The sequence below is a fragment of the Cynocephalus volans genome, chromosome 9 (genome assembly GCF_027409185.1).
Source record: "Cynocephalus volans isolate mCynVol1 chromosome 9, mCynVol1.pri, whole genome shotgun sequence".
Lineage (NCBI taxonomy): Eukaryota > Metazoa > Chordata > Mammalia > Dermoptera > Cynocephalidae > Cynocephalus > Cynocephalus volans.
In genome coordinates, this window is record NC_084468.1 from 444,892 (window position 1) to 584,362 (window position 139,471).

At 53.1% G+C, this 139,471-nt stretch overlaps 2 protein-coding genes across 3 annotated transcripts; one reads left to right on the forward strand and one right to left on the reverse strand.

Moving 5' to 3' along the window:
- The first annotated feature begins 15,951 nt into the window (after positions 1-15,951).
- Positions 15,952-61,511, forward strand: PCGF3 (polycomb group ring finger 3). Its single transcript, XM_063108341.1, has 11 exons — positions 15,952-16,138; positions 31,196-31,352; positions 31,595-31,735; positions 34,158-34,275; positions 35,289-35,385; positions 37,821-37,876; positions 44,788-44,898; positions 45,830-45,918; positions 55,881-56,018; positions 60,241-60,321; positions 61,081-61,511. Exons 4-11 carry the CDS (start codon positions 34,167-34,169, stop codon positions 61,126-61,128), a joined length of 729 nt encoding a protein of 242 aa, XP_062964411.1. The 5' UTR covers positions 15,952-16,138; positions 31,196-31,352; positions 31,595-31,735; positions 34,158-34,166; the 3' UTR covers positions 61,129-61,511.
- A 20,799-nt stretch (positions 61,512-82,310) lies between these two features.
- On the reverse strand, positions 82,311-117,024 carry CPLX1 (complexin 1). Of its 2 annotated transcripts, none has more exons than XM_063108533.1 (4): positions 116,975-117,024; positions 115,042-115,147; positions 88,228-88,379; positions 82,311-83,456 (listed from the first exon to the last, which is right to left on the reverse strand). In XM_063108533.1, exons 2-4 carry the CDS (start codon positions 115,070-115,072, stop codon positions 83,259-83,261), a joined length of 381 nt encoding a protein of 126 aa, XP_062964603.1. In that variant the 5' UTR covers positions 115,073-115,147; positions 116,975-117,024; the 3' UTR covers positions 82,311-83,258. The 2 variants fall into 2 exon arrangements, with proteins under 2 accessions (XP_062964603.1, XP_062964602.1); XM_063108532.1 differs by having other exon boundaries at positions 88,204-88,379.
- Between the last annotated feature and the right edge of the window lie 22,447 nt (positions 117,025-139,471).

The following is a 139,471-nucleotide window of genomic DNA, read 5'->3' on the forward strand; positions in this document are numbered from 1 at the left end:
AACATGTCTTCCTTATACAGGATCTTCTGCCAGGACTGGAGCTGCCTTTTCTGAGGATAGTGTCAGGGAAGAGATCTCATCCCCTGGACCAGCCATCAGGGTGCGTCCTGTCTGCTTATTTACTTGGTTTCCATCTGCTCCTCCCAGAGAATGTCAGCAATGTGAGGGCCAGGCCACCTGTCCGTGCCCACCCTGGAAGTCCTGGGTAAAAACAGAAACTGGTGGGCGAATGGCCTTCCTGCCTTGGGGTTCTGCGTGCCCCAGGCCTGCCGGGCAGGTCCCACCATGGGTGGCCCCCTTCCGCCCATGCACACCTTGTGCAGAGCCTCCTGGACCAGCTGATTACAGAAGCACATCTCCTGCCTACATCCCTGCAATGACTCACACCTGTCCCCAGCTGGGCCCCAGGGGAGCAACGGAGCCAGCATGTCAGGCCCCCGACTCTCTGACCCTTCATAAAGGACCATGTGACTTCATCCCTATGGATGTGGGGGGGTCCCTAGAGGGTCTGTCAAGTGGAACAGTTTACAGATCTGCACTGGAACGTGAGCCTGTTTACTGACTCAGCAAAGGCAAGCTCTGGCCACAGCTGCCCATGCCCCACCAGAGACAGCCTTCGGTGTTGGCCTTGCCCCTCTCCCGGTCCAGCTCGATCACTCACAGGAGCCCCAAAGTTGTGGCGGCAGTGTCTGGAGCCCTTCACCACAGTCCCACCTGTCCCTGCTCCTCGAGCCTATTCAGTCTGTTAGAATGGCCAAAGGAGCTGGTTTTCTCATTTGTGTGTGTGTGTGTATAGTGTGAGAAGGCATCGTGTGTGTGTGTGTGTGTGTGTGTGTGTGTGTGTGTGTGTGTGTGTGATGACTATCTGTTTTATTCTATCCATATGGTAGAAGATGCACACGTAAATACTTGTGTGCTTGTGTGTGTGTTGTAAAGATTCTCTAATTTTTTGTGTAGGTTTTAAATATTTCTTTAATATTTTGTACGTTGTGTGGTTAGGTATCTACTTTCATGGACACATGCTGTGAAATGGGTATTTCTCTGTGCGTGTGCTGGGTACCTAATATTTTTGTGTACGGTCTGATGTTTATCTATGTGATCAGGATCTAGTGTGTTTATGTTGTGTTATGTAAAGCTACATACTTTTTGGTGTGTGTGGTGTGAGATGGATATTTAATCTTTTTGTATTTATGGTCTCAGATGGATTTGTTTTTTACGTACATGAGAGGTCTTCAAAAAGTTCATGGAAAGATTTGTATTATCTTTTAATTCTATTTTTCCACAAACTTTTTGAAGTACCTTCATTTGAATGCAGGAAACATGAGAGCCCTGGGTCAGAGACAAAGGGCATTTACTACTCGTGGTGAAAGCAGCAGCCGGTCTTGTACCAATCACTCAGCCCCAGTTCCACAGACAAGAGCCCCAAACTGGGAAACTCTAATCTTATCTGGGACTGCAGGCGACCTCCCATCCTCCCTTCCAGAGAGAAAACCCTGATCTCTACTCTGGAATGTCAGTGAACCTTCTCCGGGGAGGGGAAGGACAGGTCTTCTTCCTTTCTACCCTGGAAAGTCTCCAGGAAGGCCACGTTTCAAGCCCCACTGTCCTAGAGTGTCTCCTGCACAAACATTCTTAGCTTGGCTGCAGGTGACCTGCTGGGAGGACCTGGACGTGCAGACACGTAAGATACCCATGGAGAACGGCCTCCCGAGGGCTTCCCTTCTTCTAGTACTTTGAGGTGGGTATATAATTTTGTACGTATGGGTGTGGTGTGTCTTTTAGCAGGATATTCTGAGGTAGAATGTAAGTATTTTGTGTGTGTGTGTTGTGCATGTAAGACAGGTGTCTAATTTCTCTGTGTTGTGTATTGTGTGGCATAACTATTTTGTGTACGTGTGCTATGAATTAGTTACCAAATTTTTCTGGTATGTATTAGAAATGGGTATCCCTTTGTGTGTGTGTGCTGTATGTTGGATATGTAATATTTTATATGTGGTATAAAGTGTATTTGTCATTTTTTTGGTGTGTAGGTGGGGAGAGGGTATTTAATGTTTCATGTATGTGTTGTCTGAGATTGGTATCTGTTTTTGTGTATGGTGCAAGATGTTTATTTATTTTCTGTGTATCCGTGTGTGTGGTGGTGTGAGTGCTACCTAATTTTATATTTTTCCCATGGGGATAAACATGTAGCACTTTCATTTTTTACCAGTTCTAAATATGTGGTAGTTTCTTTGGTAATTTTTTTTTTTTTTGTCCTTTTTTTTTTGTGACCGCGCTCAGCCAGTGAGCGCACCGGCCATCCCTATATAGGATCCGAACCCGGGTCGGGAGCGCCACTGCGCTCCCAGCGCCGCACTCTCCCGAGTGAGCCACGGGGTCGGCCCTCTTTGGTAATTTTTTTAAATAACAGATTTATTGAGATATAACTCACATGCCGTACACGTCACCCATTTAAAGTGTACAGTTGAATAGATTTTAGTGCAGTATATTCACAACTGCAGCCATCACTATGATCAATTTTAGAACATTTCATCACCCCAGAAATAAACCCCATGCTCATTACATCCCTCCCTGTGTCCCCCGGCCTCCAGCCCCGGCAACTGCTAATCTGCTTTCTGTCTCTCCAGATTTGCCTATTCTAAACATTTCACATAAACAGAATCACAGTCTGTCTACTCTTTCGTGACTGGCTTCTTCCACTTAGCATAATCTCCAAGGTTCATCCACGTTATACAAAGTGTCTTTGAAAAGTTCGTGGAAAGATCTGTATTATCTTTTAGTTCTATTTCTCCACAAACTTTCTGAAGTGCTGCGGTATTTAGCATGTATTAGAACTTCCCTCTTTTTTGCCCCATAGTCTTTCATCTTATGGATGCGCCCTCCGCTCGCCCATCCAGCGCTGACTGGCATTGGCAAGTGTCACTTCGGGGCTATCCTGAACACTGCTGCTGTGAGCACGTGTGCACCAGTTTTTGTGTGCACATCTGTTTTCGTTTCTCCTGGAGTGAAATTGGACCTAGGAGTGAAATTGCTGGGTCACATGCTAGCTTCGTGTTTAAGCTTTGGAGGAACTGCCAGACTGTTTCCAGAGCAGCCGCCCACTCTGCACTCCCAGCAGCAGCCCGTAGGGCCCTACTGCTCCAAGTCCTGGCCAGCACTTGCTTCTGCTGCTCTTTTTAGCTACTGCCACCCTGGTGGGTGTGAAGTGGTGTCTCAGCGTGGTTTTGATTTGTATTTCACTGATGGCTAATGACATTGAACATCTTTTCATGTGCCTGTTGGCCATTTGTATATCATTTTTTGACAAATATCTATTCGGATTGTTCATTTTTAAATTAGGTGTTTGTCATTTTATTGTTGAGTTGTAAGAGTTTATATATTCTTTATATTCTTGTATATTCTTTGCATATTCTAGGTACAAATCCTTTATCGGATATGTGATTTGCAAAAATTTCCTCCTGTTCTGTGGGTTGTCTTTTCACTTTCCTGATGATATTCTTTAAAACACAAGTTTTTAATTTTGATGATATCCAATTTATTTTTTCTTTTGTTTCTTATGCCTTTGTTGTTATGTTTAAGAAACTGTTGCCTATTCCAAGTCAGGAAGATCTATGCCTACGTTTTCTTCTAAGAGTTTAATAGTTTTACCTCTTGTATTCAGGTCTTTGATCTGTTTGAGTCAATTTTTGTATGTGGTTATGGTAGGGTCCACAGTCTTTCTTTTGCATGTTGATATTCAGTTTTCCCAGCACCATTCGTTGAAAAAAATATTTTTTTCTTTATTGAATTGTCTTGGTACCTTTCTTGAAAAACACATGAGGGTTAATTTCCAGGTTCCCACCTGTATTCTATTGATCCATATGTCTCTTTATGCCAGTGCCACATTGTCCTAATTACCGCAGCTCTGCAGTAAATTTTGAAACTGAGAGATGGGGGCCTACAATTCTTTTCTTGCTTTTAGGACTGTTTTGGCTATTCTGGGTCTCTTCAACTTCCATATGAATTTTAGGGTCAGCTTGTCAATTTCTGCAAAAGGCCAGCTAGGACTTTGATATGGATTGTACTGAATAGTCAAGATGGAGAGCACTGACATCTCACTAATATTGTCTTCCCATCCTTGAACGTGGCATGTCTTTTCATTTATTTTGATCTTCTTCAATTTTTTAAAATAATGTTTTGCAGTTTTCAGAAATTAATTTTGCGTGCTTTTGTTATATTTATTGGTAATTTGCTTTTTAAAATTAATAGCCTATATATTTTAGAGCAATTTTAGGTTTAGGAGAAATTGATCGGAAAGCACAGAGTCCCACATACCCCTCTCCCCATGTGCCCACTACTTCCCTGATTACTTACATTTTTATCAGTTTGGTACAATTGTTATAATTGATGAACCAATACGGATACATTTGTTATTAATTAAAGTCTATAGTTTATACTAGGGTTGATCTTTGTGTTATACGTTTTATGTTTTGACAAATGTATGATGACACGTGTCTACTATTACCGAATTACACAGGATCAGTTCACTGCCCTAAGAGTCCAGTTCTCCTCCTGTTCATCCCTCCCTCCTGCCAACCCCTCACAACCACCGATCCTTTCACCATCTCCACAGTTTTTGCCTTCTCCAGAACGCCATCTAGCGGGAGCCATGCAGCGTGCAGCCTCTTCCGATGGGCTTCTTTCACTCAGTGACGTCTTTTCATGGCCTGAGAGCTCCTTTCTTTTCAGTGTTGCATCATGTTCCATTGTCTGGGTGCACCACAGCTTATCACTTGCCTGCTGAAGGGCATCTCAGTTGCTTCCATGTTTTGGCGATTATGCATAAAGCTGCTGTTAACAACTGTGTGCAGGTGTTTGTGTGGACGTAAGTTTCCACGCTTTTGAACTTGATATTTGGGTAAATTCCAAGGAGCACGACTGCTGGATCACGTGGAAAGCCTTCCAAAGTGGCCTTGGCGTCCCGCCTCCCCGCAGCGGGTAAGGGCTCCTGCAGCTCCATGTCCTCGCCAGCACTGGGCACTGCCGGTGCTTTAAATTTTAGACATTCTAATAGGTGCGTGGTTGTATCTCATTTTTGTTTTAATTTGCAATTCCCTAATGACTTATGATGTTGAACATCTTTTTACATGCTCATTAGCCATCTGTATGTCTTTGGTGAAGTATCTGCTCAGTTCTTTTACCCATTGTTTAATTCCATTGTTTGTTTTCTTATTATTGAGTTTCTATAATTCTTTGTATATTTTGGATACCAGTCCTTTAACAGACATGTGATTTACAAATATTTTCTCCCATTCTGTGGATTGTCCTTTCATTCTCTTAACAGTGTCTTTTCTAGAGCAGAAGTATTCAATTTTAATAAAGTCCAGCTCATTAATTATTTCTTTCATGGATTGTGCTTTTGATGTTGTATCTAAGAAGTCACTGCCAAACTCAAGGCCATGTGGATTTTCTCCTGTTATCTTTTAATAATTTTATGACTTTCTGTTTTACATTTAGGTCTGTAAGTTAATTTTTGTGAAAGTTGTAGGTCTGTATCTAGGTTCTTTTTTTTTTTTTTTTTTTTTAATGTGGGTGTTCAGTTGCTCCACATTAAAAAGTTTTGTTGAAAAGACTCCTTTCTCCACTGAGTTGCATCTGTCCCTCTGTCAAAGATCAGCTGACCAAACCTGTGTGAGTCTCCATGTGGGCTCTCTCTTCTGTCTGCTGACCTTTTTGTCTGTTCTTCACTAACTTTGCAGTAGGTCTTGAAGTGGAGGGTCGCCCTCCAAGTTCGTTCTTTCTCTTCAGTCTTGTGTTGGCTGTTTTGGGTCTTTTTCCTCCCTATATAAACTTTCAAGTCAGTTTGTCAATATCCACAAAATATCTTGCTGGAATTGTGATTGGAAATGTACTGAATTTGTAGATCAAGTTGAAAAGAACTGACATCTTGACAATATTGAGTCTTCATTACCTGTGATCATGAGGTATCTCTGCATTTATTTAGATCTTATTTGATTCATCAGTTCTGTAGTTTTCTACATACAGATTCTCACATAATTCACAAGTTATTTTTTAAATGTATTTCTAATTTTACGAACATGACTTTGGAAAAACTATCTTATTGCGCTGGCCTGTTAGCTCAGTTGGTTAGAGCATGGGGCTGATAACACTAAGGTCCAGGGTCTGATCTCTGTATCTGCCAGCCACCCCCTCAAAATAAGTAGTGAAATAAATATTATTTTTTTAAAAAACTATCTTATTGTTTAATTCTAATTTAATTGCAGAGAAGTCAGAAAACATTTGTATGAAATAACCTCTTCCAATTGGCTGAGACTTTCTTTGTGATTAAATACTTGTACATATTCCCTATATACTTAAAAACATATATGCATTAAAAATATATATATTATATATTCATTTATATATATGCTCTCTGTTTCATGCAGGATTCTATATAATCTATTAGATAAAACTTTTTTTTTGCTCAAATATTCAATATATGTAACTAATATTTTTGCCTGCTGTAGTCTGATTCTGATAAACATGAGTTAAAATCGCCCATATTTTTTCTTTTTCATTTCTTTTATAATCTAGGTAATCCAGCTTTCCTGATGGACTGTTGTTTTATTATTTGTCATGCTGTAACTCCTTTATTCCTATTAATACATCCTCACTTGCACTTTATCGTGTCTATACGCACACAGAACAGCATTCCTTTGAAAGTGTTTTCCTAGTGTCTTTTTCTACACCTTTATTGCAGGCTTTTCAGCTTCTTTTGTTTCACATGTGACTCTTGTCAGGCGCACTACTCAGATTTAGTTTTCTGACCCGCCTGATGATCTCTCTTTCAGCAGGTGACTCTCTCTTTTGACTCCTAAAGCTGACAGATGTGATCAGACCTATTTCTTCCCCCTTCTGGGGTTAGCTCTCCGTCTCCTTCCATGCCTGTCGCACTGGTACCACTTGTTACCTGCCTTCTCTCTGCTGGATTAGATGCCATTGATTTTCTCTATCCTTTTAGCATTTGCCACCACAATTCTAACACATACAATTAACTGTACATTTTTCCAACAAAGTCTAAAGTTACATGGTATCTTTAGGCTCTTCCTGAATAGGTCAGATTCAGGGGGTTTAGAACGTGTTACCTGTTCATTGGACACAGTTTTCTGTGGTTACCTCTGAGATTTAGTTTTGTATTAAAAACACACAAATTAGCAATTAGTATTGTTTCATAGTCGACGGTCACATTATTAGACCTCCAGTTCTGCCAACCTGCTGTGTGCTGAGGGCCTGTCACTCTTTTATGTGTGTCCTGCCTTCTCCGTCTGGCATCAAGGGATGACTGCAGACGTCCCATCTTCCTGCGGCCACCAGGCTTCGGAGCACTCAGCATCGTGCCTCAGTCTGTGGAGTAGGTTAGTCTTCGAGTCTGAGACGTCTCATCTGTGCTGTCACCAGCTCTTGCCTCCTGTCCTCCCGCTGTCCTTGAGTCTGCCCCTCCTGGCCTTTGCTGTCCTGCTGTTTGCCTGCTCCCCTGTCCTGCAGCCTTGACATGAGCCTCAGCATGTCACTCCCAGCACAAGCTCCTCAGCTGCTCTGTGACTTTATCCCACCTACGGCTTTTTGTGTGTGTCAATGACTGTAAATTTTGCTTCCAAAGCTTCCACCTGGTTGGTTGAAGCCCTCGTCCACTGGTGGGTTCACTCCGACATTCCTCGAGCACTCTCGGTCCAGGCAGGAGCACAGGCACTGACAAGGGACACTGGCCTTCCCGTGGAGCCTGATTGCCGGAAGGATAAATGGACGACGAAGGGTCAGAGGTGAAATGCGCCGAGTCCACACTCTGCAGATGGTGGTAAACACTACGGACCGAGACTCAGGAGGGGGCGGCAGCAAGTGCAGGCTTTAAATTTTTTAAAGTTTTATGACGGAAAATGTCAAAGACAAAGGGAGAGATCATCATATAATAAATGCCCACGAGTCCATCACGCAGCTGCCGTCATGGTTAATTTGCGGCCAGTTGTGCTTTGCCTTCATTCCTTGCGACCTCGGCACCTCCAAATTATTCAGAGAGAATCTCAGACACCATATTACTTCATCCATGAATATTTCAGTGTCTGTCTCTAAAAGATAACTCTTTTTAAAAGCCTGCCATTCCACCGTTGCACCTGGAAAGTTGACGCTAACCTTTAACATCATGGTACATGCAGCCAGCGTCTGGCCTCGCTGACTGCCACGCGGTGCGCTTTGCCTTGTGTACGGTGTGCTGGACTCAGGACCCACAGAAAACCCCTGGTCTGTCTGCACTGTTTCCTTTTCGGTCTACGGTTTCCCTCGCTAGCTCTTCTTTAGTCCCCTGCAAGTCGTGTGTGGGGGAAACAGAGTCACCCGTCCTGACAGTTTCTGCATGCACCTCCTATAAATCGGTGTCAGAGCCAGACACCTGGTCAGTGTCTTTGTTCAGCCCCTAAGAAGCAGAGCCTGAGGAAGGGACCTGGTCAGGAGCTTTACTTGGGAGATGACCCAGGGAGTGAGAGACGGAAGGAAGGACGCGCCGAACCAGAGGGCTCCTCCCGAGGTGCAGGCTTGATGTCCTGGGGAGCATCACGCCCGTGCACTATGCACCACAGGGGCCTCTCCCCCTTGTCAGAGGCCCCCGTCAGAGCGGGGCGAGCTGGCATCTGCTGCACTTGGATCAGGCTGGATTTTCGGCAAGGCCTGGTCCCAGGGCTGTCTGCTTCCATCAGAAGGAACTGACTCTCTCGGTGAGGGTCATTACCCATATCCATTATTTCACTGGGGCTGTGAAATGGAGATACTTTGATTCTATAATTTCTTCTTCATTTATTAGCTGGAATGTCCATAAGGAGACACTATCACTCATCAACTCTTCGGTTACCCTGAGGTGCCCGAAGACTAGGGAAGATAAATGATTGGTTGTCTCCCGCTACTTACCAGTTTTCAAAAGAACAAGCTGGTTCTGCAGAGCCCTACAACACCATCGTATTGTCTCTTTTTTAAAGCTGCAATGCACATTCGCGGCTCAAAGGCATCTGATGTATTTTAGTCTATTGCTGCCATGATCCCTTTTGGCGATCCACGGCTCTGGTCCCGGCAGGCGGGAGCCTCCGCGGGCTGGCCCCAGGTCCTTGGTCTTCGCGGCGCCTTCGCTTTCTCATGCAGCTCCCGACGCTCTCAGGCGTGGTCAGCTTCCCTTCCTTCCAGCCCCTGGAGCACCTGAGAGCTGCCACAGCCGCCTGGTGCCCTGGCACTCGTTCTGCATTGTTTCTAGGTCTGACCCGAGTGTTTGGAGGTTTCCCTCACTATGGACACGTTTTCCCCTTGGTGTGTCTGGTAATTTTTGACTGGATGCTGACATCGTGCACCCCCACTGGGCACTGAGTACGTTTGCATTCCCACAACTATTGCTGCACTCTGTCTGGGACAAAGCTGCGTTACCTAAGCTTTATTCACCTGGGCCAGAGCAGCCCTTGAGCTTAACGTCCCACTGCTGCTTATCCTGCCTGATGCCCTTGGACCACAAGGGCTTCTAGGGCTGGCCCCTATCCCTGTGTGCACCCCCAGAACTGTCCCCTGAGTCCTTTAGGGGGTCTTTCCCAGCTGCAGGCAGTTTCCTCCACGCATGCCCCTCAGTGCTCACCTGAGGACTCGGGACCCTCTGCAGGTATGCAGAGGTCTCACTCTAGGCAGCCCCCTCCTCTCTGGTCCCCCAACCTGTGGACTGCAGCACCTGGGCCACCTGACTCCCTGCCATCTCCTCCACCAGGCTTCCTCTTGGGATGCAGCCAGAAGGATTCCCTTAGGGCCCATCCCACTTTGTTCATCTCTCTCAGGGACCACAACCCTTGCTGCCTGACATCCAAGTTCTGACAACCATTATTTGATATATTCCGTCCAGTGTTTTAGTCGCTTTGGGTGAGTGGTACACTCGGGTCATTGCACACACGTGCTGACATCGCACAGAGAGAGGCTCCACTTGCTTGTGAAAACATGTCCTCACCTGGCCTTGCAGGCCAGGTTGCCCCCCAGGTTTTTGTTTTGCTGTTTTGCAGCTCTGTGTTTTCTGAGGGGTTCAGGGAGACACAGAATTCTTGCTACTGCCATTGTCTTCCCAGAATCACAATGGTTTTTAACACAAACACACAGAAAATTCAATAGTGCCCCTCTCTGGATGAATGGTGGCAAGTGCACACTTTCTTCTCCATCTTGCGTAGCTGAGCAACGTATCATGGACACTGTTACTGGGGGTCGCTCCTTAACAGCATGTAGCAGTAGCTGTCTCTCCTTTTTACAGCTGTAATTATCCAAGGTGTGGAGGTTCAATAGTTTATCCAATTAATCACATGTGGATGGTCATGTGGACAGTTTCCAGTTACTTCTGGAAATTATGCTGCAATTAATAGCCTTATTCATGCACCTTTCTGCATGTTGCCAGTGTGTCTTTGGATAAATTCCTACTTGGGACTGCTGCACTAGAGGATAAATGCCTCTAGAACTCTGCTGGGTATTGTCAAAGTACAGTTGGCCAACAAGGGAATTTGTCAGGTGCCGGGGTTTGTCAGCAGATGGGTCAGGAGAGGACTTCGTGGTGAGGGGATATCTGCGCACACACCTGAGGGAAGGGAGGTGCTATGTGGGCATTGGGGTCAAGAAATCTGGGCTTGGAAGCTGCTCGCCAAGACCCTGAGGTGTGGGTGCCCGGCACACCAGGTAGCATCAAGGAGAGCCACAGCTCAAAGGAGTGAGCTATGCGGAGACCAGCCTGGGTTAGCCAGAGGTGGGGGCAGAGGTTGGCCACAAGGCACGTTTCTGTTGCTTATAACAAGACACTTGGAATTGGGTGATTTATTAAGAAAACAAAATTCATTGCTTACATTTTCAGAGGCTGGAAGTCCAAAGTCCAGGGAACACATCTGGTGAAGGCTTTTTTTGGTGGTGACTTCATTGCTGGCAGGTCTCACACTGCAAAATGGTGGAGCAGAGAGAGCAAGAGAGACTAACCTCATTAACTCTCCTTTCAAAGCCCTCAGAACCACGCCCATGACCACCATTATTAATCCATTCACTACCTCACAGTCCTACACTCCAGTCACCTCCTCAAGGCGCCACCTTTCAATAACATCAACAGTTACAGTAGGAATTAGGCATCTAATATATGGACTTCAGGGCACAATTCAATCAACCCATAGTTTTCCATCCCTGGCCCCCAAAGTTCACGTCCTTCTCACAGGTAAGTACATTCAGTTCATCCCCAAACTCTTAACTTGTTTCAACTCAAAAGTCCAAAGTCTCAAAGTCTCACCTGTGAAGTCAAAACAAGTTACCTACCTCTAAGACACAATGGTAGACAAGCACAGGGTACATATTCCTGTTCAAAAAGGGAAAAATAGGCCAAAAGAAAGGGGTAACAGGTCCTAAACAAGTCCGAAAACCAGCAGGGCAGGCATTAAATCTCAAAGCTGGTGACTCATGTACCTTGACCTGTTCAATGTCCACTGCATGCTGGTGTGGAGGTTGGACCCCCAAGTCCTCTGGTAGCTCCACTCCTATGGCTTTCCTGGTCTCAGGCCACACTTCAGCTCTCCCAGGCTGGGGTTCCACTCTGGCAGCTCCACAAGTCTGGGGTCTACATGGCAGCCCTGCTTTCATAGCTCCACTCGGCATGGCCTTGGTGGGGTTTCTCTGCTGCAACTCCAACCCCACGTTTCCACTCGGTATTGCTCTAGTAAAGGTTGTCTGTAGACTCTGCCCCTGTGACAGATTTTTTCCTGGGCCCACAGACTTTTCCATACATCCTTTGAAATCAGGGTGGAGGCTCCCAAGCTTTCATAGCTCTGGCATTCTGCGAGCCTGCAGAACTAACACCACATGGACACAGCCAAGGCTTCTGGCTTGTTCCTTTCAAAGCTGAGGGTCCAGCCATGCCTGGGGCTGATTTAGCCATGGCTGGAGCAGCCCAAACAGCTGGGGTGCTGGTGCTGGAAGCAGCTTCCTGAGGTAGCAGTGAGCATGTAAAGGGTGCCTCAGGCCTGTTCTCTAAGACCATTCTGTCTCCCTGGGCCTTTGAGCCTGTAATGGAAGGGCTGGCCCCAGAGGCTTCTGCAGTGCCTTCAGAGCCCTTTCCCCTTCTCTTTATAATCTCGTTCGTTTGTGCTAATCTTCTTAGCACCATTGCATTTTTCTTCTGAAGATGCTCTCTGCTTCTCTACCACATGGCCAGTCTGCAAATTTTCCAAATCTTTACGCTCTGCTTCCCTTTTAAATTCTGGCTTTATGTCATGCCTTTGCTGCCATAACTCAGCACAGGCTGTTACAAGTAGCCATGCGGCTTCCTTAATGCTTTGCTGCTTAGAGATTTCTTCCTCCAAATACTCTGGTTCACAACTCCTAAGTTGCAACTTCCATAAAGTCCTAGGGCATGGACACAACACAGGCAAGTCCCTTTCCAGTTCACAGCAAGGGTGATCTTTGCCCAGTTTCCAATAAGTCCCTTCTGATTTCTATCTGAGACCTCCTTAGAATGGTCTTTACAGTCCATATGTCTATCAGCACTCTGCTCACCACCACGTAACCAGTCTCCAAGACGTTCCAAACTTTCTCTGGTTTTCTTGTCTTCTAACTTCTTCATCAGCAGCTAGGCTTTCTCTTTTTCCTCCAAATTCCTCCAGCCTCTCCTCAATGCCCAGTTCCAAAGCCGCTTCTCCATTTTCAAGTATTTGTTATAAGCAAGACTCCACTTCTCTGGTACCAATTTCCTGTATTAGTCCGTTTCTATTGCTTATAACAAAATACTTGGAATTGAGTGATTTATTAAGAAAACAAAATTTATTGCTTACATTTTCAGAAGCTGGAAGTCCAAAGTCCAGGGAACATGTCTGGTGAAGGCTTTCTTTGGTGGTGACTTCCTTGCTGACAGGTATCACGCTGCAAAATGGTGGAGCAGAGAGAGCAAGAGAGACTAACCTCATTAACTCTCCTTTCAAAGCCCTCAGAACCACGCCCATGACCACCATTATTAATCCATTCACTACTTCACAGTCCTGCAATCTAATCATCTCTCCAAGGCCCCATCTTTCAATTACCTCAACAGTTACAGTGGGAATTAAGCTTCTGATATATCTTTGGGAGACACAATTCGATCAACCCACAGCAGCAGGGCCTCAAGACTTTGTCTTCCCTGCACAAGTTGGGAGGCACTGGGTGCTTAAGCAGACGCCCGGCACCTTCTGGTCTAGGTGTTCAGGGATCAGCTCACTGGCTTCTCTGTGCAGCATAGACTAGGGGGGAAAGGGGGTTAGAGGAGAGGGAATCTGGGCCCCAGACAGGACAGGACAGGCTTGGCCAGAGCGGCAGCAGCGGAGCTGAGAGCTATGGCTGGATTAGGGCCTGTTTTGAAGAATTGGAAATGGGAAAATAGAAATAAAGAGGAACCAGGAATAAGTTCAAACGTTTGTGCCCCAGTAGCAGACAGCATGGTGCTGCCTTTGGCTGCTACGGGGGAGAGTTCTGTCCTGGACTCAGTGGGAGTGATGTGCCTGCCATTCACCTGAGGAGGGACCTGTGCACAAGCCCTGGAGGGGATGACGGAGAGGAGAGGACAGCCAGGAAGGTGCCAGTCAGAGGGCAGAAAGTTGGGAGGGCAGGGCCGCAGGGTCTTTCCTGGAGGTGAATGTGGCACTGCCAGATGCTGCAGTTGAGTGGCCATGGAGTTAGCTCCCCGAGGTCCTGGCCTAGACCAGAGCATTCTGTTGGGGCAGACAGAAGCCTGATGGGTCTGAGAGAACCCACGGCAGGAGCTGGAGCCACTCTTCTGAGGAGCAGAGCTGAAAGCATGGCAGGGAACTCATCCATTCTGCTCTGCTGTGAAGGTGCACGGCCTCTCTGTGCATTTGTGAGTGACCCGCCAGAGAGGGCCCTCGATGGTCCACAGGAGGCAATGACCGGGCGGGTGGGGAAGATGGGCCGGTGCCCCGGGGATGGTGGGGCCACGCCCCGGGGAGGGGAGGGTCTTCCCTCTACAGCAGTCCGCTTGAGCCATGATTTCTGGTTCCTGTTTCTTTACAGCACTACTAAGGTATAATTGCATGTTTAAAGTGTGCACTTGATGAGTCTGGACACGTGTACACAGTGAGCTTACCCCCAAGAAAACACGAATTCCCATCGTCCAGGCTGGGAACCCCCAGCCTCGGGCTTCTGCTCTGAGTGAAGTCCCCGGAGGGTTTAAGCAGAGGAGAAACGTGCCCTGACTGACATGTTAGGAGAGTTGCTATTTGTGTCGAAAATAGATCTGGGGCCCACAGAAAGGGTGGGAGGCCGGTTTGGAGGCTCCTCCCTAATCCAGGGAGACTCCACAGCTTGGGCCAGGGTTGAGGTGGGGAGATGAGCCCTATTCTGACAGGTCACTGATGGCTGCTGTGGGCAGGACCCTTGTGAATGGGGAACCCAGGGTCTTGGCCTCAGCGGCTGCAGATGGACAGGCTGGGTTGGGCAGCAGACTTCAGGAAAAATCAGGAGTTGTCATTCTGTCACGGAGAGTTTGAGCTCCCTAAAGTTATCCCCGCAGAAATGCAGCCGAGCACAGGGGCCCGGGGTTCAGGTTCAGGGTCTTGGTCTGGGGCGTTGCTGGTGTTCCGAGGCCACTGGGAGAGTGGGGCGCACAGATGTGGGGTCTACACCTCCATGTGGAGGGGTCTGGGCCTGGGATGCATTCTGCACACGGCCTCACCTGCAGCGAGGCCGTTGGCTCCTCACCCTGCAGCCCACAAAGCCTACTGGCAGACAGGAGGCTGTAGCGCCAGACTGTGGTCAGATGACTTCCTGGGGTCACTCTGCCCTCCGCCCAGGGATGCTCCCGACCTGCTCATCCGCACGTCCCTGCTGTCCCTGACTCCAGCACCTCCACCTCCACCCCTCCCCACCCTGCATCAGGCATCAGGGAGGGGCCTGCCTCCCCAGCCTGCAGCCCCACCCGGACCTGGGTCCCACGTGCCCGGCAGCACCGCGGAGGCCGCCAGAGCTCCCGCTCGGAACACAGCCCTCCCTTGCCCGCGCCTCCTTGCAGCTGGAGCCCCATTTGCTGCTTCCCTTTGCAGCAAAGAGCCTTGAAATGCTGTGTGTCCCCAGCCCTCCTCCCCTGAACCCCCACGACCCGTGTTCCCCCGGCAACGCGCCCACACTGTGCCCTCGGCCCCGGAGCCCCACCGCCCCGACCCGAGCCCGGCGGCTGGCCGTCGCCGCTCCGCCGGTGTCTTTCCCGCTGGCGCTGGCCGTGTGGTCACTCCCGTGACCGCCCGTTTCCAGACGTTCCAAGCTAACGACTCCAAAACCCACCTTCTGCTCCCGCATCCACAGCCTCGCAGCGGCCCCGCTCGGCGGCTGGGGACAGCCCCAGCCCCACCCCTAACCCCAGCCCGGCACGGCACTGCGGGCCCCTCCCCGGGACCTCCGGGTTCGGCACCGTCAGCCCCGCCCGGCACCGCCTCTCGCTCCCGACCCCGACAGCCACGTGGCGGCGGAGCCCCTGCTGAGCTCGGCTCGCCCCCGCGATGTCCACTGCCCGTTCCTGTCGCTGAGGTGTGGTCCCCGGAGGCAGGAGGCAGGGCCCCCGTCTGTCCGCGGCGTCGCGCACCCCTGCCTGGTGCACGGAGGGCGCCCGGGAGTGCAAAAGCCACACGGCCTCCGCCGGAGGAAGCCCTGGCCGGGGCCGCGTCCCGGATCCCCGCCTGCACCGCCGCGCCCTCTGGCCCCGCCCCGGCCCCGCCCCCCAGCCCGGCGCCCTCCGGCACGCCCCGCCCCCCAGCCCGGCGCCTCGCGTCACCGCGTCTCTAGGCCAGGCCGCGCGAACGCGCCTGCGCCCTCTGGCCACGCCCCTGCCCGCCTCCCGGCCCCGCCCCCTGGTGGCCCCGCCCCGGCCCCGACCGCGGGGTGGGAGCCGAGCCGCACACCGCGCATGCTCCGAGCGCGGCGCCCCCGACTCGGCGCTCGGCTCGGCTCGGGCATTTCCGCCTCTTTGTTTTAAACTCCGGACGGGCTTTTTTCTCCTCCTCTTGAGGGGGACCCAGAGGGAGCGGCGCCCCCTCCCCCTCCCGGCACGGACCCGCGTGCGCCCCGCTCGCCCGCAGCCCTGAGCCCGCAGTCGGTGAGTCCGCCCCGCCCGGCCTGGGCCGCGGCCTCGGCCCGCGTCCTCCGGAAGGCTGCGAACCCCGGGCCCGCGCAGGCCGGAGGGCCGGCCCCCGGGGAAGGCCGCCCGGGGACCCGCAGGACCCGCGGATGCCGGGACCCCGGACCGGTCACCCGGGAGCGACCAGTACGGGACCCCCAGACCGCGCAGGACCAGGGAGGGCCAGACCCTGGGAAGAGTCACTGAGAGGACAGGACCCCTGGACCTGGCAGGGCCCAGAGAATGCCCAGACCCCAGGGCAGGTCACAAAGGGCCAAGATCCCGGGACCACCACCAGGATGGCTGAACCCCAGGGCGGGCCTATGGGAAGGTCAGGACTCTGGACAAACACACTGGGCAGGACCAGGACGCTGGAACAGTCCTGTGAGCACTTTTGGGACGCTGAGACCCTGAGACTGCCCCGTGAGGAGGGCTCATGACATGGACGGGCTCTGGGATGATCAGGACCCCAGATAGGCCAGGATGCTAGGACTGGACTGTGAAGAAGGCCAGGTTCTCAAGGAGAACCCTGCTAGAGTTGGAACTTGGACAGGTCCCCAGAGAGGGGTGGGATCCAGAGGTGCCCTGAATCTGCCCAGCCCACTCAACTGGACCCACCTGCTGTGAAGGCTCAGGCATCTGGGATCCTGGTAACTTGAGTGCCCCAGGTTCAAAACCCCCTCTTTCTGACATCATGAGCCCCTGGGATGGCCCCACAGACCTTCCGACTTTCAGGAAGTGCTATCTCGGTTGGGACGTTGGGGCTCATCCTTCTGAGCCCAGGGACTCTAGGGTTTCTGGGAGGCTCCCAGTCTGCACTGGCACTGTGCCCACTCCTCAGACCAAGAAAGCTGCCTCCTGCCTCCTCTTTCTGCCTCTCCCAGGGGGCTGCTGTCCTCTCCTAGCCTTGGCTCTGTGGCCAGCGCCTGGCACTTTCAACCCCTCCTGCCCCTCCTATCCCCTCTCTCAAGGTCACATGGGTGCACCCTCCATCCTCAGTCTAGAGGTGTTTAGGTGTCCAGGAGATTCCAAGAGCAGGCAGGACGGATGGGGTCCAAGCTGGGAGTGTGGGCCCCTGAAAGTGTCTTGGGGGCAGTGGGCCCAGGGCAGGAGTGGACACAGTTGCCTGGGTGGGTGAGCCAGGCACCTTCTGCATTCCCTGTCCGCTCTGGGAAGGGAAGGTATTGAAGGGTCTTGGGGGGATGGAGGGGTGGGTCTTTGTTTCTCTGAAAGCTTTGAATCAGCCTTTCATCTAGAACTTGTCAGTGTCTTTCTTTAATTTGGAAGTGGTTATGAGAAAGTAGGGTGCAGTTTTTATGCTACGTGAGGTATTAACAAGCCAGTGGTATATGCTGTTCTTTGACTAGCAAAGTGCTCCGTGTGTCCAGGATGTGTCAGGAGAACATGAAACCCGGGGGCCTTACCTGGCTTACCTGGCACGGAGTCAGCGGGCAGTGCGTATCTGTTGAAAGAATGAAAGAATGCACGAGCGAGTGCGTGAAAGGTAGGGGGTACCTTCAGAAAGACCACCTTGGGTTCGTGTGCATGCGTCTCCAGAAGCTGGGCAGCAGGATAATGTAAAAATCTAAACTCTGGGCTCTGTGGCGCCTCCCGAGAGAGACAGGTGAATTGGTTGGTTCAGTATTTCATTTCGTGCACACCTTCACTTCTTGGTTACTTAGGAGAAACCACTTTAGATTTGCATGTTAACATTTCATAGTACTGAAAGTCAACCAAATTGTGGCCCTGAATGGTCCAGCTTAGAAACTTTTATTTGCCAAATGTAACCAAACTTGGGACCTTTTTACTGAACACTTCTGGTTTGTTTTTTGACATACCCTTTACTGGTTACTTAATTTGCTTTGTGGAATTTTGGAAAAGACTTGCAAAACTGAGTATTGAGGTTGGTTAGGGTTTTTATTCTTCTATTTTGGATTTTTAAAACTGTGACAGTGCTGAGTGGTTGTATTACATATATATTGCTGTGTACCATTTACCCCAAAATTTAGTGCTTTAAGCCAACATTCGGTTATTACAGTTTCTATGTGTAGGAATCCAAGCAGGGCTTGGCTGGGTTCTCTGGCTCCGAGTATCACAGGGCTGCAGTCGGGTGCTGGCAGGGCACTCTCATCTGAAGGCTTGATGGAGGAGGGTACGCATCCACGTGGGCCTCTCCTCAGGGCAGTTCGGAGAAAGCCAGCCACAAAACAGGCATGACAGGAAGTCATCGTCTCCATAACCTAATCTTGGAAGTGACATTCCATCACTTTTGTTGGTGAGAAGTGAGTCACTAGGCCCATGCACACTTGAGGGGATGGGGTCCCCAGGGCGAGCATATGGGGTTGAGTGGAGACGCAAGACCATCCAAAGGCTGCCATGCACAGTGGTATGGCAAGCCTGGCACTTAGAGCTTAGTAATGTAGGACACGTACACAAGAAACATCCTGCAAGTAAGTTAACAGTTGAATGTTAGAGCAGCATGTCAACTGAGAGTTACGGCAATTTGGCTATCTCTTTAGTAGATGTAGTTTCCTCTGATGTCACTATAGTGACTCAAATCATCGTGATACGTGGACCTTACATTCGAGGGAAGATGAATTACAACTGGAAAAGGTTCTTAGAGATTAACTTATAACTTAGCATATCTGTAGCAAACCGTAGCCCCTGCAAGTCAGATTGTGGGTGTGTCAGTGATATGGAATGCTTTGATGGCTTCACATGTGGGGACTTCACTGCTTCCCGGAGCCTTGTGGTCTTATTCCTCCTGGTGATTTTGCTCCAGAAATTACAAACTGGCCTTTGTAAGAAGTTTTCCTCAACCACTTTAAATACACTGGGAAGGTATTTCTACCTGATACTTTGGACCTTGTGTGCTTGGGCACTTGTATCCTCTTCACAGTGGTGTGTAAAATGCAAGGTCCTGAAACATTTTCCAGGACATTATGCTCCAGAGGGAGCCTTGGCCCCAACGCCACCCACACTCTGCCTCCAGCTGGGGTGGTGGCCCAGGGCCATGAAGGACACCCCACCTGCGCCCACACAGAGGCCCCCTTGGATGCTGGGGACCTCAGCCCCTTCTTTCCCCAACTTTGCCCTGTCTCGCTCTTCAAAGGTGCCACCTCAGGGTCACAGGGTTGCTGGTGTGAGCCAGGGGCTTTTTGCCCTTGACTGGAAGTGTTTATTGGGGTTGCTGGGTTTGGGTTATAAAGCAAGGTTTGTTGGAGTCTGTACTGTTACTCTTTAATTTATTAAATGATGGGATTTCTTTCTTTTTTTTTTTTTTGTGACCGGTAAGGGGATCACAACCCTTGGCTTGGTGTCGCCCGCACTGCGCTCAGCCAGTGAGCGCACCGGCCATCCCTATACAGGATCCGAACCCGTGGCGGGAGCACCACTGCGCTCCCAGTGCCGCACTCTCCTGAGTGAGCCATGGGGTTGGCCCGATGGGATTTATTTCATTTGCAGCCTTATTTGGTTAATGGTTAGAATTGAATTTAAAGTTGAGAATGTAATTTTTCTTTTACTGTTGAAATATGTTGAGGTTTAGGGACAACTTCCTACTGTTTGTCTATTTTTTATTGCGCTTGTGATATTTGCTGTTAATATGTCAAAAGTGCTGCACAATTCACTGTGCTTCAGAAATTGGAACTGTTATTCTCTAATTCTACAAGTTGATGGTTTATCATTAAATTCAAAAAAGTGAGGCCTTTAAAAATAATAACAAAACTGTCTGTTCTGATCTGCCACATTTCACCCTGCAGAACTGAATTATGCAGAAGCCAAAATGACAAAGAACACTGATGAACATTGCCCAGCTGCGCTCTGTGGAACTGTCCACTGAATTAAGTGAAACTCCCACTGATAGAAAGTCATACTCACTAGAAAATATAGTCCTTAGCAACCTGTCGTTAGGTTGATTAGATTTTCTAAAGAGAAGCTATTTAGGTGGATTTAGAGAGCAGAGGTTAATTGGATTTTTTTGCAAATTCATTAATATTTGCTGGACTCTGCTACATTGATAGCAAATTCCAGATGTTTCATAAGAAATATGCAAACGGTAGAAAGCTGTCTGCAGACCTCATCAGAGACCCCTGCCGTCTGCTGGGTCCTGTGCGGATCTCTTGGATTCTGTGGGACTTGTGGGGTCCTGTGGGTCCTGTGTGAGGCTCGTTAGCTGCTACGTCTCCTGGTTCTTGAGCAGGGCCTGGCCCATGTTAGGTGTCAACAAGCAATAACTAGAAGCTTAGCAGCTGGTCTCTGCTGATGTCTTAATGGCCCTATTCTCAGGGTGTTGTGCATATTCACTTGCTTGACTCTTAAGGGCCCCCCAGGGTTGTCCTCTGAGCACTCCCACGTGCCTGGTGAGGAAATGGAGGCACAGGGCACAGTCGTGCTGGGAGGTGAGGAGCAGAGAAGGTTCGCCTTTCTTTTTTACTTATTTCAAGTGACTTTACTTTTTTACCCAAATTTTACGAAGAAAAAAAATCACAGTGGAGAAAAACTGAAAAACTTACACAGTGAGCATCCGCTGTGGCCTGAATGTTTGCCCCAAGATGGGGACAAGTGTGAGGAGGTTTGGGGCTCCAGGAGGCTCTGCCCTCAAGAGTGGGTCAGTGCCCTTGTAAAGGTGGCTGCCAGGGCTCTCCGCCCTTCTGCCGTGTGGGACACAACTTGCTCTCGGACTCTCCAGCCTCCAGAACCAGGAAGCAAACCTCTTGTTTGCCAGCCTTCCAGCGCGAGGTGCTTTGTGGCAGCAGCCCTGACAGACTGAACAGCTCCTCGGGCCCTCTTCCTGGTGCACAGTGCCTTGTTTTATCCCATTTGCATCATCTCTTTCCCTAAATAATATCCGGTGTTGCTGAGTCACCTGTGAGTACTGTAGACAGCATGACACCTTTCTGAGGGAGTTTAGAGCGCGCACGAAGAAGAAGGACAAGGGTGGTCTCCCACACAGCTGCAGCCTGTCGTGACAGCTAACAGAGCGGGCACTCCCTTCACAGCATTAGCTAACTTCCAGGCACTTGATTTCCCCCCTGTTGTCTTGAGTCATCTTGAGAATGTGTTCCATGGCGCTACAGGTCATGTCCCTCCTGATGCCCTCAGTGAGGTCCCAGGGTTGTGCTGGTGTCTTGTCTCCTTCGTGTCTTTAGACCAGGCCTGGGTCCTCCCCACCATGGTTGATTTTTCCAGGCAATGGTCACATCCAGGGCTTACCTGATTGTTTCCTTATAGTGTCATTTAACCTTTTTTACCCTGGAGTGTTTTGTAAACATAGAGGAAAGGTGGCGTGGGACTTGGGGTGGCAAGAGCTCTTGGTAGTGGCGGCCAAAGGTGATGTCTTTCTCTCTGGGGGCCTGACGTTGCTGGTCACACCTCCGGTCTCTTCCCCTAGGGTCCCTGGGCGTGCAGCTCTCAGGCGGGTCCTCTGCTCAGGGCTGCTCCATGGAGAGTCTCACTCTCACTGGGAGGTGGACTCACCGGACCCCCTTCTCCACATCTGAGACAGAAGTGTGTTTCTGTCTTCTCCCACGGGTGCACAGGGGTGAGCCAGAGGTGCTTTAGCAGACTTGTAAAAGGTTTAAAATTGTTAGTAGAAAATAAGACTTGCTGTCAGATGCTGTGTCTTTCTGTAAGTAACTGCTCTTTCTACCTGGAGGTTCTAGAATGGGTGGAGGTAGGCCATTTCCCCTGGCCTCTCAGATGGGCCTCCCCGCAAGGAAGACAGACGTGTCTGAAGAGGGGTGAAACTGAAGAGGGGTGTCCTCGTGTGCTTGGCTGCCAAAGCAAAGTACCACAGATAGGTGCTCAAACAGCAGAGTCTATTTCTCATGCTCTGGAGGCTGGAAGCCCAAGATCAAGGTGCCGGCAGGTTTGGTTCCTGGGAAGGGCCTCTTCCTGGTTCGTAGGTGGCTGTTTCCTCACAGGGCAGAGAGAGGGCTCTCTCTCTCTGTCTTCCTCTTATAAGGACCCTGATCCTATCCCGACGCGTGCAGGGACAGGCACCACCACAGTCACAGAAACCTTTACAGACTTCTTCTAACCCTAATGACCTTCCAAAGGCCGCCCCCTCCATATACCATCACATTGGGGGTTAGGGCTTCACCATATGGATTTGGGGGTGACACAGTTCAGTCCATAGCAAGAGGTTCTAGACCAGCCTCTGCCACTTGCTTATTAACCAGTTTCTTCTCTCTAAAACTGGGAGGATAGTTGTCTTGTATTTCTAAGGTTTTTGGCCACTCCGAATTTTACATGTTTGGAAAACTGGCCTTTTCTTTCTAGTTACTTCTGTTTCCCTAAATACTTGGTGTTAGTTTTTGGTTGCTGCAGTAGCAAATGCCACAGTTGTCATGGCTTCAAAGGACACTCACTCATCAGCTCTCAGTTTCACGGGTCGGAAACCTGGGCACGGTATGGCTGCTCCCTCGGCACAGGAGTCCCAGGCTGGCAGGGAGGCGTCTGCTGAGCCGCAGGTCTCAGGGTGGTGTAGGGTCCGTTTACTGTGGTGGTTGGACTGAGGTCCCGCTCTTCTGCCCTCTATCGCTGGGGCTGCTGCAGCTCCCTCCCCTGTGATGAAAGGCAGCTCACACAGGTACCAGCTTTCTGCCAGCCAGCTGGAGTGCCAGGACTCGTGATCGGGGCGGGCACACCCGGACACTCTCCCTATTTTAAGTTAGCTTATTGGGACCTTAATTATATCCTTAAAAATGCCTTTACAGCATTTCCTAGGTCAGTGTTTGAGTAGTGGGAGGAGGTATGTGTGCATCAGGGGCCCAGAATCTTGGGGCCACCTCAGATTTCTGCCTACCACAGTCTACCCTCTGCCCCCCAGATTTATATCCCCCCCCCCCAGTGCAAAATGCACCCACCCTGCTTCCAACATTCCCCAGCATCTTATCCCATATGGCATCAGCTCCAAGTCCAGAGCTTCAGTCCCTGGGTCATCTGTTCAGAGTAGACGAGGCTCCAGGCAGCTCCTGGGCAGCAGGGAACCTGAAGAGCCAAGTCGTCTTCCCCTGGTGCGTGCAGGGACAGGCAGTACCACAGTCACAGAAACCCAGTGGGGCACACCCCAGCTGGCTCCCCGGTTGGGTTCTGGGCTCTGGGGGCCTCGCCGGCTCTGGCTCCTCGCTGGCTCTGGCCTAGCCTTGGAGCCGAGCTTCCTTGTTCAGGGAGGTGGGCATTTTCTTTAGCTGCTTCCTGCCCCTGCCATCCTGGGTCCCACAGCCTCTAGGCTGTTGTGAGTTGCTTCTCTGGAGCTCGAGTTTGAGAGCTGAGATCAGCGTTATGCTCGTGTGAGTGTTGTTGACTGTGCTGCTGAGTTCTCAGCTGCCCTTTCCTTCCCTCACATTGCCTGACTCCGCTGGCTCCCTTGCCCACCTGGGCCCCCTGTGCCTGTCCCCCATCTGGACTCCTCCTTGTCTGGGCTGGCAGGAGAAGGTATGGGGTGTGGTGCTGGCGTTCTTGAAGGTACAGCCTACTTGACTGCAGAGGGCTGGCAGGGAGGAGAGCAGAGGGGACACTGAGGCCTTCAGCATTCTGTCCTCTGAGGGAGGAAGGTAGTCAGGGGGCAGGTTTCAGTGGGAAATCCAAACAGAAGTGCCATCCAACTGACACGCAGGGAGTTAGGTGTCTCGATCTGGAGGGCAAGGGATGGTTGAGCTGGAGGTAGGTGCGGGAAAACAAGGAGATGGGAGGCCGGACATAACGGCCCAGGGCTGACCTGCACTTGGGACACAGCTGCTGGAGAGCCCACCACAGCGGGTCGGGTGTCGCTGGACTCCTGGAAGTGTGCTGGGTCTGGTTGTGGAGGGCGTCGCTGATGGACGTGCTCTGAGGCTGGTTGTGACACTTACTCGGGGCCCCATGTTTCTGACTACATCTCACGTCTGAGTTATGCCCCAATACTTGTAAACAACCACTTTAAGTGGTGGAAGCAGGCGTAATGTTCCAGTGGAGCGTGTCCCCTCAGTGTGCGCCTGGTCGGTTGGTGGCTGCCTGTCTCTCCTTCCCTGGAGTCTGTCCGCTTCTGCTGGGTGTGGCCCCTGCTGCTTCTCCATCATCCGGGGGCGGACAGGGGGCACCTTTGAAGGAGGGCCTGCTGGACGCTGGGCCTTGGCAGCTCTGGGTCAGGACCAGGGGCTCGGGGTCGCAGGGCGGCTGTGGTAGGTCTCCTGTGGCCTTGCTTGAGCTTTGCGTCTGCCCCTCACTGCCACGTGTGGGGCCCATGGCACATTTATGCCATCAGCAAGGTGGGAAGTGATGTGGTTGTCTGCTGTGGCCAGGGGCCCCGCCGAATGCCCCTCTGTGCGCTGCTCTCGGTCATGGCAGTGAACACACGAGCAAGGAATTTATGCCATGCAGGGACGGAGGTGCCTTGGTGCTCGTGAGAGTCACCGCGTGCTCAGTGCTGAGGCGGTGCCACAAGGGGTTCCAGGAGGAGAGTTGCAGGGTCAAGGCCGCAGGTGAGGCTTAGAGAGTGGGGTCCACGTGCTGAAGAGTGCCCTGACACGGAAGGACCCTAGCAAGTTCCTCCTAGGGGTGGGGCAGGGGTGAGGCCATGTGGGGGGACGATCAGAGCTTGGGTGCTGTCCAGGACCGTAGCGGAGGTCCAGCCACCTACGTCTATGAAATGGGTGTGGGACGCATGAGGCCAATTTCAGCAGTTTCTCAATTTTTGTGTCAATAAATCAGAAGAGGTTTTCCGGAGTCCTTGAATGAAGGTGGAAATACGTCTGGCTCACGGACTGGATGCTGTTGGCTCCTCAGCAGTGGCTGTGGACATGGTGTCCAGGTGAGGATGCAGACTGGGCCTGCTGCCAGTGCAAGCAGTGCTGTGAGGGAGACACATGCTGGACACATGCACCTGTCACTGAAGGTGGTGACCGTGCAGGAGGACATGGTGCTGCAAGGGAGGACATGGACTGGCAGTGGTTCCAGATCCAGGAGTTGTGGGGCCTGTCCAAGGAGGTTATGGGGTCTTGCATCTGATGGCTGGACAGGAGCCAGCTCAGCGCCCCAAGAAGGGAGGGCGTCCACCAGGGAGCCGCCGTGGGGCTGACGGATGGGACCCTCTGTGGACATAGTCCTGACATGGACAGGGCCAGCACAGACAGTCGGGGGGAGTCTTCCCCTCAGGAGGAACCTGTTGGGAGGGAGTGGGAGGGGAGAGGATGACCCCGTGGGCAGTGGGGCCTGAACATACTGGGTGTGAAATGGCACAGCCGTGTGGGAAGTGGGTTGGTGGTCTTAGAAAGTTGTGGCACGACCCCTGTGTGACCCAAGCTCATGGGCATCTGTCCACACACAGACGCTATGAGTGTTCATAGCAGCCTTTTCATAGCCCCAAAGTGGAAACTGTGCAGGTGTCCGACCAAGGGCAAGTGTGTCTGTGCAGTAGCGTGGCTGGCCACAGAAGTGGGAGAGCCAGCCCGTAGGACCGCATCAGAACGTAGGCCGTGCTTGGCATGGGTGGGGGGACCACAACAGCCCGGGGACACGGGGGTGGGGCATTACCTCGATGGTGAGGACGATTTCACGGTGTCCATCAAAACTGACTGTATTGTATTGAATGTTAAGGGACACCCCAACCCCTACTGACCTTAACAGTATCTTTAAAGTATGTGCAGGTTAAACTTTGTCAGATATTCCTTATCACAGCTATTCAGTAAAGGTTACAGGAATATTATGAACAATTCTGTGCCAATAAATTTGATGAACTGTTTTCTGGAAAAATATAACTCAGCGAGACTAACTCACAAGTAGGTAGAAGACTTTAAGATCTTCATGAGGTGCGGGTGAGGAGGCGGGTGCGGGTTCCTCCTCCCAGTGCATCCCCGGGAGGAAGGCCATGGAGCTTCTGGGCTGTTAATGAGGGGATGGGATGGCCCCATGTGCTGGCGTGACAGAAGCCCGTGGTTACAAAAGTCGTGTTGTGTTGCACTGTGTATAGCATGGGGTAGCATTTTAATGAAAATGAAATTCTTTATGTACATATTAAAAATATTTAAGGACACACCCACAGATGCAAAAATACATCATCGAACTCAGAACAGAAGCTACATTTGGGTGATCAGGGTGAGGGGTTTTTTCCCCTTAATGTCGTTCTTTACTTTCCAAATCATGTCGCGTAAACATGCATATTACTTTTACTGCAAAACAAAACAAACGAGATCAGCATCTGTTGGCTGGTGGACAGCACTGTGTGATGCTTGTGCAATTCGGGGGTGAGGGGTCAGGAAATTGTCCACTGAACATGAATGACAGGGATCAAGGCTGTCCCAGACAGCAAGTGGCCAGTGTGGAGGCCGATTCAGGGGTATCCGAGGTGAGGGAGAGGAAGGTGGGCTTTTCGTGTGGGTGCAGATGCCACACCAAGGGGTCTGGGATGTGCCCAAAAGGTGTGGTGAGAGTGATGTGTCCTTGCACCTGCGAAGGCTCCTGGGCCATGCAGAGCGTCGGGTGTCATGGGGATGAGGGGGTCAGGAAAGTGTCTGCACTGCTGTGGGCAGAAGGGAAGGTCTGTGTCTGGGAGGTTGAGAAGTGAGACCTGGAGAAGGTCCAGCCATGGGGCGGTGGACAAAGTAGCCTCGGCTGTGGGTGATGCTGGGAGTGTGGTCGTGTCGTGGAGAAGGAAGAAAGGGTCATTGTCCAGTGAGCAGGTGCCAGCCTCAGGAGGCTTCCCAACACAATGAAGGCTTGGCCCCTCAGCCATGCTGGCTGCCATGACGGACTGCACAGGTGGGGCAGGTTTCCATCGCTGTAGACTGTTGCACTGGACAGTGCCAGTGTGGGCAGGTCATGGGGGCCCAAGAGAGGAGCCCCGCTCGCCCCTTGGACTCGGGGAGGGGGACGGCAACTGCCAAACCAGTTCCAAGTCTGTTGTTGGTTTTTTACTTTGTAAAATGTTTCAGTTTTTATGTTTTTACATTTTTTATTAGAAATTATTCTTTTAGTGTTGATGAAATGAAAGTTTGTATTTCTGCATCTAGGTAGTTATATGTCGTGAGGAAATTGCTCTGGGCTTGGAACCAGTGTGCACCTGGTCTGTGCAGTTGAACCTCTGGGTCAGCTTTGAAGTTTGACCGATGACACTGGAGACACAGACCCAGATCTGATGGGCAGTCGTGTTCTCCAGTACCTCAGGGTACATGAGGGTGTGCTTGCACAGTTTGCTTTAATAAGGGCAGCATGTTGTCAATTTCAGTGTCACGTTTTCTCTCAGCCTCTGAGTACAGCTCAGTCAGGTCTTCATTGTCAGCAGTACATGAGTGGAACCACGGTTACTGAAGGTCTGATTTTCTAGTTTTAATGTTGTCATTTATATTTCTGCACATTATGGTGAGTTAAGACTCAATGAAGAGGCCGGCCCGTGGCTTACTTGGGAGAGTGCGGTGCTGATAACACCAAGGCCACGGGTTCGGATCCTGTATAGGGATGGCCGGTTTGCTCACTGGCTGAGCGTGGTGCTGACAACACCAAGTCAAGGGTTGAGATCCCCTTACCGGTCATCTTTAAAAAAAAAAAAGAAAAAAGACTCAATGAGGAGGTGTTGACTAGACTTGGGGTGTGTGAGCCTCAGCTCAGGAGGGGTGCCAGGAGGAGGGGCTTCAGGGCTGCCTCTGCAGTGATCACCGGGGGGGTCTGGGCAGTCAGGAGCCCTGCCTTCGTTTACCTACGAGACACAAGAGGTCCCTTTTCCTCCATCCATCCATTCACAGCACAAACATACACACCAGGGTGCATGGGCATCCCCGGGGACATACGTCCTCGAGCACAGGCCATGTGGCCCTGGCCCTGCTTGAGTGAGGATGGGTGATCACTGGCCACCTGCGCCAAGTGGTCCCGCCTTCAGAATCCTGCCAGCCTCTCCTGGAGCTCCACTATGCCAGGGTCAGATAAACACCTAGGCCAAACGAGCCCACCCCAACCCACCCCTCCCCGGCCTCCCTGTCTCAGGAGCTCATAGCGGTCCTCCACCATTTTCTCCGTGGCTTAAACCTCCAAGCTGTCTCTTCCTTGTCCAGGCCGTCGGCCATGTCCCTCATCCATCCTCAGGACCAGGGACAGGACAGAAGAGCACAGAGCTGTCAGCAGGCAGAGCAAGCAGGGGGTGTGGCCACCCTTCCCGCAGACGCTGCACTGACTTCTGCCTAGGCTGTGCCACGGCCTCACCGCCATCTGACACCCTAGGCTTGGTCTGCCGGTGCGGGCATCAGGAACTGCATCTCCCCGGGCTTTTGATTTGCATTCCCAGTTATTGACGAAGTGAAGCGCTTGAAATGTGCTCATTTGAAATTTCTCCTTGGTGGAGCTCTTTTTGTTGTCCAGAGCAGGAGGTGGCAAAGTGTCGGTGAAAGAGCAGGTGCAGACCGAAGCTCGTATGGGTGACTGCGGTGAGCAGCCAGCAGGGCCACGGGCTCAGTTCCACGTCAGGCGTGCCGCAGCCATCTCCTCCAGTGCAGGGCTTTCTCCCTGGCTGGGGTCTTCAGGGAACCAGTGTCCCTGTTTCTAATGAAGGTGCCATTCGTCCTTTCCTTCATGGTTCGTGCTGGCCCTTCCCTGTTTCGTGGGTGCTTTCCTCGCCCAACACCGTGAAGACACTCTCTGTGGAGTCTTCTAGAGGTTTGAGAGTTTGCCCTCGCATGCAGCCCTCATCCACCTGGACCGGCTCTTTGGGGCATAGGGGCAGGAGGTGCCTGCTACGAGGAGGAGTTTGGTTTTATCTTTTTCCCGTTTCACCAGTAAGAATGATGCTTGTTGTCTTTTTTTAACTGTAAAATACGCTTTTTATTGAGGTATGGTTTACACACACCAAAGTTCACTGGCGCTGTTGTGCACTTCAGTGACTTTTGACCACCTCCCTGGTCTCGTGTCCATGCGGGGCTCCCTCCTGCCCCTCGGTGGCCCGTCCCTGCCTGGCCTCTCATGGGCACCCAGCCTGCTTCCTTGTACCAGTTCTGCCTTTTCCAGAATTCTGCGTCCCGTGGGAATGTGCACCATGTGATCTGCCGTGTCTGGCTGTGTGCACGTCCTTCCAAGCTCATTTTAAGTGCCGGGAGCACTTGCTGCGGGATGGGCCACGTTCTTATCCACTCATTGTGGGTGGCATCATGGTGAGCCTTCACGTGCAGGTCTTTGGGTGGGTGTGTGTGAGTGAGTGCTTTTCTAAATAGAGAGCTTCTGTTTGGTTAAATTTCCTTTTGTTCTTAGATTGATGAGTATTTTTTTTTAATTATGAATGTATAATGACTTTTATGCATCTGTTGGAAGAGCATGTGGTTTTTCTCCTTTTACCTTTTGTCATAAATTACATTTTTTTCCTTGTATGAAGCCCACCTTGTATTCTGGGGATAAACTAATTTGGTCATGAATGATTACCCTTTTCACGCATTGCTGGATAAGGGGCTAACATTTTGCATGGGGTTTCACATTTGTGCTCTCCAGGGAGGCTGGCCTGGGACTCTGCTCCTGGTCCTGGCCTTTCGGGGTCTGCACAGGGGGTGGTTTTGTGGAAGGTTGGGAGGCTTCTGTTCTGTCCGCTGAGAGGACTGGTGTGGAGCTCACAGAGGAGCCTCCCTTGGAACTCGTCTAGGCCTGGAGTCTCCTTTGAAGCGGGTGTGGAGAATCTTTGCTCAGCTTCCCTAATCGTTGTAGAACTATTTGGGTTTCCTCAACTTGCCTCCATTCTGTTAGGTGCTTTTACAGGAATTTATCAGTTTCATGCAAACTTCCAATTTTGCTGGCCACCATCGCTCACTCGTTCCGTTTTGCTCTGTGCTGCCTTCTCAGTTCCCAGCCCCACCCCCTCACGTGGCCATGGGTTTGTCCTCCGCAGCGTTTGTCGCTGGTGTCCGCGTGCACCCTTGCTCGCCATTGTCTGTTGTGGTTGTTGGTCTCAGAATGCAGGCCCAAGAACTCATGGCAAGAGGCCCTAGCTGTGCCATCCAGTACCGGGACCACTGGCCACACCTAGTAAAAGTTAAGTCCAGTTAAAAGCTCGGTGCCTCAGTCACATGAGCACACGTCAAGTGCCCAGCAGCCCCATGGGCCACGGGCCGCGGGAGGCCCCGGACGGCCCTGCCCCGTCCTCCTCGTCCACGAGCTGCTCTCCTCCCCAACGCCACTGGAGGGTGCTTTCCTCCCAGCCTCCCATCTCTGCTGTAGACGTTACCTCCGCTGCAAAGACAGTTAATAAGTCAGTCATGGAAAAGCCCGAAGAGTAAAAATGACTTAGAATGGGTGTAAGATGAGCCTTGTTACGTGCAATCGTTTCCAGGTTGCATTTATCCTCGTCGTCAAACCGCCATCTGCAGCCCCCACGCTTGCCCAAGCTTGGCTCTGGTGGCTTTTCCAGGCCCTTCTCCAGCCACTCGTGTTCCCACCTCAGCACAGGAGAGGACAGTGAGGCTCCCCTGGCCCCTGACAAGAATACTGTGCTCACCACAGGCCTCTGTCCTTGTCCCAACAGCCCCAGCTCTGGCGCGGGTCCCTCGGTGCACGTTCACTGTGTGAGGGGCACGCCATGACTGGGTGGGCGTGAGGACGCAGGTGCCCGCCACGGAGCTGACCCACGGCTGTGCTACTCGCCGCCCTACCCCTGAGGCCCCGCCCCCACAGGTCACCCTGCTGGGCTTCTGCGGCCCCTCCTCCTGCCTTCTTGGGCACCAAAGCAGCGTGACAGAGCCCCCCCACTCCTCACGCCCTGGAGCTGCATCTCCGCCCTGTCCTTTCCAATGCCCTGGGCTGGGCCTGGGCCTCAGGGACAACAGATGGCCTGCAAGACCTGCCTGGTGTCTGCGGAGAGCCTGGTCCTCCAATATTAATAATTCCTATTTTTCTCACAACAATTTCTGGAACTTAAGACGAGTGAACAGATACGATGTTCATGGTGGGGAGAAGGGAAAGGGAGGTGGGAAAGGAGGACTTGGTAAAGGGACATGAAAGTCAACTACGCTGTATATGGATAAAGTTTAAAAATGGAAATTTAAAAAAGTGGGAAAACAAAATAATTCCTGCTTTTCTTTTGTTGTTTAGAGCGAGTAAATGAACGGACCTGTTTAACCGAGCACGGCTCCGAGCTGCAGCGGGTCTGGGAGCCGGCGCAGTCCATCCCGTCCCTGGCGCGTGACACCTGCCTTCGCTTCTCCGCAGGCTTCACGATGTAGCGGGGACTCCAGGCCACCACTCACAGGTACATGCAGTTAAGCTGATTTTTCTTCTCTTTCACTGTCTGTGGGTTGGTGCACTTGACCTTGAGTTTTGCCTTGTGAGTATATTGTAGCCGCAGAAGAAGCCAGTGGTCTCTGGCGTCACTGGTGTGTCCTCACATTTTTCCCCTGGCTGGTGTGTCTGATTGGCTCTGCCACTGTGTGACTGTGTGCAATCCCACGTCCACAACACGGTGTGAGGTAACAGGTGCCGTTTCTGTGCCAGAAAATGGAAAGAGAGCAGGGGCCAGCAGGAAGGTGCAGGAGCCAGCCAGAGTGCAGAGAGAGGAGGGGGTGTCGCGTCCGAGTGGTGGCCTGAAGCCCACATGCCCCGACTGGAGGAGAGACTCGCAGCCGCCTAGAGGAGGTGAGTGAGGCCAGGCACTGTCAGGTGGGAGGACGGGCGAGGATTCCTGTCTCACTGCTCACACCCCTGGCTGTCGAGGCTCACTGGCTGCCATGGTCTGCAGGCCTGAAGCCGCACGTCTCTGCTCTCTGGTTTGTTGGGCGCTGCACGTGGGTGGCCTGCTCCATGGGCCTTCCTTGTCTCGTGACGGGGACAGTGTTGAGGATCTGCCGTCCCACCTGTGGGTTCAGCTGGGTGTCTCCTGGTGGCGCCCTCAGCAGGAAGTTCCCGGGGCTGTCCCACGGAGGTGTCCCTCGGAGGCACAGCTGATTCCTTGACTGTGGCCGCTGGGTTACGGGGAGGTCCAGAAGGTCTCCTCAGCCTGCAGTCAGCTTTTCCCTTTGTGGTGAGGAGGGTTTGGTGGGAAATGTGCTGAGACTTCATGAACAGTCTCTTCCTCCAGGGTCTCACCCTGTTCAGTGTCCACTGACAGCTCCTGAATGAATCACTGGGAGGTGTAGTAAACTGGTGACTTTCTAATCCGTCGTTTCTTTCACCTTCTTGTGCAAGAAGGAGGGTTCCCTTGCTCATCGACCTCATGTGGACGCCCGGGCTCCTGTAATGTTCAGTTGATTATAATCTGTGCTTCTCTTGATGCCTGGTTGTCCCAGATGTGACCACTAGAGCCCTTTACACTGTCCCCATGTCCTGACATCCCCGCCCAATTTCTGAGCTTCACCCTGAGTGCTCCCTGCCCAGACACAGCTCCAAGGACCCTGTTCCTCTTTGCAGACAGCAGTGTGGAGAGACCAGGACCTGGGATAGTGTGTATGGTGCTGCCGAGGAATGGTCACGTCCAGGCCTGCACCAACAGAGCCAGCAGGGGCGCATGAAGCCTGCACATGCCACCTGCCAGGCACAGCTGTGGCAGCAGCTCCAGCTCTGCTCCAGCACTTCAGGGCGTGTCCTCACCACTCCCCTTCCCTGTGTCTGGAACTCCCCCATCCTGGGTAAACGCCACAGCTCAGCCCCAGGGGAGGAGGACGGCAGCTCTGGCTTCTCGAGGTCTTTCTGTGACACAGGGAGGCAGAGTGGTGCAGCAGTGTGAAGGTGATGGCCTGGCTGTTTCGCTGCAGGGGGAGGCCATGTCACAGCTGAGTGGCAGCTGGTGTGTCTGGAGCCCAACAGAGAGCTCTGCGCTGGACACACTTCTGGCGGTGGCAGTTGTGCGGCGGAGGTGGCATGGTGGACACAGGAGCTTAGGGCCCCTGACCTTCTGGGCCCATGAGTAAAAAGTCTGCACCTGCTGCCCCTTCTACCAAAGACGTGGGGCATGAAGGCGTAGCACGTGAGCAGTGAGGTGGCTGTTGCCGCCTGGGTCTCAGCTACAGCTCCACCTACAAATGGCAGGATCCAGTTCAAACGGGTCTAAGCACCAAAGGGACTAGACCCGGCTCTCCTGCTCGGGTGTCGCAGTGACATCAGCAGTCCGGCCTCCTGCCATGGCTCTTGTTTCGTCTCAACGCCTGGCAGCCCCGTGGACAAGGGGAGCGGCCTGCAGCAGTTCCTTGCATCAGGAGCTTGTCCTCTGCCAGTGCCACAGCCTGGTGGGCCACCTTCCTGTGGGCAGGGCCAGGCCTCATGCCCACCCTGCCAGGCTGGGGTAGTAGTCCCTGCATCTGCACCCACAACCAGAGTGGGGAGAAGCTCCAGGAAGACACACAGCAGAGGGATGGGGTCAGGGGCACCCAAACGGGCCATGGACCCAACCCACCTAGCATTTTGTGAGGCTCAGGAGAGACACCAGTAAAGCCATGACGGTCCCAGAGTGGACAAAGTGAAAGGGCCGCCAGCCTTGGTGCACACACATTTGCCTCTGAATCGGGTCTACAGCATCTCTGGCACCAGGAGAGACAGCAAGGCCTCATGCCCATGGCCCAACATCCTTGCTCCTGCCCTGGGCAGCTCTGCTTGCTCCTGCTGCCCCTGTGCTCTCACAGAGGACGGCTGCCCTCAGCAGCACCTTGGGTCAGGTCATCCGTCCTGGGCCCAGCCACCTGCACCCACCTGTGCCCACCTCCCAGGCCTGCCTCTCCCTAGCATCGTGACCCTACCTCGCCCGCAGCCCCCACCTCTCCAGCCCTCACAGCAGAGAGAAGCCAGCACCCCAAGGGGGTGGGTGGACAGTGGTCCTCATTGGGTGCCAGACTCTCCATGGGGCCTTTGGTGGGGTCACCCCATCTATCAGGAGACTTGATGGTTCACCACGTCCTACAGATGGGGAAGTAGGACTCAGCCCGAGTGGCTTGTCCTTGGCCACCAGGATGTTGGGTGCTCTTGCCACACTGTGCTGTCCCTTGGGGGTGTCATTGGGACTGAGCCTCGGGTGAGCCACATCAGGGTTCTTCAGACACTGATTAATTAACACGTTTTTCTCTTGTAGAAGCCAAAGATGTTGACCAGGAAGATCAAGCTGTGGGACATCAATGCCCACATCACCTGCCGCCTGTGCAGCGGGTACCTCATCGACGCCACCACAGTGACTGAGTGTCTGCACACCTGTACGTGCCGCCAGGATGCCACAGCACGTCACAGCCTGCTGTGTGCTCCTCTGTTACTGAAAGCTTTTAACTCAAGCCCAGGGGACAGCTGTACCCAGGACCAGGAATAGAGAAGCTCCCAAGAATAAGTCGGGAAAGATAGTTCAAATTAAAGATACTGTGGGTAACGTCAATGGAGGTGAGGTGTCGCCTAGGGAAGCTAAATACAGGGAAGTCACATTATTTCTGTATAACAGCAGGTTAGGAACTGCGGTATAAAAGAATGTTCATTTCCAACAGGGAGAGATGCTTATTTTGTAAACTTCCAAATGAATTCCTTGAATTGTTCACACAGAGGCATCTGCGGGTTCACCCCTCGCGCCTGACGAGTCCTGTCCTTTCTTAAGCTCCACCTCAGTTCAGGGCAGGGCTACTGGTCGGAAGTGCCAGGAGGAGTGTGTCTGTCCATCTCAAGGAGCCTGCCGTGTCTAAGCAGGATCTTTGAAATAAAGCAAACACTTGCAATATAAATGACTTTTGATGGCGTATTTTTCACTTTAGAAAATAAGATACTTGTCAAATTTTGATAGAATTTTTACTTGAAAATTAATTGTATTTTTAGATATTGGTGGGCATAATCTCAGATTACTTTCGTTGAATTTTATCTAGTTGTACAGAGAAAATAATGTGATCTTTCAGGCCAACTTGTAAAAGTTTTAGATATTAACCCATATCCTGATGATCTCACAGCTCTTTAGCCTTTGGTATTCATCTCCTCACATTACATTTTTCTCCCTGCTTAATTCCTAATCCCTAAGTCTATTGAGTAAGGCAGTTGATTGGCAGTTAAAACATTTCCATTGTTTAGGAAGGCCTGAAACGCAAGGTGTATTCTTCCAGAAGCCTGCAACTGTGAGGGGGGTGCTAAAGTATCCACGTGAAAGCCAGCTTAGCACGGGCCCAGCCTAGTACAGGGTGTGAGCTGCCGTCCTGCCCTGGGCCCTCACTTTCTGCGTGAATGTCTCCTGCCCCAGTCTGCAGGAGCTGCCTGGTGAAGTACCTGGAGGAAAACAACACGTGCCCCACATGCAGGATTGTCATTCACCAGAGCCACCCACTGCAGTACATCGGGTGAGTGCATCCGGGAGAGTGCGGGGCATTCAGAGCCGCAGCTGGTCAGCAGTCTCTCCTGGCTCCAGGTGCCCTGGTGACTGCACATGGTGGCACCTGTGTCTGCTGTGCTCACCAGCCCAGGAGTCAGACCAAGGACTCCTGGGGCTGTTCCTGTAAAATTCCAGCTATACCTATTCATGGCAAGTCATTTGAGAAAACTTGAGACCAAGTTGGCTGCAGTTAAATATGACATGGAAGGCTGCCCTCGGGCCCACCTTTCTGCCATGGAACAGGTGGTCCCCAGAGGCCTCTGTTGCCCCTGCCACCCCACCTGCGGCTGGTAGCTCTTCTGCCCTGGGCCGCCTGCCTGGCCCCAGGGGGACGGGACCCACCCCTGAGCCAGCCGCCGTTTCTGAGGGAGGCCTGGGGAATGACTTGACCCTAACGCCAGCCAGGGAGGGTGAGAGGCCGCCCTGGTGGAGCTTGTGATTCCCACATGGAGCTTGAAATGACTTTAAGATTTGAGGAGTCACACCCAAGGAAATAAGTGCTTCCCCTCCACAGTGGGTGGCAGAGAGACGTCTGTGTGTGCATTTCACTTTTAAAGTTGTGGGACGTATCACATACACAGTTTAGAAGCACACGAACAGCTTCGGGCTTCGCAGAGGAGAGGCAGCGCCCCGGGGAACGTGTGCAGACGCCCTCCAGGCTTCCCCAAGGAGCTCAACCTGGCCTCGCCATTTCTCCAGCTTTCTGCACGTGGCACCAGCATGTTTTCCATGTGCCGTGCCCTGCCCTGCTGTGTGTGTTGCTTCAGCTCAAGGCGTCCCCAGGATGAGGCCTCACAGCTGGTGTGCCCTGCCGGGGGGCAGTGAACATCCAACTCACTGTGGGCCACGTGCTGCTCTGAGCTCTCCCGCTGCTTCCTGCGTGCCCCCATCTCAGCTCAGCTGTTCCGGGCACCGAATGTCCGGCTTGGGGTAATGTGGGACTCTGCGTTCTGGGCAGTACTTGGCATTGCCCAGCTTTCAGTTCTGCCAATGTGGGGGCTCTGGAGGGCATCCCTGCTGCTACCCTGGTTCTCTGCAAGCTCAGGCACCTCCAGGTATTACCTGGCCATTCGGGCTTCTCTTTTGCCCACGTCTCATGTCTCCTTCCTGCCGCTCTTTGTTTCATGTGTTCTCCTTTGGAGAAACCCTGCAAATGCTCTGGGTGTGATTGTTGCAGTGTGTATGCACGCCTCTGTCTTGGGGTGTGGTTTTGCAGAGCTCAGGGGGCAGGAGGTGGTGAGGTCTTCGTGCTGGTCCAGGGCAGGTAGCCTGGTGAGTCTCTGCCTCCCTCTCTCCAGGATGATGGGGTCTGGCAACCCCTCCCTCTGCTTTAGAAAGAGCCAGTGTGCGGGGCCCAGCAGGAAGTATCAAGGGCATCATGGTGCTGAAGGCTCCTGAGCTGTGTGGTTCATCTGTGTGCACGTGCCATCCACATACATACCTGAACACGCATGTCCTGTCCTGATCATGTGTGAATGTGTCCTGGTGTGGGTCATGGTCAGGAGAGGCCCTGCCAGTCTGCACACCGCAGGCTGGGCTATCCCAGGCTGCAGACTCTCAGTGCCTGATAGCTGCTAGAACTCAAATATTCTTCTTGGAAAGAGTGAGCAATGGTCTTGCAGGGCCTGGGTCACCTTTGTAACTCTGGGCCCATGATGGCTAAATTTCTACAAGCTTTATGAAACATAATCATTTGCAGTTATTTAGATATTACTAATTTGGGCACGTAAGGTTTTCTTTTTAAAGAATGATGTCTGGAAATTAAAATTGATTTGAAAACTAAGAAATCCTCTAACTCTTTTTACCTTAAAAAGAAAATGATTACTTAAACGTAATTGTGAGTAATTGGAGTAGGAACTATATTTGAAATACTATGCTTATGTAACCTTTTCAGAAAACCTCTATAGACAGACTGTAAAGAACACAAGAAGGGCCTGATCTCATGGACTCTTCCCTACATTATTTGGAAACATTAAAGAAAAGCTTTGTGTCCAGTGGAAGTCCCACAAAGACCGGGAGGCTGCAGGAAGCCCCCAGGTGGAGAGCCAGGGTTGGTGTCACCCGAGTGTGTGGGATGTGGGACCGTCATGGGAGAGGCCGCACTCCACGAGTCAGCCCCGCATCCAGCAGATGTGTCGTCAGTATTTGAAATGTTCATAAGCATTGGTCATCCGGCCGTCAATATCAGAAACGTTCACAGGCAGCTGATTAAGTGATGCCTCACTTCAGGTCATATGCAACTTTTGGTGGCGCAAACATTTTTTCATGTGCAAACTGGGAGTAAAATTTCACTGAAACTCCAACTTTGTGATTCTGAAATTTGATATTGTCAAATAGAAAATGTACGAGAATTACAAAGGTAACATTTCTAGCTAACTCCACTTCCTTTGTTCTTTTTCACAGTCATGACAGAACCATGCAAGATATTGTTTACAAATTGGTACCAGGCCTCCAGGAAGGTAAGTCTCCGAATGCCTCCTGCTGTCCCGTTCACGGCTCACCCGGCAGCTCCTTGAGGTCTTGAGGCTCTTCCTCTGGCAGAACCTGCACCTGCTCACCTGGCAGCTCCACTGTTCTAGGGTGCGTGCGCCTCTTTTCCTGTTAGCTTTTCTTGAAACACCAGCAACCAGCAAAACTTAACTATATTTAAAGTCAAGCCTCATTTAGAATTTTTTTCTCAATATTATGTAGTACAAACATTCTGAAAATAGAAATAAATTATTTAGGAAACTTCCCCCAGTTCTGAGTGCTGAGATGGTTGCTGCTCTTTGTGTGGGTGGATGTGGGAAGGGACAGGAGTGGGGCCTCTGTAGGGTTCAGGCCCACATCTGGGTGGTGCCTGCTCCCAAGACTTAGGTACTCTTTCTTTCAAAGATAGAGATGTTGAGTTCATTTGGGGTTTCTCATTGTGGTATTTCAGGTAGAGTCATTTAAGATTAATTTAAGATAAAGCTTAGCGTGTTAGGTCAGTAGCTGTGGTGCTGGCCTTTACTGTGTCGCTTTGGGGATAACATTTTCAGTCTCCCTACACTGCCCTCAAACTTCATTCCCACAAGAAGAGTTGACATTTCCTGAGTGAATGTGGACAGAGACAAGCATCAGAAGTTTTTTAGTCCTGGGGAAAGAGTGCCTCAAAGTAAGACTGTGAGACCTTGAGGGGTGTTTGTGGCCGAGTGCTCAGCAGGTCACACAGAGAACCCATGCGTAGTCGGTTTTGTTTTATCTGCTACTCCCCCCACCATGTCATTTCTTCTGTAAATGCATCTAAGAAATTAGCAATTTTCGATTTTTGGTTTTGGTTTTTGTTTGTTTCTACCAGGATCCCAATGTCCGTGCTTGGGACTGGTCCAAAGCCCCCTCTGGGTGCCCTCCTGTCTCTGTCTCCCCCTGGTGTGGGCTTGCCGAGGATGCCATGGTGTCCTCTGCACCTCCTGTGAACTGGCAGGACATGTGTTTGGCCGGCCTACTCCTGGGTGGTCTTCCTCCTGGAGCAGGTGTGGTCCCAGCAGCTGAGAGTGGTTCACGTTTGGGGCTCCAGCCCCACCGCTTCTTCCTCACCTATTGGCTGAAACTTCCTTGAAGCCGCTGTGCTCTGTGTGGTTCCCTGAGGTCCCATTTGTGCAGGGATGGCAGAGCAGCCCACGAGACTTTCCCTCATCTGTCTTCAGAACAACATGTTGCTTTACTAGCTTCTCAGGTGGGTTTAGACCACTGCGTGTTCTCAGTGCATTGCGGTTGTTATCGTTTTGAAGTCTCTTCACGTTGTTGCCTGGGCCCTCTGACAAACCCTGGTGGTCTTGCCTGGCCCCTGCGACTGGTTCAGGAGGGTGTTGGGGCCACCCTGTTTCCCTGCCGCTCCAGGTGTCCCTGGAGCACAGATGTCTCCTGTGGCAGTGCTGGCTCAGGCAGCAGTCCAGGTGCAAGCATGGAGGTCACAGGGCTCTGAGCAGGTGTTTGTCCTGTGCACCTCCACCTTCCCCAAGCCACCACACACACTCAGCTTTGTCCAGTGCAGCTGCTGGGGCATTCAGTGGTCACAGGTCCATGCGTGCAGCACACGGCTGACAGCTGCTGCATGGCAAGCCTGACACTCTCCTCTCAGACCAGTGTGTTTTCTGTCTGGGCAAATACTCGTTTCTTTGTTTCTTTCATTTGTTGCATTCAGTCATTTGTTGCTCTTTGGAAAGATTACTCTGACTTTGAAACCCTTCACAGTGTGGCCATTTTCTGGATGAAGGCTGTCTGCAGTTTCTTTGGTTGTCTTTCTTGTGCTAACAGTGGAAAGCCCTGTGCCTGGTGCCCCAGATGGTCTGGAACACACTTTAACCGTGAAGGTGCAGAGGTGAGACAGCGTTGACCTCGAGAGTCCAGGTTTATTCATGAGAGGAGGACGCTAATGGTGTCCCCAGCCTCTCGCTGACTGCCCTGTCCAGGCCCCAACTCTGTGCTTCTGTCCCTGTGCAGGTGGGGTGAGAAGTGGGGTACCATTCAGTTGTTTGCTATTTCTTTTTGTTTCCACAACTTTAAGAAACCTGTCTTATCAGAAGCAGATCTTTATGTATAAGATTTAGTGATTTTAACATCACGGCACCACCTCCCCATTTTTTCTTCATTCTGTGAGCAGCCTGCATCTTTCCTGCAGCGTGACAGAGCGTGGTCAGCAGGCCCTGCCCTGTTCCTGTTACCTGATCCCGTGCCAGTCCTTCACCGATGGGCACTGAACGTGCCTCTCGTCTTTGCTGTGACACAAGGCGTAGCGAGTGTTCTTCCGTACACATCCGCAGATGTGTCTCTTGGTTTGTTCTGGAAGCAGAGTTACAGCAAGAGTTCTTCTGCACACATCTGTGGATGTGTTTGTTCTGGAGCAGGGTTGCACCTGCACGCTTCTCTCTTCTTCTTGCCTTGTCACACTAGCTAGAGCAGGAGTTGGCACACGAGAGCCCACAGCCACATCAGACCTACTGCCAGTCTTTTTATGGCTCATGAGCCAAGAATGCCTTTTACATTTTTAAGTAGTAGAAAAAAATCAAAAGAAGAATAACATGCTGTCACATGTGAAAGTGTGTGAATCGAAAGTTCGTTGTCCACAAGGATTTACTGGAACACAGGCATGCTTGTTCATTACGTGTTTTCTGTGTTCACCCATCAATGGTGGAGTCCAGTGTTTGGGACAGACCAGGCACGGGCTCAGGCTTTGAGTGACCTTTCTGCACACCACAAGTCTCGGTGACACAGTTGTAACTTGACAGCCTTCCGAGCACTTACCTTATCCCTCCTGAGACTCTTTTTATTACCAGTGCACACTCCTCGGGTCGAAACAAGGGAAGAAGAGACAAGTGGCCTTCAAGTGTTGCACTTTTATGCCTCGGTGAAGTTGGGATTATTTTGCTATTGAACCAGCATTGCTAGATGGCGGAGCATTGTGCTCGTCACGCATTGACACGGTAGTCACACCAGGAGGACTGGCAAGCACACCATGTCCAGACTACACACCTGTCACAGTATTCCCAACACACAGGAAGACAGTGTAAGTAGAAACTGAAAATTTAAAACGAATAACTCATCACAGGGGAATTTCTTCACGAAAATGAAAAATGAAGAGGAGGCTTCGAAGTAGGATTCTGATTGGCTCATTTGTTAGCCAGATAACGCTGTTTGTTGGTTGTGAGTTCATTAAATCACGTTTGTTCATTAAATCAGAGAAAGTGAGCTTGTTTAAGACCATGAGCCTTGAGGTAAGAACAGGTGCTGGGGGACTGAGGACGTTGGAAGCAGCACCAGCGGTCAGTTAGAAGACAAGGCACAGGGCTTCGCTTCGAGTGGCCTTTCTTGGCTCAGTGTCACCAATAAGGCTCAGTAGTTGCTTCTTCAAAGAGTCAGTGCCGTTTGAGGTGACAACAGTCGACCCGAGCAACCCAAGCAGCCTGCGGTGGAACCTGCTTGGTGGTTTCCAACCAGCGGGGCTGGAAACGCGGCTCAGAAGATGGCGTCATTGGGCAAATTTAAAAAGCTCATGGAAACGCATGGTGTTCGTCGCGGTGTTCGTTTTGCAGAGTTGGTATTTTGCGGGAAGATTTGACCTTTTGCGTGTTGTCAGTCCCGCAGTGTCGGTGCAGACTTCATCTACCCTTCTGACATCAGCTCTGTGAATTTCTGTCAGGATGAGAAGCTGGATGGCCCGAATCTCCCAGCCCTGCAGCGCTCAGTGGCTTGGCGGTGGTTGAGTGTGTGTGTCGGTTTGCTTTTGCTTTTGTTGTTTTGAGCTAAGGGTGGAGATGGAAGGTCTTCTGAATAAGGGCACTTCACCCACTATGTCGGAACCGAGTGGCTTTGGAAGTCAGCTTTCGCTGAAGACCGGATGATGTTTTCTAAGGAGCTCAGCCCAATATTAGAAGGCAAGACAACATTAGATGCAAAAGTTACAGTGAGGTAAAGTCATCTGGACCACAGCTAGCGTTGCTGGGAATGCAGTAGTGTCAGGCCACGTCACTGTGACTCTGTGCTGCCAGAAGTTAAAGGAGAGACAAGGTCTTCGTTCCCAGGCAGAGTCATGGCAGATGTGTTTTCCAAGCTCTAGCTACAGGTCCAGCAGGGTTTTTGGACCTCGATGCAGGAGCTAAGGAAATTTCTCTATTTCAAAATCCATTTACTGCAGGTGAGGCATGTCCACCTGACCTTTAGTCAGAGGTGATCAGTGTGCAGTTTAGTGGTGTATAAAGGCACAGTCCGACAGACGTATCCAGCAGAATTTCATCAGCACATTCTGGTGGCTGCGCTCAGAATCCTGTGCCTCTGCACCGACATCAGTGCTCCTGTGTGACAAGACATTTCAGAGATGGGCACCAACCAGTAAAGGTGCATAGTTCTGATGACAGAGAGCCCTCACTTTTAACTCCAGTTGAACCAATGTGATCCCCCAAAAGGATTGTTCTTTTCATTAGTAGGCCTGTGTTATAAAAAAGTTATATTTGATCATTGTGTTTGATCATTACCGTATTTTGAATTTCGTCAGTAAAATAACTTGTGGAACTTTCCTCTCCTGCCATGTAAATACCTACACAGTGTCTCAGTTTTGCACTCAGCCCACACAACCTCAGGGATTTGCCTCCTGATCCTTTGCAGAAGCCTCGCTGTCCCTGGGCTGGGACTTCCACCGTGATGTGAGCAGAAGTCGGCGAGAGCAGACATCCCGATTTTGCTCCTGACGTCGGCGAAGCCTGTCTTTGGCCACTGAGTAGGCTGTTCCCTCTGGGTTTCTCACAGACGCCCATCCTCGGGTTGAGAACGTTTCCTCTCCTGGTTTGCTGAGAGTTTCGTCAGGGTTGGGTACTGGGTTTTGTCAGGTGCTATTTCGGCTTCTGTTGAGATGATCATGTGTTTTCTCTTTTCCAGTTCATTAATATAGTTACACTGACAGACTCTCAGCCATTTCAGTGCTACTTTTCAGTTTTTATTAAAAAGTTGAGATCATATGACATGTGTGTTACATAATCTCTTTTTCACTGTGCATTGTGGAGCTTGCCCCATGGCAGCAACCATGACCTGTGTCGTCACCTGTCGTGGCTGCATAGTACTCCACCGAATAGATGGCTCCTGCCCTTACCCCAGGAGAGCCTGTGTCCCGGTGTCTTGCCTGTCAGCTCTGTCAGGAGCAGATGGTGGTGGGTCATCCAGGAGTGTCTGCTGTGGCCAACAAGGCCGGCTCGTGCGTGGTGGGGACTCGGCTGTTCCGATTAGCTCGGGACCTACTGTTGGACATGTAGCATTTAAGTTTCTGATTTTTTCAGTAATATGGATGGGCTTCATTGAATATCTGGATTCATGTCTCCTTTCCTTAGGATAGATTACTAGCCATAGAATTTAGGGTCAGTGATTAAATTTTTCATATATGTTGCCAAGTTACTTTCATGAAAAATTATCCCAATTAATGTTCCTGTACCTGTACATACCGACACTGGGCACTATTATTTTTAGTCCTTTTTCATTCTGATGGGTGAAGATTAAAGAAAATGAGAATTAAAACAAGTCAAGTTGTTTTCATCTGTGGAGGTGGGGTTCCCTCTTGTGCATTGATCTGTGTGGCCTTCAGGCCATAGCCCCTTCCAGAGACCCTGATAGCACAGCCTTAATTAATTGATTGATTGATTGATTAAGGGAAACATTCCTTTCTCAGCAGATCTCAGACCATCCCAGCTGTCCTTGAAGCTGGCATTTCCACATTTAGTTCCAGTGTTCTGCCTCCCTTGAGGTGGACCCACATATAGCTCTCCTGTCCTGGAGGTGCGACCCCCGACTTCTGTGGACAGTGGGAGGTGCCAGGACAGGCCCCTGCCCTCTCAGAGCTCCTGGCTTAGAGAGGAGACAGACGTGCAGATGAAGCGTTTGGTCAGCTACACATGAGTTATTTTTCACAGAGCAACTCATAGGTAATTTGTTTGAGCAACTTAGTTTCAGACTTCTGTTGTTACCTGCCGTGGGGTCCTAGCAGTGACCGGTGTCCCCGAGTGTGAGCTTTAGTCACGCCATGGGGCATCAGCTGGAAGTCAGCCAGTAGCTGCCTTTGTCTCACCGAATGGGTCTTTCCTTGAAACGTATAAGATTCCTGCCTCCTCCTGCTGCTTGGCCCAGGGGGTCAGTTTGCCACCTGTGCTTGTGGAGCCTGCCCTGATCCAGCTGGCAGGGCTGTGTGCTGCCCTGCTCAGGATGGGGGCTGATCTGCCTTTTCAGCCGGTGGTCCAGATGAACAACGCTGTCAGTAAGGGGGAGGGCGCCTTGTTGCCCGTCTTCAGTGGGAAGCCTCCGTGGCATTTTCTGCTTCCTAGGATTCCTGCGAGCTGTGAATGCTGGCCACAGGAACCAGGGGGTGTTCTTGACCATGGTGGCAGACGTGGCCTGTCTTCCAGTTGTCCTGGTCCTCCTGGTGCCTCACCCACCCTCAGACCAGTGAGAGCACTTCTGGGGTCCTGGATGGAGCCGTGGGGCATCTCTGGGCTGGGGGAGAACCATGCGGTGTGTCTGGATAGCCAGGCTCCTGGTGCACAAAATGCCAAGTCAGCGGAGAGCGCCATGGTCAGCTGCAACAGCTGCGCCTCCATCGACGTGCGTCAAAGCCCAGGTGGCAGGTGGTTGCAGGACACGCTGCAGGGCCTGCCCCAGCTCCGCCAGGTCCTCCCACAGGTGGTTGCCCACCTGCACCTGCTGCAGCAGCACTCCGTTGGTGCAGTTACAATCCAAATTGTCCTTCTGTTAGTAGCAGCCTTAAGACTGCACGATCCAAGTCCATAATTTTCTTCATGTAATATTTGTGAACAGAATTTTAATATAATTCATGCCTACTTAACATTAAAGGTTATGTGTTAATTTTTAATAGCGGAAATGAGGAAACAGAGGGAATTCTATCACAAGTTGGGCATGGAGGTGCCTGGAGACATCAAGGGGGAGACGTGCTCTGCAAAGCAACACTTAGACCCCCACCGGAACGGTGAGTAGCGTCTCTCGCGCCGAGGTCAGGGCATCGCGCCGAGGTCAGGGCGTCCTGTGTCTTAGGCCTTTTCTTACAGAGCTCCCCTGCTGAGCCTGCGTTCAGGCGGTTTATGTTAGAAAGTAACAGAGCTGATGGGTGCGTGGGAAGGTCCTGATGTGACGTATTCTCCATCTCTCCTGGAGCTGAGGAGGGGGTCGTGGATGGGCGAGGTCATCAGCAGGCAGATGGGGTCCCAGAGAGTGCCTGGAGGCTGGGGCCAAGAAACTGCAGAAGTAGGAGCAGAAGGTAGACTTTTGAGACTTTTAACTTCGCTTGTTTTACTGTAAAATAGCAAAGTAACAATTTGATTTTTGTGTAAATTTAATGATACTTAAAAATCTGTACATACCATAACAAACTATTCAAATCTTTAAGGTCATTGTATTTTTCTAGTGGACCACAGATATTTCTAAGACATTTCCAGACCTCCCTGTGTGCTCCTAACAACCTGAGGACAGCTGAGGGGCCGTGGCTGCCACTCTGGACCTCTGTGGTCCCTGACGGCATCACGGGCTGGGAGAGCAGGGCCACGGGAGGAAATTAGGAAATGTGTCTGGGAATCACAGAACCTTGTCCCGTTTCACTTAAGGTGAAGCTTTAACTTTAAAAGTCGTGTTAGAATAATGAGGCTCTAGGAGTCAGGCTGTGTCACAAGGGAAGCTGGTGTGTGCATGTCAAGCCGGCGGGGAGGCATGTGTCCTTCCAGCGGTCTCAGCTGCCGTCCTTATCCTCCGCGCCCCGCGCTCAGGGACGCTCCTGGAGCAGCTCCTTTTGACCCGTGCTGTGCTCCTCTTGGGGCAAAGTCCCCGAGAGAGTGCATCGTTGACAGCAGTTTGAGTGTGCGGTGGGGTTTTGGATTTCACAACACGTTTTCTGCTTGTGCTGAAAGGTGAAACCAAAGCGGACGACAGCGCGCACAAAGAGGCGGCTGAGGAGAAGCAGGAGGAGGACAACGACTACCACAGGAGTGACGAGCAGGTGGGCCGCGCCTCCCCCGAGTGTCCTAGAGGTGCCCGCTCTGTGCTGGCACCCGCAGCCCTCGCACAAAGCCCCAGCCGCCCGTGCGGCCTCTGTCCTCCCTCTCGGCGCCTCACGGCGTTTTTCTTTCCTTCTCTGATTACCAAAGGCACGTGCACTTGTGTAGGACCCCCGTGACGCACAGGGCCGCAGACCCCCTCGGGTGGCTCTGCAGCCCCACTCCAGGGTTGCACCGCTGATAACCAGATGCCTTTTCCGCTGGGTGCATTTCTGTGCATGCACGAGTGCCGTGCAGGAGAGGTGGCACCCAGGACTGTGTGTGTCAGGAGGGCAGTAAAAGCGTCACGCTGGGGATCCATGTACACGTCATTCACTGTAGTACCAGATGGAAAAAGAGAAACTAAATGAACACAGAGATGCTGGGGAAGAAGTTTTACTTTATACACTTCCGTGTTGTTTAAAACTTCAGCGAGTCTTACAGAAGCAGAAACATGTCTGTGGAAATGCGGGACTTGAAGTCGGGGGCACCGCAGGTGCAGTAAGAGTGGCATCGCCTTTTCTTCTCTGAGTCGTCTGTGCTTTCATCCCGCTGTTCCTGGGCTCTGATGGTTTGAGTGACCGAGGCATTGTCCGTTGGTGGCTTGGCAGACCCCTCCCAGAGTCATGCCTTTGAAGTCTCCTGTTGACCCGTGCACCCTGCCTCTCTCGGGTTGGGGATACTTAGAACAGCTGTTGAGGACCACCTGGGATCTCACCGCATGCATATCTGGGGCCAGCCTAGGTGGGCTACAGATCAGGGTGGGTGACTGCCCGTCACAAGGCCTAGGGCGTCGTCCTCTGGTGCAGCTTTCTGTGGATGGGTGTAAAACTATGTAGTTATTCTCCTCTGCAGTTAATTTTTTCAATGTTTGTTGTTACTAATTTGCCTTTTCCTTTTTATCCCAAACATGCCAAATATTTGTCTATTTTACCAGTTGCTTTTAAAAAAACACTTTTTTTGTTTTTAATTGAGCAAGTATTTAATTTTCCGAAAGCATGTGTTTTGATGTTTTCTGGCTTCTTGAGTTACAACCTCTGTTCATGTGTCCTCAGTCTCTGTCCACACACGCAAGGCTGTGTGTCTTCTGTGCTCTTGGCTACGCCACGCAGACTTTGATGAGTGGCGTTCTGACACTTCTTTCCAAAGAGGCTGTAATCTCACCATGGTACCTTTTCAATCAGGAAGAGTGTTCTCAGATATCCAGGGGAGATAGCCTGTTTGGGCTGTCTGTTTTTATAAATTGCTTGTTTATGTTCTTTGCCATTTCTGTATTGGGCAGTTGGCTTTTTCCTAACTGAGGTCAGGAGCACCTGCCCTTTCACAGTGCATGCTGCATTGCCACCTTCCGTTCCATGGCTGTCTACTTTCTTTGTGGCTCCATCATTATTCACAATTTTAAAATTTGATGTAATTAAATGTATCAGTATTTTCTTTGGTATCTTAAGAAATTAATTTGTCTACATTTTCTTGTAAAATATTTAAAAGTTTTGCTTTTTACAATTAGGTTGTAAGCCACTGCAGTAGATTCAGTGTATAGGACTGGGGGGGGAAGTGGTCTAGTTCATCCTGCTCATGGATTGACCAGTAAACTTGTCAGCAGTTGTTCACAGGCCCTGCTCACCTGGACAGCAGGGTCCTCACCTGGACAGCGGGGTCCTCACCTGGACAGCGGGGTCCTCACCTGGACAGTGGGTCCTCACCTGGACAGCGGGGTCCTCACCTGGACAGCGGGGTCCTCACCTGGACAGTGGGGTCCTCACCTGGACAGTGGGGTCCTTACCTGGACAGTGGGTCCTCACCTGGACAGCGGGGTCCTCACCTGGACAGCGGGGTCCTCACCTGGACAGTGGGGTCCTCACCTGGACAGTGGGTCCTCACTTGGCCATCAGGGTCCTTACCTGGGGTCCTCACCTGGACAGCGGGGTCCTCACCTGGCCAATCGGTCCTCACCTGGACAACAGGGTCCTCACCTGGACAGCGGGGTCCTCACCTGGCCAATGGATCCTCACCTGGACAGTGGGGTCCTCACCTGGACAGTGGGGTCCTCACCTGGACAGCGGATCCTCACCTGGACAGTGGGGTCATTACCTGGACAGTGGGTCCTCACTTGGTCATCAGGGTCCTTACCTGGGGTCCTCACCTGGACAGCGGGGTCCTCACCTGGCCAACAGGGTCCTCACCTGGACAACAGGGTCCTCACCTGGACAGCGGGGTCCTCACCTGGACAACGGGGTCCTCACCTGGACAGCAGGGTCCTCACCTGGACAGCGGGTCCTCACCTGGACAGTGGGTCCTCACCTGGACAGTGGGGTCCTTACCTGAACAGCGGGTTCCTTACCTGGACAGTGGGTCCTCAGTTGGCCAGCAGGGTCCTTACCTGGGGTTCTCACCTGGACGGCGGGGTCCTCACCTGGCCAATGGGTCCTCACCTGGACAGTGGGTCCTCACCTGGACAGCGGGGTCCTTACCTGGACAGTGGGTCCTCACTTGGCCAGCAGGTCATCACCTGACCAGCAGGTCCTCATTCTAGTCAAAGTTCCATGCTTGCTCAGGTTTGTTCTGGTCTTCTGGTCTATTGTCTCCCCTTGTGCCAAAATCACAAATAATCTACTGCATTGCAGTTATTTAATTATTTTTCACATTAAGTTGTGATTTCTGGTAGGGCATGCATCCCCTCATTTTTCTTCATCAAAATTGCCTTGATTAACTGTGTGGCCTTTTGCTCTTCCAAAAAAAAATTTTATAGTGAGCTGAACAGCGTAGATAGAGCCTTTATTACAAAAACACTGAATAAATGCATAGATTAATTGGGAAAAAGTAATGTCCTGGTGAGACCGAGTCTTCCCTCTGTGATGGGTGTTGCTTCCCGCCTGTGTAGCGTCCTCCCATCGGTGGACACCTCCGCGGCTGTCCTCGCGACTCTCATGCGTCGTTGGGTACCTGATGTTCCTGGGCACCACCTGTCCCCATTGCAGACGTGATCGTTAAAAATTGCATCTCCTAATTGCTGCTGAGTTTCAGGAAGTCAGCCAACTTCTGTATAAAGATTTTCTATTTAGAGGGCGTGGTGAACTCACACTAGGGTTTTTCTCATTTGTAATTTCTTGTGGACTTTCTAGGTGTGGGTAGATGGGTCAGCCGCAGCGTGGTCTTTTCTTGGGCATGGTGACTGCATGTTCCTTCTGCCTGTGCCATTTGCCTGCGGGTATGTCATGGACAGTCATGTGGCCAGGCACCCGTGTACTGTAAAAGTGACCCCTGACTGGTGAACTGCTTCTGGGCTGGGAGCACTCAAGCGGACACATAAATCCAAGGCCTCTGTGATAAGGACACGAGAAACCACAGCTTCCCTTTCCCTGTGTATCCTGTGGCCGAGCGTGCCCTCGCAGGCTGTGATGGGAGATGGTCCTATTGTGGATGACACTAGCTGGGGTGGCTCCAGCCTCCTTCCCCAAGTGCACCTAGCTGGGGGATCTGGGCAGCAACACCTGGGTGGAGAAAGGACTCATGTCAGTGACCCGCTGGATGCTGCCACCGTGATGGCCCTGCCCTGTCCTCTGTCCTGCAAAGCTAAGCGAGACAGGGCCACCTCACACACCAGAGCAACGATGGCATAGCACGGGAGGGCACTGGGCCTCATCCCTGTGAGCCTCCTATGGCTCTGTCTTTTCACCTTGTGGCCCAGACCCAGGACTGGGGGTGTGGACTGGCACTTCCACCCTGTGGCACGTGTCCACGCAGAGGTGTCCGCATCCTCATCATGTCTGAGGCTTCCCTCCCATTTGTAGTTTGCTGAGAGTTCTTCTGAGAACGGGGGTTGGGTCTCATCAGATGCTTTTTTGTCATCTGTTGATGCAGTCACTTGATTGCTTCCCTTCAAGGTGTGAACGTAGTAACTGCGTGGGTGTGTTTTTCCATTGTGAAGCTGCCCTTGCACGCTGGGATAAACTGAATTAGATCATGCTTTTAAAAGTACATTCTGCATCTGGCTGGCTAACGTTCACTGAGAACTGTGCGTGTGTGTTCAGGCTGAGGTTGGCCTGTACTTTTCCTGTCTTCACGTGTGTCTGTGTAGCTTTGCTACCAAAGGCATGCAAGTCTTGCAGCTGGAGAATTCCACATTTCTATTGTCTGGAAGAATGTGCATGAGATTGGGACCATCAGTTTATTGAATGTTAGTAAAACTATCTGTAAAACCACCAGATCTTGATCAATTTTAACTATACACAGATCTTCGTTTCTTTTTTTTTCTTTATCTTCTTTAGTTCATTTATGTTTCTTGTCTTTTTTAGGAAATTCTCTACTTGGACTTAAGTTGTAAACTTCTTTTGCATAAAATGGTCCCCAGAACACTCGTGTCTGCTTCTTGACCGTCACCGCGTCTGCAGCTGTTGGTCCGGTTCTGTTCTGGGCGCCGTCCCTGTCTCCTGTCTTCTCACGCTCTGCGGGGCGGGGTGTGTCCTGCTCAGCCGCTGCTGTCCTGCTCCTCTGTCCCTTCTCCAGCCTCTTGAGTTGGACGTACATGTAGTTTCTGGCTGTACGATTTGGTACTAAATAATTTAAAATTCTCACTATGATTTTTTTTTGACCCGTGGGTTTTCCCCCCAATTTTTTTATCACATTAAAATACAGAAAATATAAAAGTTGCTATCTTGACAGTTTTTAGGCACACAATTCAGTGTGCTGAGCGTGTTCACGTGGTGCAGCCACCGCCGCTGCCCGTCTCCCTAACTCTCCGTCCTCTCAAGCTGAAGTTCTGTCCCCACTGAGCCCTGACTCCTCTCTGCCCTGGCAGCCACTCTTCTACTTTTCTACCTCTGTGGTTTTGACTGTTCTAGGGACCTTACAAAGGTGGAAACAGACAGTATTTGTCTCGTGACTGGCTTATTTCAATTAGCATAATGTCCTCAACCTTCTGTTTATCCGTTCGCCTGTCGACTGACACTTGGGCGCTTCCACCTCCTGGCTGTTGTGAGTGATGCTGTGCACGTGGGTGTGCGAACATCTCCCGAAGACCCTGCTGTCAGTTCTTTTGTGTATATCCCCAGAAGTGGGATTGCTGGATCATATGGTGTTTTATGTTGTTTGTTTGGGGGGATATTTATCTGGAGGAACCGCGTCATGCTCTCTGCAGCGGCTGCACCACTTGGCATCCCATCTGAGAACGAGGGCTCCTGTCTTTCCGTGTCCTCACCAGCACTTGTTACTTTCTGTTTTGTTACAGTAGCCATCCTGGTGGGTGCAAGGTGCTATCTCATCGTGGTTTTGATCTGCGTTTCCCTAATGACTAGTGATGTTGAGCATGTTTTCATGTATTTATTGGCCTCTGTGTATCTTCTTTGGAGAAATGTCTATTCAAGTCCTTTGGCCATTTTTTAATTGGGTTATTTGTTTTGTTATTGGGTCTTTTTTAAAAGTACACATTGAAAATTCTAAACATCAAAACTTCCTATACAGCTACAGTAATCAAGATATTGTGTTACAGGCATGAAGACAGACTGATAACTCCGTGGGATAAACTGGAGTCTACAAATAAACCTTTAGGTTTATGGCCAATTGTTTTTCAGCAAATGGTGCTGGGACAGATGGACATCCCCAAGCAGAAGATGGATTTATGTCTCATTTCACATACAGACTTACCCACTTCACAATTTTTTGACTTTATGATGGTGTGAAAGCGATCTGTGTCCAATAGAAACTGCACTTCAAGCATGGCTCGGTCTTTCACGTTTAGTGCAGTATTCAGTAAATCATATGAGATACCCAGCACTGTAGGCTTTGTGTGAGAGGGTTCGTGTTGCCCAACTGCAGGGTCAAGTGCACTTCAAGCATGGCTCGGTCTTTCACGTTTAGTGCAGTATTCAGTAAATCATATGAGATACCCAGCACTGTAGGCTTTGTGTTAGAGGGTTCGTGTTGCCCAACTGCAGGGTCAAGTGCACTTCAAGCATGGCTCGGTCTTTCACGTTTAGTGCAGTATTCAGTAAATCATATGAGATACTCAGCACTGTAGGCTTTGTGGTAGAGGGTTCGTGTTGCCCAACTGCAGGGTCAAGTGCACTTCAAGCATGGCTCGGTCTTTCACGTTTAGTGCAGTATTCAGTAAATCATATGAGATACTCAGCACTGTAGGCTTTGTGTTAGAGGGTTCGTGTTGCCCAACTGCAGGGTCAAGTAAGTGTTCTGAGCATGTGTAAGGTAGGCTAGGCTACCCCCATGTTCAGTAAGTTAGGTGTGTTAAATGCATGTTTGACTTAACGATATTTTGAACCTACAGTGGATTTGGTTTATTGGGATATAACCCCATCATAAGTTGAGGGGCATCTGTGCAAAAATTAACTCAAATTGTAAGAGCTAAAACTATAAAACTTTTTCAAGAAGACATGGGAGAAGCTCTTTAGGACCTTGGGCCTTGGGTTCTCATTTTCAACACCAGAAGCACAATCCAGCAAAGAAAACAACGAGCCGACTTGATCTATTGCTGCCCTTCAGAAGATACTGTTAAGAAAGTGGAAGCATAAGCCTCGGACTGGGATAAAATGTCTGCAAGTCATATTGTGATAAAGGATTTGTACCCAGAATATACAACTCTTATACCCAAATAAGAAACAGGTAAAAGACTTGAGTCGACATTTCACCAAAGACAACGCACACATGGTCAATAGTCACATGAAAAGACACTCAGCACCACTAGTGATTAGGGAAATGTAGATCAAAACCACCACAACATCGCACCTCATGCCTACTAGGACAGCCACTATCCAAAAACCCAGTAACGAGTACTGACAAGGACCTGGACAAGTGGGAACCCTCATGTGCCACTGGTGGGAATTCAAAATAGTGCAGCCACTTTGGGAAATAGTTTGGCGCTATCTTAAAGAGTTAAGTTTAAATTTACCATACAGCCCAGCAATTCTCCTTCTGCATGTCTACCCAAGAGAAGTGGAAACATAGGTCCACACAAAGATGGTTACACAAGTGCGCATAGCAGCATTGTTGATAGCAGCCAAACCATGAACAGCCCAGGTGTTCATCGGCTGATGAATCAGTAAACAAAACCTGACACGTTCACACAGTGAAACACTAGTCAGCAGTGAGAAAGGAGCGAGCCGCTGAGGCGTGCTGTAGTGGGGACGAGCCTCAGAGTCATGTGCTACATGAGGAAGCCAGTGCCAAGGACTAGGGCCTGCGGCTTCCTTCACAGGGAGCGTCGGAACCAGCCCAGCTGTAGGCAGGTGGGGCTGTCGGGGTGATCAGACACCGTGGGGACAGATGCACCACTCTAAATTTACTGAAAGTTATTGAATTGTATACTTAAAAGAGGTGCATATAAAGCATACCTTGATAAACTTGTTACAAAATTACAATCATGTTCGTAGTTTAGTGTATTTAAGCAGATAATACATTCATATAGTCCAAGATTAATATGATATAAAAGGTCTAAATTTCGCTGTCCTTGTCACTGCCCCAGCCTCTGTGTTGAGAACCACTTTGTGATTGCTTCCTGTACGCATGCAAATCCCAGCAAAAATGAACGTACTTTCTTATTTCCCCCTTTTCTGACATAAGAAGAGAGCCTGTGCCTCTGGTTTCCTGGGGCAGCAGAGCCTGAGGGCTCCAGGACGGTACCCTGGGGTCTCTGCTGCCCTGGGGGGCGGGGAGATCTGTGCCTGAGTGCCTTGCTGGTGGGTATGGGGGCTCTCCCGCCAGTGCTGCCGCAGACCTGCATGTTGCAGACCCGTGATTCCTCACCTGGCTGCATGTGGTCTGCACGGCCCTGCTCAGGCGTCTCCTGGGAAGGTATCTGCTGGGGAGGGCAGGACCCCGCTGTCACTCACTAAGAGAAACGCAAAGCCCCCAGCGTGACTGTGGATTTTGCTGTTTCTTATTATGTCATTCTGTCAATGTTTCTCATCCTTATGGAATGTTTTCTCCTTAAGCTTTATTTCTTAAAGTGTGCTTTGTCAGGGCCGAGCCCGTGGCGCACTCGGGAGAGTGCGGCGCTGGGAGCGCAGCGACGCTCCCGCCGCTGGTTCGGATCCTATATGGGAACGGCCGGTGCACTCACTGGCTGAGTGCCGGTCACGAAAAAGACAAAAAAAGTGTGCTTTGTCTGATACTAATCTAGCCATGGTAGCTTTCTTTTGGTTAGTATTTACCTAGTATTAAAATTTTTTAAACGTCTTTCCTAAATGTGACATTTTACACCACAGACCTAGATTTTTTTGAAAATCAAATCAAATTTCTTTAACGTTTTACATTTCCCACGATTATTGGTAAATCTGAATTGATGTCTGCTTTAGTTTTCACTTGTCAGTTGCATTTTTTCACTTTCCCCTTTCCTGTCTTCTGAATTAGTAAGTTCCCTAATCGCTTTTTTGCTTCTGCTGGTTTGCACGTTGTCCGTCCTGCTCCTGTTGTCTTAGTTGGGTCGTGCCTGCTGCCTCGCCTCCTGCGTCCTCAGACTCGGGTCTGCCTTCCTACACTCACCATCTCCTCACAGTCCCCGTCAGTGGCTCCGTTTCTGTGGAATGCGTCTGTGTTCCGTCCACGCTGCAGGGTGGCGCCTTGTCTCCTGGGTCGGCCGCCACCGTGCAAACTCGCCGCTGGGTGGCTGACCCTGCTTTGTGCAGAGTCCGCCCGAATTGTGTGACCTCGGGTATTTCTGCATGTCCAGGTGTACGTTTCTTTATATTTATTTTGTATTGGGTTATTTTGCTTCCCGAATATGAGGATTTACGTGTTTGATTGTTTGGGGGGATCCTTAGTCGTCATTCCCTGGTTCTCTGTTCTCTCCCTCTGAGCTCCGTTCCCTGTCTGCTGTGGGATCTTCTACCTCTTCTCTCCTAGCTTTTCTTGTTTTATTATTTTAATTGGTATCTCTGTCTCTCTACTTCTCCAAATGGTCTTTCAGAAGATTATTCCATGATCCTTGAGACTAATCAGTGTCTCAGCCATTCGTTGAGTTTTTAGTTTGAATGTGTTTTTTATTTTTAGAAGTTAAATTTGGTTATCTTTTATAGCTGGCTGTTCCTCACTCATGGTGTCTTATATTTTAATTCCTTCTTTTGTATCTCTTGTGATTTTAGATGTACATATTTCAGTCGATTCCTTTGTTAATTCTTTCACCTGAATTCTCAGCGCTCCGTCATGCTGTCCGCCGGAGCCACTCCTGGAAAACTGCTCACCGTGACCCCTGCCGTTGGTGTCTCTGGTGGGCTTTCTCAGTGGTCCTCGGTGCCTGTGTCTGTCCCCCCTTAGCAGATGTCCTTTTGCATCTACTGGGCATTCTTGCGGGTCCCCTGCCGCATGCCCTGTGCTCTGGTCACACCGAACTGTTGACCATCTGCAGTGTAACCGGGGACTGTCATGCTTTGTGATTTTGCTCATTCCTTGCTTTTCCTCTGCCAGGAATGCTCTTTTCTTCTCGGGTGCATTTGCTATCTTCCTAGGGGCCCCATGCAGTGCCACGTCCTTCATAAAACCTTCCTTGATGCAGTGGTGCAGGGTCAGGGACGCCTGCCACCGTTTGCCATGTGTCTTTCCATGACTCTTTGCGAGATGTGGGGTGACTGCTTGTACACCACTGGCTGGAGCTCTCAGGACAGGTTCAATTCAGAGACCAAGGACTCAGCGCCTGCTGTGGATTCACTCTGAATAACTGTGTAAATGAAACAGACTTAACGGGGTTAGATTATAATTCATAAAGTGGCAAGCAATTGATAAATAGATTTTAAGATAGTATGTGTAAAATGATGGAAGTAAAATTATTTTTCTCGTGTTGAGGACAACACAGATTTGTGATTTCAGAAAGGTCGGCATTCCTAGATTAGGAATTATTGGATATCTGAGAAAGTCTCCAGAGAACAGCCCAGTGAGGTCCCTCCTGATGAGTCCGGCTCACGTGTGCTTTCTCTCGAAGGTGAGCATCTGTCTGGAGTGTAACAGCAGCAAGCTGCGGGGGCTGAAGCGGAAGTGGATCCGCTGCTCGGCCCAGGCCACCGTCCTGCACCTGAAGAAGTTCATCGCCAAAAAGCTCAACCTGTCGTCCTTCAACGAGGTAACGGCTGAACCGTAAGCACAGCTGTGATGAGCCGTTTCTTATTGGTGAAAGCGATGCTTCTAAAATTCTTTGGGTTTTTCTCACAACTCGGGAGATTTTAATCAGAAAAACTCACTTTGCTTTGCCTGCCCCACCAGGTAATGTGACAGGAGGCAGCAAGTGAGGACTGAAAAGCCCAGAGACTGGGGACGCAGGGCCCACTGTTAGCAGAAAAGAGGATTGGGCGGGGTGGCCAGCGAGATCCTTTTAAAATAGGGTAGAGGTTTTTGTCGCAGAGAGGAATTCTGTTCTTTAACTTCAGCAGATGGGGATCGAGGGAAGTGGTGAATGAGTGGGTGGGTGGAAAGATCGGTGAGTTGCGTTCAAGTTGTGCTAAGCACAGATGCTCCTCGACTCGCTTGCAGTGGGGCTGCATCCAGTGAACCCATTGTAAATCGAAAGTGCATTTAATACTCCTTATCTAACGAGCCCACCTAAAACGCGCGCAGACACCTACCTGAGCCTGCAGTTGGTCGACATCATCTCACGCAAAGCCTGTTTTATAATGAGGTATTGAACATCTCATGTAATTTATTGAATACTGCACTGAAAGTGAGAAACAGAACGGTTTTGTGGGAATGCAAGGTCTGGTCTCCAGGGAACATGTACCACCTCTACAGCATCATGAAGTTGAAAATTGCAAGCCAGGACCCTCTGTTCTGAGGATAAAGTAAAACCCATGACATTCGGTGTGTGGGAGGGCTGGGGACTGGAGAGCAGCGTTGGCACGAGAGCTCGGGCAGTGGCAGGGGCATTGCGCAGGGGTGCGCAGCTTGAGGTGCAGTTTTAGAAGATCTCTTGGGCTTTGTAGAAAACACTGTGGTTGTAGAGATGGAGGTAGGAGAGGCCGGTGGCAGGCATCCCGGGGAGAAGGACAGGTGGTGGCAGAGATGGTGGAAAAGTACACAGACCTGGATGTGTTCTGGAGAGAGCTGTGGGTTGAACAGTGGCCTCAAAAGACAAACCCATACCTGACCCCAGAACCCATGAACATGACCTTATTTGGAAAAAGGATCTTTGCAGATGTAATTAAGTTAAAGATCTTAAGACAAGACCATCCTGCATATTCTGGATGGACCCTAAATCCTGTGACAAGAGTTCTCACAAGCAGGAGGCAGAGGAGGATCTGAGGCCCAGACGCGAGAGCATGAAGAAGAGACAAGGACTGGAGGAGCAGCCAGGAGCCCAGGAACCCCGGACCACCACGGCCAGGAGAGGCCAGGAGGGACCCTGCCTGCTCTGGTCTGAGTCTGTCCCCCAAAATGTGTGGTTTGGAGACTTGATCCCAGCACGGCAGCATTGGGAGGTGGGGCCTTTCAGGGGTGTTAGGTCGAGAGGGTTCTGTCCTCATCGATGGATTAATGCCATTACTCAAAGGGCTTGCAGGGTGGGTTCACTCATTCCCGCCTCTGGAAGTGTGAGGAAATAAACCTCTGTTCTTTATGCCGAGGACGCATGGGCTGCTGGAGGTGTGGCCGTCTGCAGGGTTCTGGTATAGCACTCTCCTGAGCTTTTGGAGGGATTTCAGGCTTCTGAGCCGCAGACCAAGAGATTAAATTTCCTTTGTTTTAAGCTGCCTTGTTTGTGGTAGTTTCGATGACAGTCTCTGGAGACTAAAACAGAGAAAGTCAAAACAATGTACTGGTGGGTTTCGGTGGGATTGTGGATGGGGGAAGAATAAGGAATGACTGCAGGTTGGAGCCCACCTCAGACAGAGGTTGGACACAGCCGAGCTGAGAGAAGGGAGAGAAGTGGTTCTGGCTGGGGACGTGGGGACAGTGGGGTGCTTTGGTTCCCTGCAAGGGGGAGGGAAGCTCAAGACACCCTTGCAAGGGACGGGCATCAGTGAGCGAGGTTGGCCTTTCCCAGGAGCAGGGACATTTCCTGTGCAGAAACCACTAGAGGGAGGGATGTGAGGTTTTCCTGCACCAGGGTGTGACCAGCTCTCTTGAGTGCTCCCTTCAGCAGCTGGCAGCATGGGGTGAGTCTCAAGGTGCGTCTCAGAGCCCTGTGCCGTCCCTGAGGTGCCCTACAGGCATGTGCCACCTTTGCAGATTCTGGGCAGCAGCAGGATGGAGGATTGGAGGGTCCCCAGGACTCACCACAGGATGAGGGCACTATTGCCTTGCCAGGGACAGCTGGGCCTGGGTTCTGGGGCACACAGCCCCGGTGCAGAGGGCAGAGCATGGACGTGAGCAGGCTCACGAGGGTGGAAAATCCACTCAGGTGGAAGGTTGCTGAGGACAGCATGGGCCACTGGAGGTGTGGCGCAAGGTGGCCTCAGATGCCGATTATCTTCTGCTGTCCTTGGAGTTGCTCTCCTGTGCAGCGGCCATTGCCCGGGCAGCTTGCTGGTGGGCTGACCATGCCTCTCATGGGTGTCCCCAAGGCCTGGCCACTCATGCAGATGGGGGACCCTTCTCCCTCTGCCCCGAGGGAGAAGTTTGAAAGACCATCCGACAGTGAGACACCAGTGCACACCTGTTAAAATGGCCAAAATTCAGAGTGCTGGCGTAGAGCCACAGGAGCTCCCACTTCTGCTGCTGGGATGCGCATGGAAGGCAGTTTGGTGGTTTCTGACAAAACTAAAAACAGTCTTTCTGTGTAATCCAGCAGATGTGCTCCCTGGTATTTATCCTGAGGAGCTGAAGACATGTCCACACAAAAACCTGCACACGTGTGTTTAAAGCAACCTTATTCGTAATTGCCAGTTCGTGGAAGCAACCGAGATGCCCTTCAGTGGGTGAACAGATAGGCCGTGGCCCGTCCAGACAACGGGGTGTTGTTCAGAGCTAAGAAGAAACGCACATCCAAGCCGTGAGAGCACGTGGAGGACCGTGGGTCGGGCTGCTGAGTGAAAGGCCAGTCAGGAGGCTGCACAGCGCACGGTTCCTGGTGCAGGACATTCTGGAAAAGGCAGAACTGTGGAAACGAGAACAGTGAGGGGTTGCCAGGGTCAGGGGACGGAGGGATGAGTAGGTGAGCAAGGGGAATTTCAGGGCAGTGGCACTAGTGTGTGTGACACTGTCGTGGGGGACACATGTCATTGGCCATCTATGCACACCCACAAAATGTCCAGCCCAGGAGTGGGCTCTGATGTTGACTGTGGGCTCTGGGCACTGGCCACGTGCTGATGTGGGTTCCTCAGCTGGAGCGCTCGAGGGTGTTCCGGTGGGGCGGCTGTGTGCGTGGGGGTTGGGGCGTGTGGGGACTCTGTACCTGCTGCTCGGTTTTGACGTGAACTTAAAACTGCTCTCAAGGGCCGAGCCCGTGGCGCACTTGGTAGAGTGCTGCACTGGGAGCGCAGCAACGCTCCCGCCGCGGGTTCGGATCCTATATAAGAATGACTGGTGCGCTCACTGGCTGAGTGCTGGTCACGAAAAAACGACAAAAAAAAAAAAAAAAAAAAAAAAAAAAAACTGCTCTCAAAAAGTCTATTTAATTTTTTTTTAAAAAGATCGGGAAGCCTATTAAATTTTTTCCACTATTTTGATAGGGACAAGCTTGACCAAGAGGTGGGCACTGCCAGGGGACAGGGTGATCTCTGGGTGGAAGCAGCCCCATGAGGCGTGGGAAGGTGGAGTGTGTGGGTGTGGGGCGGGGAATGTCTCAAGTGCTCCCAGGCTCCTACACTGTCCCAGGTAGGAAGCACCCAGTTCCGCAGCTGACAACCGTTCACGATCCTTAGGCCCTTGGGGCTGGCAGCTCCCATGCAAACCATGTGTCCCTGTATCTCAGCGGGTGCTGTGACGGTGACCATGGTGTGACCCGGGAGGGAGGAACATGGCGGGGACAGCGCATGCGGCTGGACACCGCCAACCATGTGTGGGGCAGCTGGACCTGCATCTCGGGCTTCGAAGGGCCCTGCCTGTGTCTGCAATCCTGTGAAGGAAGGTTGATCCTTCAACAGGCTTGTTCCTGACACGTCATAGCTCGTATGTTGCTCCAAGTGTCCTTGTTGGCATGAGGCAGGGATAAGTGAAAAAATGAGCCAAAGTGCATTTCCGTAGACGTTCATCGTTGCATGGGTGGCAGAGGTCAGTGCTTCAAAGGCACGTGAGATTTTGCTCTTTCGAACTCGCTGATTGGCAGCAGCGCCAGCATGGCCAGGGCATGAGTGGTGGCGTGTCCATGCTGAGCACCGCGTCCGCGTGCCCTGACTGCAGCTTCTCTCCCACAGCTGGACATCTTATGCAATGAGGAGATCCTGGGCAAGGACCACACACTCAAGTTCGTGGTCGTCACGAGGTGGAGGTTCAAGGTGAGTCTCGCTGCTTCGTAGTGATGGGTTCCACATGATTTCCAGACTCTGCTGCAAACGCAGCCCTTTCCTGTGTGTCTTTCATCTAAGAGCTTAAAGTGGTGATTCAGTCCCAGAGAGTGTTGTGAAACACAGGAATGGTCTTTCCAGAATTGCTGACCTCAGAGTTAGCTTGGCCCACACAAGGCTGAGTCACCAGACAAGAGCTGCCAGCTGCCAGCCAGGCTCCCACGGGTGCCTGGTCTTCACACACCCTCCCCTCCTGAGGTGCTGGAGGCCAGGCGCCCGCGGGACAGAGTGCTGGGCTCTGCAGTGGGTGGGGGGCAGTGACCGCGGCAGTCAGTGGACCCTCACGCCTTTCGGCGCCTCTTTCTGAAGCAGGGACCTGATGTGGAATCCCATTTCCAGGGCTGGCCAGTGGTTGCTCCCCGCTCCGGCGGGAGGTGCTGCCTGGGGAGAAGCAGGAGCCAGACAGCAGCCCCAGCAGGGGCCAGAGCCCCGCAGAGGCCGGGCCAGAGGGTTGGAGGGAGAAGAGGAGGGAGGAGCAGGTGGACGGGCAGGCGCCAGACTGGCAGCTGCGGGTGACCTGGGACCGAGGGGAAGGGGCTGTTCCAGCCTCAGGCCCACCCACCTCCGCGTCGCCGGGACCGGGAGGTTTCAGGCACAGCATTGCTGACACGACCTTCCAGACGCGCTGGTGGCATCTGCCTCTGCCGCCGCCTCCACACTGAGGGGCTCGCGTGTTCTCTTGTCTTCCAGAAGGCGCCTCTGCTGCTGCACTACAGACCCAAGATGGACCTGCTGTGAGCGGCGCCGCGCGCAGCCCTGGTGGCCGCGCAGGTGGCCTCTGGGTGTGGTGTGGACCAGATTTCTGAATAGAGGATATTTATAACTTTTGTATGCGAGAATCCACACTCATCGAGACACTACCAGCACCGCGTTCACACCGGATGGAAACACTTCACAGCCCGCAGCGCCCGGCGCTCCTGCTGCGGTCCCAGTCAGCCCTGAGCGTCCCGCCCGCCGCGGACAGCGGCCTCCGACGCGAGCCGCCCTCGCCTGCTGTCCAGGTCTTGAAATCTGCGTTCGTTTCAGTTCAGTTCATGGATTAGTTTCTTGATAAGCCTCAGAAATATGTGTATTTTATTGAATCCTTCCTAAGTTATTGAAAAAATGTCTTTTCCTGGTGAGCGACGCAGTTTATGTTGCCTTTGGCTTCCTGAAGACGCGCAGGATTGATAAAAGTTTCATTTAAAAGCGCCCCCGAAGGTTTCCACTCACACTGGCCTAGCCGTGCTGTTTAACTTCCACCCTGTAGACACAGGACAGTGGCTGCGCTGGCTGTCCACGTGTGCCCCGTCCCGGGCGGGTGCAGCGGGGCGCGGTCCCTGTGGCATGTGGCAGGACACCGCCGGGGCGGCCGGCCAGCTCCACGCTGCTCGGTGGGGGAATCCTTGTTTGCGTGGGTCACTCTCACTGACAGGGACACAGATTGTCCCGTGCCGTCATTTGACGTGCCTTGCCGTTCGTCTTGCTGCGAGGGCCGGTGCTGTTTGTGAGGCGCTGGCGGCCTGTGGGAGGTCAGCGGTGGAGGCTTGGGGTCCCGGGAGGGTCCCCGGCGGGTCACTGCCGTCGCGCTGCGCTCGCCGCGGCCGCTGCTCTGGAGGCCGGGAGGGCGGGCGGAGGCCACCGGCGGCTGCTCCGAGCGAGAGGCGTCCCCTCACGGCAGCAGGCCGCGGCCCCTCTCCCCCAGTGGCAGTGTGTCTGCGGAAGCGAGGACGAGTGCTTGGCCAGCGCGCTAGCGTCTGTCCCTCTGCGGTGGGGCCGCGGCCGGGGCGCTGCCGTGACCTCTGCCCGGCCCTTCCGTTCTGTTCTTGTCGAGCTCTCGGGCCCCGCCCCGTCCTCTGTCCCTCCCAAGACGGCCCGGTGACCCCTGTGGTCGTCCCGTCTCCAGGGGTCCTAGGTGGTGACCAGCCACCGCACAGGTTTTCCATGAAGCGTTTCACCTTAGTGACGAGACTCTTTTCTTGAATTTGTGTTGAAAGTTGTCATTGGGCTCATGGACGTTCCGTTTTGTTTTTTCTGCTTCCTGCTTCATAAACGCAAAATGTCAGAAGCAGCCACTGACGAGACCCAGTCTTAGCCAGGAAAAAACAGTCACGTTGATTAACCCAAGTGGTTTTAATGTCAGGCCTTGTCAAAACGTAAACACAAACACAAGTTCTTTGTCAGGAACTGGTCACACTCGCCTCTCTACTGAAGCCCGCGAGCTCCCAGGACTGCTGCGCCGCTGCTCCTGTCACCTTCCAGAGCTGCCGGACGAGGGCTGCCAGCAGCCGCTGCGCTCAGTGCTGCCTGTCTACCTCAGAACACACGCTGCCGAAGCGTCCCGCAAAGCCACCTGTCCCCACGGTGCGGTTCCCAGTAGCGTCAGAGCCCAGGTACTTTCCTGTGTGGTGAAACTAAAGAAGGATTAAACAGTTATATGAGTCTCCAAATTCAAAATGAATTCACGGTTCAGATTAAATTTAATATTGCTGTAAGAATCTCATAATATATATTTGTAACTTTGTAGCTATCTTTGAAACCACTTGACTTTGCTATGGTGCTAAGTTGACACATTTAAATGCACAGAGAGGTGGGGGTGAGTGGAAGCCAGTATTAAGGTCTGCTGGTCCTGCCCGTTCTCGAGTAATCCCGCTTTTGTAGTCGTGTTAACCTGATGAAACCTCAGCAGCAAAAGTACCTATTTTTCTAAAATCTCATCAGACTGTCTTCACTACAGGACAATTTCCCTGGTGACCTGCCTCTTTGGTCTGACTTCACAGCCTTACGTAGTTTAAAGACCTGCCGTCAGGTGGAAGCTCCCGGTGGGCTCGTTTGATTTCTGTTAAGCTCTCATGTAACATCAAAAGGCTGACTATTATTTTTTCCAGCATGAAAGCCAGGATCAGTTAATGATTGGATCCTATTAAGGTTTTTTAACAGATGGAGTTACTGTGAAGTAGTTTCCACAACTATTTATGCTGGTGAAACAAATGCTGTTAAGTTACCTTATGGCACCTTCCTCAGCAGCAGTGGGACTGGATACCCAGCGTAGGGTCTCACTAGATACAGTTTTCATGAAAATGGAAAATTCAGATAGAATATATAATATTGAATTTAAGATTTGGGGGGTTAAAAAAAGAAAACCTAACTTTATAAAATTATTTATTCTATTTTAAGCCTTCTGTCATATTTTCCCATCTGTTGGTCTCTGTGGTCCAGCTTTATTTACAGGCATATAAAATGAAATTGTGAGATGTTCTGCAAGCTTCTTTTACTTTGAGTAGCCATTAATTTGTATGTTTTTGTTTTATGTGGATGAAGAGCATTTCTTATGCTTTTGTGCAATAGGTTCCAACACGCATTTTACTAGACATCTGTTCAAATTGTAACGTAGCATCTATTCTGCTAAGTTGAGGAGGAATATAGGTGGCATTTCAAAATATGTACATTCAGCTGTTGGGTTTTTCTTTTTTTGTTGTTATGAGAATGCTGTTATTGAGATTGTGTGCGTGTGTGTGTGTGTGGATACCTGTCAGCAATATTTAAAATTGAGTGTCCAGGCAGGTGGCCGGCAGTGATGTTGCTGCTGGCACTGTCCTAGGTTGCCCCGAGGCCACCCTGTGGGGCCACCATGGTCCTGCCTGGGTTCTGATCCCTCAGACCCCGTGTGCCTGCAGCCAAGCTGCCCCGGGGGTTGGGACCCCACAGCCTCAGACAGTAAGTGGACGGTGCTACCCCTCCAGCCCCCTCAACCATCAGACACTGGCCTTGGGTGCCACCCGTGGTGTTCCAGTCTTCGTACATTTGGTGGTGTTTTCCTAAAAGTACACGGAGAGCATTTTGCAATGATCTGACTAGGCAGCTGATGTCTACATTGTATATGAATACTGACTCTGCTGTCAAAACACTGAAAATAAATTTAATGCAGATAGCTCAATCACAAAAAATCCAGTTTCTCTGTTTCCTCAGGAAATCGTTTAAGCTCCACTACATCACACGTGACCTTAACATGATAAACAAATGTATTTCTCTGCCTTGATATTTAAATAAACTAAGTAAATAAATGGGAATGAGTAGATTAGAAAACCACCCTTAAAATTATTCCATAATCTTTACAATACCGTGTCCCCGGCCAGGCGGGGAACAGGGTCAACTTCCCGGGCCACCTGTTTGGGGGACGTGCTGAGTGGCCGCAGCCGTCTTCAGCACTGTCAGGGGTGACTCACTAGTATCCGAGAGCATGTCTGAAGAATGCACTGAAGTTTGAGTGGCCCTGAGACGTGTGTGTAGCTGTAGTGCAAACATCTGTTCCAGTAACTTAACTGAACGTCAGAAACACATTTCTCCCCAAATGAAAGTGATGTAGGTTAAGGGACAGTAGATCAACCACTAAAGCCTTTATTATCAGCCAACGCAAACAGATGAAGGTTATCATGGTTTACGGAAGTGATAATGCAGATACATATTTTTGACTGTTTATTTTGAAAGTTTACATTTTTTATGCTTTGTGTTGGTGTGTAATTTTTGTACTATTGGTGGCTAGTTTTTGTCTAAAATCTTTTTTGGAATATTGCTTAAATGTTTTGATTTTATGATAGTGAAGCTTGTATTCAGTGTTTTGCCAATTAATATTATATGCTTGTAATAAAAGCAAAAGAAAAACTTAACTAAAAACCTGGAAATGTATTATTTAAAATATTTGTAAGAGCATAAGGTTGATCGTTCAGGTGATACAGTGTAATGGAAATGACGCAGTTGTACAGACCACTTGGACAGCCTCACCTTCATTTAGGAGCATGCACACGCACATGCCACACACGTCTGCACACACCACGTGCACACACATACGCGTGCATGCACCACACACGTGCATATACCATGCACACAGCACACACCACACGCGCACACACCACATGCGTGTACATAGTGCACATGTGTGCACACACAAACACATGCATATGCCACACACTCACCACATGCACACACAGACCATGCATCACACACGTGTGTACACACACACTCAGGTCAGCACTCGTGTCTGCACTCAACCCTTGCTCACCCCGTCCGCACCCTCCCAGGTTAACCACCTGCTTGCCGTGCCCCCTCAGCATCCGTGGAACGTCGCCCTGGGTGCGGAGCTCTGGATAAGTTGCTCCAGTGCTTTTTGTAAAGCTCATGCTGTTCCTCTGTCTGCAGGAGGAAAATGCCCTGCCTTGGAGAAAGCATGCCAACAGAAACACTGCTAAGAAACAACCTGCTGATTCCTGTAGGTGCGTCGGCAGATAAAGGAACCTTCCATCTCTTCACATTAGACAGTTTGCCACAAAAAGGAAAAAAAATCTCTATGGCCAAAATTTCAATTTTAAAGAAAATCTGAGAAAACTAGAGTTGGAAGGAAGGGAGAAAATGATGAGAAAAATTATACTCTTACAGCTTAAGATCAGTGAACCTTAAAAATAAGTTCAGTCTTAAGAAACTGACTATGACTGAAGACAGGTGGTATTTCTTTCTCTGTGCCTGGCTTATTTCACTTAACATAATTTTCTCCACGTTCATCCCTGTTGCCGCAAATGGCAGAATTTCATTCTTTTTATGGCTGAGTAGTATTCCATGGTGTGTATATACTACATTTTCCTTATCCAGTCGTCTGTTGCCGGACACTTAGGTTGGTTCCATGTCTTGGCTGTTGTAAATAGAGCTGTGATGAACATGGGAGTGCAGGTATCCCTTTAACATGACGATTTCTGTTCCTTTGGATATATACCCAGCAGTAGGTCATAAGTGGGAGCTGAATTCATAAATAAACAAATAAACACTTTCAGTCAAAATTGGTGGGAAGGTGGAAGGGGCCCGACTGTATAACAAGGGGGCCCTGTTAGGAAGGTTGCTTATGCTGTGAATACGCCCTCTATATTACTCTGTTTCTGTTGCTCATAACCAAATACTTGGAACTGGGTGACTTATAAGAAAAGGAAATTTATTACTTATAGTTTTAGGGGTTGGGAAGTCCAAAGTCCAGGGAACACATCTGGTGAGGGTCTTGGTGGTGGCGACAGTGACCCAGAGGTCTCACATGGCAGCAGATGGTGGAGCAGAGGGAGACTAACCTCTGACGTGCTCTCCTTTTAAAGCCCTCAGAACCACGCTCCTGACCACAATTGTTGGTCCATTCACTAGGGCACAGTCCTACAATCCAGTCACCTCTTCAAGGCTCCACCTTTCAGTCACCACAACAGGACTGCCCACCCTCATAACAGTCACAGTGGGGATGAGCTGGGGGGACACAGTTCAATCCACTGAACTCCTATTGGTGGAAATACCTTCTTCCACTAAGGTCTTCCGAAGCACAAACAGGACATGAATTCTAACCGAGAGGTGCTTCTGGAGACAGCCTACTGACCCGTCACTACCCACAGGACACCAGCAGCTCCTGAGAGGTGGGGGTGGTCCCGGGACAGTCCGGCTCCTGAGAGCTGGGGGTGAGGGTCTTCTCATCTACACTTGCCTCCTCGTCTGTCATGGCTTCACAGTTGTGAAACTGTTTATTTTTATATTGAATCATAATTGAGTATACGCATTTTGAGGGTTCAACGTTGATGTATGTTGATCAAATCAATATTTATTAACATATACGTTATTACAAACCATACTTAGTGTTTATGCCCCTCGTCCAATCTCCCCCCATCCCCCTCTCCCTCCCCCCTCCCCCTCTAATTACCCTAGATTTCTTCTCTCCTTCTGAAAGAATAATGATTACTCTGTTGATTTGCTGCCTAGATGATCTGTCCAGTGCTGAGAGAGGGGTGTTTAGGTCCCCCATTATTATCATAGAGCAGATGCTTCTGTCACTCTGGAATGGGCTTTGTGGAGAGAGACACCCTCTTCTTTTCTTTGGTCTTTGCTGGTGACTCTCCTGTGTCAATGCACTCGAGTGGCTGGCGGGCCATCTGCACGGTGGTTGTGGCATCTAGCCACTTTTGCAGCAGCTGTGGCTATTGTGGTAGCTGTGGTGGGCCATCCACATGGAAGTGGTGTTTTTGGCCTGCTGCTTGCCTGGATGTGGGAGGAGGGGTTGGTCCCTGGATCCATGTCTCAGGACCCTGAGCAGATCCCGTGGCGGCAGCAGTGTGCCTGGTTGCAGGAGGAGGGGTCAGTCCCTGGCTCCATCTGTTTTTACGTTCTAAGTTGTTGTTGCAGAGCTGTTGGGTGGGAGGGGGCGAGGGGAAGGAAATAGGGTGGGAGAAGGAGGAAGGAGGAGGGGTGGGATTGAGACCTCCCTCAATCCCATTCCTGCAGGGGGACTAGAGGGCTTCCAGTGGTGGCTTGTCATTGCTGGGCTGAATGCCGATGTCAGGGGTGTGTGGCTGAAGCCCTCAGCCCCCCACTGCCCCGGCTCGGGAGCCTGGGGTGTTTCCTGCAGTGGCTCAGTGGTCATCGCTGGGCTGGTTGTGCGTGTTGGGGGACATGGCTGAGGCCTCTGGCCCTTTCCTGTCCCTGGCTTGGGAGCCCAGGGGGCTTCCAGTCCTTTTAAGTTTTATAGGTGCTCTTTGGTGGTGTTAGACCTTTACTAGTTAATATCAAACTTTGTCTCTGATCTGTGGATGTTTTATTTTTTCTTTCATTTATGTGTTGGATTATTCACTGTTCCCACCACTTAAACTCTGCACTGGAACTAATTTGTTGTCCTTTGGTTACTTCTAAAATGGGGGAACTTCCTGTGGGGACCAGCACTTGAGTCCTGTAGTTGAGCTAAGTTGCTGCTTTGCTGCTGATTCCCTGGGAAAGGCTTTTTGTGCAGCTCAGGTTTTAATGGTTGACTTTATAGGTACTTCCAGGTCTTGTGAGGTCTGGTGCACCTGGGTTGTGTGGAAACTTGGGTCAGGACCTGAGACTTTTCATCAAACTGCATCCCCTGCAGTTCTGTATTCCTGGTTAGTCTCCTCTGACTGGTCCTACACTGACTGGGGGGCAGATCAGCTGTCCTTGCTGTGCCCCAGTGTTCCCCCAGTGGGCCCGTCTCCCCCACTGCCCACACTACACACACTTCCCATGGGATGGGCCGTGCTCCAGTCCCTTGCAATGACTCACTGGCCCCTTTTTTTCAGTCATCTGTGGCTCCGTGCTCCTATGTGGGTCCACAGGAACCCTGTTAGTGGTCTTGCTGGCTTGGGGGCCACCAAGGCCCTCCTCTCCTCTGCAGCCTCCAAGCAACTTCATACAAGGGGCACAGCTGCGGCTTCTGCCAGGTCTTGCTCCTTGCGCTCACCAGGGCCAGGCTTGAAGCGGCCAGGCCTTGAAACAGTGGGAGTGGTCCTTTCTTTCTCTCATCGTGGCTTGTCCCACCTTCATGCACTCCATAGGTCTCTCCTCCTCTTCCCCTGAGCTCTAGCAGCCCCAGCCTGGCTGTTGCTGCTTTTTAATAGTTGTAAATTAGTTGACTTGTGGGAGAGAGTGACATGTGGACTGTCTACCCCACCATCTTGATGGGAAGCCCTTGTGAAACTGTTTAAATGGGAGGTGGCTGGCCTTTGTCCTCGGAGGGTGTCCTGTCATCAACTTGGGTGCCACCTCTGTAGAGCTGCAGGTGGGCTGGAAGGGAGGAGGCCAGCCCACACCCTGCCTTCCAGAAGGTGGTGGACACTGGAGATGTGCTGGTCTTTGGACTGTGCCATATGGCCATGTGTTGTCTCCCTGACTGTGCTGGTTGGCCCCTGCTTAATGCACTACGTGTATTGTGCTCAGCCACATCGCAGACCTGGCTGCTCTGGGCCTCATGGTGCCCCTCAGGGGTTGCCACCTTGGAGGTGGTTTTGTTATTCATTGTCAAAAGCTCCCCTTCCTTGTTCTTTTTTTCTTTTTTCTTTTAATATTGGTTTTTCTTTTTCCATTAGATCAGCTCCAGAAACAGTTTATCAGGTGCCATAAAGAAAATTCCAGTGGAGTTTAATTGGGATTGCGATGAATTTACTGTTTACTTTGTGGGACGACTGACGTCTGTGAGCGTGTCTCTGCCCTCGCTGTGGCATGTACACACCTCGCCCTCTTTCTGGGGCTTCCTAAGGAGCGTCCACATTTTCTTCACATGTCCTTAGCCACTTCCCATCTGGTTTCTGTCGTGTATTTTTCCTGTAGGGAGGTGGAGGGCCGTGGCTCCTGGGCCGTGTGGTCATCGTGGAGAGAGCCCCATCGGTTTTGTGCTGGGTCTGGCGTGATCAGAGCTGTGCAGTGGGTTTTCTTGGATTTCCGTGCAGATGGTCACATCATCAGCAGACACTGAAGCCTGCGTCCGATGTCCACTCCTCTCTTTTGTGGTCCTCTCGTGCTGCTGGCGCATCTGGAAGAGTGTGAACAGTGACGCAAGCAAGCCTGTTCCTTTCTGACTTCAGTGGGGACATTTTACTGTCTTAAGCGTGATTGTTGTGGGGTTTCGATCAAAGCCCATATACCAAGTCAAAAAACTTCCTTCTGTTTGAGTTTACTAACAATTTAAAACAGGAGTATGGATTCGTTTTTTTTAGATTTTTTTATTTTTTTAAGTTAAAATTTTTTAATTGCTCTGTTTTGGTTTGGTTTTGAAGTTTTAATGCATGTATAGATTCATGTAACCACCACTACAGTCAGGATAGAATAGTTTCATCACCCCGAAAAACTCCTCAGGGCTAACCCATTGCTTTCACACCCTCACCCCACCTAACCCCTGGCAACCACAAATTTTTAGCATTATACTTTTGTCTTTTCAAGAATGTCATATAAATAGAATTGTACATACTCGCATATAATATTCTGAAACCGGATTCCTTCACTCAGCATAATACCTTGAGGTCCATCCAAGTTGCTGAATGTGTCAGTTTCCCCCTTTCGTATTGCTGGACAGCATCCCATTGCATGGGTATATATCACAGTCTGTTTCCCAGGTCACCTGATGAGAGGCATTTGTGTTTCGGTTTTTGGTGATTGTAAGTAGGGCAGCTATAAATATTTGCGTACAGTTTTTGTTTGGACTCAAGTTTTTGTTTCTCTAGAGTAAACACCCAAGAGTGGGGTCTCTGGGTTGTATGTAGTGTCAGTTCAACCTCACAGGGAGGCGCCAAACTGTTCCCAGCGCGGCTGCGCCGTCCTGCATTTCCAAGGGCAAGGCGCCGGGGTCCAGTCCCTCCACACCGGTCAGCGCTTGGTGTCGGACTCGCATTCCCCTCCTGGCTGATGATGCTGAACGTCTTTTCCTGTGCTGATCTGTCATCTTTATCTCATTCTTGGTGCAGGGTCTGTTCAAGAATTTTCCACTTTCTAATTGACTTATTTTTCTTACTATTGAGTTTTAAGAGTTCTTTAGATATTCTGGATACGAGTTTTTAGTTGAATAGGTGATTTGTGAATATTTTCTCCCTGTCTTTAGCTGATCTTTTCATTCTCTTGACATTGACTTTGGCAGATCAAAATTTTTAAATTTTGATGAAGTCCAATTTATTAATTTTTTTCTTTTATTTTTTTTTTTATGGATTATGCTTTTGGTGTCATGATCTAAGAACTCTTTGCCAAGTGCCAGGTGACAGATATTTTTCTGTTTTCTTCCAAGCATGTTATAGTTTTATGTTTTACATTTGCATGTGATCCATTCTGAGTTCATTGGATAAGGTGTAGGGTGGGGTCAAGGTTCAGTTTATGCACATGGGTGACCAGTTGTTCCAGCACCACTTGTTGAAGAGACCAGCCTTTCTCCGCTGGACTGCACTGTTAAAGATCAAATGGCTGTATTTATGTGGGTCTGTTTCTGGACTCTGTTCTGATCATTAATCCGTCTGTCTGTCCTTTGCCAGTACCACACTGTCTTAGTTGTTGGTGCTTTAGAATCAAGGAGTGTGATTCATCCAACTTTGTCTCTTTTTAAAATATTGTTTTAGCAATATCCTTCCATATAAATGTTAGAATTATCTTACCTGTATTTTTAAAAAGTCCTTCTGGGATTTTTTAGAGTTGTGTTAATTCAATGGATCGCTTTGGGGGGTATTTGGCATCTTGACTGTTGAGTCTTCAGTGAAGAAGGAATAGTCTTTTAAACAAATAGAACTGGAGCAACGGGGCATGTTATGTCTCTCCATATATGTAGGTCATCTTTGATTTTTTTTAATCGGCATTTTGTAGTTTTTAGCATACGGATCCTGTACATGTTTTGTTAGATTTATACCTAAGTCTGTCAGTTTCCAATTTTTTATTGCTTGTACATAAGACTGATTTTTGTGAGTTATCCTGGGAACATGTTAAACTTACTTATTACTTGCAGGAGGATGTATTAGTCCATTTTCTGTCACGTATAACAGAATACCTGAAACTGGGTAATTTATAAAGGAACAAGATTTATTTCTTACAATTTTGCAGGGTAGGAAGTCCACGTCCAGGGAACACCTCTGGTGAGGGCTGCCTTCTTGGTGGGGACTCTATCACATGGCAACATGGCTGACCCGCTCACTCGCTCTCCTTATAAAGCTGTCAGAACCACGCCCGTGGCCACCCACTAAACCACCGGCCCATCACTCCATGAATGAATCAATCCATTCATGAGGGCGCAGTCTTCGAGATCCAGTCACCTCTCAAAGGCTCCACCCATTGCTGTGATTGGATTTCCCACACTCTCAACACTGTTACAATGGGGGTCAAGTTTCCAATACATGGACTTTTGGGGGACACATCTGACCCATAGCAAAGGGTTTTTATTGTTATTGTTTTAAACTACTCTAGTATCTTCTGTACAGGCAATCACGGAGTCTGTGAATAGGGAAGTTTTATATCTCTCTTTTCAATCTATATGATTTTTATTTCCTTTTCTTTCCTTGTTGTGCTGGCTGGGACTTCCAGTACACACTGCATGAGTGGAGAGAGGGCACATCTTTGCCTTGTTCCTGATCTTAGGGGAAGCATTCGGTATTTCAACATTTATTATTACATAATTATGAATGTGTTAAAATTTACAGACCGTACACTAAAAGGAAAAATCAATTTTAGTGTATGATAATTTTAAGTTTTTAAAAATAAAATACAAGGGCTGGCCCATGGCTCACTCGGGAGAGTGCAGTGCTGATAACACCAAGGCCATGGGTTCGAATCCCTATATAGGGATGGCCAGTTGGCTCACTTGGGAGAGTGTGGTGCTGACAACACCAAGTCAAGAGTTAAGATCCCCTTACCGGTCATCTTTTGGGAAAAAAAAGAAAAAAGAAGTAAATAAATAAAAATAAAAATAAAATACAACCACTATCAGCAATGAACAATTGGAATTTGAAATTTAAAACACAGTACCATTTACATTAGCACCAAAAAGAAATGAAATACATAGGTGTAAGTCTAGTAACATGCACATAAGGTCCACGTGAGAAAAACTGCAAAACTCTGACGGGAGAAATCAAAGGAGAGCTGAGTGCAGAGGAACCTCGTGCCCATGGGGAGGCAGACACTGTTGTCTGTTCTTCCCCACCTTGCCTGCAGCTTCAGAGCAGCCCCAGTGAAAGTCCCAGCAAGTTATTTTGTGAATATCAACAAACTGACCCTGATGTTTATACAGAAAGGAAAAGACCCAGAATAGTCAACACAGTATTAAGGAGGAACAAAGTTGGAGGACCAACTTCAAGACTCACTGTGAGCTAGTCGAGGCAGTGTGGCATTTGTGAGAGTACACAAACAGATCGATGGAACAGAATAGAGACCAGACAGGGACCCACACAGGCGGAGCCAGATGATCTTTGACAAAGACCAAACATAATTCAGTGGAGAAGTTTTGTCTTTTAAACAAACGGAGCTGGAGCAACTGGACATCCACATATGAGAGAAAAATTCAAACTAGACACAGATCTTACACCTTTCACAAAAATCAAGTCAAATGGATCATATTCTTAGATGTAGAACACAAAATATAAAATTCTTAGAATATAACATAGGAGAAAAATCTATGTGGCCTTGGGTTTGGCAATGACTTCTACAACTCCAAAAGCAGGATTCATGAAAGAAAAAAATTATAAGTTGGACTTCATGAAATTAAAACTTCTGTAAAAGGCTCTGTTAAGAGAATGAAAAGACAAGCCACAGACTGGGACAGAAATATTTTCAAGTCATATATGTGACAGAGGACTGGTGTTCAGAATATACAAAGAACTTTTAAAACTCAACAATAAGAAAACAGACAACCTAATTAAAAGATGGGCAAAATTTCTGAACAGACAGCTCTCCAGAGAAGATATACAGATGGCAAATAAGCATATGAAAAGATGCTAAATGTCACATGTCATTAGGGAATTGCAAACTAAAGGAACAATGAGACACCACCACACACCTGTCAGAGCGGCTAAAATCCAGAGCGCTGCACAAGCAAGTGCTGGTGAGGGGCAGAGCAGCAGGAGCTCGCGTTCACTGCTGGTGGGCGTGCAGCACGGTGCAGCCACTTGGAGGACAGTTGGGGAGTTTCTTACAAAATTGTACATTGTCCTACCATAGGATCCAGCAGCCACACTCCTTGGCATATACCCAAATGAAGTGAAAACTTACATCCACACAGAACACTTTTCATAGACATCTATAACAGCTTTATTCATAGTTTCCAAAACCTGGAAGCAACCAAGACGTCCTTTCTATAATAGGTGAATGGATTTTTAAAAAAAAAAAAAAAACTGTGGTACATCCATACGATATTTTTCAGCAATAAGAATGAGCAATCAATCCACACAAAGACCATGGAGGAAACTTAAATGCTACTAAGTGAAAGAAGCCAATCTGAATAGGCTATGCACTGTATGATTCCAACTAGATGACATTCTAGAAAGGGCAAAACTGGGGACAGTAAAACAATCAGTAGTTGCTGGGGGTGGAGGGAGAGAAGGATGAGTACGCAGGGCACAGAGCGTTTTTTAGGGCAGTGAAAACATTCTGTTTGGTACTATAACAGTGGACGTATGTCATTATACGTTTGTTCAAACCCACAGAATGTATAACACCAAGAGTGAACCCTAATTTCTACTGTGGACTTTAGTTAGTAATGATGTTATCAGCATTGGCCCATCAGTTGTAACAAATGTATCACACTAATGCAAAATGTTAATAATATGAAAAACTGGAGCGGGAGTGACCTGGCATATGGGAACTCTACTTTCTGCTCAAGTTTTCTGTGAACCTAAGACATCCAAAAGAACTTTATTAATTTTCAAAAAATGACAACCCAATTTTTTAAATTGTCAAAAGATTTGAATGGACACTCGTCAAAGGAAGATACACAGTGGCCGACAAGCACACACAAAAAAGTGCTGAACATGACTAGTCATCAGTGAAGTGCAAATTAAACCCACGGTGAGCCACCAGGACAGACTCGCCAGGATGACTGTGTTGGGAAAATATAGGAAAATGGTCAGGGCCCCTCAGATGTTCAGAATCTTGCCGAGCATTTGATGTAAACAGGCACGTGCGCTGAGGTGTTCCTTGGCTGTCATCTAGTGTAATTGCGCATGTGCACCCAGGTGTCCTGGTTATGGACTTAAGTATAAGGATGAATGGCTCTGATCCACGGCACCTCCCAGCCCCGGGATGTCCCCACTGCTGCTGGAGGCTGCTGCTGCTAGTGTCCCCGGGACCCTCTGCAAGGCCACTGCCACTGCCAGGCCTGTAAGCTGCTGCTGCTGAGGACTGAGCTCATGTCATCTGCCAACAGCTCCTGGAATCTTTCCCAATTACCTAGCACGGACCTGCATGTGAGGGGTCTGGGGACCCTGTACAGTGGGTTTGGAGGGTCTGAGCCCTGGCTCTGACAATACAAATGGAAACTTAGTATAACTAAAATAATGAAACATTTTGGCTTTAGTTATGACTTGCCTTACTTTACAATTGGCATAGTCATGGCAGGATTATGGGCAGGTAAAAGAGCCCAGCAATTCGAGTAGTCATTGCGGGATGACAAGCAGGTAAAGAAGCAGGAAACCACTTGGGAGGGGGAGGAAATGTGGCTACGTTTGAGTATGTGGTGTCTGGTGGCCGCTTTCCTGTTGAATGGGGTCTGGCTGTTGCTCGCTGCACTGTGAGCCAGCATCGACCAGAAACCTCACAAAGCTGCAGTTTCGAGACTTGGAGCAGAAAGCAGACAGATTGGAAGTGCAGATGCATGCCCCGGAGGCTGAAGTACAGCAACAGGTCATCCTTGCTTCCAACACCAAAGACGTATGACAAACCCGGTGGTGAGTTGGTGGGGACTGCGTGTCTCCTGGAACGACCTGCTCATCAAAGTGAAGCACGAGCAGCCTGTGGGACCGGGCTGACTGGTGGGCAACCAACAGGTGATCGAGTTCATTGCCTATGTCCCATATACCCAGGTTGAATAGGTTGGCTTGGGGGAACAAAGTAGCAGAAACAGGGAGAGACCCTGGTTACTGCAGCTAGGGGACCTAGGCGTGGATGGTGTAACGTGCTCCAGGAGACAATGTAGTAAATGCATGTCGCATTTGTTCGAAGGCAAATGGCTCAGAGGGTGCCACTTAAACCCGATGGCTGGCCAGGTGCCGTAAAACCTGAGAAAAGAGTGCCACATGCAGATGGGCAGATGACCCGAGGATGGGTGTCCCTGCAGAATTTCAAGTATGTTTTCACCTGGTGAAAATGTGGGAAAGTTAGTTACTACGTGCCTGTCTCTGAGGCAGCAGCTACAGAATGGCCGCAGATGTGCCCAGGGGCAGGGCAGCCACTCCTTGATGGTCTGGGAAAATGCAGGTGTTTGAACTGTGGGCAAACCTCAAAGAACTGCCTGAGACTGAGTGAATAGCCGGTGGTAGCCAAGCTGATTGAGGTAATTCAAAAGCAGGAGAAAAACGCAAGGGCGAAGCAGATAAACTGTTTGCTAAAGACATTAGCTTGGAGGTGAGGCAGCCAGATGCTAAGAGTCAAGACAATGTGGAAAAAATGCCCTAGAGGCATTTGAGAAGTTTGGGAGAGTGCCCCTTCCATCCTAGAAGAACTGAGTTTGTCCTGGAGGACAGACCTGAGGTGTCATTGCCCTCGGCAAACTGCTCCCTGCATCCCAGTCACTCTGGCTGGAGCAATCCTGCCTCAGCACCTCCGAAGGAAAAAAAAAAACCCAAAAACCTTGGTGGCCTTCACGTTGTGTTAAGTCTGCAGGCCAGCAGTGTGTGAGAGCAGTGGAAGCGTGGCAGCCTCCACCTAGATTTTGGAAGATGTATGGAAAAGCTGGGGGACTCAGGCGGAGACCTGCTGCAGGGGTGGAGCTGCTGTGGAGGTCATGTACGGAGCAATGTGGAGCAGAAAAGTGGGGTCAGAGCCTCCACAGAAAACCCCCACTGAGGAAGTGTCTAGTGGAGCCCGGATGGCGGGACTGCCACCGGGAGCCCAGAACTGTGGGGCTGCTGGCAGTTTGCAGCGCCAGCGTGGAAAAGCTGCAGGCACCAGGGCAGCTCAATGGACTGCACTTGACAGAGCTGTGGGAGTGAGGTTGCCCGATGCTCTAGGGGTCCAGGTGCCCCAGTGTGCTTAATGTTTGCCCTGTTTGGGTTTTGGATTTTGAAAGAAAGTGAGCTGAGATACTGGGTACCGTTCAAGCTTTATTAAAGAAAGAAATCTGCTGGGCTGTGCTCAGAGTGTCAGGCAGCCCAGGGCTATCCTGAAAATGGTGGACAGCACCAGGTGTGCGGGTGGTAGAGCTTATATTGGTATGTTGGCGCCAAGAGCCGGGTGATACCAGCAAGGAGGGGCATTATGCTAATGTGGATCGGGGTGGAGAACTGCGTCCTTGCAGAAGCAAAAGCGGTTTCTGTTTAAGTCAGGAGGCCTCTCGTAAAGGGAAGGGCGAGGGAGGAGGTGGGTAGTGCCGTTTTGTACTTGGGCTTGTCCAAAGTGGCGCTGGTGAAGTTGCAGATCTATTAGATTTGAAGCCTGTTTTTCTTTCTTGTCTATTCCTACCCTTTTGGAAGAGGAATGTGTACCCAATGTCTGCACCACTGTATCTTGAAAGTAGATAAGTTTTTTGATTTTTGCAGGTTCACAGCTGAAAGTAGTTTTGCCTTTGGTCTTAAATGAGACTTTGGACTGAGTTGGTGCTGAAAGGAGCTAAAACTTTTGGGACTGTTGGGATGCAATAGGATATGTGAATGCAAGGTCAGTTATCCTCGCTAAGGGAACATCGTGGAAGATTCTGAACGTGTAGATTGTACAGTGAGGGACCCTGAAGAGGTAGATTGTTGGGAAAATATAGGAAAAATGGTCAGGGCCCCTCAGATGTTCAGAATCTTGCTGAGCATTTGATGTAAACAGCCACGTGCGCTGAGGTGTTCCTTGGTTATAGTCTAGTGTAATTACGCATGTGCACCCAGGTGTCCTGGTTATGGACTTAAGTATAAGGGTGAGTGGCTCTGATCCACGGCGCCTCTCATCCCCGGGATGCCCCCCACCATGGGGGGGGCATGGCAAGGCCACTACTGCTGCTGGAGGCTGCTGCTGCTAGTGCCCCCAGGACCCTCTGCAAGGCCACTGCCACTGCCACACCTGTAAGCCACCAGATCTGTAAGGGGCTGCTGCTGAGGACTGAGCTCATGTCATCTGCCAACAGCTCCTGGCATCTTTCCCAATTACCTAGCATGGACCTGCATGTGAGGGGTCTGGGGACCCAGCCTGTACAGTGGGTTTGGAGGGTCTGAGCCCTGGCTCTGACAATGTAAATGGAAACTTAGTATAACTAAAATAATGAAGCATTTTGGCTTTAGCAAGGCTTTGACTTGCCTTATTTTACAGACAGAAATTTTAAAGACAGCACCAATTGGTGAGAATATGTTGCCTGTTCTTTTGTTTATTGCTGGTACAACCACTTTGGAAAACAGTTTGGCGGTGTTATAAACTTAAGAAAACACCTACCTGTGATCCAGCAATTTCACCCTTAAAAAAAATGGAAACAAATGTCCATAAAAGACTTTGTTATATGTAGCAGCTTACTCTTATGACTGACCCGGACACAGCCTGGGTCATCAGCTAAAGCGAGGACTGAGCACTGCGTTCGTGCGGTGGAGTCCGGTTCAGCATCCACCACTGCGGCTGAGTCTCACGTCCTGCTATGTGAAAAGCCACATGCAAGAGGGAACACCCTGTACAATCCCACCTCTGTGAAGGGGGGACAGGCGAACAGTGATGCTGACAGAAATCAGAACAGCAGCTGCTTCTGATGGGGAGTTGGGACTCTCGGAAGGGGTCTCAGGGGACTTTCTGGGGTGATGGAAATGTTCTGTATGTTCACAGAAGCATGGGTAGCAGAGTTTGTCAAAACTCACCAAATTATAGACTTAAAACCTGCATATATCTGCATGCAGACGGGGGTGATGAGGGCCGGCCTCGTGACATGTTTCATGGGCACAGCTGTGGACGACGGGTCGCTGTTGATCCTACCTTGAGCATCTGGCGCAGGTGTGCCAGGCAGGCTCCTGCTGTGACGTTCCCCTTCTCTTTCCAGCCTGTGCATCTGCCTGAGTTGTTTGACCGTCCGTCTGTCTACACCGCTGTGCTGTGTGCTCACGGGGTCTGCAGCGCTCTGGGCTGTTGCTCCACTTGTCTCAGGTGTCCCTTCAACATGCCCATCGTTGTGGCTGTGTTTTTGTCCTTCTTCAGCATTTCCTTCCAGGCTCATCTTGTCCATTCCCTGCCCCAGCCCTAAATGAATTTCTGCTGGGTGGTGAATTTTAATTATTTACTTCTGCTCATTGTATTACGAACTGGACGAGACTCGCTGGTGGGGTGTGGGAGGTGCAATCTGCCACTCGCCTGGAAGCGGTGGGGGGCCCAGGAGTGTGATGGGACCTGACCGCACCTTCTTGCGCCCCGGGGGCGTATGTGGACAGAGGCTGAGTTCTGGCTGATGGACCCTGGGACCCAGCACTCGTTGGAGAGAATCAAGGCCTTTGGCCTCTGGACAGAAGCGTGCCTCGTGGTCGAGCTCTGTGCTCCGGGAGGCTGCCTGCGGGACCCAGGCCTAGAGCAAAGCGCAGTCCTCGGACTCCTCTGCCCAGGGCGCTTCAGAGACAGCCTGGAGAGGAGCTGCCCGCGCTGCCCCGTCCTCGCTACGGGGTCTCAGGCTGGTTCCCCTCCATTTCCTGTCCTGCCCCTCCCCAGGTAAAGCCCTTTGCTCTTGGTGCAGCATAAATCTCAACGCCCCCACTCAAGGGTGCAAGAAAGTCTTCCACTTTGTAGAAATCGACTAAATTTCAACTCTGCCGTCCCGTCGTCCTGGGCGCCATGGGGCCCTGAGTGCAGGGAAGCACCGCCAGCCTCCAGCCTCCAGCGGGGGCAGCGCGGCTCTGCGGCCCACCCGACCCACAGCCCCCGGAGAGCCGCGCCGGCCCCGCCCCGGGATCCGCGCCGCGAGGCCGCCACTCAGGTGCCCGCCGCCCCGGAGCCAACCAGACCAGATCCTCAGGGCGGCGTCAGCGGCTGCGCCCGGCGCGCAGGACGGGGGCTCTGGCCACCCGGGAGGAGCCGAGCCGCCAGTCGCAGCATCGGCAGCCGCACCCCGTCCACGCCCCGCGTCCGCCCGGGCACCGGCTGGGCCACCGGGACGGGCCGCGCGAGGCCGCGGGGGTCCGCCGAGGACAGAGGTGCCCGCCCCCGCTAGTCCGGCGGAAAGGCAGCCGCCGCTCCAGAGCCCGCTGCGGCTCCCGGGGCGAGGCTCCTGCGCGGGCCCCCGGCTTCCAGCCGGCCCCGGCCCGAGGGCATCAGAGGGTCGGGTCGGACGAGTCTGCACCGGCCGCAGCACCGCGCTGCGCGCTGGGGCGGGGGGGCCGGGGACCGGGAACGGCCGGTGCGGAGCCGGAGGAGGGACAGCGACGAGAGGTGGGGGCGGCCTCGGCTTCCTGCCGCTCAGCCTCCGCCCCGGCGTCCCTCCGGCCCTGATTGGCTAGGCTCCCCTCGTGACGCTCTCGGGGCCAATCGCGGCGGCTCGCTCTGGCACCCGATGATTGGCTCGGGCTGGCCTCGGGCGGGGCGGGGGCGGGGCCTGGCCGCAGGGTCGGCGGGTGCCCGGATTGAATGGGGCTTTGTCCCCAGTGCCTCAGCGCCCAGACCGAGTGGCGCTGTGCCCGCGTCCCGCCCTGGGCCCCTTCCGTCCTGGGGCCGCGTAGGTGTGGCTGTCCCCGCTCGGCCCCAGCCTGCGCTCCGTGGGACGCTCCGTCTGTCCCAGGCCGCGCCCTCCCTCCGGAGCTGGCGGGAGCCCGCTGATCGCAGCGGTGCAGCCCTTTCCGGATCGTGGGGACAGGTGGCCCAAGCCCCGGGCTCGCCGGCGCCCGCTGGCTTCGCGGTGGCCGGCAGGATCTGTCTGGCTGCGGATTAGCAGAGCTAGACAAAACGGTTGTTAATTGCTGGACGTTTTAAATTCTCCTGGGAGCCTTGATGGTGCAGAGCCCGCTCCTGCTCTCCAAGTGCAGGCGGCCGGAGGACGCGGAACGGAACCCGCAGCAGAGCCCTGCCTGGGCTGCTCTGGAGCTGGCTGCCCGCGGGCACCTGGGCGAGGGGCGTATCAGAGCCCAGCGCCCGGAGCACGTCCTGCTGCGAAGGGGAGGACGGCTCCGGAGTGTGCAGAGCGTGAAAGCGCGTCTGCTGTGCTCAGATGCGGATGAGCGCCCAGAAAGGAGAGACTCTGCCCAGAGGCCGCGGGGCCCTCACACGAGCGTCGGGCACGGCCGGATCAGGTGGCATCGTCGCCGCCCCGAGCCGTGCAGGGCTGCTCCTCTGCCGGGAACGGTCTCCCACCGGAAGCTTCCGTGGCTCCCCCCAGTTTTTCTTCAGGCGTCTCCGCACGTCACCCCCAGAGGGGCTCCCAGGCCACTCATGAAACAGCAGCCCCACCGTTGCTCTCTGCCCCCTTTCCTGCTCAATTTTCCTCCAGCGTAGAAATCGCCACTTGACTTATTATATAATTATCATCCACCACTAGAAAAATCAGTTCCAGAGGGAGAGACCTGATTGTCCCCAATGCCTCAGTAAACGTACAGGGAACAAGTGTCTTTCCCTGGACGTGGTGAGGGATGAGTCCAGGGTATGCTGGTCAAGGTTCCAAGACTGTCCAGGTCACCTAGCACAGACAGGTCCCTCAGACCCAAGAGGGACCCATGCCAGGCTCGGGGGCTGGACTTTGGGGTGTCCTTCAGGGTGCCCTTCTACAAGCAGCTGTGCTGTGGGGCAGCCTGCAGCAGCCCGTGCCACAGAATGGGCTGCAGAGACTTCTGCCCGGGTTTCAGATCCAGGGAAGAAGTGGGGACACCAGTGGCCACAGCACCCTGGGGAGGGTACTGAGCATCCAGGGCAGATTGGGCATGGGAAGGACACAGGTAGGAGCCCCAGAAGGAAGGCAGAATAGCTATTTTCTGGGCTGAGGTTGGGGTGCCCTGGGCTGGGTCAGAGAGCCAGGAGGTCCCACAGCACCTCGTGTTGCCTCAACCTGGACTGGCAGGCATCCCCTGCAGGGTGTGGGACCTGGAGCTGCAATGAGGGCACTGGGAGGAGGTACAGTCCCCATAGGACCAGCAAGGGAGGGATCTGGGCCCCCAGGGCCTGGAAGAGCTGCGGAAAAGGAAAAGCCTGTGGATGGGGTCTGGTGGGTTCCAGAGAACAGAGGCCGTGCAGGCGCAATCCTCACCCTGGGGGGCTGGGGGCCCTGAGGGGGCAGGTCAGCATGTTCCATGGCGATTGCTCTGGCTGGGGCTGTCTTCCGGAGATGGGTCAGAGGTGACCCTGGTCAGGACCCTGGGGAGACCCTGCAGTAGCACCAGCGAAGGGGAAAGGCGCTTCCTACCTGCCAGGGAGTGGGGCTGAGTGGGGGCCCTGGTTGTCCCCCAGGGCGGGTGCCGGTCGCTGTGGGTCTGGTCCTTCGGGGACCGGCCATTGCCCTGGGGCGGAATCGGAGCTCTGCAAGGAAGGGCCACGCGGTGTGAAATCACTGTGGTGTTTATTGGCTGTGATTCCATCCGGAGAGAACACACGAGAGGACCCCGACATGCAGGAGGAGGCGCAGGCGCAAGGACAGACGGACGGACGCCGTCCACGGTCGACGCTAAGCTCGGCGGCCCCGGGCGCCCCCCGCGCGGGGAGCGGGATGCGCGCTTCCGACTAGGGGGCGCCGAGTCTGCGCAGAGCGGGCTTTTGAGGTGCGACAAGGGCGCGTTTGTTGAAGACACGGACGGGGCGGAGTCGGGTATTGCGTCTAACCGTTATGGCTTCTCCGCACAGCCGTGTAGGGCGCGGAGGTGGGGCCCGCGGCACGTGGACACGGTGCACGTTCGACGGGGACAGACAGGGCGCCGAGGCCACGGCCTCCGTCAGGTGCGACTGGACGACACAAGGGCCTCCTCTACCTGAGATTGGACGGGTCGTGGCGCGGATTAAACGCGGGGGCGCGGAGGCCGCTCTTCCGCCAGAGCCCCAGCCCGGGGTCCCGCGCGGGAGGAGCAGCGCCCAGCGGTGACGGCGGGGGTGGCCCGGGGACCGACGGCCGTCGTCGTGGGCGCCCCCCATGTGGGGGCGTCTGAGAATCCCCAAACCTGCTCCTTTTCCCCTTCAAGTTTGGACGAGAGCAGTCACCGGCGTTCCTAAGAAGCGACACCTTCTGGGGGGGACAGAGGTACAAAGCGCGGGACGGTGCGGGCGGGAGAGCCGGGCGCGCGGGTCACCGGGGGCTGGAGCCAGGCAGAGCCGCCCCGCCCCGGCCCCGGCCCGGCCCGGCCCGCTATGGCTGTGCTCCTGCGTCTAGACCCGGCCGGGTGCCCACAGCGCGGGACACCCGGGGCGGGCGAGGGGCCGGCGGGCGGCAGGGGCGGCAGGGGCGGGGCGGGAGGGACAGACCGAGGGCTATGGCTTGTGCTGGGGCTGGGGCTGCCGGGCTACTTCCTGAGCATGTCCTGCAGCGGCCCGGGCAGGTACTTGATGACCGTGTCCAGGATGCTGTCGTCGTCGTCCTCCGCCTCGTCCCCGCAGCCGGGCGGGACGGCCTTTTTGGGCCGCGTCAGGCTGCCCTCCGAGTTGGCCTCCAGGGCGGCCTGGGCCTCGGCCTCACGCTCCTCTTTCTTCTTGATGCCGTACTGTGGGGGGGACAGCAGTCGAGGGCTGGGGACCCGGGAGGACTGGCCGAGGGACCCCCCAGCCCCCCGGCACCCTGGAAGAAGTGACCCCACCCCAGAGGGTGCCTGGAGCTGCGGGGAGACCTCCACGGAGAATGGGGGTCTCAGAGCTGGGGAGGCAGGAGCGGGAGACGATGGCCCCACTGGCCCCAACCTCCAGGCCTCCTGCCACCCCTTGGCTGTGGCCCTCCCTTCCTGGAAGCCTTGAGCCGGGTGCAGGAGGGGTGGGCGGGACCAGCCTGCCAGCTCCTGGGTCCAGTGACCTGAGGCTGCACCCCACGCCTGGCCCAGGCTCACCCGATGTGGCTGTGACCCCAGCCTCTGGCAGGACACTCTGTGGTTCTGTGGGCAGCTAGCAGAGGAGTCTGCAGTGGTCACTTCCAAGCATCTGATGCCCTGGAATCCCACCCAGGAGTGACCTCAGCCCACACACCCAGACTTCACCGAGCCCCCCTCTGGCTGCCCCCTCTTCTATCTCCTGTATATGTGTCTCCCCAAGTCTCCCCTCTGTAGTAGGCTGAAGTATCCCCCCAAAATTCACATAACCTGGAACTTCAAATGTGATCTTATTTGGAAATAAGGTCTCTGTAGATGTAATTAAGGTAAAGATCGAGATAAGATCATCGTGGATTTGAGAGGCCCGAAATCCAATGAGAAACAGAAAAGGACACGCAGGTGCACAGGTGGGCCCTGTGTGGACGGAGGAAGATTGGAGAGATGCTGCCACAAGCCAAGAAACACCAGGGACTGTGTGGAGCCACCAAAAGCTGGAAGTGGCAGGGAAGACCCCTCCCCACCAAGCCTCCACAGGGAGGTTCTGCTGGCACCTGGATTCGGGACTTCTGGCCCCCCGGCTTCAAGAACTGTCAGAGCATACATTTGCTGTTGCATGGCACCTGGATTTGGCACTTAACGGCGGCAACCCTGGGAAACTAATACCACCCCCATCAGTGCCCTCACCTGCCCCCAGGAGCCAGCACCGCAGCTGGCAAAGCCCACAGCCTGGCTGGGTCTGTAGTCACCGTGAGGCCACAGACAGCCTCTTGCCCTTAGGGCTAGTGGGAATGGCTGGCCAAGCTGGCCTCAAAGGTTTGGGGAGCTGGAGGGCATGGGTTGCCCTCGGCCAGGCCCAAGGTCCTGTCACAGATGAAGAGATCGGCGAGGAGGGGGATGGCAGAGTCCTGCTGATGAGCACACAAGTGTGGGACTGCCACCATTTCTGGGTCACCTCTCTGCTCCTCACCAGATCCTCCCCAAAAGAAAGGGTGGACTCTACTCCTGGAGCCGTGACCTGGTTCCCCCAAGAGCCCCTTCGCTGATTCCACAGGGAGTTGTCTTCCCGGTGCTGCGGGTGGCTTGGGCTTGGGGAGGCCAAGGCCACTCCACTGGGAGAGGTGGTCAGGGGCTCGCTTTCTCAGCAGCCCCCTTAACACAGCAGGGAGTGCTAGGGGGTCTCGATGACGAGGCAGCTAGGGCATCACAAAAACACCCTCAGCAGGGACAGGCATGTCCCCAAGGGCCCTGCGAGTCACAATCAAGCACCGCTGGGCACTCCCCACAGGACCAGCCAGAGGAACTAGGTCCTTTTCCTGAGTAACCACCAACGGTGTCCCTCCTGGGGCAGCCTCAGCCCGGATGAGCAGCAGCCCCCAGACAAAGGGAGGAAGGAGCATGTGGCTCGATGTCCTGCGGGGCATGCGCGGGCCGGGGAGAGATGCCATCAGAAACTAGGTCAGGCCAAAGAGAGCTTCCTCCAGCCAGGGGCACGCGCTGTACAAGATCCTACAGCAGGAGGCGTCTGTGCACACGGCGGCAGCACACGCGTGCCAGGCACGGGTCTCAGGCCGGCCCGGGAGGCTGTGCTGCTCAAGGCGGACGCTCACAGGGAGACGCGTGTGCCAGCGGGAATGTGTGCTGCATGGCTGAGCGAAGGAACCTCCCTGACCGGGGGAGCTACCTCAGGAGACTGGGGAGGGACCTTGTCTGCAAACAGTGCCAGGGCCTCCCCTCTGGGTCCAGGAAGGAGACTGCAGGCCCCACCACCAATTTGTGGGTTGCTCTGAACTTGGCCTGAAGCGCCAGTCATGCCGCTGAGGTCCAGGGTCATTGGAGGCTGAGGTTGCTCTGGGCTTGACCTGAGGGTCGTGGTCATTGTGTGTGTGTGTGTTGGGGGAGGGGTGGGCTCCTGAGCTGGGCTGCACCTCAGAGCCTGGCTTCCATGTCGTCTGGCTGAGACCCGCTCCTGAGGCTTCTGCTTTCCGGGAACAATACCCCAAGGACGTGAACACAGGAGGTGCTCAGGCACCTTCCTGGGCCACCAGGAGGCACACCCTATGGTGTCGCTGCTGGGGGAGACCAGGGTGGCTCTCACAGACATGAGGTGAGACACTGGATCCTGACAACACTGCATTGTTGAGACAAAAGGGCAGTGGGTCTCATCGATGGTGAGAACCACCAGCGTGACCTGACAATAGCTGGACGCCTGCAGCCGTCCGCGCAGACACAGACGGAGCTCAGACCCGCCGGCTCCTCCCTGGCCTCGTCTCCTGCCCAGATGGAGGCTCTGGCTCAGCTGCCCCAGGTGCGTGGCTGGAGCGCAAGCAAACCAGGTGGTGCGTGTGCACGAGGCACAGGCGCCTCCCGGACCTGCCCAGATGGCTCCATGATGGGGATGGGAGGGGAGAGGGGCTCCTCTGGGCACCAGCCCCACCCCAGATGAAAAGTCTGGAACGGCGTGCCATTCTGTGATCCTGGGGGTCGCCTGGGGAAATGCTTCCTCTGTCCGCATCTACAGAGAAGCCTTGGGCCTGGCAGCTCCGGGCCCCCTCTCTGATCTGCCCCCAGACGCCGGGAGGGTGTACACGGCCCGGAGGAGGCTGGAGGAATTGAGGTCTGGCCAGTGAGGACCAGGTGGGGGCCGCAGCTGAAGGTCAGGGTGGAGGCCTGTGGGGAGCTGCTGCTTGCGGGACCGTGAGAAGTCCCTGCCGCCTCCCAGGCCCCCGCAGGCCCAGCCAGGAAAGCAGGTGGGCTGCCCTCCTGCGGCCAGCGGTGCCCCTGGGGCCTGGACACCTGGACCCCGGCCACAGCCAGGGTTTCGGTGGGACCCCGGCACCTACCCTCCCTGTCTGCGCTGGGGGTCCTACTTTGAGGTTTTAACTTGTGTGCCAGGGAATTTCACAAAGTTTGTGGAAAAATAGAATTAAAAGATAATACGAATCTTCCCACGAATTTTTTGAAGTACGCTGTATTTCCCTTTTCTTCCCCATATCCAGCCCAGCACAGCCTTGTTGAATGTGCTGTTAAGATGAATTTCTTCACAATTTCCAGGCAAACGGGTGGAAACGGGAGTGGAAAAGGTGCCTTTCCTTGGACTCTGACTGTCTCAAAGGGCTGAGAGACAGGCGGGCAGCGGGCCGGGTTGTGGCAGTGCCTGGGGTCTGGGACCTGCCTGGAGACAGAGCCCAGGACAGTGGGGCCAGGCCCAGCACCCCAAACCTGCCTCGACAAGCCCCACACCCAGCCCCCAGCCCTGGACCACACGCTGGCTGTGTGGCCTGTGCCTGAACCCACCGGGGTCCCCATGGGGCCCAGGAACCATCTCTCACTCTGCTTTGACCCCAGGGCGAGGGTCCGAGTTGACCGACGCCACAGAGGCCGCAGCCACGTCTCGCGCCTCCACCTCATCTGGGCCCCTGCCCTCTCCCCACAGCCCCTGCGGTCCTGGACACGACCACCTCTGCCCACAGCGTCCTGGCTCTGGGGATCACACAGATGAGCTGAGCCCCGAAGGCATCTGCCTTCCCCTGCGATGTGTCCTGCCTGGACACGCTGGACGGACGGACAGATGGGACTCCCAGAGGCCCCACCCATCCCTCAGCAGCCCCCATGGTGACCCCCATTCCTATCGGTGTCTTCCGCTCCCTGCTCTGCCTGGGGTCTCTGTGGCCCCCAGCTCTTTCCTCTCTGTCTGTCTCTCCCTGTCTGTCCTCAGACTCCGCTCTCCGGTCTCCTCTGGCCTGGTCCCAACTCTTCCCCCAAGACTCAGAAAGCCCCGAGCGTGCTGGGGTGTAGCTGCCACAGCTGCGCGGTCGCTTCCCTCCCTGGCCTCTCGCTCTGTCCACCTCGGGAGGTCCAAGCTTCCGCAGAGACCAGCAGAGCCCTGGGTACGGCAGGTGCCACCAGTGGCAGGGAGGGGTCCTGGGGTGTCTGAGCCTTCCCACCCTACAGCCCAGGCATCTCAGCTGGTCCAGGGCCAGGGGGACTGTGGCAATCCCTAGTGGGCACTGCTTGCTTCCCACCCTCAGGGCAGGGACTTTGGGATAAGGGCCAGGAGGGACCCCTCCTCAGTGCGGGAATGCCGGCTCTTGGCAAGGGGTGGCGGGCAGGTCCCTCATGCCGGCTTGGCTGAGGACCTTCCTCAAGGGCCTTGGGAGGTCACGTGGGTGCCACAGCCTGTCTCCTGCCAGCCCCCAGTCCCCGCAGGAGCCCCTCAACAGCAGACCGTGTCCTCCACTGCCGGCTTCTCCCACCCGGCCCTCGTGGGGCCCACGGAGGAGCGGCCCGTGGTCCTCGCTGCTGGCTCCACCCCAGGCCTGTTTCCCCAGCCGTGACAGGGGCACGAGGCTCTGACTGCCCCGCTCCCAGGGAAAGGTCGGGCAGGCGACACGGGCGCAGGAAGGGCTGGGCCCGCAGCGGGAACCCCACCCACCTTGTCGCGGATGCCCTGCCGCACCAGCTCGCGCTCGGCCTCCATGCGGGCGAACTTGGCCTTGCGCTCCTCCTCCTCCTGGCGCAGGGCCTCCTGACGCTCCTCCGCCTTCTTGGCGGCATCCGGGTCCTTCTCCTCGTCACCCCCAAGCATCTTCCCCATGTCCTTGGTGGCCCCTGGGGACAGAAAGGGGCGAGTCAGGCACCGCGTTCAGACATTGCGTCCAGGGCCCGGGCTGGTCTCCCAGTCACTCCCTGGCACTCCGGCCGTCAAGCCCAGGCTCTGGAGCTTTCTGTCCCCTGAGGTGTGAGTGTGGGGACGTGTGTGGCTGTGTGTCTGTGTGTCCACATGCAGGTGTGTGTGCGTTTGTGCACACGGTGTGCATGTCTGTGTGAGCTCCTGGGGGACTGGTGCGTGTCTTCTCTGGGTCCTGTGTCGCTGAGGGCCAGCCTCCGGAAGGTGGGTGCAGGGACCGCTAGCTGTGCAGACACGTGCACCGAGGAGCAGCGCGAGGTCACCAGCTCCGGCAGCCAGGGCAGGAGCAGGCACACGGCTGGCAGTGGCCACGCCCCGGGCTGCAGGTGGCTGCCTTTCGCTGGCACTGAGGCCCTCATTTCTCCACTGTGCCAGCTGCCACTTTTCTCATGAGCTCTTGATTCACAGGCCCCACAAACACCTCCCCGAATGCCTCTGTGACTCGGCTCTCAGGACAGAGACATGTAATTACAGCCTCTGAGCACAGCAGGCCCTTTGACAGCACCAGGGAGCAGAGCAGCCCCCGCTGCACCCAGACCCACGGGAGTCCCTGAGGGTGGTGACCCAGCAGGTCAGCTGTTCTCAGCCAGGAGCAGCCAGCCCTCAGAGCTGCTAGCATCAGGGGTTGACTGGACTAAGCCTCAGTCACACGGGTCCCCAGGCCCCCCACACACACACACACAGCCACAGGAGCAAAGCCAGTGTCCCCGTCACCTTTGGGGGGGCACCTGTGGATCAGCTGCACCTGTGAGGGGGCTCTTGCCACAGGGCTGCACCCTCATTCTCCTTCCACAACCCCACAAGCAGGGACTAGCAATGCCCGTCCCCCTCTCACCAACGTCTTTCAGCTCTCCAGGCACCAGTCTCTGGCCCAGTCCTCGAAGATCTCAATTCTGCTCTGATCCTTGAGTCCAGATCTTCTATGTACTGCCCGGGGCTAGCCGAGTCCATGCCCCAGGTACAAGCTACCAGGGGGGAATGCACACAGATCCCCCACCAGTCTGCTGTGCCCCCACCCCACTCTGAATTCAGAGACTCCACGTCCTGATTCTCCATCCTGTGCTCCTGGCACTCTTGGCACTACCGTTAATACTGCGACACAGCCTGGGGAGATGCCCTTTCCTGCAGGTATCTGTACAAAGGCTGCCTGTGCCAGTTACTTGGAGTGACCCCCTGCCTCCTGAGGGCAGACAGAGTGGTTTGGAAGGGCGCCAGCTGTCAGTGGGAGAACAACTTTCTGGTTGAGTTCTCTGGGCTGAAAACTAGACGCCCCTCAGCTGGGCCAAGCCTGCACCTTCCCGCCCCAGCGTGCTTCCTGCCCTTGGATGTCACGGGGTGGTGGAGTGCAGGAAGAGCAAGACCATCTCACTGTTGTCACTGTGGGGCCAGGGAGCCAGCCTGTACCAGACTCGTGGCAGCGGACACAAATCTGCACTCTTTAACAGAAAACTAAGAGCCCCGTGGTCAGTTTCCAGCCATGTCTGCAAAATTTTGCAAAGCGGATGAGTCAAGGGAGACTGGGTCACAGAGCAGCCGCCAGCAGATCCTCTGGCCGGACCTCTGCCTGCCGTGCTGCTGTCTCTCGCAGACCTGCAGGGCAGGTGAGGACAGCCCCCTGACCCCAACTGCTTTCATGCAAATCTTAGTCCCCACTAGAACAGGCTAATTCACGCTCAAGTGACAGTGACCTAGAGATCGTTCTCCCTTCCAATAAGTACTGACACTTGAAGGCAGAGGTGGTTGGAACCCGCCCCTCACCCACAGCTTTGTCCTGGCTGGGTGGCGCGGGAGGGGCTACCCTGATTCAGGGGGCTGGGACCCTAAGCCTGCCTCTGCAGCTCGTTGCATGGACCGTGGGTCTGGTCATTCAGGCAGCATGTATTGAGCACCAGCTGTGTGCTGAACTGTGCTCCATGGGCGTCTGCTGGGGGCTTGCCCTGGGTGCTCTCAGCTCTGAGCGTCAGCACCCCCGGTCTTCTTGCCTCACGCCCACGGGCACTCTGGGCTGGTCCATGGGCCAGAGGCTGTGGCAGGCCACCTCTAAGAGGGGAGGGGCTCGCCTTGTGACTGGGGCAGCCTGTGTGGCAGGCTGCAAAGCCACACATGTTGGAGGACACACCTTTAGGGCATCCGCAGCATGATCTGGAGACGCCACAAGCAGCGCCTGCCCCGCCCCTCCATGCCACATGGCCCCACATCACTGCAGGAATCTCTTCCAAAGCTGGGAGTCTGGCGCAGCCAGGACCACAGCAGAAACTGCGGGGAGCTTGTTCCTGGCACAGACACCCCACGTGCCATTTGCTCTCCCAGCACCGACACTGGCATGGTCCCGGGGCACTGCTGCAGAGCAGGGTGGGCCGAGCTGCGGCCCCTGCCCAATACCCTGGCTCCCCACTTCCAAAGCTCCACACCTCAGGATGCACGAGCTGCAGTTCGCAGAGATCCTTGGCCCACCCCAAAGCCCTGGGAGGGAGGTGCTGGGCCTTCACCCCGTTTATAGATGAGGGAGCTGAGGTGTGGAGCGGTTCCACATCGTGTCCAGGGCTGGGCCAACCCCCAGCCACAGGCCTCGGACAGTCCAGCCCCAAGTCTCCAGTTGCAGGACAGTGGGGATGAACTTGAGGCTGCGTGTCCTGCCCTGTCCCAGGAGCCCACTTTCCCTTTCCCTCTCTCTCCTCGGAGCCTCAGCTTCTCCCCTTGAAATGTGGGGTTGGAGGCAAGAGGGGGGGACCCCGACGTGGACAGGGCTGGTGACCCCCCACACACACTTAAACAAAGCCCCCGGGGGTGGGCACGACTCCAGTGCCTGTAACATGGAAACTCAACAGCAGCAAGAGACAGCTGCTCGCAGAGGTCCCCTGAGCCCCTGCATGAGGGGGCAGCGCCAGCCCCAAGCATTCAGGCCCAGCCGGGCTCAGCTGCCCTGGGGGTGGCCCCTCCTGGCTGGCCTGCACCCTGCCCTCTGCACCCCCAGCCCCAGCTCCTCTTCCTTCGCAGCCCCTGCTAATGCCCCAATCCCACCACCCCCAGCTCTCAGAAGCACGTTATCCATAAACGTATACAGGCCTCTGTGTGCCCGTGACCCAGTCCCTGTGTGCTGACATCTCACGTAACCACACATGTTTATCAGAGCAGAAAAAGTGGACGCTGGAGCAACACTAGAAAACAGACTGCAGACCCCACTTGCGTCTCCATCACTCCACTAAGGTCTCCTTCTGTCCCAGGATCCGATCCAGAATTCCAAGCTGCATTTAGATTAAAGCCCATTTTTTGAAAGGGAAAAATATTTTTAATTTTAAATAAAACTATGGAAAAATTATAAAATTTAATTGGAAACTAAAAAATGCCTAGATAAAGAATGAAACTGGACTGTCCACCACACCACAAATTCTTGATGATCTTAAAATAAATCCAAAATCAAAATAGGCAAAAAAAAAAAAAAAAATACAGCCACTCTCCCCCTCTAGCTTTACTTTCCAGACAGACACGCCACTGCCTAGCATGCTGCGCCCACCTGCCTGCTGTGTCCCCAGCACCTAGAACAGCATGTGGCACATAACGGGTACCCAGCAAATGTTGGACGTACTTTTTAGATTTAAGAGATATTTGTTGTGTACTTAGTCACAAATACAACATTGACAGGCCCTAGAGCTAACGTTATAGTCAGTGTGAGCCACGAACAGTCAGGCTAAGTGAGAAGCAAGCGTGCGCACCCTTGCTGTGCTGATCCTCCTCCGAGCTGGAGGACTGGCCTTTGCACTAAGGCAAGAAAAATAAATAAAAGGCAGGAAGGTTGACAAAGAAGTGGAACTGTGTTTATTGACAAACCGCATGATCATCTGTGTAGAAAATCCTAAGAAATCTACAAAATCACTACTAGAACCAAGGAGTGAATTTAGCAAGGTTACAAGATTAGTAAACCAAAAACAAATAAATTTTATATACTAATAGCAAACAATTCGAAAGTAAAATTTAAAAACAACTCCATTAACAATACTGCCGAAAACATAAACTAATCTATGACTACAAGTCCACTTCACCCAAAACGACAGAATTGCTGAGAGAAATTAAAGACCTAAATGAATACTGAATGTCCCCTCAGAACTCATCAAAGTTCGATCCCCATTGTAGCAGTGTTAAGGTGGGAAATCTGACGATGGCATCTGAAAAGCAGGGTTGTAAAGAGGTGATTGGATCCTTAGGGCCGTGCTCTCATGAGTGGATTGACTCATGCTCTAGTGAATGGTTGAGTGGGTTGTCACAGGAGGGACACTTGGGGCTTCGTAAGGAGAGCAGGTGAGCATGTGGGAGAGCTCTTGCCATGTGACACCCTGTGTCACCATGGGAGTCTGCACAGAGTCCCCACCAAGAAGGCGGCCCTCACCAGATGTGTCCCTGGAACGTTGACTTTCCAGCCTCCAAACTGTAAGAAATAAATTTTATTTCTTCATGCATTACCCAGTTTCACATATTCTGTTATCAGCAACAGAAAACAGACTAATACCGAGATATACCAAGTTTTTGGACACAATACTGTTACAATGTCAGTTTTCCCTGGATTGATCTACAGATTCAACGCAATCCCAAGCACAATGCAAGTAGATTTTTTGGAAAAATTAACCAACTGATTCTAAGATTTATACGGAAATGCCAAAAGACCTGAAACAGTCAAAACAATTTTGCAAAAAGAGAACAACTTTGGAGGACTCACACTGCCTGGTCTTTAGACTTGTTATAGTCAAGACAGTGTGGTGTAGACAAAAGGACGGAAATACAGATCAACAGAACAGAAAAGAGTCCAGAAACAGGCCCACACATACAGGTTCCAATGCTTTTTGACAAAGCCGCAAAGAAAACTCAGTGAGGAAAGGACTGTCTTCTAATCAGTGGTGCTGGAGCAGTTACATCAATAAATACGTAAATGTCCTCCGTAGCCTCGCATCTTATACAAAAATGAACTCAAGATCAATCATAGATCTAAACGTAAAAGCTAAAATTATAAAAACTTCTAGAAGAAGTTACAAGAGAAAATCTCTGTGACCTTGACTTAGGCAAAACTTTCTTTTGCTATTTTTTTTTTTCTGGTGTTTGACTGGTATGAGGATCTGAACCCTTGACCTTGGTGTTCAAAAAATTTCTTATATTAGTGACAAAAAGCATGAATCTTAAAAATCCATAGTTTGGTCTTCTCAACATTAAAAGTTTGCTCTTCAAAACTCACTGTTAGAAAAAATGAAAAGGTGGCGGGTCCTAGCAGCTCGGGAGGCGGGAGCAGCAGCAGCCCCGCTCCCCGCAGGCACCCGGCACGCGCCCTCCCGCCGCCAGGATGCCCCAGAGGACGGTGAGCCCAGCCGAAGGGGCAGTGAGAGAAGATCGCAGGATGAGGTGGGCACGGCCATCAGCTAGACCTGCTCCCACAAAACTGGAAACGAAGCCAAGAAAGGCAGCAGCAAAGGACAAACCTTCAGACAAAAAGTGCCAACTAAAGGGAAGAGGGGACAAAGGGACACAGGCCAGTGTGACCAACCAAGAAACTAAAGAAGATTCACCTGCAGAAAACGGAAGCACTGGAAACGCGGAGAGGCCAGCCTCGGACGAAGCGGGAGGGCGAGAGGCCGGGTCTGACTGACATCAGACCCCATATCAGTGTCGCTGCCCCTTGTACAATCCACAGGACCAGTTTTATCGACTGTTTCGTAAATGCAACTTTTTAGTAGCTCGGGAAATATTTTTAGGAAGGAGGGAATCCCACCTCATCCCGTTTTTTAGGTGTAAATGCTTTTTTTTAACAAGTGAAATCATTTGCTGGTTGTTTATTTATTGGTACAGCCAGAAAATAGTGGAATATTGGCTTATGGGGGACTCTGACTGTCTTGGGTGTCAGCTTAGCATTCCATGGATGGGGATGTCGCGATGTCCAGGAACTTTTCACGTCCTGTAATACAAAGCGTGCTAAATGGCAAGGTGGAGTCCCAGTCGTACGTTTAATGTCTTGAACACTTAAAATGATGTCTATTCCCGTGTTGCTTTTAATAGAAATGTTTCTTAAAGAAAACCTCTCGCTAATCATTGCTCTGCCTGTCAGGACCGTGTGCACTCGTCAACATCTTCAGTCATGGTATTCCAGTTTTCCTGATAATTTTGTTAATATGCTGTGAATGATTGAAAATTTTAATTATGTAGCGTACATGATATTCCATTGTGAATTGGTGGGACTTACTTCACAGCTAACCAACATCTGGAGATGCTGGTACCTAACAGCCTCGTAAGGAAAATTTGCCTCCGAATTGGAAGGTGGAAAGTCACTGGAAAAACTTTTTTTAAAAAATCATGAGACTTGGCTTTTTAGAGTTTCGGTACATATGTTAAGAATTGTGTACAAAATGCAGTGTCCGTGTAATGGTCCTCAATACATCCAATAAAATCTCAATTATGAAAGAAAACAAAGGAGAGGTAAGCCACAGACTCAGAGTACGTTTGCAAGCCATGTATGTGACAAAGGTCACATGTCCAGAATACACACACGACTATCACAGCTAAGTGGCATGAACACAAACAACCTGATTTTTAAAACGGGCAAAAGGCATTTCTCCAAAGGAGAGGTACCGAGGCAGACGAGCACACGAAAAGCTGTTCTTGTGCTGTAAATGAAGTACATCAGCATGACGGGTCACAAGAGAGACGCCTCCGCACAGCCGCTCCAACGTCCAGAATGGAGAGACCGGACGTGGCAGGTGCCGACAGGTGGGCGTGTCCGTGTGCGGCCGCTTCGAGGACGTTAAATACACCTACCACGTGACCCAGAAGCTTCATCCCTACGTATTTTTACCAGAGGGAAAAGACAATTTGAGTTCACACAAAGACAGGAGCAGGGATGCTTGCCACAGTTTCATTCATGATGGCCAAAATCTGGAGCCCACCCAAGTGTCATCGACAGTGAGGGAGAGTAAATGAGAGGCGTCCACACAGGGGACAGTGAGGACAGGTGACCTGCTGGTGCTCCCCGAGCACAGGGGAGTTCTCGAGATCTCTGTGCCGGGCCAGAAAAGCCAGGCACAAGCCCCGTGATTCCACCCACATCAATGAGACTGCGGGCGATCCGGGGTGACAGCACAAGTCAGGGACCGCCCGGGGCCAGGGCGGAGGCAGGACCGACCGCCAAGGGACCACCGCAGAGCTCGCTGGAAGGTGCCCTCTCAGTGGCTGTGGCTGCTGAACATGTCACACCACAATCAAGTTGATCCGAAACCCTAAGAAATTAAAACCTAGAGACATCAGAGAACGTCTTCCCGGATCCTAACCCAGTCAAGTTATGCACACCGAAAAGACGGCCACCCCCTGCCACAGAAGCTCAGATTCTAGAAATGTGTCTAACTAACCCTTTAACTAAAAGGGAAATAAAAGCCCGAACCGGGAAAGAATCTAGAAAGAAATGAAAAATATACACCATATGTCTAAACTCGGGGTCCGTGGCTGAAACTGTTTGGGGAGGAATAAAGTCAGCCTGTCATTCTAAAGAAGAGCAAAGGTATAGAAACTTCATTAGCATCTGAAGAAATTTAAAGGAAAACAAAACAACCCAAAATAAGACAGGAAGAGACAATTAATAAGAGAAAAGTGTAACTGGAGTAGAGAACAGGCAGTAACAGCACACGGTAAACCTGCTCACGAGAGCCCAGCACGGGGCGCGCCTGCGGTTCTGGCCCAGCGCGGCTCTGGAACATCCGCTGAATCTCATAAGAGAGTAGCAAGGGGCCTCAAACTACTTACGAATAATTTAACAAAATGTCTACGGGACCCATATGAAGAAGCTACAATCGATGTGACGTTATGGTTTTGGAAAGACACAGCAGATTCTTGGTGGGCAGACTTAACATCATCGAGACGTCACTTACACAAAACCAAGGTGGGACTGTGTGTAATCTGGATCGCACTTCAAATTTAAACTACAACAGTTTTTTCTTTTGGGGGGATTTGGATAAAATTAAAGTTCATATGGCAGAATAAACGTCAGAGAAGATCCGATCCAGGTGCCATACAGAAGTGGCGTCGCACCACTTGCCAGGGGTTCCGGAAAGGTCAGCAGATAACGGCGACAGTTCTGGAGGGGGTCAGATGGGAGACGGTTTTAAATGTGATAACGTCTCTGCTCAGAAGCACAGGGAAGGTGCACCCTCAGATTCCATGGAAAAGGTTTTGAAAAGCAATCCGACATTTTTAAGCATGTGTAGAACCCACGCACCCTTCAACCCAGCCACCCCGCTCCTAGACGCCCGCCCTCCGTGCAGACATGTGCCCACAGCTGCTCATGCATCCCGTCTGTTTTGGCTGCGGTGCTGATAAACGGCCAGAGACAAGAGGGTACCTGGGGCGATGATATTTGGGGAGGTGGCCACACAGCCACAGTGCACCACGGCAGGGAACTCCAGGTGCCACCAAAAGGACGGAGTGGCTACCGTGGTGTGCTCGGCATGAGGACAGCCGCATGCAGACAAGTGCATCACAGACCCCATTTCTGGAAAGCAAGGAGGGGAAAACCCCACTAGGTATGAATATATCCTGTTTTCATGATCATGCAAAGACAGAAAAAGGGCTGGAGGTCTGCATTCCAGCTTTGCACCAGCTTACACCCCGGCAGAGCAGCACATGCTCTTTCGCACGCCCGTGGGATGCTTTTGCAGATCAAACATCACTCTACGCTACAGCGAGATGCCACCTCACACCCATCAGTGTGGCTGTTACTGAAAAACAGAAAATAACAAGTGTCAGCAAAGATGTGGACGAATTGGAACCCTTGTGCCTTGATGTAAAGTGGGGCGTAAAGTGGCTCAGCTGCTGTGGAGAGTGGTGTGGTGGCTCCTCAAAAAGTTAAATGCAGGTTACCACGTGATCCAGCAATTCCACCCCTGGACATATACACAAGAGGACCGACAGCAGGTCTGAGGGAAGTCTGTACCGCCCGTTCATGGCAGCGTGGTTCGCAATAACCAAAAGGTGGAAACAACCCAAGTGTCCCTCGATGGGTGGATGGATACACAAAACGTGGTATGTACATACAGTGGAATATTACTTAGCTTTAAAAAGGAGTTAATTCTGACACATGCTACAATATGGGCAAACCTTGAGGACAATGTGCCAAGTGAAATAAGCCAGTCACAAAAGGACAAATACTGTGTGATTCCATTACATGAGGTCCCTAAGTAGTCAAATTCATAGAGACAGAAAGTAGGGGCCGGCCTGTGGCTCACTCGGGAGAGAGTGGTGCTGATAACACCAAGTCAAGGGTTGGGATCCCCTTACTGGTCAGCTTTTAAAAAACAGAGAGAGAAACAGAAAGTAGGATGGAGTTTTCCAGGAGCTGAGGGAGGGCATTGGGGAGCTAGAGTTTGATGAGGACAGAGTCTCAGTTGGGAAAGTTGAAAAGATATGGAAATTAGAGCTGTTATTTGCACCACATTGTAAATGTACTTAATACCACCGAGTTGTACACTTTAAATGATCGAAATGGTTAATTTTGTGTTATACATTTTTTACCACAATAAAAAAAAGAGAAGCATAAACTTGAAATGATCTATAATCCCATCTCTCAAAACAACACTGAGCTGCAGAGACAACCTCAGTACATTTGTCACAGTAGAAACGGGGTTCCGTGCTCTGCGTCGGGGCCGTGGCGGTGGCTGCGGTACAACAGGGACGCAGCTGGGCGCAAAACATCCTCCTCCGAGGCCCTCGCAAGTGCAAAGTCTCTCTGACAAGTAACGAGCTGGAAGACACCACTAAAGCCACAATGAACACATCTCGAGGAACTAGACAGAAGGCCCCGATCTTGAGAAATCTAAGGGGAAAGCCAGTGTAAGTCCCCGAAACCCCACATCCCTGGGCAAACAAGGACATGCCCACGAGACACACGTCAACTCCAACCTCCAGAGAAAGCACAAGCGGACGGCCAAGCAGAGCAGAGGGACGTGAGCGGAGCTAACAGCGGGTTAGCCCCGAGGAGGACGCACGCGAACAGACAACGGCTACAGAGCAGGGATGCGCAACAGCCGCGACATCAGCCCTGGGCGGCCGGCTCAGAGCAAGAGGACAGAGAGAGGGCGTCACACACGCAGGGAGGGGAAGCGCGGAGGAACGGCTGCAGGTCAAGAGGAAGCTAAAATGATGAGATAATGTATTGTACACTCTATCCTGGTACGTTTGAAAACGTGAATGAAATAGATTTTCTTAAAAAATGTTGTACAAACTGAGCACTATGTCTACGAATTTGCACATGGATTCTTTCAAACATTCAAGGAGCAGATAATTCCAATGATATTTAAAGTGTTCTTGGAATGGAGAAAGAAGAAGGAAACCCTCTGGGTTATTTTGTGACATTAGCATAAGAGCGATGCCTAAAATCGGCAGAGAGACAGTGTGCAAGCGGCAGGCCAGGCTCCAGTGTGGACATTAGTGCAAAATGCTAAAGCAGAGAAGGGGAGCGCAGTTTGGCATTTCCTAGAGAATTCTATAGGAAACAGGACTTGTACTCAACGGGGCTCATTTTAGGAGCATAAAGATGGCTCATATTAGAACATGATTATGACCCTGATGCTGCCCATAAGCACAACCGCTAATCGCGCATGGTGGCTCCCTCGGGGGCTGGGCCTCCAGCACCCTCCTGCCTTCCTCTCCGGGGGACAGTGGGAGGTTGACAACATCCCGTGCCCCTGCACCCATGGGGCAGGGCAGGGGAGCGCCACATAGGCCTTGGCTAAAGTCTCCTCTGGAAAGGGGGCCCCCGTGGCTGCTGAGACCCTCTGCCCTGCCTGTCCTCTGCCCACGTCCTCCCCCTCATCCTGCCTTGAACACAACATGCGGCCCTAGGGGCGAGGTGGGGTGCGGCCTAGGGCCATGAGGTCCACATGCATGACCACACTCAACTGTCGCCAGGGCAGACGTCCTCGGTCACACCCAGAACACATTTTAGAAACAGCTTTCTGGAGGTGTAGTTGACATTATCACAACTTCAAGACCACATGGTTTTGACACAGATCCACAAAACCATCACCACGATCAAGATGGGACACATCTGTCCCCAAAATTCCCTGGTGGTCCTGTGTGACCCCTCCCACGCCACCACCCTGGACAGCTTCTAATCTGTTTCACTGTAGATTTTTGTGCATTCTCTAGAAGTTCATATAAGTAGGATCACACAATATGTAGTATCAGGGTGGGGCTCCATTTACAGTGCGTAACGCTTTGACATGAAGGTACACCTGTGTCGCTGCGCGTATGGACGGCTCGTTCCTGTCTGTTGCTGAGCAGGCTTCCGTGGTGTAGACGCACACGGCTGTCCATGACTCGCCTGCTGGTGGACACGTGGGCTGTTTCCACGAAGGGAGCTGCTCAGAACACTCACGGACGCGTGTGTGTGGACAGCTGCTTCCGTGTCTCTCGGGCAAGGCCCTGGGCGTGGAACAGCTGAGCTGTGCGGTGAACTTGGATTTCTCTTCTTGAGAAACTGCCACCGCGTTCCAAAGTGGCTGCGCTGCTCTAAACGCCCCGCTCAGGGTTTGTCCTCGTGACAATACTTGGTTTTGCTGGACTGTCTGACTCCACCACCCTTGGTGGGTCAAGTGGCACTTCTGTATTTCTGTATGACAATGATGTTGGGCACCTTTTCGTGGCTTCATAGCCATTCCTGTATCTTCTTTGGGGGGATGTCTATTCAAATCTTCTGCACATTTTCAAAAATAAACTTTTTAAAGAACAGTTTTAAATTTACAGAATAATTGCAAAGAAAGATAGCACAGAGACTTTGCACGCACGCGTGTCCGGCTCCTCCACTGCGCGCGTGCTGCGCTGTGTCACGCCTGCCATGGCTGACGAGACCATGTCCATGTGCTGTTGTTAACTAAAGCCTATTCTTTATTCAGGTTTCCTTAGTTTTACTTGATGTCCCTTTTCTGCTCCAGGACCCCAGCCAGACATCACACGACAGGGAGTCGTCATGTCTCCATAGGTCCTCTTGACTGTGACAGTTTCTCAAACTTTCCTTGGTTTTGATGACCTTGACAGTTTTGAGAAGCATTTTGGGGAATTTTGTATGTCTCTCAATTGCAATTTGTCGGATGTTTTTCTCATCAGGTTGGAGTTATGGATTTGGGGAGGACGATGACAGAAGTAAAGTGTGCATTTCATCACATGGTGTCAAGGGTGCCCGCACCATCGCGACTCGGCTCTGTGAGGCTGCGTGTGTCTGTCTGGCTTCTCCACCGTGAAGTTACCCTCTTCACCCCTTTCCCATGCCGCATGCCCTGGAAGGAAGTCACCCCGCAGCCCAGACTCCAGGGGTGTGGGTTATGATCCGTGCTCCTCCTTGAAGGCAGAGTGTCTGCATGAATTATCTGGAATCCTTCTGCACAAGCCATGGTCCACCTCCTCGAGCTTTTGTCTGTTCTCAGGTTGGGTTGTCAGTGTTCTTATTATTGAATGCTACTCGCTCTTTATATATTCTGCATACAAGTCCTTTATCAGATACGTGTTTTTGCAAAATTTTATCCTGGTCTGTGGCATTTCTTTTTGTTTTCTTAATGGTGTCTTTCAAGCAATTTTCCTTTCATTTACATTGTTAAATTCGTTAGCATAAAGTTGTTCACATGCTCGTTTATTATTCTTTTGATATCTGTAAAATCCATCATGATGCCACCTCGTTCCTGATAGCGGTCATTTGTGTCTTCTCTCTCTTTTTTTTTTGATCAGTCTGGCTGCAAGTTTATCAATTTTATTGATCCTCTCAAGAGCTAGCTTTGGTTTCTTTGTTCCCCTATTTTACTCATTTCTGCTCTGATCTTTATTTTTCCTTCTCTTTTGCTTACTTCGTTTGCTTTTATTTTTCTAGCTTCTTATGTTAAAAACTAATCATTTAATCCCTTTCTTCCTTTGTAATAGAGCGGATCAGTGATATAAATTTCCCTCCAAACACTGCTTTAACTGAAGCCCACAAATTTTGATTTTTTAAAAAATTTCCATTCAGTTCACAATATTTTCTAATTCCCTTTTGATTTCTTCTTTGACCCGTGGTTATTTAGAGGTGTGTTGTTTAGTTTCCGGATTTTTGGGGGCGTTTGCAGATATCTTTCTCTTATTTATTTCTCATTTCTTTCCATGTGGTCAGAGACGATATCTGGCGTGCCACAGGCCCTCTTACACTTATTGAGATTTGTTTTATGGCCTGGATACGGCCCGTCGTGGGCAGCAGTCTGCTGTGCTGGACGTGGACGTGCCTTTTGCTATCTGGAGTGTCACAAACGCCCGCTGGGTCAAGCTGACTGATCATGTTAAGTCTCACATATCCCTTTGCTTTTCTATCTTTTGGTTTTATCAGTTATTGACTTGAATATCGCCACCTAAAATTGTGGATTTGTCTGTTTCTCCTTTAATTAAGCTCCATCTGTTTTTGCTTATGTATTTTAAGGCTCAGTTATTAGGTATAGAAATAGTTTTGATTGTTATGTTCTCTTTATTAATTATGTCTTTGTCACTAGGAAATGACTCTCTTTATCCCTGGTAATGTTTTTGCACCGGACTCTACTTTGTCTGATGCTGACGTAGCCAGTCCCACCTTCTTTTGATTAATGTGAGCATGATTTGTATTTTTCTATCTTTTAACTTTTACTCTACCATGTCTTTATGTCTAAAGATGGTTTCTATGGTTGCATAGAGTGGGTACTGATTGTTTTATCCAAGCTGACAATCTCTGCCGTTTAACTAGACTGTTTCCAACACACAGAGTAGAAAACGTCATTAATCGTGGGCACCAGTCAGAGTAACAAAAAGGGAATGAGTTCGATTGTGGGGAAAATGACCCTTAGACTAATACTGCTCTGATCCCACCTAACAAAGACTAAAAATAAGATAGGAAAAACCCAAAGTATTTCTAGGCAGCCTGACCACATCAAGAGCAAAACTGAAGAACGTATTTAGGAAAACAAAAGTGTCCAGCACCTATCAAGGCAGAATGTCCAACGTCCAGTCCAACCCCCCGAGCGCGGTGAAGGAGCCGAGGAATAAGGTCTGCGGCCAAAGGCCAAGCCGAAAGGCCCTGGCAGACCCGACTGTGCACGTGCGTGGTGAAGACATCGCAGAACGTCAAGTTCAACGGCAAAGGGCCACATGCATAGGTGTTAGTAAACAACAGAAAGTTCACCTAAAATGCATAAATCATCGACAGATGTGAAAGTAACTGCCAGATATTCAAAAATGTTGTGGAGTGAATGAAAGATGTTGAATCACACTACTACTCAAACAACGACATTTTGGTCAGCGGCAGACCACAGGTACAGCAGTGGTCCCATAAGATCATACTGTAACTCAATTCCTGTCCCACGGTGACGTCCTGATGCTGCAGCACAAAGCAGGGCTCACATGGCAGTAAGAGGCTGTACCATGTGGCCCGGGTATGAAGTGGCCACGCCATCCAGGTGTGTGTAAGGACACTCCGTGATGTGTTCACAATAATGAAATCGTCTAATAACGCATTGCTCAGAAAGTGTCCTAGTCATCAAGCGACGCACGACTGTGAACATGAGATAAATTCTAACCATGAGACCAGCAGTTGCTGGGTGTGTACATGTGGTCTGTGTCGTGCTTCACCGTCAGGGATGCAGATTTGTATGATTTTTTTACAGGGAAGTTTGGAAATGTGCAGCAAAAGAATTTTAGCTGCGCACAGCCTTTGACCAGAGTCTGTCTCATAGACACGTCAACAAGGATACAATTTTCCTGAAGGACCGTCCCTGCCATGACCATGGCAGTGCCCACCTCAATATGCAGACTGCCTAAAGCCAGACTCCTGCCCGCCTTGTTTCCTCCCTGGCACTCATCATGGCCTCATGTCACGGTGTCAGTATACCTTCATTGTTTTTTGTTGGTTTTTTTTTTAAAGATGACCAGTAAGGGGATCTTAACCCTTGACTTGGTGTTGTCAGCACCACGCTCTCCCGAGTGAGCCACGGGCCGGCCCCTTCCTTCATTGTTGGTCTGTTTCCTACACCGGAATGTTGATTCATGCAAGACTTATGCCAGGAATACTAATACGAGACGTCCTGAGGCTAGGTGTCCGAATACCACACCTCCTACAGATGGCACCCTGATGCTGGCATCCGACACTAGAAGTCCTGATGCTAGGTGCCCTAATGCCAGGCCTCCTACTGCCAGGCGTCCTTACATGTGATTACTTGTGTACTGAGTTCCGGTTAAATGTGGCAGATTAAACATGTGTTCATTTACACCCCTTTCCACAACCCCACTAAAATGAGAGTAAAGAAATTAAAAGTGTAATTCCACGAGGACAATAGAACAGGAGAGGAGAGAACAGGTGACACAGATAAGAAATGCGGGGAAGACAGAAAGCAGGTGTGGGAAGGGATCCGGGAAACTGCACAGGGAGATGCTGCTGAGAAGCTGATTTTTCTGGCCGTACCCCAGGAAGACTATGGCATGGAGGCCTGGGCGTCACAGGCAGCGGCAGAACCATGAGACATGACTGGAGGTCTGTCAGAGCGCACTTGGGCTCCCTGACCTGGCCACCCACCAGCGCCCAAGCAGCAGGGACTTTAAGACATCATTTCCCTGGGGGAACTGAACCAGGGACACCCAGACTCCAGTCTTCAGGCACTATGGAGGGTGGGGGTGACACATGCAGCTGACCCAGGGCTGAGGGACACCTGTGTCCTGAAGGAAGAGCCCTCCCGCAAGCCCCGGTCCACCGCCCTGCTCTCAGATCTGGAAAAGTGGAGCCACACCCCCCCCAAAAGGCCCAACGAGCCTGACATGTGGGGGTCCCCAGGCACAGCAGCCACTCACCACGTGTGTCCCGCAGGTGAGCCCGCAATTCCCACAGGTGTATGCAGGCTTCCAGCAAGGCTTTTCTGGACTCACTGAAACATGAATGTGCACCAAGGAGAGGGTCCCACACAAAGGAAGCAGCAAAGCAAACAGGCCAGAGAAGGAGCTTGTCACAAGAACCATGCAGCAAAGGCTGCTGCCTGGGCACGAAGGTGGAGCGTCACGCCACACGGCAGCCAGTGGCCAGAGATGGGACTCAGAGGCGTCTCTCCTACCACTCCCTTAAACAGACCGTTCAGGCATTTGCCTGCGAAGTTAAAGGACCCACACCCTATCCCCTTGTACACACTGCCAGTTGCCACGTGTTCTTCCTCTCTCTGTCCCCCTCTCCGTCTGACCCTTCACTCCTGCCTCCCGTGACCCGGGACAGGGGACGGTCCTCCCGCCTCACTGCGCCCTCGCTGCCCAGGATCTGGGAGGGACAAATCTCCGAGCTCGTTTCCTGCCGTGGGGTGTGTTGAATCTGCGCTTCCACCTGAGGGACGAGGGGCTGCCCCAGGCCGGGTGATCCTGGTGCCAGAGATGGTCAGGTGGGCTAAACTGGACACGGCCCAGACAAGAGCCACAGGGCGTCTGTCAGTATAGACCAGCTTCCCGTGTGAGGAGCCTGGTCCCGGTCACACAGCCAGGCGTTAGGCCATTCCCAGGTAAGACAAGTGTCCCGTGAAAGGCGCTCTGTCAACACCTGTGTCGAGCTCCCTTCGCTCCCGTCGGGGCAGCGCTGCCAGCCGCTCCGGTACTGGAGCGCAGAGACAACAGACGACACAGGGAACGGGGGAAACTTGTAAAAAGAAGGAAAATTTAGAAAACACAAAAGAGCTCTTGGAAATTAAAAATATAAATGCAGAAATTAAAAATTCGGCTGAAGGATTGGAAGATAAAATTAGGGATATATTCAACAAAGTAGAACAAAATATATAGAAACAGACAACAGGAGAGAAAACATAAGAAGATGGAGAACCAGAGCAGGGAGCCCAGCAGGGAAGGCAGGAGCCCGACGGGGCAGGAGGTGACAGGCGGCATTTCCAGAGCAGCGGCTCCAGGCAAGCCACGGACGGCCTGGCACCAGCCGGGCACAGAGAAGACAGTTCACGGCCAGGTCCCGAGACCTTGAGAATGCGGGCTCGAAGGGGAGACCACAAGGAAACAGGTCCTGCAGAGGGTACTGCAGGGACACACGGCACTTGCCTTTCTCACAGCAGCATTCGAAGCTGGAACAGCAGAAAAAAGACTTCAAAATGCCCACAGGAAATTCTTTGAAATCTAGAGTCCCATGCCAGCCTAACTACTGTGAAAATTAACGATACGAATTGGGCTCTTGTCCTCCCCACCCAAATCAGAGTCTAGGGACCAGGAAAGACTCTCGGGGCACACAGCACCTGCCCCGAGAATTATCCCACAAGCTCCACTGCCCGACAGCCTGGGACAACACTCGGAACAGTCTCACCGGCAGCTGCTGGCTCTGCTGCGACTCCAAATCCACACCTGTGGCCGCCACACCCCAGCCACTGACTAAACCGAAACACCTAGATAAATTTATCTATAATATGGGCTTTCAAAGTCCAAAGTCTTGCCGAGGCAGCCCCCCCTTCTAGGACTCCAGCTGGTGAAACGTGCAGACATCATGGGGATCATTCAAATCGTTTGCTTTTCTTAGAACTAAACGAAAAGACCACAGCTATAAAGTCGTACAGTCCAAACAGGACACGTATCTCAGCGGGTATCTCAAAGCTCCACGACACGTCCCGGACTTAGAAGACGGCCTGGCACGACATTCTGCCTCCAGGCGAGCTGAGACCCTCCCGTCCCTGGTGCCTTCCACCCTTCTACCTCTTTATCCTCCTCTAAGCTAAGCCCTCTTTTTCCAAAACTGCTCAGCTGCTCTGGCATAATGACTATTTTAATAAAGACACTTGAAAAACAACAGGCACAAAAGAAAATCATTTTGACCTTCGTGCTGTTTCTTAAAAGCAAAAGATGAAACTCCCGTGTGAAAGACACCCTCCCCACCCTGGAAGGGAAGTCGACACTGTCACCTTCAAAGACACCCCGAGAATGCTGTGCAGACCTGGCTACAGCAATGCCTGTCTTTTCCGCTGTGCACGTAACTGCACATCCCCACAGTGGACTGTTCTTTGTCCAATCCAGTGTATCAGCAACTGGCTCCAACTGCTTTACCCAAAATTTGGTTCACAGCCTTCCTAAGATCACCTGCCCGGGCAAATAGGAAATCTCAAAGTTAAACCCTGTCCCATCTTCTCAAAAACATACATACATTGAAACCAATTGTCTTCTTACAAGCCCATGAATTTATACTACTATGTTTTACTCATGACTGAAACGTTTAATAAAAACTGCAAGGTCTTTGCTTTGTTCGTCTGTATGTTTTTAGGTTTGTGTCTATGCACACAAAGGCACCTCTGAGTGGCGTAGCTTGAAAAATAAATTATTTTGAGTTGCATATTATCTTATTCAGTCAACATTATAACTGATTTCATAGGTCATAAATCTCAATGCCACTCAACAAAACTCCATGAGAGGCTGTTGACATAAGTATTTTGCGACTGCAAAACCGCACCTGCCAACAAACCCAGGCCTTTGCCAGGGCGGATGTAGGAAGGTTGGTGAATGCGTATCACATCACGGAAAAACTGAGTTTCTGTCTAAGTCTGTTTACAGGACAGACAGACTTTCCTGAAATATCCACCATTCAAAGATCTGTTGATGTCTGTCCTCGAGACTATGGACACTTGGTAAGGGAAATGACGCTTGTTACGATGTCTCTTGCGGAGCTATTTTGAACCACATTCACCTCAAGAGGCTGACTCTCCTCACCGGCCTTTCACACCGACCTGCTGACCCGCAGACGTGGTCGCGGGAAACAGCAGCGCAAGAGCCCAGAGCCTCCGAGGAGTGGACGCGGACCTAAGGCTTCCCTCCCTGAAAACATATCGGTAAATCGCGTAATGAGTGACTTCCAAACAATGCAGCATCTCAGTTTTCAATCACTTCTTTATGCTTCTCTGTACTATTTCAGTTCCCTGCAATAAACATTTGCCTTTTTAATAAGAAAAAAACCACTTTCATATCAAAAAAATAAATATTTATAAACATCACTTACAAAATTGGATGCAAAGATAAAAATATTTTTAGATATTAAGAAAGTAGAGAACCTTATTTCGATCCTGTAGATCTGGACCACTTTTTGTCACAAAGACCAAAAAGTGGGAGGGACGTGGGAGGGACGTGGGAGGGACGCGGAACTGCTGGCCGGGACTCAGACCCCCACAACGTCCTCGCCTCCGGCCATCAGACTCCAGGAACGTTCTAGAAGGGTACGCAGCCTCCAACACACTGCAGAAGGGTTTTTTTTCTGTTTGTTTGTTTTTAATTTAGTCCATATGTTAAGATAAAATAAACGTAACAGCAAGGAAGCATTTTAAAACTGCAAAAGTTGAGATGACAGATGTGTTGGTTGAATGGGTGACAGTGCTTGCTAAAACCGAGGCTCTGGTTGGAGTAGAAAAAGTGAAATCTGGGGCCGGCCCGTGGCTCACTCGGGAGAGTGTGGTGCTGATAACACCAAGGCCCCGGGTTCGGATCCCATATACGGATGGCCGGTTCGCTCACTGGCTGAGTGTGGTGCTGACAACACCAAGTCAAGGGTTAAGATCTCCTTACCAGTCATCTTTAAAAAAAAAAAAAAAGAAAGAAAAAGTGAAATCCTCCTGTATTTCTGAATGGCAGCCCAAGAGCAGGGACAGAAGATGCCCAGTTAGGCACAGAGACGGTGTACTGGCCATGTAAGGAAAACATACAAGCAGAGCTCCAGGAAAAAACAAAATAATTCCCAGCACAGCTGGGCTAATTCTATATTCAGAGGGAAACAGTAAACAAGGGTGCAGCGTCATGACCCACCGCTGGACCCCACAGGGCAGTGGGCCGCCACGCGACGGCTCTCGCCCCTTCGCGGCCCCTCTGCAACAGACGTCACCACTTGTGCCGAGTCCCCTACAGCCTTGGGCTCCCCTTCCCTCCTGGTTTCCCTCTGGAAATGGCGCTTGAGCAGACGCCCCCTTCTCCAGCTGCCTGGCTGGAGGGTGCCCCCACCAAGCCCTGCGGGCACACAGGCTCTGGGGTGGGCTTTGCCGCCTGACCCGGTCATCTGCTGACCACCATACTCGGGGGGCTGGGACCTGGCTGGGTCCCTGCAGCCTTGCTCTGTGACACTGGCCACGGGCAATCCGAGGGGGTCTTGACTCTGGATCAACCCCTAACCCCACACGGCCCCGTGGCTGCACCGTCTCAGGGACAACAGCACCCTCCCATGTCCTGGCCCGGCCTCGGATGTGCGTCCCTAGACTTCTGCGAGGCTTCCCTCAGTGCTGTACCCGTCTGAAGTGCCGAGAGTGGCTGTTCTCCTCAGCAGCCCCGTCTGTGGCTCTGCACACCTTTCTCAGCTGGCCTGAGGTCAGACGCTCCAGGCCTGCGGGGCTGCTCGGGGGACGCGCCTGGCGGGCCCTGCCGTGCTCACCTGCGGAGCCGAGCGCCAAGCGGAGCACATCTGATCTCGGCTTTCGGGAGAGGACAAAAGGAGACAGAGGTGAGATGAAAATGCCAGTTAGTGGACTCAGACAGCGCCAGGCTCGGTGACAGATGGCGTGTCCACCCAGCTGCGTGGACGGTGGGATCCACGTCCCTCCATTCTGCTGCTCTGCCACTCACTCAGTGCCGTCATCACGCGGACAGGGTGGGCTGGACACCGTGCCTCGGGCCATGGGAGGTGCTGCCTGGGGCACTCAGTTGCTGAGGGGACAAGGGCCAGGCACGGTGACACAGGGCTTGCGGCAAGAGCAGGGGCAGGAGGAGAGCTGTCACACGCACCGTCCAGGTCAGCCCCAAGCAGCTGACTGGCCTCAGAGCCTACCCTCCTCCACGGAGACAAAGGGGACCCAACAGGGGACGGGGGCTCTCCCTCCAGCCCTGCCATGCAGCCCACCCTACAAAAAGGAAGCCAGAGGCCCTGGGCTTTGCAGGGACAGAGGGAGCCACATTTGCCCTGTTGAGAGGCAAGAAAACCACAACTCAGAGACATTGCTGGACGTCCCCGAGGCCACCAGCTGCCGAGGGAGGAAGATGCTGAGACACATTGCACTGCAGCACAGGCAGGCAGCGGGGAGGTCTGGAGAGACCTTGAGACAGACTGGGGGGCCACCCTGACCCCCAGCCTGAGTCCCCTTCCCCACTGTCCCCCAGGCTGAATCAGATCCTCTGGTCCGTCTCTGGCCAACAGCAGGGAACTGCGGAAGGACCTGAGCTCCTGCCCTTTGCCCACCCAGCCCGGGCCTGCTCCTCCATTTAGACTTAGGTTTGTGTTTTACGAGGCCCAGGTCTCAGGTTTGTCAGCGTCGGGGTCTGCCCAGACTTGACCTTCACCCTGACGTCTGGTTCCCCCCCCATTTAGCATCCAGCCTTAGACGCACGGTGCTCCCCTGCCAGCCCTGCAGGGTCTGATGGCAGCAAAGCGTTGCCGCGAGAGCCCGGTCACACAGGAGCTATTAAAACGAACGCTGCCATCCCAAGCAGAATTCCTTGCCAACCAGCAAGGCAAGAGAATACATGACTTATCGGGAGAAGTGCATTCTATCATTTTATTCCCAAGTGGGGACTAAAGCCTCTATAATTGAGTTGCAGCTTAACAAACGCAGCGCGTTCCCTCCTGAGGAAGGGCCGCCCGGCAGGGTTGCGGCGGCGGCGGGCGGAGGCGGCTTCTCTGAAGTGTCCTCTCAGCCTCCAAGAGATCCGGGCCGAGAGGAGCCTGCCAGCCAGCAAGGTGAGCAAGAGCTTCGCAAACACACGGCACTGGAGAAGCCCGTTCTGAGCAAGTGTTGGTATTTCATCAGATATTTGCTGGCTGCCTGTTGAGGACAAGTCTGTTCTAAGGAGAGAGGCGGGGAAGGACACCCTGGCCCTCCAGGGCTCACGGTCTGTGGTCCTGCACCGAAAATGGAGGTTTCCCATGTGGGGTGTGAGCCAGGCACTGGGAGCTGCCTGCCCAATACCCACGACACCTAAATACCCTGCCTCTCCCCAGAGATAAAGACAACCTCTAGGCAGAGCACAGACCAGCCTCCCCTCCCCCAGGACAGGACCCACTGACCAGCCAGGCCCAGGGCGGACTCACTGCAGGACACTGTCCCCACTAACCAAGCAGCTGGAGCTGCTGGACCTGTTGGAGGCAGGACGCAGCTCAGGTGAGAAGGCCCTGTCTTGGGCTGGGGTCATGAGGCTCCCACTGCCTTCCCACCCCTGCGGCTTTGGGCCTTTGCATGTGTCTACGGCCTCACTGGCACATCCTTCAAGGCCCCCTCCTCCAGGAAGCCCTCCCACCCACCTGCTCTGCACTGTCCAGAGGACTGAGAGTGTTCCAGGCACAGATCATATCGCATTGAGGCAGAATGACAGAAAAGCAGGCCATGACCTGGGTCATTTGGGCCAAAATAGCCTGATGAGGCTAAATAGCTTATCTCAGCTTGGTCTGCACCAGTCACATCCCCCAGGAACTGCCTACGCTCTCCCGCATGTGAACATAGCTCCCAGGCCATTTGCACTTCTTGGCCTTGGGGAAAATTGCACCCTTGAGGACCTGAATCCCAGATCCTACAGATGTGGCTGCAGTGGCTGGCCCTGGCGCAAGGCCACTTTGCCGCAGATGAGCTCTCCCAGGCAAGCTGTCACAGCATGGCAGCAGTGGCTTCGCATCAGTGGCTGAGCGCTGGCATTGGCTAATCTAAATGTGGGGACATCTTGGCAGATCCTGGGGTGGTCCAAGATCTGTCAAGGCCATGAGGACATTCTCTCTGTGGGAACGAGTCTGCCACCATTTGGCCCCATGAGATTTCTCCTCACCTGCCCAGCCCTGCCTACCCTGGCTCCCTAGCCTCTGGCACAGGTGTCCACAGCTCCACAGTTGCCTGGCACGTGGTAGGTGCTCAAGACACGCTGGCAGAGAAAAATGTCCTGCACACAGCAGATCCTGAAAAGGTGCCCACCACTGAGGTGGCCGTCATCTGAGCAAGCAGTGATAGTGGACGGGGGTGAGCCCGACAAGGCCAGCTGCATGCTGGAGGCCTGGCCATGGGGCTGCTGGGCAGGGAGGCCTGGACGAGCGATGGCAGACTGGGAGGGGCCCTGCAGGCCCAAGCTACAAGTGTGGGGTGGGGCTGTCCTGGCACTGCAGTGGGTGGCCGGCAAGTCAGCTGCCCGGTCATGCCCAGCAAGGCCAGTGGCACTGGCCAGCAGCCTTGCCCAGATTTCTGGTGATGCCATGTCGGGCAGGAGAAGCCAGACCCTGCGTCGGGGGTGCTTAGGTTCAGGACCCCAGACGTTGTGTGAGTTACCCCAAGACAAATGAGCAGTGGCAGATCGGGCAGGGCCATGGTGTGGGTCAAAGGACCCTCAGAGGCTGGGCCCTGGCGGGGTGGGAGGGAGGCTGGGAGAGGAGCCCGGCAGTGCAGAGGCCCGAGGAAGAAAGAGGCAGGTGGCCCTGAGACACCTGGGGGCGGGGACGGGAAGTCAAGAGAGGGGAGCCGCAGGCAAGGAGCGGGCTCCCGGAGGCTGGATGAGGGGCCTGCATTCCCGCTGCTGGGCTGGGGCTGGGCACCGACCTCACGCAGGCTCCCCGGGGCTTCCGCACTCTCGTCCACCCGGCCACACCCAGCCCTGCAGGAGCACAACACGTGGTGCCGGGACCCCTGTGGGCTCCTGTGGCCTCCACCTTCCCTTCCCCTGCACAGCAGGTACCCATGGGCCCAGCTCCCAGGAGCAGCTCAGCAAGAGGCAGGGCTGGGCTGGGAGACAGGGCGGCATTCAGGTGTCTACACGAGACTGTGGGAAAGGCCTGGTGTCACCTGGAATGCCACTGCCCTGCAAGCCACAAGCTCCTTTCTGCACCAGCTCTCGCGGCATCTGGGGCACTCACTGCTCACTCCCTTCAGGTGTCTGCACGCTGAGCCCCTGGCGGTCCTGTACCCTCCTCCCTGGGGCCTCATGGTAGGTGTTGGATACACAGGGTGTGTGGGACACACGGGGTGACAGAGGCTGGGGCACACACCTCCTTCTGGCTGAGCCAGATCCAGGACCAGCTCCTGTCCCAGCCTGGGGCCATGGTGCCAGGTCACGCTTCCTGGACCTGAGCCCCAGGGCGAACATACCCAGCAGAAATGGCCTCAGCTTGGGGAGCCTGTGGAGGCCCCACTGGCCTGACATGGGATTCCTGAGTCCAGCAGCCTCTGTCCCCGCCAGGCGCGGCTTTGCCTGAGACTCAGGGCTGGGGCAGACGAGGAGGCCCTGGGAAGGGTGTCCCTTGGCCGCTGCTTCCCAGGCAGAGGACTTGATCTTACAGCCCAGTGAGCTGCAGACAGTCCCCAAATGGCCGAGATTTAATTAGGCTGTGTCACAGCAGGGCCTGCCCCGGCCGCCGCCTCCCCCAGCCCCGGCTGTTCCCTTGTTTCTGCTGCATCTTCCCCTGGCCGGCGGGGGTGGGGGTGGCGGGCTGGCGACACTGTCTGTAGTTCCGGCCCTGACCCCGTCCCCCAGTTTGTTCCTAATGCATCTCTCTCTCCCCGTCTCTCAGTCTGTCTCCATCTCTGTCCCTCTTTCTCTCTGCCTGTCTCTGTGTCTCTTTCCCTGTCTCTCCATCTCTCTTTCTCTCTCTGTCCCTCTCTGTGTCTGTGTCTCTGTCTCTTTCTCTGCATCTCTCTGTCTCTCTGTCCCTATGTCTCTGTCTATCTCTGTCCCTTGCGCATCCCGACTGCACTTCTGTTTCTGTCTTTCCCTTGGTCTCTGTTTCGACTGCTTCTCTCTCTGACTGCACCTCTGGCGCGTTTCTGGGTTCGCCTCTCTCTGGACGCCATCCTGGGCCCCTCCTGCTGCCTCACCTGTGGCCTCTCTGCATCTGGGGCATCATGTGTCTCTCTGGAACACTTCTGTTGGGCTCTCTGTCTCTCTGTCTGAAGGTTCCCCTTCTCCATCTGTCTGTCTGTCTCTCAATCAACTCATCCTGAGACACCAAAAACGACACCTTCCCGCTGCAGAGAGGAGGATGAGGAGCCAGAGACAAGGCCTTGCCCCAAGCATCTCCCATTCACTCGGCCTGGGGCGCTCGGTGCATGGCCACCCGAGCGGATGCTCTAAGGGCCACCCATCAGCTGTCCCCTGTCAGCTCCCACGAGGCTCCGCAAAGCCAGCCCTGTCGCTGCTGCAGGAGAAACTTTGGGCTGACGTGGAACCAAGAGGGAATTCAGGCTGGCAATTACCCAGCTAATTTCAGCCCTGTAGACAGCCAAATCAGATATTTCAGTTTTCTTAAAAGCCCACCTCAGGGCCTGAATTAGCCACCTAATTAATTATCTGTAACAGCCTGGGACTCGCTGGGTGGAACATGGGTCCCTCCCGGTGCAGAATGTCCTGGTGACGTAATCAGTATAATTAGACTCAACCTGCAGCCTACCCTTGACCATGAAATCTCAGGGAATGTGGCCCCAGGCCAGGCTCAAATGTCCTTTTGTCCCATTTGTGTTGAGAGGAAGCACAGACATCCCACAGGAGTCAACCAAGCGTGCTGCTTCCGTCCTGGGGACGACAGTGCCTGCTCCTCTGTCCCCCCCATCTGTGGCACAAGGGCCCTAAACAGCTCCCCCCGCCTGGAGGAATGCTCCCAGCCCCTCCCCCTCACAGCAACATGGGTGGTGCTCCCCTGCAGAGGCCGAGGCGGCCACGAGTGATGCAGCCCCCCAGGGAAGCCAGTGGTGGAACTGGGTACTGGCCGCAGCTTCCCCTCGTGGGAAGCTCTGGGTGCTGAGCTGCCCCAGGAGCTGGGTGCACAGGCCGATGAGAGCCCCTGCAGGCCTGAGCTGACCCAACAGCCCTGCCAGGACATGTCTGTGCTAGCCTGGACCAGCACCTTAGCCCACTGCCCCAACCACCCATGAGCCAGGGACAGCCACTGTCCTCTGCCACCTTTCAGTTCTGGGCATGGTCTCTGGCCACAATGATGGCCTTGGGCCAAGTGGGGACAGGATTCATTTCAAATAGCAGTCATCGGTGGGAAGGGGGCCTGCTCTCCCCTGACACTCACCAGGGAGGCTGCAGAGCCTCTCAGGAAGGGATGGGTTACACAAGCTGTCCTGGGTCTCTCCCTCTTGTCCCTGTATCCAGCCAGCCCTTGTTCCCTGTGGACAGAGCTGCCCTCCACCCCCAGCTAAAACCCATGGGGTCCTCGCCAAATGCCACAGGCCAGCTCCATCTCCCCACCCTCCTCCTGCTGCAGTCATCCAGAGAGAAGCCCTGTGTGGGACACCCAGCCCTGCCACAGCTAGGATTGGCCCCCAAAACCTACCCTGGGGTGCTTGGGCACCGTCCTGTGGACTCTGCATGGGGAGCAGGGTGAGCTTACACCGACACATTCCCCCCATCTTCCTACTCCCTAATTACCCTCTACCCCACCCAGTCTGGCACAGGAGATTGGGAAAGTGCTGAGCTGGGGGCGTTGCTGGACACAGCCTGTCGTCCCTCATCCCACTTGGGCGTGTTTGGAGGTATGTGCACGAGCATTTGCACAGGCTGTATGCGAAGTCTGCGCCACTGCGGTGGGCAGGCCTGGGAGCCCCCTCCCCGCCCTGCCCCACCTCCTACCTCCCAGGGCCTGTTTCATCACGAACTCCATGGTGACGGCTTTGACTCCTCAGTGACTCTTGCTGGGATCAGAACTCACATCCGAGTGTGGCCAGGAGTCCTCTTCCTGGGGGAGAGTGACCTGGTTACTGGTCGCCCTGACCAGGCCTGGGAGAAGGCTTCTTCTCTGCCTCTGCCAGCCTCCCCCCCACCCCAGCCAAGATCTAGAGTCCCTGAGGCCATATGTGTCCGCCCTCCCCAACAACTGCAGGCTGGATCCCTGCATTGGGAGGGGGTGCCTGGAAGAGTGTCTATGGGGGTCCTCTGTCCGCACACTCAGAGCAGGGGGCAGGTTCCAGGACCCCAACCAGACCTGTAAAGTGGCCTCACTTGGTCCCTGGGGTTTCTGAAGCCAGCTTTCAGCTGCTCCTGCAGAGAAGGGGGTGCTCACAACTTGGGGGGGGCACAGCTCAGAGGCGTCTGGCGCCAGCCTGCGTGAAGTGGGGGCAGGGCCCAGGGGGCGTTTGAAGGTGACTGCTCTGCTTTGCAGCTTAGGGTCTGGCTGCTGCTGCCCCCCTGGTGGTCCTGGGGCCATAGGAGGTCAGGGGTCCATCTAAGCAAGGAGGAATGATTAGGGTGGGTGGGTTCTTGTCAGAGAGGGCCCCTTTGCCTTCTGTGTAGGGTGTCTTGGGAGGCCTGGCTCTAATCATGGGGAGATTCCACCCATCCTGCCCTCCACAGCAGAGGTTGGGGTGGAGGAGAGAAACAGCAGGGGGTCTGCCTTTAGGGGACAAATGGGCGAGGGGAGCAGACCCTGCCCCACTGTGTCTGCACGGGGTGGGCGCTCCAGTCCCCAGTGCCCGGTGGACGGACTCTTGCAAGGAGGCTCTGCACGCAGCGGCTGCAGTGTCCCCCCCCCGCCCCCCGGGGTCTGTCCTGTCAGGGAGACCCGGGTCTCTGGAGATCCACTCTCACGGTTTTCTCCTCTGCAGACAAGGAGACCCGCGTGGGGGCCGGGGCGGGCGGCCGGGCCAGTAGCGTCCCCTCCCGAGGCTCGGGCGCGCAGAGCGCCTGTGCCGCAAGGCGGGTGCTTCTCCAGACTTCTCCCCCGGCCCCTGAGGGGACCGCGCAGGCACAGCCGCAGGGACGACCCGAGCCACCGCCGCACCCCTGGGCTCAGCGGGAGCGCGCCAGGGGGAGAGAGAAAGAGACGGGGACGAGGGGGACGAGGGGGACGAGGGGGGACGAAGGGGGACGAGGGGGACAAGGGGGGACGAGGGGGACGAGGGGGACGAGGGGGACGAGGGGGACGGGGGGGACGGGGGGGACGAGGGGGACGGGGGGGACGAGGGGGACGAGGGGGACGAGGGGGACGAGGGGGACGAGGGGGACGGGGGACGGGGGGGACGAGGGGGACGAGGGGGACGGGGGGGACGGGGGGGACGAGGGGAACGAGGGGGACGAGGGGGACAGGGGGACGAGGGGGACGAAGGGGGACGAAGGGGGACGAGGGGGACGAGGGGGACGAGGGGGACGGGGGGGACGGGGGGGACGGGGGGGACGGGGGGGACGGGGGGGACGAGGGGGACGAGGGGGACGGGGGGGACAGGGGGACGAGGGGGACGAGGGGGACGAAGGGGTACGAGGGGGACGAGGGGGGACGAGGGGGACGAGGGGGACGAGGGGGACGAGGGGGGACAAGGGGGAGGAGGGGAGACGGGGAAACGGGGGACAAGGGGGATGGGGGGACGGGGTGACAGCGGGACGACGGAGGCCGGAGACACTCGGGCAAGAGGAGGAGCGAGAGCGGGGAGCGGGCCCGGGGACGCTTCAGCACCGAGACGGCGGACAGCGCCCGCCCGGGACCGAGCGCGCGGCGCGGAGCGGAGAGCGGGGCCGGGCGGGGAGCGGGGCCGGGGGCCGGGGCCGGGGGCCGGGGCCGGGGCGCGCTCACCTCCTCGGGCCGGCCGGGTCCATGTGGCGCTCGGGGCTGCGGCGGCGGCTGAAGGGCACGGCGACGAGGGCGCGTCACAGGCGGGCGCGTCCGAGCGTGACGGGGCGGGGCCGGCGGCGCGGGGGGCGGGGACCGGGGAGCCCCGCCCGCGTCCTGCGCCCCAAACCCGGCCCCGGGGCGCGATTGGGGACCTCGCGGGGCGCGAGCTCTTCCGGCCGGTGCGCGCGACCCTGGGCCGCCCCCAGCTCGGAGCCCCAAACACGGACACCCCCGCACTCCCGGGGCCCCTCGGTGTGACCTGCCCCGCAGTCGGGTCCCCAGTCCCAGCCCTCGCGCCCGCGCCCGGAGGGAAGCGGGGAGGGCCGCGGGTCGCTGTCCACCCCGTTCCTCTTGGCCCGAGCGGTGACCGTGGTCCTGACCCCGGGCGGGAGAAGCCCGCCCCGGATCCCCAGAACCCAGACAGCCCCTTGCGGGAGAGACGCGCAGGCCGGCCCGGGGCTGCCGCGCCAAGTGTCCTAGTGGGACAGAGGCCGAGAGACCCCGTCGCACCCTCGGACGGTCGGGGGACCTGGGCGGCTGAAGCTGGGACGAGAGGGTCACAGCCGCAGGGGCGCGGTTTCCGCAGGGACACCTGAAGGTCACTGCGGACGGGGCTCCCTGGGGTGGGGGCTCTGGCGAGGCTGTCACCGCAGCCCTGGCCCCCTCTCCACCGTCCCCCCCCCACCGTCCCCTCCCCGGCCCTGTCCTCTGCAGCGGAAGTTGCACTGCGGGACAGCAGAGTCCCTGCAAGGTCGGCGCGGCGCCCAGCTGGCCGCCCTTCCTGGGCCCTGCAGTCCCTGCATGCGGCAGCCAGCCGAGGCAGGGGGGTGCGGAGGGGCTGTGGCTCAGCAGGGCCCGGGGTCGGTGGCACGGGGACTCCTACAGCTGCTCTGGGCTTGAGGTAGTGCTCGGGCTCCCGCCAAGGCCGGTGACTGGACGCTGCCCATTGCTACTGCATTATCTTGTCATCATCCCCTCCTGGCTGAGTCATCAGGACTCCACTGGGCCTGTGCGGATCCTGCCCCTCACCCAATCCCGGGGAGACCACCTCTCACTCTTGTCTGCTCCTCACCCTCCAGCTGTCCAGCCTCCGCTCAGGACGCAGAGGCCCGAGTCCCCTGCACCTGCCTCGCAGGCTGACACCCCACTCCCCTTTCCCACTCCTCCATGACCTGGCAGGGGACACTCAGCAGGGAAGGATGAGAGGAGGGGAAAGCTCCTCCAGGAGCCCAGCACTGCTCCCTGGGGGTGGAGGAGACCCAGAGGAGGGTGAAGGCACCAGGAACTCCCCCAGGCCTCCCCTTTGGCTGGGGGGGCTCCAGTAGGCCTGGGGGGGCAGGGGGCCCATGTCCCAGGATTGTGAGGCATCCCAAATGTACACCAGAGCCACAGGCATGAGGGCACGCTGCGTTCCTCCTGCCGAGGCTCCTGCACCTGTGTCTGGGCCAAGTGGGTGCAAGGTGGGGGCAGTGGCTGCTCAGAAGGGTGGGACAGAAGGCAGGACTCACACTCAAGCTGCAGGGAGGTCAAGATACCCCAATGTCATTCCCTGCCAGCGCCCTGGACAACCCCAGGAACATGTGTCAGGTGGGGTCAATGCCCCAGGCCTCATGCAGGTCTAGGACAGGTGCTCTGTGCAGTGGAGTCACCTTTTCCACATGCCCAAGAGTGTTGAGGGTCTGCCCTGAGCCCTCACTAGGGTCTGCACCGCCTGGCTCCTCCAGCGTCCCCAAAATCTGGGAGTGGACAGCGAAGGGGAGGGGTTCAGGTCAGGAAAGAAAGAGGCCACTTCTCACCACTGGTGCCTTTTCCCTCCACGTCTGTCACAGCTGACTTCCTATAAGGACCCCAGTGACCCTTGAGCCCAGCACAGGCCCCACGACTGACCCCTGGTCCCCTTAAGGAGGTCTGCATAGTGTCTGGATGGCAGGACGGTGTCAGGGAAGTGCGGCCTTCTCAGAATAGAAGAGCCTGGGGGTTCTGTGGCCCAGGCCTGGCTGAGCTACACACAGGCCCGGAGCCGAGGCCCATCTGGTAAGGGACAGGCAGGCAGGGACACAGGTGACAGAAGCCCTCTGCTGGACCTCAAGTTCTACCGCCATCACTCTCATGTCTCTCTCTGTGTCTGTGTCACAGACTCTCTCTCGCACTCTCTGTCTTGCTCTTTCTCTGTGTCTCTTTGTCTCCATTTCTGTCTCCATCTCTGTCTCTGTCGCTGTCTCTGTCTCTCTCTGCCTCTCTCTGTCTCTGTCTTGCTCTTTCTCTGTGTCTCTATGTCTCCATTTCTGTCTCTGTTCTTTCTCAGCTCGCACAGTTGTCCAGGCCCTGAGCTGGGGGGTGGGGCATCCAGCCACCACTTAGACCCTCCCAGGGGAAGTAAACGAGGTTGGTGACAGTCCCAGGACAGAGCAACTGGTGCCCTGGGGAGGGAGGACAGTCAGCTGCTGGAGCCTGAGAAGGACTCGAGGGTGTTGCCAGCTCCAGGTGTGATGGGCCAGCCTGGAACTGCCCCCCAGCCAGTGCAGGGTCACAGGCAAGACTGACAGCCACCAGCCACCAGGCACTCTGTTCCCATGACAGCAGGAGGTGACATGGCAGAAGGCCTGGCCCAGCCACTGGACCACACCCAGGGGCAGGCGTACTGGGCCCTATGAGTGCCCCGAGCACCCAAGTATAGGCGCAGCTTTCATACCTCCAGCTGGCCAGAGAGGGCCAGAGCTTGGTGAAAACTCATGTTCAAGCTGAGAAGGGCTATGCAGGTTGGAACCCAGCAAGTGACAGTGCTGCACAGGGCTTGGAGGACTTGACTGCGGCCCCATCCAGGCTGCCGTCGGGTTGTGGAGGAGGTGGACGGTGACAGGACAAGGAGGTAAACATCCAGGGGACCAGGCCAGGCAGCAGCAAGGGGTGGAGGTAGCTGGAGCTCCAGTGGGGCGGGGGTCCCCCCAAGAGCTCGGCTCTGGGGAGTATGTGCCTCTAGCCACAGCCACGCTGCAGCCGTGGGGGCCCAGCCGGCCGGCAGGACAGGGGAAGAGCCCTCAGAGGCGCCCCAGAGGGCAGAGAGGAGGCGGCCGCCCCGCTCCGGCCCAGCCCGGCCTCCCCGCAGCCTCCCTGAGCCCTCCGCTCCCTCCAGGGAGACTGGTCCTGTCGCCCGCGGCTCCCGGGTGCCCGGCATCCTCCCGCTCCAGGCTGGGAAGGGCCCAGAAGCACTATCAGGATTTCCTGGAGTGGACCTTTATTCCTGGTGTCAACTCAGGCCCCGCGGAGGGTGGGGAGGGCTCTGTCGCTTGCCCAGAAACTTCAAGTGCAAAGGAGATGATTAACAGGCTGTATGTCCCCAGTGCCGGCGCAGTCGCAGTGCTGCTCTCCTGCTGGATTTCATTATTATTGGGAGGTGATAACATGTGGAAAGCTGAGGCTGAGCGACACAGAAAATCGCTGTTCATCAGAGCTGGGGCCAGAGCCGTGGCTGAGGGGAGAGGGGTCTCTGCAGCCCAGGAATCCCCCCGTGCCTCCTGCCACCGCCGCCCCTTCCCTGCCACCGCTGGGCGAGAGAGTTCAGCCCCTGGGACCCAGTGGCTGGAGGTTAGTGCCCGGGAGTTTGTCCATGTGGGCCCCTGGGGGAGGTGCTGACCCCACCTAGGGAGTCCTGCCTGTGCCCCAGACCCCGTCCCAGCACCTGGGACATACAGTGCCCAGTCATATGGTACATGGGTCATATGGTGTCCAGTCATATGGTGCTCAGGTCATACGGTGCCTGGTCACGCTGTGTCTAGTCATGTGGTACCTGGTTATACGTTGCCCAGGTCATATGCTGCCCAAGTCATACGGTGCCCCGTCATACAGTGCCTGGTCATATGGTGCCACATCATACAGTGCCAAGTCATTAGGTGGCCAGATCATACGTTGCCTGGGTCATACGGTGCTTGTTTACATGGTGCCTGGGTGACACAGTAGCCAGGTCATACAGTGCTTGGTCATACAGTGGCTGGTCATATGGTGCCTGGTCATACAGTGCCAGGTCATTAGGTGGCTGAGTCATAAGGTGCCTGGGTCATATAGTACCTGGTCATATGGTCCCTGACTCAAATGGTACCTGGGTCCTATGCTCCTGAAGACGTCCATCCACTGGGAGGCACCCTGGCCTCTGTAGGACCCTCACCCCACCTCCCTGCAGACTCAGAGCTGGACACGCAGTCGGGCAGGCCCAGAGCCCTTCACACCAGGCTTCCTCTCCAGGGCCATGTATAGGCGGTACCTGCCCAGGTGACAAAAGGGGTGATCTGTTGAGTAACGGCCTGGGGGCATTTCCAAGTTTCTGCTGGTGCATGGTCTCCACCCTGGCTTTCAACACCAGTGGTCACTTCCTCTAGCCCTCCAGGGGAGAGCTGCAGGCCAGAGGGCCCTTCTACGTGAACGGCACTGCCAAGTGCTGAGGCCAAAGCTCTGGGATGTTCCGATCCCTGCTCCCGAGCTGCCCCCACCTCTGCCCCTGCCTTGGTGCCCAGCCCCAGAGCCCTCCGCATACCCTCCAAGAAGCCAGAGTGGCTGCCCCTTTGACAGAACTCTTGCCTGGAGCTTCCCTGGCCACACATTCGGGGCCAGGCCCAGCCCCTGGACACAGGATGGCTGGAATGCCTGCAGGAAGTGCATGCACATTCCAGTGCCCGGGAGGGCCACTTCCGAGACTGGCCCTCCACCAACACAGGCTTTGAGATTTGGCTGAATGGCTGCCGAGGGCCTTGCAAGGGGGACCGAGGCCAGCTGCCTGAGGAGCCCCCTCCTTTCCGCTGCTGCATGGCCAAGCACGACCAACATGGTTTAGCATGACCAATGCATCCCCACCCCCAGCTCCCCCTGTGTGTCCCAGAGACCCTAGACCACCAGCCACAGGCAGACCCTGGACTGAAACAGGCACAGGAGTGAGCTGGCACCCCTGGGACTGGCCAGCGCAGTACCAAGTGCCCCCTGTAGCTGCTTGCTCAAGGCCAGGGCTGGGAACGGCCGACCCAGGGGTGGGCAGCACTTTCCAGGCCGGGTAGGGGCCAGGTCCTGAGTCGTCCCCCAAATGCGGGCCAGAGCCCTCCAGCTGCAGGGGAGGATCCCCAGCTTCCAGCTGTGCACTCGGTACGGGGTGCGGGTCCAGCCTGGCCTCCTTCAGCAGCACTTGGGGAGTGGGCTTGGGGGTGGAGAAACCTTCCCAGAAGTGGTGGCCCTGGAGAAAACAGACCTTGCTGTGGGTTGAGGCTGCCTAGGGACTCACACCAGCAGTGGCCACCACCCAAGAGTGGATCTCAAATCCTGAGGACAGGAAGGAGGGGGCTTCATCGAGAATTTGGAGGGGTGGGTGTGGGGGACAGGGCTGGGGAGCCCAGGATCATCTCTGGCTAGATGGTGAGTGTAGGGATGGCCCTGCTGGGCGTCCTAGCCTGAGTGGAGACCCCAAGCCTCAAGGTCCTGAGAGCTGCTGCCATGGAAGAGAGGTTGGCCAGAGGACCCCCACCAAACCCCTGCACACCCGGGGCCCAGAGCCCCCAGCTGCTACTTAGGGTGCTCAGTGTTGTGGTACAGGGACACGTCTCCTCCTCTGGCCCACCGGGCCGGGCTGCAGAAGGCCGAGGGTGGAGGGTGCATGGGGTGCAGAGCAGAGCCCTGCTCAGGTGACGGGCCCCTTCCCTCCCCTCCCTCTCGCCTGGTGACACCAGCATGAGGCCACATCAACTGTGGGCATTTCTGGGTCTCCAGGAGACACGGGCCCCTCCAGAAACCTGCCATGCTCCCCTAAAGGCGGGGCACACACAGTTCGGCAGGGCTGGTCCTCCTTGGTGTCCTTGAGTGTCCTTGGCCTTCTGGCCATTGGGCTCTGTGTGCACGATTCTGTGTCTGCGACCATTCGGGGCGGCAGCTCCATCCCAGTGAATGGTTGGTGCAGGAGGCACAGGACACAGGGCGCCGCTGCAACTGTGCAGACGCTTGGAGGCCGCCTGGCCAAAGGAAGTGTGTCCAGCATCCAAAGGTCACCCTCGGCAGGGTGACATCAGCCAACAGCACAGGCCAGGGCTCTGCCTACCTCTTCCTCCCCGTCGTGACAGTCACTGAGGTCTCTCAGCACATCTGCTTCAAGACTCCTGCCTGGGCTGGGGCAGATGAGGGACCCACTCACAGAGCGGACAGCCCGGGCCCTGCACCACCGAGAGGGAGGCGAGCCGGGGCGGGCCTCACAGGTGTCCCCGGGAGCCTCCACAGGCTCCAGGCAGGTGGTAGAGAAGCCGCCCGGCACCAGGACACCTGCACGGTTCCGCATCGACGCAGGACCCCGCCTCCAGGGCAGGAGTGACCCAGCTGGGCCCGGCTGTCCATCCGTCCATCTGTCCATCAACGTGCCACTGTTTCCAGACATGGCAGCTGGTGCTGGGACAGGTGCCACAAGGAGAGCAGGCCAAGCCTCGGGAGACACTGAGCTGAAGCCCAGATGACCAGACGTCACCCAGACAAGTCACAGGAACCTGCTGGAGCCATGTTCTGAGCAGCAGGCACAGGACAGGCAGAGCCTGGAGGCGGGAATGGAAAGGGGTCCTGAGTCCAGCTGGGGACGGTCTCCCAGCCTCTGCCTGCCCGTCAAGGTGCATCTGCCCGGAGAGGTCAAGTGGCACCTGTGAACCCACGCTGCCTCAAGGGTGCACTGTGTGGTCCCCTCGCCTGTCTACCAGCGAGACTGGTGTGGCCCAGGGAGGCGAGACCTTCAACTGAGGATGTCTGAGCAGAGACGGCCCCGGAGAGGAACCTCAGCGATGGGTGAAGAGTGTTCGCAGCCGGCCCCCACCCCAGCCAGCCGGTCCCAGGTCCTGGGTCCCAGGAGGGCGGCCACACGGGGAACTGGGGGGGGGGATTCAGGGGCTGCGCCTGCTGGGACCTCATAGCAGAGGCATTGAGGGGATCTGCCTCGATCTGGGTCGTGTCGGGGACAATCCATGCCTTGCGGGCCTGGTGCTGGTCAGAGTCTGAGGAAACAGCTCAGGTTGGTGCCCTGGGCCCGGGGGAGGCTCCGGAGCCCCATTCCTGACTCCTGGGGATCCTCCCTGGGGCTGCTGCCTGGAGGGGCCGCATTTGAAGAGCATCCCCTCCTCCTGGGACCCTCCTCCCATCCTTCCACCCCATGGGGACCCCCGGGGATCCCCTCCTCAGCCCTCAGGCCCTCCCAGGCCTCTGCTCCCTGCTCTGGGATGGGGGTCTGCACAGACATGGCTGCGTCCTGCTCCCTCAGGCCAGCTTCTCCCTGGGCCAAGTCTCCAACGCTGCTCCTTCTCAGGGTCTTGCCATCCATCTCTGTCCCCAACCTCTCAGATCCCAGGCTCTTTCTGGGGTCTAGGAAGGGGTGACCTCTCCCATGTTAGCAATGTTTAAAGGTTAAAGTAGGGTCCCTGATCCCAAAATTGGCCTGTGGGGTCTGACAGGGGCTTTCTGGGCCTAAAATGTCACTTTTGAGGGAAGGGGCCGTGTCCTGGGGTCGGTTGTGTGCCCTGAATGCAGAGCTGGGGGTGGAGGTGGCGGGTGGGAAGGGAGGGTCTTGGTGCATCCGCTGCTGTGACAGGACACCACAGATGGGCGGTTCATAATGAACAGACATTTCTCACAGTTCTGGAGGCTGCAAGTCCAAGATCGAGGTGACAGCATCTGGCAAGGGCCTCTGTGCTGTGGTGTCGCACGGCAGGGGCATCACACAGGAGAGAGAGAGCAGAGGGGAGCTCTTGTCAGGAGCCCTCCCTGCGACGACACGTTAATCCACTCGCGAGGCAGAGCCCCAGCACGTCTCCTACACATGAACTTTGGGGGACACTTCAAACCACAGCAGGGGCCTGGGGGTGGGCATGGGCCACAGAGGCACACCCGGCAGTGTGGGATCACGCTTTGAGCAGGACAGGCCCTCCTGTGGTCGGGTCCTTGGGAGGGGGCGTGACCTGTGCACTGGGGCAGCCACGCTGGGCAGATGGCTCCTTGCCAGGAAATGCCACATTCAGCACCCGAGGCTGGAGTCAAACCTGTGGCCTGGGACCAACTGGGGTCAGGACAGCGCCTGGCCTGGGGCCTGGTCGGGGTCAGAGAGTGGCAGCTGCCAGGCCCAGCCCTGCAATGCCTAAATAGGTGGGGGACAGGCAGCCTCTGGAACCTTGTCCCCCTGCCTCTCCACGGCTTCCTTTAGACACGGCGGTGGCCCTGCAGGTAGGGGCTGAGCTGACACTGGCCTCAAACGTGCTGCTGCAGCTGGAGTCTCTCCCCGTGTGAAGGAAATGCCTGTCGACCAGCCTGGGCATAAAAGCGATTTTGAATACTGACATAGCTGTTTTACGTATTTATTTAAAAGAAAAAAATCAGGAAAGGGCACAGACAGGCTGAAAACCAGTGACAGTAAAACAAAAACCCCAGGATACACCACGTGTGGGTCCTGGGACGGCCAGTGGCCATCGGGAGGCTTTGGTGTAAGCAGCGTCTCTAACCTTGCTGAAATTCTGATTTTAAATATATGTAAGAAAATCCAACAAAAACCAGCATTGGAAAAGGTCCAGAAACATCAGTTTTGGACACAGGCTATGTGGAGTGTGGACTCTGCCACCCTGTGGACGCTGCCCCCCTGGCGTGGGGTCTGGGTGGGTCTCCCCTCGCCATCCCTGTTTCCTGGGTGGGTGGCTGTGGGTCTGGCCAGGGCTGAGGGGGCTGCAGACCCCAGAGTGGCATCTCATGGATTCCCGGGAGCTGGGTGCGCCCCCTCTCTTCTGAAGCCCCCATGCAGGCCAGACCCCCTGGTCTAGACACCCTGTCCCCATCCCTTGAGATCTGGCTGCCAGCCCTGGTCAGCACAGCCACACTCCTGCCCTCCGCTCCAATCCGACTCGGGCTCAGGGCTGGTTGGGGCCCCTTTTGCCTCAGCCTGGGAGGTCCAGAACAGCCCCCAGACCCTCCAGGCACCCACCTCTGCTCACCTGAGGTTGCAAGTCCAGGGCCAAGTAGGGCGTCAGGTGGGAATCGACCCCTCAGCCCCTGGCCTGGGGTGGGTGTGTGGGTGCAGGGGTGCTGGGGCGTAAGGGTAGGTGCCCACGCCATCCTGCTCCCATGGGCGAGGTGCCAGCTGTGCTCCAGTGAGGGCCGCTGACGAGAGAACTGGCCACACGTCCCATGCTGGCTCAAGAGCACAGGGACCCTTCTGCCTTTCATGGCCCATTTCCTGACCTCAATGACTCACCAGCCAGTGTCCAGCCCTGCCAGGCTGCCACTAGGAAGGCGCCAAGAGGCGAGGGCGGTGGACCCCTCAGGGCCACAGGCGGGGTCGAGACCACTGCACGCTCTGGGAACATCCCCACCCGGGCTCTGTCCTGGGGCTGCAGGGCCCCCTGCTGTCACCCCCGGAGACCCCACCCCACCAGTCCCCTTGGGGCAACCCGGGCAAGGCCACGTTCTCAGGAGCTGGGGTCCCCGTGCCCCCTTCGTCTCCTGCCTCGCTCTGGCCGGCGCTGACCACGCGGCTGCACAAAAGCGGGTGAGGGTGACAAGCGCACACGCAGACGTCAGCCACGTCCGTGTCGGCGAGGAACGTGCGGCCACGCTCGGCTCTTGGGGGAGCCCAGAAGTTGAACACAGACTTGAACACACGGTTCGTAGGAGCCGAGACGTGAACTGGCCCGGGCGTCCGTCAACAGAGCACCCTGACGGCGGTTCTGCGCGGCGCCCGTCGGTGGGGACGTCCGAGTTCCGGGGCCGGGCAGGGGCGGCTCGTGGGGACGGCGCCTTTGGGGGCGGCGCGAGGAGACGCTGCTCGGCCCTGCCTGAGCCTCATCTCGTGAAGCCCGTCGGGGCCTCCGCCGAGGAACGCGTCGCAGTGGCTTCAGCAGCCACATTTTGAGCTGCCCTGACGGAAATAATAAAATCGCATCTGCAACAACTAAAAGGAAGAACAGGGGCCCGGGGGCGGCCACAACAGCCACTGCTGGAGCCGCTGAGGACACCAGGCTCCCGCCCCGCCAGGTGGCCCACCAAGGCCGCCGTCCGCAGCCATCCACTGCAGGAGGTGGCCAAACACGCCCAGCCACCACGGCTGGGCAGGAAACCAGGACGGCCCGGCCACCCGAGGGGCCAGCAGAGGGAGAGACGCAGCCCCCAGCCCCAAAAAGCCCCCAGTTCCGGCGGGAGGGGGGAACACGGCAGCCACCAGCTGTTCCGGCCACACTCCCCGCTCAGCCATCCGCAGCCTGCCCGTGTCGTCTCTGTCCTCACGGGGGGCTCAGCACAGGAGCAGACCCTGTGGCCCTCCCTCCAGACTCCCCCTGCTCCTGGGGACCCGGCCATGCTGCCTCCTCCCACGCCGGAGCCAGGAGGGAGCAGCCGGGCTGGATCTGAGGGCGACTCCCCCAGCCCCCACAGGGTCTTCTGCCTCCCCCAACCTACCACCACCCCCTCCGCATCAGAGAGGGGTGAACCCAATCAGGACCACCGGGATGGCCAGGTGGGGCCTGCTCTGAGGCCCAGAGGATGGCTGGATGGGGGCTGAGGAGCTGGGGGTGGGGGCACAGAATGGGTTCGCCCACCCAGGGACCCGTCCAGCGTCAGCAGGCAGACTGGATGCACAGGATTTCCTTCAGACGAGGTGTCCAGTGCCTCACCCTCCACCCAGAGAGACAGGCAGAGGCGTCGCTGCGGCAGCTCCTGTCCTGAGTGCAGAGGGCCACAGCACCCGGGTGGACGTGGGTCCAACCCCAAGAGCAGGGGCCTCGGTTGTAACCGAGCGGACAGCGGGCACATGTTTGTGCACGTGCACGTGCGTGACGGTGCATATACACTGTGTACACCTGTGTGTGTGGGTGTGTGCGTGTGGCGTGGGAGTGTGTATGTGCGTGTGCATGCTCTGGTGTGCGGGAGCTTGTGTCTTTGCTGTGCCCTTGGGGCTCCGCCTTCCCTCTGACATGGGGGACTCAGCCCCGCCAGCATAGACGCGCCTCCCTGCATGGGCAGTGGGAGGACTTGCCACAGCACTGCAACCCTGCCAGCTGCCGCCACTGTGACAGGCAGGCCCCAGACTGGACAGCCAGTGCAGGGCGGGGTGCTGAAGAGACCTCTAGGATTTGCCGACACTCACGAGAGGCCCAGAGCAGCCTCAGTGATGAGGGGGACAGTCCCTCTCATGCCCCAAGATGCAGAGGACAAGTCATAGCCCCAAGTCTGAGTCCGAGGAGAGACCCTTCAGTGCCTGGCAATGTGTCCATTCTGATGCCCCCAGGCCCTGGTGGGCCTTAGCTTGGTAACTGTGCACAAGGATGGCTGGGCAGGGTTCTGAGCTGTCACTGACCCTAAGTACATGGAGAGTCATCCGACTTCCCCATTAGAACCAAGGGCCGGGCAATGCAGGGCCTGACTGAAGCCTGAGGACCCTGTGGTCATTCCCCACTGTGGGCGATCATTGGAATGGACAGACTTGTTTGTTGGTAGGAACGACCATAGCAGGAAGGCCAGAGGAAATGCCCAGAACATCACCCAACCCCACCCAAGACAGTAAATCAGTACCGATGTCCTCTCCCGGGGGGCGGGGAGACAGCTCCACATTAAAGACTATCTCTGGCCTTTGCCAGCCTGGCCCTGTGCCCCACTTGGTATGGGTCCCAACACTCTGGCCCCACAACCCTGGCCCCAGAAGAGAATGAAGGCTTGGCCACATGACCAGCCAGTCTCCCAGACCTGCAGAGGTGACCTTAGAGGAAAGGGGATTGGGGTGGGTGGTAGAAGGGTGTGGAGTGAGTATAACTGACTCCATCTTGGGCCCTTACAGCTTGTTGTGTCTTTGTGAGAGCTTTGTCTGTAAAGTTATACAGTAACTAGGGGTGAGCTAGTTAGAACAACAGACAGACACAACCTGCTGACTATAAAGAAGGAATGATTAAGCACCAGTGTGACAGCAGGCCGGCCTGGCCACCTGCATCAACATCTGCAGCTAGTAACGTTCAGCTTGTTTAAGAACTGCTTATAGGGCTGGCCAGTTAGCTCAGCTGGTTAGACTGCTGTTACAACACCAGAGTCAAGGGTCAGATCCCCATACTGGCCAGCTGCCAAGAAAAAAAAAAAGAACTGCTCATATAAACTAGGTGTGGAGAAGCTCGAATATGCCCAACCCATCGCCTTGCATGTAAGTCACCCTGTAATAAATTTTTTGCTTTACCTCATGGAATGGCCTATTTTGTTGTTCAATCTAGAGGTGCCTTTCCAGCTTGGTGGATATTCTGACCTTGGTCCACCTCCAGACAAGGGGGCTGAGCGGCAGCCTTGAGTTCACCTACAGTGTGGGGTCACAGCCAACCTGCCCCCTTGCCTGAAGGGGCTGCTTGAAATCTCCAAGGTGCCAGGGTGGACTGTGGTTGCCTCAAGTATGTCCCTCAGAGCTTCCTGCAGCAGGAGGATGACTGACCCCTGCCATGTCCCTGCCGGGCAATGCGTCCAACAATGGACACTGGGGCCGTCTGGCTCCAGGACTCCTCGGGCTGTTGAACTCCCTTAGATGGCACCTACCTCCTTCCTCTCCTCCCCTGCCTTCCCTCACAGATGCATCCCCAGTGAATCTCTTGCACATCCAATCCTGCCCTGGCACCTATTTCCTGCAGGACCTGGATAGGGCAGCCAGGAAGACCCCAGAGTGTCTGGGGGAGTGTCAGGCTGGGGCAGATGCCCACTTGGCAAACCAAGGCGCAGCACTGGCTGGGGCACTCACAGAGGTAGGGAATGAACCAGTGGCTGGTGGCACTTATTTGGATGCTCCTGGGCCCTGGCGCCAGCCCAGCCGTCACCAGCCTCCAGAAGTGCTGTCTGGGCACATCCACGGAGGCCTATGGGCTATGGCCATGCAGGGCCAAGTGCCCGGGGCTGCCCTTCTCCAGCCTTTGTGAGCCCCAGGGCAGTAAGGGCTGGCCCAGGAGGCACTCACAAGACTCATGCAGACTCAATTCACAGGATGAGGGAAAAGGAAGGAAGACAGCAGGCCCCTCACTTGGTCTCTTGGGCCCACCCAGCCACAGGCTCTCTGGCCTGACATTGCAGATTAGATCTGTGTGTTCCCAGGACCTCCTCTAAATGCATCCGACAGGGAGTGTCTGTTTGCACACGTGTGTGCATCAGTGTTCACCCCTTTCTCTTGCAGAGTCCTGTCCCCACTGGGTGGGTGAGTTGTGGTGGCTTGCCCGTCCCTGTTGAGGGACAACTGTGTTGTTTCTACTTTGGGTTATCATGAACAAAGCTCTATAAACACTTGTGTACAATTCAAGGAAACACGTTTTTATTTCTTTTGAGTTAATATCTAGGAGTGAAACTAAGTCACATCATAAGGTTATGTTTAACTTTATTTTTAAATTGCCAGCTATTTTCCAGATGGATTATTTCATTTTGCTTTCTCACCAGCTGCGTCTGGGGGACCAGTTGCTCCATGTCTTCACCAGCACTTGGTGTGACCAGCCTTTCTAAGTTTAGTCATTCTAGTGTCTCACTGTGGGTTGAACTTGCACTTCCCCAACAACTAATGTCATTGATCATCTTGTTATGTGCTTTTTGGTGTTCCTATCTCTTCTTTTGTGAAACATACATGAAATATTTTGCCCATTAAAACACACGGGCTGTTGTTCTCTTATTCAGTTATAACACTTCTCTGAATATTTAGGGTAAAAATGCTTTACCAGGTACAGTAGTGCATAGAATTTCTCTAAGTTTTTTGCTTGCTTTTTCTGTTTCCTAACTGGCCTTTCAAGAATAGTTCTTAATTTTTTTAAAAAATTTTTATTGAATCACAATTGATTATACATATTTTGGGGGTTCAGTGTTGACATATGTTGATCAAATCAATATTACTCGTATATATATCATTACAAACCATACTTAGTCTTTATGCCCCTCGTCCAATCTCTCCCCATCCCCCTCTTCCTCCCCCCTCCCCCCTCTAATTACCCTAGATTTCTTCTCTCCTTCTGAAAGAATAATGATTACTCTGTTGATTTGTTGCCTAGATAATCTGTCCAATGCTGAGAGAGGGGTGTTCAGGTCCCCCAGTATTATCACAGAGCAGATGCTTTATTAAGTCTACTTCATTAATTTTTTCTTGTATGTTTCTTGCTATCTAAGATCTCTTTGCTACAACAAACTTACAAAGACTTTCTCTTGGTTTTACATTTTGGCTTGTGATCCAGTTAACTTTTGCATATAGCATGAATCCTGTGGATTCCTAATTGTTCCAATACTATTTGTTGAAAAAGTTTTTCTTTCCACCATTGACTTGTTTGGGGGCCTCTGTCAAAAATCAGTTGCCTATGTACACATGGGTCTATTTCTGGACTCTGTTTTGTTCCATTGATCTATGTACAGTTGACTCTTGAACAATTTGGGGGATTAGGAGTGCCAACCCCCCCGTACAGTCAAAAGTCCAAGTATAACTACTTGACTGACCCAAAACTTTATTAATAGCCTACTGTTGACCAGAAGCCTTACCAATAACATAAGCGCTGATTAACACATATTCTGTATGTTAAATATATTATATACTGTAGTCTTACAAATGCAGTAAGAAAATAAAGTAAGCTACAGAAAAGTAAACGTTAGGAAAATCATAAGAAAAACCACATTTACAGTACTGTACAGTATTTGTTGAAAAAAAAAAACCCATGAAAAGTGGCCCTACACAGTTCAAATCCACGTTAACAGCCAACTGTATTTATCCTTGTGTCAATACCACAGCACGTTCACTACTGTAGCGTTATAGTAAGTCTTGGAAGCAAGTAGTAGAAATGCTTCAACTTTGTCCTTTTTCAAAATTGTTTAGGCTTTTCTAGTGCCTTACATTTCCATATACATTTTAGAGTCAGCTGGTCAGTTTCTATGGAAAAGTCTACTGGAATTTGGCACTGAATGCATAGGTTGGTTTGGGGAGAATTGACAGCTTAATATTATGGAGTCTTCTAATCCATGAACATGGTATGTCTCTCCATTTACTTAGTTCTATTTAAGTTTCAGCCAAAATTAGCAGGGTTTTCAGTTTTTTATTTTTTTGTAGCAACAATTTTTATGAATAAATAGGTTTTGAAGATATTTGTTGAAGTTATCCAAAAGTATTTTCATGGTTTTCATGCTATTGTAAATGGTATTTCTTACTTCAATTTCCAATTGTTACTACTATTATATAAATATAAAATTGACTTTTGACATTGACTTTGTGTACTGAAATCTTGCCAAACTCACTTATTAGTTCTAGGACCTTATTTTATAGGTTCCTTAGCATTTCCTACACACACAGTCAAACTGTACATGTAAAAAGACAGTTTTACTTCTTTCTTTTCCCCACCATTGGCCCAGATTGGCCCTCTGGCACCTTACTAATGAGTCAACGAGATGGACATCTTTGCTGTTTTCTTAGGAGAAACTTTCAGTTTTTCACCATTAAGTATGATGGTAGCTGTGGGGTTTTCGTAGGTGCCCTTGTCAGGTTGAGAAAGATCCTTTCTGTGCTTAGTTTGCTGAGTTTTTGTCAAGAATGGTTGCTCAATTTTGTAAAATTCTTTATGTGTATGTATTGAGATGATCTTATGGCTTTTCTCCTTTATTTTGTTAATGTGGTGAATTACATTGACTCATTTTTGTTCAGTGCTTATTTTGTTATTAATCACACAGTTTTCAGGCAAAATGGTATTTTTCATTGACTCATTTTTGAATATTAAATAAACATTGCATTCCTGAGATACCACCCTCCATACATTGTTGGATCCAATTTGATCTTATTTCATTAAGAATGTTTGTGTTTATATTTATTCGTGAGGGATATGGGTTTATTTCCTTGCATTATCTTTGCTGGTTTTGATATCACTAGAATGCCGTCTTCATAGAATAAGTTGAAAGTGTACCTTCCTTCCTCCCCCTCTATTTTCTGAGTGAGTTTGTGTGGGATTGGTATCCCTTGAATGTTCAATAGATTTCACAAGTAAAATTTTGTCTGGAGTTTCTTTGTTTTTGTTTGTTTGTTTTGAGAAGGTTTTTAATTACTAATTCGATTTCTTTATTTGACATAAGCCTACTCTAATTTTTCAAAATTTCCTTATAAATCACTTTTGGTAATTTGTGACTTTCAGGGAATTTGTCTATTTCACCTGTTATTGAATTTTTTTGACCTAAAGTTGCTCATAATATCCCTTATTATCCTTTTATAATGTCTGTAGGTTCCATTGTGATGTCTCCTCTTTCATTATGGATATCAGTAATTTGTATCTTCTCTTTTTCTTGAGCAGTCTACTTAGAAATCTATCAATTTCATTGATCTTTTAAAAAACAAACTTTCAGTTTATAAATTGTTCTCTTTTGTTTATTTTTTATTTCATTGACTTATGCTCTTATCTTTATTATGTCCTTCCTTCAACTTACTTTGGGTTTAATTTACTCTTGATTTTTGGCAATAAATATAAGCAATTAAAGCTACAAACTTCCTTACAAGAATTGCTCTGTCTTCCATAAATTTTGACACATTGATGTTCATTTTCATTCAGTTCAAAATATTTCTAATTTCCTTTAGGATTTCTTTGACCCATGGATTATTTTAGAAGTGTGCTAGGGCCAGCCTGTGGCTCACTTGGGAGAGCGTGGTGCTGATAACAGCAAGGCCATGGGTTTGGAACCCCTTACCGGTCATCTTATAAAAAAAAAAAAAAGAAGAAGAAGTGTGTTATTTCACTTTCAAATGAGAATATTATTTAATTTTCAAGTATCTGAGGGAGGGGGTTTAGATTTCTTTTCCTGCAATTGAATTTAATTTAATTCTGTTCTGGTCAAATGACATATGCTGCATTATTTCAATCTTTTTAAATTTATTGTGATTTGCTTTATGATTCATAATATGGTCTATCTTTGCAAATGTTTCAGATGCCCTAGAGAAAGAATATGATTTTTTCAGGTCTGTACTGGGATATTTTGTAAACATTGGTTGTCCTTCCTCACTGGTTTTCTGTCTACTTGTTCTATCAACTGCTGAAAGACGAGTGTTCAGATAGCCAGTTATCATCACGGATTTATCTGTTTCTCCTTGAAGTTTTGCCAGTTTCTGCTTTATATATTTCAAAGTTTTGTTCTTGTGTACATACATATTTAGGACTATTATGTTTTCTTGATACATAGAACCCTGTATCATTGTTAGATGCTCTCTTTTTCTCTGTTAATATTCTTTGTTCTGAAATCTACCTTGTCTGATATAAATAAGGCCACGCCAGCCTAACTATGCTTAGCATTTGTATGGTGCCTTCTTTCCATCTTGTGCCACTTAACCTTTTTATTTTTTGCATTTTAATTGAATTTATGTCTATGATCTTGCTATTAGTTTTTTGTTTTTTCCATTTATTTTTTGTTCCTTTTTTTTTTTTTTTTCTTTTCTTGACTTCTTTTGGACTGGTTCTCTATTTTTTTAGGATTCCATATTTTTGTCCTCTGTTGTTATTAGTGACATCTTTTTTGTTTCATTTGTTAAAGGTTCCTACAGGGTTTATGATGTGTAGCTCTGTCTCATCACCAACCTTCGAATGATGCAGTGTCTTCTTTGTAAGGTAAGAGGCTTACAGTATTTTACTTCTGTATATGTCCTAAGCCCCACCATACACTGTTATGTTTTAGCTTTAACAATTATTTCTAAAATAAATTTAAAATGAGTAAAGGTCTTCCACATGCGCCCACATATTCGCCCTCTCCCGCCGGTTGCTTCAGAGCTCCCGCCTAGCCTTTTCACCCCCTGTGGACTGTCCAGCTCCTATCTTTGTGCCTGACTGTAGACTTTCACATTATGCATACACGTCTGCGTACAAGACTCTTGGGGCCCCTTCTCCCCAGACTCCCTGCTGTCTGGGCTCTGCCTCCTCAACTCAGTGGGATCCACCTGTGTGCCAATGTGCCCAGCAGTGAGTGGGGCATTTGTAGGGCTCACCAGTAAGCCCCAGTGGATCCTCCACCCCAGCTCATCCTCCTCAGAGCTGTCCTTGCAGCTCCAAGGCTGACGCATCCGACACCCTGGCCCTGCTCCCTTCCTGCTTCTCGCACGGATTCACCACTATTTCTCACCAATTCTTTTTGGGTCTGTGGTCTGCACACTTCCTGCAGCCAGCTGCCTTCCCACCCCAATCCACCTCGCTGTGGCCCCAGGCCCTCTGCATACTGTCCTGGCACACACACCCCCCCCCACCATGCTGTTCCCACTGTTACCGGAACACACCCTCCATGGTCCTGTCTTGGGGCCTTTGCATGTGCTGCCACAGTCCCTATGCTGCACTCCCCACTGTCTTCCTCATCTCCTCCCAACTCACCCCTTCTGACATGCCACATAATTCACTCGCTTGTACTTTCTGTGTACCCCTAATGCAAGCTCATGGGGCAGGAGTTTCTATGAGGGGCTCAGCAATGTGCTGAGTGAATGAATGAATGAATGTGTGAATGATGTGTCCAGTATAATGGCCGATGCTCAGCGAATGGATCCTCATGGAGCCTGGCCCAGGGCAGGGCAGACGTTCACCAAAGCAGGTCCTGGGCATCAACCTGCTCACTCCAGCTCCCTAGGGCACCTCCACCTGGTCCTAGGCCATGCCCACCTCCCCTCCCTGGGCTCAGCTCTGAGGCTCACAGGGTCTGTGAAGCCCAAGGGCCTGGGGATGTCTGGGGCTGGAGGAGGGGCGGGGAGGGGGGCTGGCTCCCACCCAGGGGTCTAATAAGAGCCCTTCCTGCAGGTGTGTCCTGGCCACCCACCTCCAGTCAAGGGCATAGGGGTCACCATGGCAACCTCAGTTGTGGGAGGGGCCAGACCTGATCCTCCCACTCCCAGGACGCTGCCTGGGATCCTGCCTTGAGGCAGGTTCCAGAGTGAAGCCTGGAATGGGGGGGGTTCGGGGGCCAAGAGCTGGATGGCTGGGAGGGCATGACAGCAGGCTGACCAGAGGGGTCCCCAGTGGTCTGACCATCTGCCTTCTGATTTTGCCGCAAGGAAAACCCAAGTTGCTCCACATGAACTGGGTTGGGATGCATTTTCTTTGTCCTGGAAATGGCGGGGCAGCAGCTCCAGAAGGCCGCAAGTGCCTCTGGCAGCCCTTGTCCCTAGGGCAGGCCCAAGTTCCCAAATCACAAATGTGTGCGCTAGCTGGGTGAAGCCCCTGCCTGTCCCAACTGCCCACCTCAGCCCCGGGTATGGGGGTTGCACCAGGTGCAGGTGAGAGCAGCCCCCGCCCCCCATTACTAGGGGTTCCCATCAGTCGGCTGTGAGCAGGATAGTAGGTGCCAGTGTCTGGATCGGGGAGGTGGGGAGGGGGGCAGCAGCTGGAGCTGAGAGATGGCAGGTCAATCAGACCCTCCATGGGCCTGAGACCCACCCACTCCACTGGGCTGCTCCACATGAGCACGGCCACCTCCAGTGCCAGACCAGCTGGCACCCAAACTGCCAGTCAGTCACCCACCTCACAGGTCTTGACGACACTGGGTGCCAGCAGAGGCAGGGGCAATGGCGTCTCACACCTTGGGGGTAGCTGTGAGCCCAGTGGACAGAGGGCCGACCAGGTCTCCATGGAGGGAGGTAGTGGGAGGCCACCACTGGGGGGTCGGGGTCCCAGCTAGCACCTTCACCCCTCACTCCTGACCACCACCCTTGTCTAAATTTGAGTCTGGCTGGACATACCCCACACCACCCTTCCAGGGGTTTCCCGTTGACTCTGCACTCAGAACTGCTCTTCATTCTGCCCAGGTGCACCCAGTGGTCTTCCCAGGACAGCTGCCCTAGGAGCAGTCGCAGCTGCCTTTTCCTGACAATGCACCTTTGCTCAGGTGGGTCCTGCCCAAACGTGTTGCTCCATACTCAACTCCTTGGAGCCAAGTCCTCGCACCTAGAAACCCCCAGGGGGCAGCAGGAGCCTCCTTCTTGGGGAAGACTGGCTACAGCTGCCCAGGTTGGCCCTTCTCATAGCCCTGGAGCTGCTGTGGGGCACCTGGGAGAGGAGGACCGCCTGAGCCCCGGGAGGTAGCCTGTGGGCAGCCAGATGTCTGCAGGGGACCCTAACATCACTGGTCATCCAGAAAACAGTTTCCTTCACCCACTGGGGTGTGTTACTGAGGCTCTGAGCCCTAGCAGGATGGAGGTGTGGCAAGTGCACATGCTCGGCAGCACAGTGTGGGCAGATGTGATGTGTGCATTTGCCTACACATGCAGGTGCGACAGCTCCTGCTAGGCAGTCGACAGTGAGCACCTGTGCCCTCGGTGCCCCCACCCCACCAACCCCAGGCAACGGCTGACCTGCAGTCTGTTCCTGTAGTTTACATTTGCTAGAATTTTATACAAATGGAATCATACCATCTATTCTCTTCTTTGATCTGGCTTCTTCCACAGGCATAATTATCTTGAGATTAATTCAAGTCGCTGCGTGTATGGACGGCTCGTTCCTGTCTGTTGCTGAGCAGGCTTCTGTGGTGTAGATGCACACGGCTGTCCATGACTCGCCTGCTAGTGGACACGTGGGCTGTTTCCATGAAGGGAGCTGCTCAGAACACTCATGGACGCGTGTGTGTGGACAGCTGCTTCTGTGTCTCTCAGGCAAGCAAGCCCCTGGGCGTGGAACAGCTGAGCTGTGCGGTGAACTTAGATTCCTCTTCTTGAGAAACTGCCACTGCGTTCCAAAGTGGTTGCACTGTTCTAAACGCCCAGCTGCAGTGTGTGAGGGCATGGCTTCTTGCTGATCTTTTATCACAGGCATCCTAGTGGGGGTGGGGTGGCATCTCACTGTGGTTTTGATTTGCATTTCCCCACAACTAATGACGTGGCGCCTCTTTTCATGGCTTGTTGGCCATTTGCAGATGGATGAAGTCTTCTAGGTGGCTTGGGCGCCCATCAATGCTGTCATGATGTGGTTTTCCAAAATGGGAGCTTCGTCACCGCAACCATTCCTCAAGCCCCATCCGTATGCTACAAACTTGCAAGAAAGACCTCGTGTCTACGCGTAGCCGTGCCAACTGCATGTGAGTGCATGTCTGTCTACTCACCAAGCCACGTGGCAGGAAGAGAATTCTGATGGTGACTGTCCTGGAGTGAGTCAGCTTGGATGAGGTTTCCCTGTCTGTCCTGCTACTAAGACTCCTGGCCCTGGCAACCCCCAACCTCTTCCCTGCTTTCCACCATCTGGGCCAAGCCTGGGCAGGTGATCTGCTGTCCCTCCACACGCCACAGCTGACCGAGTGCACCCTTGCCTGAGCTCCCGGGGAAGGGACAGGCTAGGACCTGGCTCATCTGTTGAGGAGTGGGTGGTTGTGCTCACGGGTGTGAGGTGCGGAGGGGCTGAGGGGCCTGCGATGGAGGGCAGCGTGCAATGCAAGTTGGCAGGGAGAAGGGACACTCAGCTTCCAGAGTTAGGGTTGACGAGTCTGAGTGACTCAGGGTTCAAAATTCAGGTCTGAGGTGAGGGGAAAGTCCAGGGCTGAGGGACACCTTGGGGAGCGTAGTGGTGGGAGGAGCAGGAGGAGGGGGAGGGAGATGACAGAGCCCCAGGCCTCTCAACCACGGGGGTACGGGGGTGAGAGCCAGGAGGACTCCAAAGCCTGAGCAGTCCCTGGGACAGTGGGGGGCAGTCAGCCTGGGGCAGTTGGCCAGTGTCCTGCCTCCCGCCTGCCCTTAAATCCCACCTGGCCCACCCCACAGACTCAGGCCTCAGCCCTCGCTCCGGGCCTGGGGGCCGCCCAGTCATCCAGCCCCAGCAGGCGTCTGGAAGCCAGAGCGACTTTGATGTGGAAATCTCTGCACCTATTTAGGTTGCTCATTATTTTTTAAAAGAGCTGACGCTAAAAATAGCACCGGATGCATAACAAATGTGAAGTCGTTAGTCTCTGGAACAGGGAGTGGTGACAGAATTGGGCCTGTGCTATTAAGGGTCCTTTCAGTCCACACTGGAAAGGAGGACTTGAACAGTTGCCGACCTCCCACGGCCCTGAGGGGACAGCACGGACCCTCCTCTCACCCGGCAGAGGGGTGGCGTCCGGGAGCCCCGTTCACGTCCTCCAGGCCCTCTTGGGGCACACGAGGTGGTCGGGAACTCACTCTAAACCCCCACGTCCTCAGCCCACTGGGCCCATACAAAAGCGTCTGTGTTGAATGTCCATGTGCAGCCAGTGGCCCCTCTCTGTCCCTGCTCTCAGCAGCCACTGTCCAGCTGCTCCACCCAGGGCCATGAGGCCCCTTCCCAGGACTTGGGAGGCAGCAACTCCTGCCCTCAGGCCACCTCTTCCCCTTCTTGGTCAGGCTAGGCTGAGCCCCCAACCACACCTCATTGCCCCCAGGACCACACCCCATGCCCTGCTGTCCCAGGACCCCACCCCACTGCCCCCAGGACCAAGCACCACGCCACAGTGCCATCTTGACCACTGGCCCTCTCACCTCTCTCCACCATCAGCCAG

Excerpts from the sequence above, each read along its gene's own strand:
- PCGF3 (XM_063108341.1), top strand. The coding sequence starts at position 34,167 with ATGTTGACCAGGAAGATCAAGCTGTGGGACATCAATGCCCACATCACC. Across the intron at positions 37,877-44,787 it reads GGTACCAGGCCTCCAGGAAG|CGGAAATGAGGAAACAGAGG; the intron begins GTAAGTCTCCGA and ends AATTTTTAATAG. Across the intron at positions 44,899-45,829 it reads CTTAGACCCCCACCGGAACG|GTGAAACCAAAGCGGACGAC; the intron begins GTGAGTAGCGTC and ends TTGTGCTGAAAG.
- CPLX1 (XM_063108532.1), bottom strand. The coding sequence starts at position 115,072 with ATGGAGTTCGTGATGAAACAGGCCCTGGGAG. Across the intron at positions 88,380-115,041 it reads GATGAAACAGGCCCTGGGAG|GGGCCACCAAGGACATGGGG; the intron begins GTAGGAGGTGGG and ends TTCTGTCCCCAG. Across the intron at positions 83,457-88,203 it reads GGCAGGGCATCCGCGACAAG|TACGGCATCAAGAAGAAAGA; the intron begins GTGGGTGGGGTT and ends TCCCCCCCACAG.